This window comes from Cuculus canorus, chromosome 3 (genome assembly GCF_017976375.1).
Source record: "Cuculus canorus isolate bCucCan1 chromosome 3, bCucCan1.pri, whole genome shotgun sequence".
Taxonomy (NCBI): Eukaryota; Metazoa; Chordata; class Aves; order Cuculiformes; family Cuculidae; genus Cuculus; species Cuculus canorus.
Window position 1 is genome coordinate 4,470,666 of NC_071403.1, and position 136,862 is coordinate 4,607,527.

General features: G+C 41.7%; 3 protein-coding genes across 5 annotated transcripts; 2 read left to right on the forward strand and 1 right to left on the reverse strand.

The window, feature by feature from the left end:
* Nucleotides 1–8,564: 8,564 nt before the first annotated feature.
* On the forward strand, nt 8,565–28,029 carry ALKAL2 (ALK and LTK ligand 2). The gene is made up of 6 exons (XM_054061204.1): nt 8,565–8,650; nt 10,322–10,655; nt 13,347–13,400; nt 13,780–13,860; nt 16,410–16,476; nt 25,595–28,029. The coding sequence occupies exons 2-5, from the start codon at nt 10,397–10,399 to the stop codon at nt 16,472–16,474; spliced, it is 459 nt and encodes a 152-aa protein (XP_053917179.1). The 5' UTR covers nt 8,565–8,650; nt 10,322–10,396; the 3' UTR covers nt 16,475–16,476; nt 25,595–28,029.
* A 1,747-nt stretch (nt 28,030–29,776) lies between these two features.
* Nucleotides 29,777–49,678, reverse strand: ACP1 (acid phosphatase 1). Of its 2 annotated transcripts, none has more exons than XM_009569672.2 (6): nt 49,527–49,678; nt 40,367–40,440; nt 39,996–40,109; nt 33,859–33,920; nt 30,908–31,013; nt 29,777–30,043 (listed from the first exon to the last, which is right to left on the reverse strand). In XM_009569672.2, exons 1-6 carry the CDS (start codon nt 49,567–49,569, stop codon nt 29,966–29,968), a joined length of 477 nt encoding a protein of 158 aa, XP_009567967.2. In that variant the 5' UTR covers nt 49,570–49,678; the 3' UTR covers nt 29,777–29,965. The 2 variants fall into 2 exon arrangements, with proteins under 2 accessions (XP_009567967.2, XP_009567974.2); XM_009569679.2 differs by lacking the exon at nt 39,996–40,109 and adding an exon at nt 40,165–40,278 and having other exon boundaries at nt 49,527–49,674.
* A 618-nt stretch (nt 49,679–50,296) lies between these two features.
* Nucleotides 50,297–106,857, forward strand: SH3YL1 (SH3 and SYLF domain containing 1). 2 transcript variants are annotated; one of them, XM_054061202.1, is made up of 11 exons: nt 50,297–50,534; nt 54,046–54,112; nt 63,677–63,787; nt 65,033–65,146; nt 65,636–65,700; nt 68,860–68,972; nt 71,999–72,127; nt 74,370–74,532; nt 75,199–75,271; nt 76,739–76,795; nt 104,445–106,857. In XM_054061202.1, exons 2-11 carry the CDS (start codon nt 54,106–54,108, stop codon nt 104,642–104,644), a joined length of 1,032 nt encoding a protein of 343 aa, XP_053917177.1. In that variant the 5' UTR covers nt 50,297–50,534; nt 54,046–54,105; the 3' UTR covers nt 104,645–106,857. The 2 variants fall into 2 exon arrangements, with proteins under 2 accessions (XP_053917177.1, XP_053917178.1); XM_054061203.1 differs by having other exon boundaries at nt 50,300–50,534; nt 74,370–74,514; nt 104,445–106,855.
* Nucleotides 106,858–136,862: the final 30,005 nt, after the last annotated feature.

Genomic DNA, 136,862 nt, shown 5'->3' on the forward strand with positions numbered 1-136,862 from the left:
GGTGAGGGCACAGTCTCATATATTTGTGTAATTTTATTACTCTTTAATAATTTTCATTTTCATAATTATTATCATCATCATTATCATAATTTCATTTATTATCATTTCATTAAAGCTGTAGTTTTAGTTTCCAACCCACAAGGCTTTTTCCTCTCATTCCCCCCTACCCTTTCCTGGGGGGTGGGGTGGGGAAAAACGGATTTGGGAGTTCAACTGCATGGTTTTAGCTTCCAAAATTTAGCCGGGCTGCGCTAAAACTATGACAGTGAACAACCAAGAAAGGCTCGGAGTCAAATTCCTAAATCAATAGACTACTCTTCACAGTCTTCTATTGCTGTTGAATAAAATTTCTGCCTTTGCCCTGGAAAGCAGCTTCCTTCTTCATGAAGTTGGTCATGAGGAGGCTGCAACACTGCATTCTAAAAGCAGAGACTCACTAGTTGTCTGGTAGGCACACGATCTTACAAAGAGTATGCTTCCCTGCAAGAAGTCCCTAGACTGTGATCTTGCCCATAGGGCTCCTCTACGTCTGGTCTGCATAAAAAGTCATCCAGCTGTCTGCCAAGATAGTCATGGAGCCTGTTCACTAAATGCCTGCCAACTGATGGCCCACAGAAGGGAAAAACTGCCTCTGCTGTTTACGGTTCTCGATGCTTGTGCTTAGCACTCCGATGTCGATTCGTCATACGGGACAGCCTTATGTTGCCTAAGATGGCATTTGTTTTTCAGCATAAATGTTTCAAGAAGTGGTGCAAACACACTGTGAGATAACATTCTCAGATTTAGGCTATACTATCAAAACATGTTATCATTTATCAGCAACAGCTCTGAAAAATACATGTGATCCACTTGTCTCCTTGAGCTAAGAACCGTGGCCGAGAATGAAAGAGGCAGCTACTCTGCCTCTAAAACTACTGAGTTCTTACGTACGCTGAAACCATCCTCTTTCCATTGGCACAGGAACATCAGAGCAGGCCAGAAAATGTAATGCACTCTATCAGCTAATGAGACATCAGCCAGGGCTTTTACTCGTAGTCTAAATTTGATGTGGAAAGGCACTTTCTGCAGCTATGTAAGTCTAAGAGAACAGATAAGACTCAACAGTGAACACAAATATAGTAGGTTCACTGCTGGACACTAGCTATAGAACTGCTTATGGCCTGAATCCATCCTTTAGATGGATTAACCCCTTCCCCCTAATCTGCTTAAAAGTTAGGCATATGGTCTATGCAGTGTCTGCCTGTAGGCAACAGTCTACAGTCAAGAGAGGTTTGGTTTACTTCTCTGGAGCTCTCATATTTACTGTGCCGAGTATATCTGAAAACCGAAAGATGGAATAATTCAAATAATTCAGTGGTCTGGAGGTTTCAGGGGATACTTTGAAGACCATGAATAATGACTAAAAAAACTGAGACTGTTCTCCTAAGATTTAAATTTGTTCTTCTTGGTTCATTAGGATTTCCAGAGTTGCTTTGCATTGGTGCATCACTGCAAAACTGATTGAAGATGCTTTGAAACTGGCTCAGGAACTGAAGTGTTGGCCAACTTAGAGCTGTCTTTAGCCTTGAATTTACACACAGAGACAAGCTACGGCCAGAAATCTGAATTGAGGGGTTTTTTTTATTGTGTTTTTTTTCTAAACCTTTCCGCCAAACATGAAGCTGGCCCCGTCTGTAATCAGATAAAACATTTGGGAACTGTATCAAAGTTCTCCAGAGTTGATTGCAGGGATGACTGATGGGATTTTAATCCTGTTGGCATTTGCATCAGGTAGGAAGTGGGGAAAGCCCTTAAAATGCTCAATTGGCTTTAATACCCCTAATATCTGTTGAAGTTTTTGTTCTAGTTATATATGTTCCCTGGCTGATTTCAGTGCTACAGGAACTCTCAGTGCTTCATCTTTACTCTCCCCAGCAGCTGTCATTGGGCATTGCCTCTGGGAGCTGGAGGCTCACAGAGATGACTGCGCCAGGTGCATAAATATTATTTTATACTTATGTACAACACATTATATTGAAAACATATTCCGTATTTTCATAACTGGGAGCAGAGATTTTTGGAAAGTATATTCTGTTGGATGCGATGCATATATATTTTTCCATATAGCTTTAAAAAACAACTGTCACACATCTAAATTCCATGTGTGTGGTCAATATTTCGGTAGTCCACTTGCCAGGTCAACTGATGCCTACTCAACCCAAGAGAACCACCAGCCGCATCTCATTCTGTCATATTTATGTCTATCAGGACTGATGTGTAACCCGAAGATCAAATACCGCTTTTCTTTGCAAGGAGCGAAATGTCTGTTTTTAAACCAACAGTGCAACTTGACTTTTTAAGATTTTTTGTAAGTCGATGCAATGTTTAAGGGGAAAAAATGATTTAGAAATCCTGTTTTGAGGTTCTGAAATCAATAAAAAGAAAGGCAAGAAGCATTTTTATAGTCTAGTCTTATTAATGTCCATTGGCATTTTCTCCAAAGCATCCACTCAGTTCATGTATTGGTTATGAGCCTGATTTAGACAATCAGCTCCACTCTGCAATCACTTCAGAAAATGTTGCACTTGCTTTTATTAAATATAGATAGGAACCCTTATGTCTGTTATGATCAGCTGAAACAAGAGCATTTTTGAAACGGTAGGGCTCTTAGCATGAAAATTTCACCAGTCTCAGAAATGAAGAGAACACATTTTCTTGTTTTCACGTACGCCATGTTAAGTAAAAGAAGTCAAGATATCTTTACTGCCTTAGCATGGCATAATAGAACGGAATTGGTGAAAACAGTGACTAATGTGCTTTATTTAACAAAGCTACAAATTCCACTTGGCATTTGTTCCAAATCTCAAACGTAGTGCTTCTCTTTCATAACTACCAAGAGAACATGGAATGGTGCACTGGTTGAAACCATCCACAAAATAGTGTGTTCGGTTTTCTCATTCATGTGTGCTTGCTTCACAAGTTCCTTATTTTGAGGATCACGAGGTTTACTTTAAAGAAACAGCATTTTTAATAACACTGTGGATCGATCTAGTCATAGATTTTGATTGCAGAAGAGTCCACTAATTCATAGAATCACTAGGTTGGAAAAGACCTTTAAGATCATCAACTCCAACCATAACTGTCCACTATTAAATCATGCCCCCAGGCACTTCATCTACCCACCTTTTAAATAACTCCAGGGATGGGGACTCCACCACCTCCCTGGGCAGCCTCTGCCAGTGCCCGAAAACCCTTTCTGTGATTTTTTTTTTTTCCTAATGTCCAATTCGCCTGAGACAGCTTAAGACCATTCCCTCTTGTCCTATCACCTATCACTTGGGAGAACAGACCAACATCCACCCAGATACAACCTCCTCTTACATAGCTGTAGAGAAGAATAAGCTCCCCTCAGCCTCCTCTTTTCCAGGCTCTTCTCTTTTACATCCTGTAAAAACAAGCCCAAAAAAGCGTGCCAGGTGTTTTAAAATAAAATCTACCCCTCCAGAATGAGCCAAAATGCTCATTGTACAGTATTACCTCTATGATCTACTTTCTCAGGTTCATGTTGCTTTTTGAGACTGGGTTTCATACCTCCCTCTCCACATACTTTCAAGGAACACAAGCAGGTTTCTTTCCTGGCTGGGAAGGTGTGTTCATCTTTCATCTCTGCCTGAGGGGGATAAAACTTATATCTTGTAAATTCCAGAAGAGAGCTTTTTTCACCATCCTGGCTGCTTAACGTTGACAAGAGTCAGGCGCTTCCCAGTATTCAGGGAAGAAGTCCAAGAACCTGTGAGCGGTCACGGCAAACAATACACCGACTCACTTTAGCAGCTTCAGGAGTCAGACCGAGAGCGGGTGGAAGTCTCAGGGATAGCAGTTTGGGCAATATATATGCGAAGTAGCATTGAGATGTTTAACGTCTGGGTGGTTGGCTTAGATAGAGCCCTAAGAAAACGTACTTAAGAAAAATATAACCTGTTGGAAGATTAAATTATCATCCTAAATCTAACAGTGTGAATTTCAATTAACTCCACTGAAGTTGTGGGAGCTATTACCTATCTTTGTATAATTCAGTGTAAACAAATCAAACTAGACCCTTGTCTCAGTTTCTGCATGCATAAAAGGCAAAAGACTATTTATCTGCCTCATATCTCAGCTAATGTGTCCACTGTACTTTGCATCTATGTCTGCGTTAGTAAATTTAAAAGGAATATTCCTGAGCATTGGAATTAAATTGTCTAGGATGTTAATTTACCCTTGTTATTTCTTTGGCCCATGCCAGCCATCCCATACCCAGGGTTACAGTGCAGCTACTTCATAAGAGGGTTTAACAATGAGTTTATAACATCCATTGTCTCTTCACAAGGAAGAAAGCTACATAAAGCATATTATTCAACACCTCGCAGGTTATTCCATGCCAGCTGTTCTCCATGCCAAACACGACATGCTCAGGTAAATCTAACTTACCAGGAAAAACACATCCTCATGTTCCTGAGTAGAACTGATGTGTACTCAAAACACAAGCTGCTCCTTCCTTATGGGATGGTGACCAAAAATGACAAGGAAATTGTAGCTGTAAACTAGGCAAGAATCCATCCAGGTGTTCAGTTGACTTCCCAAACACCTCTTTAAGTTCTGCAGCTGTATCTACCTTTTTCCCGAGATTACTTTGGGTGAAGGACTACTTGAATCTTAGAAACAGAACACCAAGCTGTATACTACCTGGCTCATTTCCCATCTTCCGTATCTCCATTGGGTGACCCTAATGTGTCAATATTTGGTATGACTAACTAGTAAATAGAGCCATACCAAGTCATGTCATGCAAAGGGCTGTTCTTTCTCACTGTTGAACTCCTTGCTTAGTTTCTTTCTCCCCCCATGCCCTCCCCAAGTCTTAAGGTGACTGGAAAAAAAACACATTAAGCCAAAAACGAAGAAGGATTCTGGACTCCTGACAAATCAATCCTGCTCAGTCTTGCCCCTTGGTGCCTTTCTTCACCACATTGTGCATTCCCCCACCTACACCCCCACTCGCCTTTCTTTTTTTATAACTTCATTGTGACACCGTAGGCTATGTTTTTTTGTTGCAATAGACAAACAGGCCATTTACAGAGAGTTTTAAAAGGAAAGATTAATCGGCTAATACAGGTAAAAATAATAAAGTGGTAGCCAGGGAATAAAAGTTAAGGAATAAAAGGCCAAGTGCAAGGTCCTACACCTGGGTGAGGGCAATCAACGGTTTCAATACAGGATGAGGGACAACATGACTGAGAGCAGCCCTACAGAGACGGGCTTAGGGTGCTGATTGATGAGAAGATCAACATGAGCTGGCAATGTGTGCTCGCAGTCCAAGCCAACCGCATCTTGGGCTGCATCAAAAGAAGCGTGGCCAGCAGGGTGAGGGAGGGGACTCTCGCCCTCTACTCCACTCTCTACATGGAGTCCTGTGTCCAGCTCCGGAATCCCCAACACAAGAAGGATATGGAACTGCTGGAAAGGTCCCAGAGGAGACCAGGAAGATGATCAGAGGAATGGAACACTTCTTCTACGAATTCATAGAATCATTAGGTTGGAAAAGAACGTTGAGATCATCGAGCGCAGCTGTACCTGTCCACTACTAAACCACCATCCCTAAGCACTTAATCTATCTGTCTTTTAAACACCTCCAGGGCTGGCGACTCCATCACCTCCCTGGGCAGTCTCTGCCAGTGCCCAAGAACCCTTTTGGTGAAGCAATTTTTCTTGATGACCAATCAGAACCTGCCCTGGTGAAACTTGAGGCCATTTCCTCTCAGCCTATCACCTGTCACTTGGGAGAAGAGACCAACATCCACCTCTCTACAACCTCCTTTCAGGCAGTTGTAGAAATTGATAAGGCCTCCCCTCAGCCTTCTTTTCTCCAGGATATACAACCCCAGCTCCCTCAGCCGCTCCTTGTAAGACTTGTTCTCCAGCCCCCTCACCAGCTTCGTTGCTCTTCTTTGGACAGGCTGAGAGAGTCAGTGTTGTTCAGCCTGGAGAAGAGAAGGGGAGACCTAATAGTGACCTTCCTGTACTGAAGGGATCCTACAAGAGAGCTGGGGAGAGACTTTTTCAAAGGTATGTAGTGACAAGACGAGGGAGAATGGGTTGACATTGGAAGGGGGAAGGCTTAGATTAAATGTTAGAATCATGGAATCATAGAATAGTTTGGGTTGGAAGGAACCTTAAAGATCATTCAGTTCCAACCCCCCTGCCACAGGCAGGGACACCTCCCACTGGCTCAGGCTGCCCAAGGCCCATCCAGCCTGGCCTGGAACACCTCCAGGGATGAGGGAGCCACAGCTTCCCTGGGCAACCTGGGCCAGGGCCTCATCACCCTTATTGTGAAGAAATTCCTCCTTAAGTCTGATCTAAATCTGCCCCTCTCCAGTTTATACCCATTTCCCCTCATCCTATCACTCCAAGCCTTTTAAACAGTCCCTTCCCAGCTTTCCTGTAGGCCCTTCAGGTACTGGAAGGTTGCTATAAGATCTCCTCAACCTTCTCTTCTCCAGCCTGAACAAGCCCAACTCCCTCAGCCTGTCCTTATAGGGAAGGTGCTCCAGCCCTCCGATCATCGTTGTAGCCTCCTCTGGAGCCGTTCCAACAGCTCCATCTCCTTCTTATGTTGAAGATTCCGGAACTGGACACAGTATTCCAGATGAAGTCTCCCAAGAGAGGAACAGAGGGGCAGAATCCCCTCCCTCGCCCTGCTGGCCACACTGCTTTGGATGCAGCCCAGGACACCATTGGCCTTCTGCGCTGCGAGCGCACATTGCAGGCTCATGTTAAGCTTCTCATCAACCAGCACCACCAAGTCCTTCTCCTCAGGGCTGCTCTCAATCATATCATCCCCCATTGTGTACTGAAACCACAGATTGCCCCGATCCACATGTAGGACTTTGCACTTGGTTTTGTTGAAGAAATTGGGAAGAATTTCCTCACCATGAGAGTGGTGAGGCCCTGGCCCAGGTTGCCCAGGGAAGCTGTGGCTGCCCCATCCCTGGGGGCGTCCCAGGCCAGGCTGGATGGGGTCGGGGCCCCGATGCAGTGGGTGTCTCTGCCCATGGCGGCGGTGGCACTGGATGGTTTGGGGTCTCCCCCTCTCACTGTCGCCCCCTGGCGGCGGGCAGGGCCTGCGCTGCCGCTGCCCCAGCGCCTCCCGCCCCGTCCCAGCCCGGCGTTTGCCCGTCCCTCCTGCCAAGGGAGAGGTTTATCCGCACAAAAGTAAACAGAGAAGTTCAGGCGGATCGTGTTTCAGCCGCTGCGCCCCGCACGTTCCCGGGGAGCGCCGCCGAGGCTCCGCGCTCGGTTTATTTATCTGGGGGGTGGCGGTGCCTGTCGAAGGGGGGGTCTGGCGCTCCCGGGGATGCTCAGCGCTGCCGGGATGCTGCCGCACCCCCTCCGCCACCCCCGATGACACCTCCCCTTCGCTGCCAGAGTGTCACCCGCTTCCCAGGGAGCGGCGGCACTGCTTTCCTCCTCCTCCTCACCCCTGGGAGCGCTTCCAGGGTTCCCCTGTCGATGGCAGTGCCTTCCTCCTCCTCCTCTTCCTCCTCTTCACCCAGACGTCCCAGCTAGGAGAGTTCGCAGGGCTCTCCTGCCGGTGACGCTGCCTTCCTCCTCCTCCTCCTCATCCCAACCAGCCCTACTGGGAGCGCTTTCCCCTCGTCCAGATCTCTCCTGCCAGTGGCAGCGCCTTCCTCCTCCTCCTCTCCTCACCCCTGGGAGCGCTTCCAGGGTTCTCCTGGCCATGGCACAGCCTTCCTCATCCTCCTCCTCACCCCCGGGAGAGCTTCCAGGGTTCTCCTGGCCATGGCACAGCCTTCCTCATCCTCCTCTTCACCTCAGCCATCCCAGCTGGGAGCGCTCCCTCCCGGCTCTCTCCTGGCCATGGCACAGCCTTCCTTCTCCTCCTTCACCTCAGCCCCGGGAGCGCTTCCAGGAGCCCCCAAGTGCCCAGGGAGCCACCTGGGACTGCCCTTTGCCAAGAAGGGGCGAGGAAGGCGAGAGACTCCCTCCCCTTCCACCGGGACCCCGCTCCAAAACCACTGCTCCCAGCGGGCTTCCCGCCTGGCAGGGGCAGAAAACAACCTTCCTTTTTTTTCCCCGGTGGCTCTTCCCCTCCTTCCCAACCCCTCGAATTTCCCGGTAACGTCGGGGTCCCGTCAGCTCTAAGATCATCAATATTGCAAAGCTTCATCCGCGCGTTTCTAATTAAAGGCTGAGGCGACACACACACACACACACACACACACACACACGGACAGACACACACACACACACGGGACCGTCTCCTTACGTCGGAGGGAGGCGAAGGAGTGACTGAGCCCTGCCCGGGAGCGAGGGGGAGGGACGGGGGGGTGGGGGGTGGCTTGGTGCGAGCAGCCACGCTCCCGAGGTTGCCAAGTGGACTTTTATTGTTTTCCACCCACTTCCAAGGCGATGCTCTCTGCCGTCTCATGGCCACCCTATCGCCTATATAAAGCCCTCGCCATGGAGTAGCCCGAGGATCCGGCGAGGAGCGGCAGGGACGGGACGGGGGAGGGAGGGGGGGAAAAGTCGGGATTCCCCGCCGCCCGCGGGCTGCTGCCGGCCCGGGAGAGACGGGGAGAAAGGAACCTCGGCTTCTGGGACGCACCGACAGGTAAAAGCGGCCGCGATGTGCCCGCAGTCCACCGCCCTTCCCCGCGGCCCCGGAGCCGAGCGGAGCCGCGAGCAGCATGCGGCCCTCGGGGGGAGAGCGGCTCGGGGGGAGCTGCCCCGGGGGTGGAGAGGGGAAAGGGAGCTGCCCCGGGGATGGAAAAGCAAACGGGAGCTGCCCAGGGGATGGAAAAGCGAAGGGGAGCTGCCCCGGGGATGGAGAAGGGAAAGGGAGCCGCTCCGGGCGTGGAGAAGCGAAGGGGAGATGCTCCGGGGATGGAAAAGCGGAGAGGGGCTGCCCCAAGGGAAGGGGAGCTGCCCCGGGGATGGAGGAGGGAAGGGGAGCTGCTCCGGGGATGGAAAAGCGAAGGGGAGTTGCTCTGGGGATGCAAAAGCGAAGGGGAGCTGCCCCAAGGGAAGGGGAGCTGCCCCGGGGATGGAGGAGGGAAGGGGAGTTGCTCCGGGGATGGAAAAGCGAAGGGGAGATGCTCCGGGGATGGAAAAGCGGAGAGGAGCTGCTCCGGGGATGGAGGAGAGAAAGGGAGCTGCTCCGGGGATGGAGGAGGGAAGGGGAGCTGCCCCGGGGATAGAGAAGGGAAGGGGAGTTGCTCCGGGGATGGAGCTGCCCCGGGGATGGAAAAGCGAAGAGGAGCCGCTCCGGGGATGGAGAAGCGAAGGGGAGTTGCTCCGGGAATAGAAAGGCAAAGGGGAGTTGCTCTGTGGATGGAGCTAAGACCCCGGAGCAGCGAAGAGAGGCTGCTCCGGGGATGGAAAAGCGAAGGGAAGCTGCTCAAGGGGTGGAAAAGCGAAGACGAGGGGCTCCCGTGGATGCGGGAGCGAAAGGGAGTTGCTCCGGGGATGGAAAAGCAAACGGGAGTTGCCCCAGGGATGGAAAAGTGAAGGGGAGTTGCTCCCGGGATGGAGAAACGAAGAGGAGCTGCTCTGGGGATGGAAAAACGAAGGGGAGTTGCTCCAGAGGTGGAAAAGCGGAGGCGAGGGGCTCTGAGGATGGAGCAGCGACCCCGGAGCAACGGAGGGGAGTTGCTCCGGGGATGGAAAAGCGAAGGCGAGGGGCTCCGGGTACGGAGCAGTGAAGGGGCGTAGCTGCAGGGATGGAGAAGCGAAAGGGAGTTGCTCCGTGGATGGAAAAGCGAAGGGGAGTAGCTCCAGGGATGAAGCAGCCAAGGCGAGGAGCTCTGGGGCTGGGGCAGAGAAGGGGAGCTGCTCCGGGGATCACAGAATCGTAGAAACAACCCCAGGTCTGGATCCCTGCATCCCTGGATGCAGCAGCGCTCCCGGACGAGGTGGCTGTGCCCCCTGCGCCCCTTCTCCGAGCTGGGAGGGCAGAAGGATGGACATGGGGAAGGCTGGCATTGCTGTTCCCTGCCCAGCCAGGGTGGGTGGGTGGTGGGGTCCCTCGGCTCTCTGGCAAAAAAAAACTTCGGGGAAAGTTGGCGCCCCTCTGATACAAAAAGTATTTTGGTGTCACCACTGCTCCTCATCACTCAGAACCTGTTCCAACACAGCACAGGGTGAGGAGGATCCCACTGAGGTGCCCCCACCCTCCTCGCAGCCCACGGGCTCCCCCAGCATAGTGTCTGATTTCACCCCCCCCACCTCCCCCACCCCCCCGGAGTCTCCCCACCTCCGAGCCACCCCCCTGTTTCTCTTGCAGTGAAATAGGAGGCCTCTCTCAGAGCAGTGGATCCTTCCTTTTCATCTGCTCGGGCAGCCTTCAGGTCAGAGTGCGATGAGTGGACTGAGGTCTCCTGGGCTGCTGGGGCTGGTGCTCTTGATGCTGTCAGCAGGATATTGCAAAGAGAAAACAGACTCCGCAGAACTGAAGGACAGGCAAAGTCTTATAAATCTGATCATGGAGATCATTCAGGAACTGAAAAGGTACCACCTGGAGAAGGACACTGGGGTGCAGTACTTCTCCAAGCACGACTATAACTTGGATCGAAGGGAAGTGGCTGACTACGGAGCATACCAGGATGAGCAGAGAGTCGGTAAGTGACAGTCCATGACTTAGGAGATCTCTTTTTTTCCCTACAGGGTGCCTTGGTGAATCAGATATCACATCCAGTTACTAATTTTATATCAAGAACTCACCACTCAAAATACCTGCAAATTCTCTTTGGTATCAGAAAAAGACACAGACAGCAAATTTGGAGTAGAAAATCTCCATTCACATCTCAGAGCCTCTTACTCTCTGGATAATGTACTCAATTGAAAGTCTGGCTTACTGTGTGGTGGCTTTGAACAAAACCTATTAATAAGAGAAAAGACTGAAATGGGCTGAGATCAAACAGTGGATGAAAATTCTCTTTTTTCCTGGAAGCTTATCTCTTTCAAGAATGAGCTTGGTTTAAGTGTTTCTTAGAAATGACCCTAGAAAGAATTCCCCTGCAGGACTACAGTATGTCCTTCTAGATCTCACATCTAGAAGTCTTCCCTGCAGCTCAGCTTCATAAACTTTTTGCCCCGCTTATTAGTTCTTCTTGTACTTCAGAGGTGGCACTTTTGAAGTACTAGGGGACTGGAGGAGAGCACTCCTCTGTTGCTATGCAAGCTGTGGCTACTTTGGGACACTCCTGCAGCCTTCCTTCTGCTCATTTAATTGCTCTAAATTGGAGGGGGAAGATTTCAATCAGACATCAGGAAGAAATTCTTCACTATGAGAGTGGCGAGGTGCTAGCACAGGTTGCCCAGGGAAGCTGTGGCTGCCTCATCCCTGGGGATGTTCAAGGCCAGGTTGGATTGGCCTTGGAGCAGCCTGGTCTGACAGGTGTCCCTGTCCATGGCAGGGTGTTGGAACTGCTTGGGCTTTAAGGCCCCTTCCAACCCAAACCATTCTATGACTGGAATGGCTCTTCTCTAACCTCCAGTGAAACCCTAGTTTGGTTCGTCAGCTGTTCAGGGTTGCATAGATGAGTCCGGCACCAGTTGTACCACATCGTGGTGGGTAGCTACTGCTCAGTCTCATGATGTACTTTGGTGCATTCAGTTGAAAGTTGATTTGGCTTCTGCTTCTCTGTTGACTGTCACTCCCAAACTCCTACAGCATTACTGCTGCTCATCTTACCCCTCTACTGAAATGACTTGCTGAATATTTCCCAGCAGATGTCTACTCACCTTTTTCCAAACTGGCTTTCGTTTTGCTAATATGCTATTTATTTTGCCTTTATTGATTGCATAAAGCTTCCCTGTACCTTTTCTTCATTCTCATTCATATTCAAATATCCTCATGATCTGCATTTGTTGGTGGTTGTCATGAAAATGTTACTTCTCCATCTGGGTGATTAATGAATATACGAAGGGAGACAATTTTGTTCCACTTAAGATCAGCATAGTGAGAACATTTTGTTTCATAAATGTCAAGAAGTTAAGGAGGCCAGATAAGCAGGGAACTCTAAATGCTCAGTGTGGATCACGGGCATGGGTTTTGGCTACCCTCCACCAGCACATTGGTGTGAAACATCTGGTTTATGCTGAACAGTTATATCTGTAAATAATAAGCCTCCTTCACAGCTGGTAGCAGTGTCATTGACTCCTAAGCAGGATTTTTCGTTCTGTTATTACAATGGAGTTATTCCCAGCAACTCTGAAAAGAAACTACCGCTTAGAGTCTTTCATTTCAGTTTTGGCATCACTTTCCCAGTGAGCCTGTCCCATGGGAAATTTCTGAGTGAAGCATGTGTGGTTTTAATGCTCTTCATGACATAATTAGGTCAAATATGATAAGGTCAATTTTACTTACACTGACTAAAGTTAGAAGTAAATGAAGAATGACTTTCGAGAAGTGTCTAACCTCACAAGTGAATCGGATCTGGATGGAAATGCTCTCTGCTTTATATCTGATAAGAGGTGTCAGGGGAATGGAAAAGGCTGCTCAGGCATTTATGGTCAAATAAATAAAGCAACATGTGCTGTATTGTACACAATCAGCACTAAGCTATCAGCATAGAGTTCGTAACGGAAAGCAATCAAAGATAGCTGTAAATCAGGAAGACACAAGCAAGGGTTAGGGCTGAAATGGATTTCAGTAAACCAGTTTCATTTTGCCATCTGCTGAACACAAAACGCAAGGCGGTAAACCACAAACGCAGGGAGCCAGAAGAGAGCAATTTGCTTGGGATCATTTCCTGTGAATTTTATTTACTGCTAGAAGGGAGCGAAAAGAAAAGATTCCTGTAAGTAGATCTATCCAGTTTCATGATTACAGCAGGACAGTCATTGTACAAACATACCTGGGACAAAGGAGTGGATAAATTTGCATAAGAGAATTAGAAAACTAAACCAAACCTGAACAAGTCTTTCCCACTAGCTGAATATGTCATTTCTGAGCAACCACAAACTAAAATTTCTGGAATAATTTAAATCTAGGTAAACTTGATAATGTAATTCACAGGGAGTTTAAATCCGACTCTTAGCTAACGGTCTCCATCGTTAATGACTGTGTGCCTAACAGACATTACTAGTTTTATCATCGTAAATGTGTTTCATAGTGCCTTTTACACTGGCTTTTTATGTAAAACAAATGCTTCTGACTTGTCCTACTGGATGCAAAGGGCTTTTGACATCCAAGATGTAGTAGTGATGTTTGCTGGACAGAGTTTATTCTCTTTCCCCATACTGTGCTTGGTGAGCATAGTTCTAGTGCAGCAGAGTGACTATTGTTTTTTTTTGCTGTCTGACAGAAATAGTTCCCAGAGATTTGAGGATGAAAGACAAGTTCTTAAAGCATTTAACAGGTATGTTTTAATTTTGCATTGGTATCCATCATTTCACACACATAAAGGCTTCCTGCTTTTAGTGGCTTTAAATTGGTATGGGGGGGACCTAGACTAGACATTAGGAGGAACTTCTTGACCATGAGGGTGGTGAGGCTCTGGCCCAGGTTGCCCAGGGCAGTGGCTGCCCCATCCCTAGAGGTGTTCAAGGCCAGGTTGGATGGAGCTTTGAGCAGGCTGGTCTAGTGGGAGGTGTCCCTGCTCATGGCAGGGGAGTTGGAACTGGATGATCTTTAAGGTCCCTTCCATCCCAACCTATTCTATGATTCTATGATACTGTAAGTTGCATTCCTCCCGTGAGCTGTGCTGATTCATAAGTTATTTTTTCTTCATATTTCAGGTCCGCTGTACTTTAGCCCAAAATGTAGTAAACACTTTCACCGGCTTTATCACAACACAAGGGACTGCACCATCCCAGCATGTAAGTACCAAACCCAAAGGCTTCCATGAAACAACAGAAAGCTCTAAAATTTAATAGCTCTATGAAATACTAGTAGTGATACAATACTAGAATACATTTCTTGCAATGAAGAATTAGGAGTCCTCTAAAATGTACTGAGTACGCTTTCCAGTGTTGCTAAAACAGCACCAGCACTCTAGTAAGGAAAATGGAAACAACTTTTTCACTGAAAATACGCTGCACAGAGTGGCTGTAAACACTGCTACTTTCTTAGGTAGAAGCAGTACGTGCTGCTTTAGTTCCCAACCAAAGATATTTGCTTTTCCTAAGAACACATGACCCCTCTCGCAAACGTCTCGTATTTAATTTCTAGTGCTGCAAATTCAAGATATGATCAAAAATCCAGGTGGGGCTATTTCCTTTTCATTGATTATTTATATAGAACATATTTCATAGGCATTTTTTATTTTGACTCTTCAGCTACCCATCTATCAGTGACGTTGACAGCGAATCTTTGCAACCCTTGTCTTCACAGAAGCATAACTTTTGGTTTAGTTTATAAAAAAAAAAGTGCTCGTGGACACAAATAAACAAATTCAGCTTATGGTATCTCATCAGCAGGACAGAGAATGAAAAGAAATAATGAAACCAAATATCAAATCAGTCAGTAGATGTGACACCAGATACAGAGCGAGGTGGACCTGTTGAGTAAGCAGATGCTATTTTAGTACAGCCTTTTCAGAATGGAAGCGCACTTTATTTTACTTGCCTGGGGTCAACCCGTTGGGTCAGTAGCAGAGCTGGGAATAGAAACAAGAGTTACAGATTCCAAGTTTCAAGTACTAGTAAGTATTTCAGCCCCATATATTTTAAAGGTGTACTTGTTAAGAATTCCAGACTTTTCCCCTGTTTGCAAGGCGCCAGATTAGGAATACCTTGGAAAGATAAGGGTTCATAGATCATGGCAAACCAGACCACATTGCACAGCTGGAAGTTGTTGATATCTAGTACGTTTTGAAAAAGCAAATGGTCATATTACCTATTTCATAAGGATCGCAACACAAGCATCAGTTGACTCAGAATTAATGAGTACTCCAAGCTGTGAAGCTGAAAACTAGTTGGTGTTAAATTGGAATTAGCCTTTTCCTCCTGACAAGTGACATACCTACCAATATAGTCTGGATAACGGAGGATAATTTATATGAATGGTAGTTATAGCGTATCTCTGCTACGAGTTAGGGATTGTTAATATTGCATCTTAGGAAATATTAGATATAGTTACTTATTAATGAAATAATGCCTAAGAAAAATCAACATCAGTCACCAGACTGGACTGATAAGTGTGTCTCCTTGAAGTAACTTTCTTCTAGGAAAATGAGGTAAACAACCTGCTTTAACTCTTCATGATATTACTTTTTGATGATATCCTGATTTCAATTAATAATGTTCACTGTGCGTATAAATTCAAAGGTCAAGCAATAAAGAAATGAAAATATCTATGATGCTGCAACGTGGTGGTAGCCAGTACTGGCAAGCGTTTTGTTGGCATACCTTCTAGTACTTTGTACAGCACAGTAGCATTGACACCTAAAAAGTAATTTACTCTGCTGTCTGTCCGTAAGCAACTTTCACAAAATTTGCCATGTTAAAGAAATAAAAACTCAATTAATTTTTTAGTTTTGCATTGGTTCTGCCCCTTATTATGAATACAAAAAGCAGAAGGTACCTAAAACAAGAACTGCTAACAATAGGACTACTGTAAAGAAAACAATCTTACTAATCTTAAGATGAAACTCGATATAGTTGTGAATTAATGGATATGATGTGGTCACCTTCTCAGGCTGGTCTTCCTATGACAAGGAGATGTTATTTGTCTAATTCAACAGTTTTTCAAGGAGAAAAATTAATTGAAGACTTGGAGTACTTTATACTAAGTTGATAGACTTGCTCACTGAGGGCTGGGTTTCAGACAGTTGAGCGCTATTTGTAGTATGGAAATAGTAGAGCCTCATGTTTTGGTCCCAGCCTTAAGCCCAGACACAGATGTATAAATTTTCATACATCCATACACTTGGAGAGCCTCCAAGCATCTTCATGCTATTTGTTTATAGATAGTACATATGCAGAAGTCAGCTGCGTAGTTACATGTGCCATTAGACTACACGTAAGAAGGAAATTCTTCATGGTAAGGATGGCGAGACACTGGCCCAGGTTGCCCAGGGAAGCTGTGGCTGCCCCATCCCTGGAGGTGTTCAAGGCCAGGTTGGATGAGGCTTTGAGCAGCCTGGTCTGGTTGGAGGTGTCCCTGCCTATGGCAGGGGAGTTGGAACTGGATGGGCTTTGAGGTCCCTTCCAACCCAAACAATTCTGTCATTAGACATGGCTTTCAGTTACACAATTTTTATCTGCTCCAATTCTTAGGAGCTGATTTCTACACTGTTGCAAACAAACTAAGGTGTTCATTGAACTTTATTACAACAAAACTTGCTCACCATTATCAATTTTGATTTTTAAAGGCAAAAATGGTTACTTCAGTAATCTGTTTATGCTCTTTTTTTTTTTCATGACAGACTATAAGAGATGTGCCAGGCTTCTTACTCGGTTGGCAGTAAGCCCAATGTGCATGGAAGGATAAAGGTAAGCTTCTTCATAGCAATAATGACATTCTACTGCACAGCAAAGGAGAGGATTTTGTGTTTCATACATCAAAATTCATGGGAGTGTAATAATAATAACTGTCGTTTAGCTAAGGTATTCCCTTTTCAGAGTCCTTGAAGACACTGGCTTAATCTGGCAAATATTGGCAATAAATAAAGGGTACCCCCTACTGGAAGTCATTATATAAAAGTCCGTGTGCATCATCCGTGAATTATTCATAGCGGCATATAGTTAGCAGAAAGTGAATTTGTTGTTATTGAACAAAACCCAACAGCTGTAGCTTATTTTTCAAGAGTTGACTCAGTACACAATCGCCTGTATTGGCACCAGCAGCCCTTTTATGCTCGCAGCTGTAGATCTATGGTGTACATTTTAGTGTGAATTAATATACACGTAGCTATACACATGAAAGCTTTATAAATGCAGATAGGTTGCAAGTGCTTTTATAGTAATTCAATTAAAACGTATTCGTAGGAGCACTGATAAACTAACTTCAAGCTACTCGCGTTATCGTTGTGTTCACCTCTCATGTCTATGGGTTTATTCCCTTTCTTATTGCCAAGATGTAACTATAATTCCTAGAAATACTTTGGGAATTGCACCATGCACCAAAATAAGAACAAAAGCCAACCAACCAACCAGGAAAGTACTTCCAAACGATCTGTCTTTCTAGAAATCAGACATGTAAGAATACAAAAGGACTGGTTTACAGTCTGTCCTCAGCCTTCACCCAACATAAAAGTCTGACCTCTGACAAAGGAGTAATGTAATAACCTATATGGATTTGTCAGTAGCAAAAGCTGTCAAACAAGACATTTTAACTCTCTGACAAAATACACATCTTGTGGAGAGAGTCATTGAGAAAAAGCAATAAATGTTAAGCATCTTAATTTCTGTTTTCTTAAAAGCATTGGCATTGTTTTGCATGGCATTCTCACAGCAAGCTAGGGAAATGTGATCAGGAGAAGTGTAAGAATGGCTGGGAAAAATACAAATACATTAGTGCTTCAACTGTCAGACTGGAAAAATGTATTGAGCAGAGTCACATAGCTTCGTTATGGGTATGGTATTGTTCAATATTTTCATTAATAATAACTTGGCTGATAGAAAACAGTATAGTTATGGATGACAGTAGGGTAGGAGAAGCAACTACAACAAAGTTCAACCTTGAAATTGAAAATAATCTTGAAAAATTAGCTGAATAGTCTAAAACCAGGGTAAAATTTAAAGGAAAGAGCACAATTATGACAGCATGCAGGAGTAATCAGCTTCAGAAATAAATGGCGAGCTGTGAATAGCTAGACAGATAGTTCTGTAGGAAATGTAGGGGTTGTAGTGGATCACAATTTAAGCATGTCGACCATGCCACACTTGGAAAAAAAGACAATCATACAATATACTGGAATTTATCAGTAGAAACACTGTTTAGAAAACACCTGAAATGCTCACTGTTGCTGGAATACTGTATCTAATTAAGGTCACCACAAAGATATACGGGTGTTTCTTTTAGATGACCAAAGACCTAGAAAACTCAGTTTATAAGTTTATTTAATCTAAAGAAAAGACGACTGCAGGAAAACATGGTGGAGCTATTCAATTTCCTAAAAAGTGGCTACGAGCCATTCTCTCTACCACTGTAGGTAAATAAGACACAACTTGATTAACTTTGCCAGAAGAGAGGATTCCAGCTAGACGTTAGAGAAGACTTTTCTGATGGCAAGCACAGAGGAAATATATTAAACCATTAGATGTAATTCAGCATCCTACTTTAAGACAAACTCCTCAATATTTAAGTATTTTCTGCCTGATTTCATACAATAAACCTAAACTAGCCCAGCTTCAATGCAGGATGTTTATAATGTCTAATAACTCTTACATTATTTGTCTTAATTTGACACATGAAGCCATGGAGAGGAGTCACTTATCCATACATTGTGTGTTCAGGGATGGAATAATGGAAACAATTAATAGTACAATTAATAAAATATTAATAGGACAAATAAAAGTTAGCAAATAGGTAAATCTTTTGATGTAAGCAGGAGAAATGCCATGGACTCAATCTTTCAGTTGTAAAATCCAGAAAGCAAGGAACAACTCAGCTATGATACAATGAGTGATACTCACCTGCAAAAGAAAGGTGAATAATATTACCAATGCTAAAAAACAGATCCATCACATCAGGGAATTCCTTTCTTATAAAGTTTTATCTGTATCTTTACATCCTATTGTGTAAACACAAACTCGTATTATGAAGGAGCAGTAACTAAATTAGTTCACCTTACAAGCTGGGAGTCTATTTAAAGAAACCCCATCTAATTTTGCCAACCAAATCCTTTGCTCAACTAGCAGGCATGTTTCAATGTGAGTAACAAGCCTCCACTTCTGTTATTCTCCAGACAGGAACAAATCATTAATAGTATCACCACTTTTAAGCAGCCTCTCTCAGTAGAAAGGAAGGCTATCCTCTACCACATATGCCTTGAGATCATAGAATCAGAATGCTTTGGGTTGGAAGGGACCTTAGAAGTTATCCAGTTCCAACCCCCCTGCCATGGGCAGGGACACCTCCCACTGGCTCAGGCTGCCCAAGGCCCATCCAACCTGGCCTTGAGCACCTCCAGGGATGGGGCAGACACGGCTTCCCTGGGCAACCTGGGCCAGTGTCTCACCACCCTCACTGAGAAGAAATTCTTCCGTATGTCCAGTCTAAATCTGCCCCTCTCCAGTTTATACCCATTCTTCCTTGTCCTATCCCCACAAGCCTTTGTAAAAAGACCCTCTCCAGCTTTCCTGTAGCCCCTTCAGGTACTGGAAGGTCTCTATAAGTTCTCTTTGGACCCTTCTCTTCTCCAGGCTGTACAAGCCCAACTCTCTCAGCCTGTCCTTGTATGGGAAGTTCTCCAGCCCTCTGACCATCTTTATAGCCCTCCACAGGTGTGTCCATAAAATTAAGCATCCTTTCTCCTCAAAGCTCTTCCATGGCATCACCTGAATTTGTCTGGGTAAGACATCCTCCCTCACAGAAAAGTATAAAGCAGGCTTTTTTTTTTTGTTTTCATCATTTCAGTGATTGAGCTGCAGAAAAATGTTTTCTTTTGTATTTTTCCACTCAATCAACCCATCCTTTTCCTCCACAAAGTGTACAGTTATTGCTAGCCTGAGGTATTTGCAAGGAGTTTCAATGTTTTGAACATAGGACTAGTTACAGCTAGCGAGACAAGATTTCAAAGCCATTTCTTATTTAAGATGTCTCTCTGGTGTAAGAGGGGTTTATTTACAGTCTGGCAATAAGTAAGCACTTCTGATTCCTGCCATAAAGCTACTAGTTAGTATCAATTCTAAAGCTCAGGCTAACTCCTGAATATTAGATAACAAAATTTCCCTACACGATACTACTCCACAAAGGTCTAAATTCACAAGTAGAATTTGATTATATTAACTAAATAAAATATTTTTTATCTCCTGTATTATAAACTAGTAAAATTACGCATTATTAATTATCCACACCTATTTCCCCCCACCCCAACAAATTAGATTTCTTCTTTTGCTCAGGAGGCTGATTTTTATTTTACTGGGGGCATATGAGTGAACTGGGCTATAAATGAATTCTTGCTTTCTGATGCTTTGGAAAACTAGTAGTTTAGGTGCATTTTTTTAGATACATGGACATCTGCCCATGTTTAGAGATCAATGTGGGAGGAGGAAGAAGTTAAAAAAAAAAAAGGACAGATTTGTTTTGTATTTGTTCTTAAAATGCATTTTGGATTATCATAGCTTTAAAGCACACAAGATGTTGAAACTCAGTGCTAAGATGAAACAAGAAAATAAGGTGCGAAAACAGGAATCAGGCATCCGTGACTATCACAGTACCCACCTAAAGGAGCTGGGGGGGTGCGATATGTCTTACGGAGCCTTCACTTATTTATCCTACTCATACGTAACTGGGATCCATCTTAGAATCATAGAATCATAGAGTAGTTAGGGTTGGAAGGGACCTTAAAGATCATCCAGTTCCAACTCCCCTGCCATGGGCAGGGACACCTCCCACTGGCTCAGGCTGCCCAAGGCCCATCCAACCTGGCCTGGAACACCTCCAGGGATGGGGCAGCCACAGCTTCCCTGGGCAACCTGGGCCAGGGCCTCACCACCCTCATGGTGAAGAAATTCCTCCTCATGTCTACTCTAAATCTGCCCCTCTCCAGTTTATACCCATTGCCCCTCGTCCTATCCCCACAAGCCCTTATGAACAGCCCCTCTCCAGCTTTCCTGCAGGTCCTTCAGGTACTGGAAGGTCGCTATAAAATCTCCTCTGAGCCTTCTCTTCTCCAGGCTGAACAACCCCAACTCTCTCAGCCTTTCCTCGTATGGGAGGTGCTCCAGCCCTCCAATCATCTTTGTAGCCCTCCTCTGGGCCTGTTCCAACAGCTCCATCTCCTTCTTACGTTGAAGATTCCAGAACTGGACACAATATTCCAGATGAGGTCTCCCAAGAGAGGAACAGAGGGGCAGAATCCCCTCCCTCGCCCTGCTGGCCACGCTGCTTTGGATGCAGTCCAGGACACCGTTGGTTTCTGGGCTGCGAGTGCACACTGTCGGCTCATGTTGAGCTTCTCATCAATCAGCACCCCAAGTCCTTCTCCTCAGGGCTGCTCTCAATCACATCATCCCCTATCGTGTACTGAAAACGGGGGTTGCCCTGACCCAGGTGCATCTTCTCTCTTTTTCTTTAGAGCATATTGTTCACCTTTTGCCTGTCCCACAGGTAAAAGCGATGCAGGAGCCTGGTAACAACCCTTTAACTCGTTGAGATTGTAGGAGGGAAGCCAGAGCAGTGTATTTGTATCAGCAGATAATCTAGTCCATTCCGGTCAGCCACCCAGGCTGTGTTCCCTTGTTGCCACCAGGACCGTGCCTGACCAGCTTCATGCTGTGACACCTTCTTCTTGCATTCAACACCTTCTTGTGTTCAACACAGTTACGCTGGAGTTCTGTCTTTGATGCTCTTTATTGTTCTGTCCTTCAGCCTCAGTTTTCTCCCAGTTTCCATACTCCATGCTTGCTTTGTTCCACCCCGTGCAGTTAACATCCAGCAACTGTTCTGCTGTCTGTATCTGCAGGATATGTCAGGAACAAGATTCTTGAAGCCTTCACTTGAAGTTCCCAATTCAGATCTTATGGATTTCCTGTGCACTTGGTGTGATTTTGAAAGTCCAGGCTCTTGGGCAGAATTTGCCACCATCACTTTGGCTGCAGTCATAAAGGTTTTACAACTTCTCTTTGAAAACTTTAGGTGCCCCCGTTGGTGCCCTCCCTTTCCCACTACCTGTTCTTTAACTCTTTGCTAGAGACCAAACCACTGATCCAGTGGGAGGTGTCCCTGCCCATGCCAGGGGGGTTGGAACTGGATGATCTTCAAGGTCCCTCCCAACCCAACCCATTCTGTGACTCTATGATCACAGAATCACAGAATCACCAGGTTGGAAAGGACCCATTGGATCATCGAGTCCAACCATTCCTAACACTCCCTAAACCATGTCCCTCAGCACTTCATCCACCCGTTCCTTAAACACCTCCAGGGAAGGCGACTCGACCCCCTCCCTGGGATGTAGGCTTAAAACTTCCTTGTACCAGAAGTAGTTCAATGACAAAGGACTTCATCATCACATATGATTATACTCTTTCATTCTGAAGACTTCTAATTACTGTACTGATGAGTTTTGATGTATTTTTAACTTTTTCACTTTTTACATCTACTTCAAATGAATGAGGTAAAAATAGTGATGCAAATACTTTCAAGCTAATAAATACAAGACTAGTGCAAGTTGTAGGAGTCTCATGATAAGGAGAGGAGCTTTATATATAAAAAGTGTATTAAAAAAAATACCAGTTGCTTGTTTCCCAGAGAAGCAGATAGAGTTAACAATATGTAAAGGAAAAGAGCAATAGAGACAATACTTCTTGCTTAAAGTTCATCATAAAGAAAGAATAAATGAATAAAAGATTCTTTTTTAAATTCTCAATAAGTTAAAGCATACTGAAAACTAAAATTACCTTTGGAACTCAGAAAACTCTATGTAAACTCCTCAAGATTTATTAGTCATACCAGTAATATATGTTATAAAAGCTGAAAATACAACATAAACTTGGAAACTTTAAATATATAAAGAGAAAACTGAAACCGCACACTAAATATTCCATTGTTGTATACCATATTATATGTCCTTTATTTCAAACTATTCTTAAAGCAAAATAACATTTGGCCTTTTAAGCTTTTGCTGCAGCAATGGAAACAACAGCCCTTAATTGCCTTCTTTTACACAGTTTCTTATTCAGACTAACATCAAATGCAGTCAAGTAGTATCAGAAATGTTCACTTCATTAAAGAACCATCATCATGGAATGGTTTGGGTTGGAAGGGACCTCGAAGCCCATCCAATTCCAACCCTGTGCCATGGACAGGGACACCTCCCACTGGACTAGGCTGCTCATGGCCTCATCCAACCTGGCCTTGATCACCTCCAGGGATGGGTTATCCACAACTAGAAGTGAAGGTGAGGTTTGCAGTAAAGGCAGAGCCTTTCGTTCTAGAACGTGTAGCTCAATCCATCTTATACAACTTCCCATGACACATTCAATCACCTTTGCCTGGTGATAAGGAGTTGTTCCCAAGGTAACTACTTTAAGACTTTTAATAGAAGCCAGCCAATGTACACAGTTACCAGCGTACCCTAGTCCAACCTTGGTTAAGAGGAGATTTTCATAGAATCATAGAATAGTTTGGGTTGGAAGGACCTTAAAGATCATCCAGTTCCAACCCCCCTGTCATGGGCAGGGACACCTCCCACCGGCTCAGGCTGCCCAAGGCCTTTTTGAGTCTTCCTTACTGGAGGATCCCTGTGCCTACCACCAGATATAACTTAAAGAGCTTTACTATCTTCAATGCCTGGATCCCTCTGATCTGATGCTGCCATTAGAGCTGACTTCCACTTGGGTCTTGACACTTGGGGAAGGAATTCTTTCATGTTAGGACATAGAAATTCTGCTACAAAATCATATTGGAACAGTATTTTAAAGTTTAATTCTTATATAGATTAGCTTTCTCCTAGAGTTTCTATCATCATGCACAGGTAATGACTAGAACCAAATCTAAAAGAGTTAAAAGACTAGAACAATCTAAAAGAGTGTTAATTTGCTTTTGAACATCACTTTTAAACATCACAGCTTAAATAGGGTACAGCAGGCGCATACATACAGAAAATAAGCTAGGTGAAAATGCTCGACAGAGAAAATTTACATCAGTTTTCCCTCTAAAGGAAGATTTTTTTTTAAAAAGAAAAGAATTTGTCCTATCTTGTCCTATCTGCAGAGCCAGAAAAAAACCTAAATTACATTAAACTTTTCTGTAACATTATTACATTTCCTAATAGCTTTAAAAAAATTGCAAAACTAAATGTTTAAATACTACTAACAAGTATTTCTGTATGCACCAATAGCTTGATTTCCAATGGATTATGTCGAGTCTGAGTGACTTTGCATTCAAATGATTCTATTACAACTTATACTTGAGCAGTAGAAAATGTAGAGAAACTCAAAATATCAGAGAATTCATGCTGGCCATGGGAAAGACAGTGACACTTTCAGATAGAGAATGTGAACGTTTTGACTGTGAAAAGTGACATCAGCAGAACTGAGTACCAGAGAACCACTGTTTATCTCCCACATGGATTTCTGGGGTCTATGAGACAGAAAAGCTTCAACTGGATCTGTTTGCATGGGTATAAACTAGAGAGGGGCAGATTTAGACTGGACATTAAGAAGAATTTCTTCACCATGAGGGTGGTGAGGCCCTGGCCCAGGTTTCCCAGGGAAGCTGTGGCTGCCCCATCCCTGGAGGTGTTCCAGGCCAGGTTGGATGGGCCTTGGGCAGCCTGAGCCAGTGGGAGGTGTCCCTGCCCATGGCAGGGGGGTTGGAACTGGATGATCTTTAAGGTCCCTTTGAACCCAAACTAGTCTATGATTCCATGAAAAACAGTATCTTTCAGCTCTGCAGTTCCCGTTGACTGAAACGACATAGTGCATTTTTTACTTCACAGTAAGAGCGTAACAAGTTTGTCTTGGAAACACCAGAAATTAGGTGGACAGGTTTGCAGCATTCAATGGTGACCCATCTAGAAAGTGTGGTTGCAGAAAACAAGCTCAGAAGTTATGGGAGTGAGGATGGGTTTCTGTCTATGTATACACAGACATGGTTACATTACATTTTCTAAGGCTTAAAGGTGGGGAAAACGGTCTTGGAAACTTCCACTGCTCCACCTCTGAGTAAACACTTCTAGAGTACAGACAACAGATGTATATAAGCAATGTGGAAACCTGTAATTTCACATCAGTGACTTTGATACCAGTGTCATAGAATTGGTTTTGATTTCATTCAAAGAAACTCTCTGGGAAGAGTTAACAGAGCGGGCAGCAAATTGAACCGCTGCAGCTCCTACTCAGTTTGAGTTGCCTCAACGTTTGTTCATCCCCAGATATATATATGACAGAATCCCAGAAAGTTACTTCTATTTACATCTTGTTTACATGAGCCCAGATTTCTCCACTCATGGGCCCAATAAAATATCAAATATCTCCCTAGATCCTTCAAACATCAACTTGACAGATTTATATTACTAGACATTGTATCGACAGCTTCCCAACACCAAGACATGAACACAGAAGTCTATTCATAGTATCCTTGAGGTTTATTCACTCACAGGAACAGGCTAAACATAACCATGAGCACATTCTGAATAGGTAGAAAGGTGTTTTCCAAATCTGTCTCCTTCAAATGAACCCGCACAAAAAGGGACGAATGCCAAAATTTCAGCCTTGATTAACAAACAAAACAGTAATTTAGCAGCCAGCTAAATTAGCTGAACAACACAGCTGAACAACACTGAGCTAAATCAGAATTGCATTATTGCATCGTTCCAAAGTTATTACTTAGATCTCCAGTTTTATTTAAATATTGTTTTCAATACGATAAATACATTCCTTAACGTGTATGTGAGCATAAAAATAATAAAAGATGATTTTCTTCTTTCTTTTAACCCCCCAGATGTTACTACCATGAAAAGAAACACCAAGAACCAAGAGAAGTGCCTTGGAAACCAACAGGGAAATAGAACTTATTACCTTTATAACATATTCCATTGTGAACAAGAGATTTATTTTTGCAGATTGACAGACTACTTCCCATAATTCTTTTAACATGCATTTTGTATGTTGGCAACAGTTTGCAGATTGACATTCTTTACAGTAGCATAACTGCCCGTAGTACTTAATGCTCCATACTTAAAAAACACACTTTACAACTGATGTGTAATGCTGCCAAAAGTTATGTAAACACAAATATTTCACCAAGACAATTGATGTTCTATTGCTTAATTCTACAATTTTAAGGAATGTTTGTTTGTATATCTAGAACTACTAAAGATCTGCTCCACAGTAGTTGTGGTCACTTGATATCCTTTGTGCTTATGCAATTTTTTACAAGTTTGGTTAAAACAGACTTGCGTTGGGGTCACATTGTACCCCGGGAGTACAAATTGCATGACAAACAGGAACGTAATTCTAAGTAGACATATTTTTGGGGACAGCGGAGCATGGATTTTGTACACAAACACAAGCTGCCATTAATTTACTTTATATAATAAATGTATAAAACATTCCAGCGAACGTGCAATATGTAAATACTGTAAATAACGAGCATAAGTAATAAAGTGTTTGGTATTAAGTTGTTCTCAGTTTGCCTTCTGTTCACTGAATCCGGATAAACAAGCTATCTCCTGGTAGCTTACCCACTTACTCACACTTAAATCTCTTTCCAATAAGTGTTCACTGGAATAAGAAAGGAAGGTTCACCCACCTCAGGGAAGCCCAGTAATGTGGACACTCTCTATGGATTTTTGAGGATGGACAGATCCGTGTGTTCGTATCCCACAAAATGCCCAGATCACAAGGCTGCTCCAATTCTCTACAGCTTTATAAATTAGTTGGCTTGGGTTTTTTGGTTGTTTGGATCTCGTTTGTTTGTTTTCAAAGAAAGATCTGCAGTCTATTCATGATATAATCAATAAACGTCCAATAAATCATTAATATAATGAAATTTTCAAGGAGTCAGCGAACACTTACTCAGGAAACCTTGATACACGTATTTCCTTTTCTTCCTTAAATCAGATGTTAAATCCAGCTGTTATAATAAAGTGACTCAAACAGGAAGACAATTTTTGTTTGATCTGTAGATGAACCTCAGGTATTTCTATCTCAATACTGGCATTTAACTTCCATTTTATCCTCAATTCAAACCACAAAAGGTATAAAACAAACCGAGATACATCCCGCCCTCCCCTGAGAAATAGCCAGGAGCTGGGATTCTCAATATTCACCCTTAAGAGCCTTCAGCATCTTGCTCTTTAGAAGAAAAAAAGTGTCAGAAATAAAAAATCCCATCCTAGTACAAGGCTGTATTTAGTAAGGAAGAAGGACGTATTTTATATTTGCTTTCAGTGATCACTAAATGCTGAAATTTCATTTCTCAATGGAAGTAATACATGCACACACACACAAATTAGTCGTTAAAGGAATCTACTTCTACAAGATTCACTCAGCTGCTCAGCTACAGTAAACCTGGAGGTGGAACTCTGCTTCTCTCTTGTTCCACTGACTGAAATCACATCACTAATAAACAGAGGAGTTCAGTACAAATCTTTCTTTTTGTGGTAGGCCACCTGAAAGCTGGTTAAATAGAAACTTTCATGAATATTCCCCTGTAAAAGGAAAATCTAATTTATTTAATGACTTAATAAATGAATATAAATAAATTAATCCGATGGAAGTTTTCTTTAGATTTAGCAGAAGTCAGCATGCTTTGACAGAAGATACAACTACAATATAGCAGTTTTTTTTACTTTATTCTTGGGTATAAGCTTACTACAGAAACTAAACAAGTCTCGGGGCAGAGGGGAGGAGGAAGGACGTGACAGTTCTACATTTTTTCATTCAATATATTTTTCCTGAGTGGTATTTTAAACCTAGAGGTTTAAAAATACAGGTCACAGAGCTTAGTCATCTGTACAAGCCACAATTTGTGTATTAATCCTATGTTCACTGTTTCTCTTGGAACTCGAAGCTGGATACTCTGCAACTGTCCTTCCTGAAGGAAATTCCTGTTCTCTATTCTTGTATTCCACATATTCTTTAACAATACCATGGTGCTCCCCTTCTCCTCTTCCAAACCAAACCCAGTAAGGATAAAAATCAACCAGCTTTTTCCCCCTAGTAGAGCTAGTAAATTATTTGCCTACAGATTACTTGCTGAAAATATACCTCGAGGCAGAAGCTTTTAAAATCTGAAGAGAATTTAACACAAATAGTTTTGACTTAGTATTACTTTACAGGAAGATCTTAAGCCTAATGATGGTGAACAATCGTACCTTTTTCTCTCCTGTTACCTCAGCAGCGCAAAGATGAAGATTTAACATTTAGCTTTAATATGTAAGAAAACTACAGGTTCAATTCCTACTCAGCCATGAATGGGAAAACACAAACCATCATGTTCTCAGTCTCCTGAGTTATTTTATTTTCACTGGACTATTTTAAATGGTCATTCTGGAAGAGCATAACATTAGATTACACTGAAATACTTCCACTTCTGAGGTTAGTGCATAAACCCACATTTAAGATGATTTGTCCCTAACTGCCCATCATTTTCCCTTATTTCCTCAAAACACTCATAAAAGAAATGGAAAATACTTTTTTCTCCAGAGTCAATGCTTGACCTGACCTGAGATATTACACGTAATAGTCTTTGTCCCTGAAGTAAAACAGCTATTAACTTGCAAATTCCTACGTTGTTCCTTAAAAGTCGAAATTATTGGCAATGCCATAATGCCCAAAGATCCCTGCAGTAAAGTGCTCCATCTACCACTTGCCTCGGTGTAAGCTGGGTCTTAAGTTTTATGTCTGACTGAAATCAGAGCACAAACCAGAAACCTCACTAACACAAACACAGCTGTTCTATAGCAAGAGTCCCGGGAATCTCATCCCATGGTGCAGACAGCAAGAGCAACACCAGGATTCCTCCCTCTCTGGGAATAACAAGGACGTCTACTGAAATGCATCCCTCTCCCAAAAGGGAGGGTGGGTGACAAATACAAAGGCTACTCTACTAGTTTGGAGGGCAGACAGAGGCAAAATCGAGGCAAAATATAAGAAAACAAGTTTTACAATGTGGTAATGCTATCTCGTACCCACGTTGGTATCGCTCAAAATAAGAACATTATCACAGTATCATCACATTACAGATCTCAGTACATTTACGGTTCTAAGGCAGAAATAAGATGACGTTCAAGTAAATAGATTTTTACAAAGCTTTTCATTTATATCCAAGAGCACAACTTTCTACTTATGGCTTTCTGTTAACTTTGATTACAGATGGACCCTTTTCATATTGAACTATATTCTCAGTGAATAATTCTGACAGGCTGAAGAAATCTGAAAATACTGTCTGATTCTCACATAGGAACTGGAATTAAAGCAAATTTTTCATTGATTACGTTGCATGGGTTTGAGTATTTTAATACTGTGACATCCAGAACATACATTTCACATTTAAGGTTTCAAGTTGACCTGTTTTGTCCTCCAAGTAAATGGCACGTTATATGTACTTGGATCAGCGCGCTAGGAACTGACCACAAGACCAAAGGAAGACTAGCAGAGAAGTCCTGGTAACACCTATCCCTTTTCTGAACTGAGTTCATCTTAATTAATATAAAACAAATACTAGGACAAAAATTATTTCTTCTTTGAATAACTGAGCACTTAAACTGATACAAACCCCCATTTTCGCAGGATTCAGACGACACACACAGAGGTTTTGCTTGCTTAAGTTTGAAACAGTGCTAAAAGCGATGCCTGTCTGGGGGCAGGCAGCTATTTTAGTCTAGCAGGCTCAAAACAAAACTGCTTCAGTCCAAAGGCTGTCTACTGATACTAGGATGACACAACTAAGTTATCATACGTGAACTATTATCTCAGACTCCCACTGTAAGCTGATTTAAACTAACTCACCAAGCGCATGATGCCAAGAACTCCGTTTAGTTAGCACAGCGCATAAAGAAGCAAGACGTTACTTTTGCAGTGCTTGTGAGAAAGCACTGGAAGAGTTTACAGATAAATTTATTCTGAGTTACCGACTTCATTATTACATTGATGTGTGACACAATGGTTGACCATCTAATCCAACTAAAACTTTCCTACGTATTTTAATTAGATGACAGAAAATATAAAATATAAAGTTTAAAATTAAACTGAAAAAGTTTTGAACCTACTGAGACAAACTTTTAAAATTGAAATACATCAATCAAGTAAACTTTACATATTTCAAGAGAAGCTAATTATTTTCCTTTAGAAATAACGTGATGAACCATTAATGAGGCTTTTCCAAAAACGCTTTACAGCATCTAACACACTGCTCGTAAACAGTTTCAAAGTCCTTTTCACTCCCCTAGAAAAGAACAGAGGAAAAAAACCATAAGATTAGCTCCACTGGCTCAAAGAAAAAATGTTTGCAAACTAGCTTACGGCATCAGTAATGGGAAATAAAGGACATTAGGGAAGAATAAGAACAGTACAAATACTTGGTGATAGTTTTTGCATATTTTTCCCTAATTTGAACTACCAGCAGCTCAAGAATTTCCACAGCCAAACACTATGACCTTGTACTCAACAGTTCTGGATGAACTTTCCTTCACATATTTCTTCCAGTCACTTTCTGAGCCCTGAGAAGTCTTTTATTTTCTCTTTACATTCACAGTAACCTGTCACATTGAGTTTCAGTTTAATGAAGCACCGTGTGGAAAAAGAAATACATTTTTGGTTTGAACCAACTTCCCATTAATGCCATTTGATATTCTCTACTTCTTGGGTAATAAATAGCAATTCCTTATTCACCTTTTTTCATGGTATCAGGATCTTACAGAGCCCTACTGTGTCTTCATTCACTTCTCTTTCCTAAAGACAAAGTTGGTTGTTCTTGGCTGATACTATTCAATCTCTTTGACCATCTCTGTCCATACTTTTGTTCCTATCTTTCCTGATTACACTCTGCAAGGAGGCTGACCAACACGGTTTCACCCAATACTGAAAACATAAGTGCACTGCATTAAATTGAAATAATTGTTATAAGCATAAAGACGTTTTCCTTTCCTATCCAAATAATTTATATTGTTTTGTTAAATCATTTAAAAAACATGTTTACAGTTGGCTTTGTGTAACATCAGATTATATGTCAACTGTGCAATCTGGAAAGATTATATATTATACGTGCACAATCTTTAATCAAGCCACCCAAAGAATTTCTTACACATACATAGTATGGATCTTCAATGATAAGTTGTTTCTGTGGATCGTAACTTCCAAGTAGTTCAATTTTGGCCTTGCAGTCTTTAACCTGGTTGCTCTTCCTTTTCAGATCTCTGTAAAAGAGAAAACAAAATGTTCCCATGAATTTTTCTTCCAAATTTTTTTGGTATCAGCATGAGATGCTCATGGTTGTTTCTAAGAAACAAAGGAAGAGAATATGTGTCTGGACTCAATCAGTTCCGTGGACTCTTCATGCCGTTGCTTGTTTTTGTTTGTTTCTTGTTGCGTAGGTTTTTTTTTACTGGAGTATGGAGGACACATATACAAACTTAATTAAGAGCACAAACAAGCAGTCAGGCACTCGACCTGAGGCTTAACAGAATTTTGTAACAGTAACTTCATCACCTTCTTCCTCAAATCAATCATTAGTACTTTCAATATCCACCTTTAGCTTGTATTAAACAAAATTAATGAAAATCATCTATATATTTTTCCAGAAGTACGCAGTAAGCTTCTCCCATGTGTCCAAAACCAGTGTTTTAAATGAGTAAGCTGCAAGTTCTCTCCATACTGTCTCTACCTCATGTGAAGTCCTACTACACTCAAATAACAGAAAATGGTAAATTGGTAAGACCTCCATCCTCCCTTGGATATCCTATAACATTTCAACAGTTGTAACATCCCCTCTGTTCCATGCTGCCTCCCACTGACAAAACCTACTAGTTTTGCACTGGCATTTTCCCCATCTACTTACAAGTGGCTGGCTCTCCAGTATCCCAAATGCAATTAAAATGTACCTCTCATCATCTTCAGATTAAAAGCAGCTCAGTACTATGACTTTCATGGTGCTCAACAGTCAGAACACATTACATCCTTTTCATAGAATCATAGAATCACCAGGTTGGAAAGGACCCACTGGATCATCAAGTCCAACCATTCCTAACACTCCCTTAAACCATGTCCCTAAGCACTTCATCCACCCGTTCCTTAAACCCCTCCAGGGAAGGTGACTCAACCCCCTCCCTGGGCAGCCTCTGCCAGTGCCCAATAACTCTTTCCATGAAGAATTTTTTTCTGATACCCAGCCTGAACCTCCCCTGGCAGAGCTTCAGGTCATTCCCCCTTGTCCTGTCCTCAGTCGCTTGGGAGAAGAGGCCACCTCCCTCCTCTCCACAACTTCCTTTCAGGTAGTTGTAGAGAGTAATAAGGTCTCCCCTCAGCCTCCTCTTCTCCAGGCCACAATCTCCTTTCAGGTATTTTAATATTGCACATCTCCATACGAAATTATCATTTACTAGCATTAAAAAAGACAAACTCCCCTGCAAATACTTGCATTCATAAGCGTGATCAGTTTTAACAAGCTGAATTCTAATTAATGATTAATTCTCATTAAGAAATTATTTTCAGATAATTAAGAAACAGTAGTGAGACCACAATATTGTTTTCCCTTGAAGAAAAATCAGGACTTCTCTGTCAACTATGAGTTAACTTAAATTTACAAATTTCAGTAGCCTTTTCTCTATAAAACACTGTATAAACACTTCTTTGAAAGCTTATGGCATACAAATTTTCATACTAGGCAGATACTTCACCACATCTTTCTAAAACATTGTCTCAATGATCATAGAATCACCAGGTTGGAAGGGACCCACTGGATCATCGAGTCCAACCATATGCACTTAATATGCATCCAACGAAGATGCACTTAATCAGAACACGGCTAATAGTAAAAAACAAAATTTCCCCTAGGTAACAACTGTACTTATTTCAGAGCTCAGAATCACAGAATCACCAGGTTGAAAAGGACCCACTGGATCATCGAATCCAACCATTCCTAACACTCCCTAAACCATGTCCCTCAGCACTTCATCCACCCGTTCCTTAAACACCTCCAGGGAAGGCGACTCGACCCCCTCCCTGGGCAGCCTCTGCCAGTGCCCAATGACTCTTTCTGTGAAGAATTCTTTTCTGATATCCAACCTGAACCTCCTCTGGCGGAACTTCAGGCCAATCCCTCTTGTCCCGTCCCCTGTCACTTGGGAGAAGAGGCCAGCTCCCTCCTCTCTACAACTACCTAAAAGGAGGTTGTGGAGAGTAATAAGGTCTCCCCTCAGCCTCCTCTTCTCCAGGCTAAACAACCCCAGCTCTCTCAGCCGCTCCTCATAAGACTTGTTCTCCAGACCCTTCCCCAGCTTTGTTGCTCTTCTCTGGACACGCTCCAGAGCCTCAACATCCTTCTCGTGGTGAGGGGCCCAGAACTGAACACAGTATTCGAGGTGCGGTCTCACCAGTGCCGAGTACAGAGGGAGAATAACCTCCCTGGACCTGCTGGTGACCCCATTTCTGATACAAGCCAAGATGCCATTTGCCTTCTTGGCCCCCTGGGCACAGTGCTGGCTCATGTTCAGTCGGCTGTCAACCAGCACCCCCAGGTCCTTCTCTTCCGTGCAGCTCTCCAGCCACTCTTCCCCCAGTCTGTAGCACTGCAGAGGGTTGTTGTGCCCCAAGTGCAGGACCCGGCATTTGGTCTTGTTAAACCTCTTGTTAAAGCTCACTTTATTTCCTTTAAAAAAGAAAAACCACACCATATTTAATGCCTTCCAAATTTTCCTTGTCTATTAGATCCCACGCAATTAAAAAATCAGATCACTTAGATCAAGACAGTATGTACTCACTCTTACCTATACAGACATTACAGACTTACAGCACAAAGTATACTCAATTTCCATGTCCTTAATCTTTGAGTGGCATGTATCACACAAAGAAACTAATGAGTTCTAGCTCATTAAACTTATTAGAAGCGAAGAATCCATCTGTTAGGATATCATTCACACACACATAAATGCCTCAAAACAAAACAAGCTAAACAGTGAAATGTGACATCTGTCTTCAACGTGACTTTGGAGAACACCACTACAAGTAATCCAGATGAGCTTGTCCCATTTCTTCATACGTTACCTTAGATTGCTCTCGTCCATACAAAGTATATAATCAAAGGTCTGGAAATCATCTTTAGTAACCTAGAATTGAAAAGACATGCTTTAGCCTACAAATTCTGTTTGATTGATTAAAAAGGGGGGAATCGTGTTTGGGTTTTTTTTTTTCAAATGTTGGAGTTCTGATTTATTAAAAGAAACGCAGCTGGTAAGAATAAAACTGTGTATCTTCAATTTGAATGATAACTTAAGGCATTTCAGATATACTCTGCCATGACTATTTATCCATTTATGCAATTCACCCCTCCCCAGGTTAGCTATTTTACTATTTTTTTTTCAAGCATCTCTAGCATCAATTTAGTCATTACAAATGACACTTTTAATGCTTTCCAATAACTAAAACAAAAGAAGGTTTACAGACCTGGAAAACATGCAATAAAAACGTATAAAAATTACTTTCTTGTCAGGAAAAAAAAACATAGGTAATCTGGAACTAGTTGGCAATGCTTCCAATCTAGAAATTTGTCACTACACAAAAAAAGATACCAAGTGAAATTCAAAGCTGAAATAAAGATGGTGTGAGTTACAATCTCCTAAAAAGAAATGCATTTATAGTATTTTAGGCCATATACGTTCACAAAGTTGATGATATGATATAAATAAAATCTGGGATCTATTTACATCGTCCTAGAATCATACCATCTGTTCTTTTGTTTCCTGTAGCTTACTGACTCCTAAGCATGAATATTAACTAAATTCAGAGATCAGAGTTCTGAGTCAGGTAGGCCAACACTGGAGATAAACCACTACACTTTATCTGTATTGGAATAAGGATGCCTGCAGGTTTTTACCAATATAATTATATTTTTATTTACATGTAATCCTTAGCTTAAGGGCAAGATCCTCCCAGACCATGCCCATAATGCACAGTATAACACAGCTGAACCAGGTGAATGAGGATGAATACATGGAATATAATCCAGAATGAGTTCACATTAAGACTGCATTTCACGCACAGCCTGACATAGAATCATAAAATAGCTTGGGTTAGAAGCGACCTTAGAGATCATCTAATTCCAATCCCCCTGCCATGAGCAGGGACACCTCCCACTGGCTCAGGCTGCCCAAGGCCCATCCAACCTGGCCTGGAACACCTCCAGGGATGGGGCAGCCACAGCTTCCCTGGGCAACCTGGGCCAGGGCCTCACCACTCTCACAGTGAACAAATTCTTCCTTATGTCTAATCTAAGTCTGCTCCTCTCCAGTTTATACCCATTCTCCCTTGTCCTATCACTCCAAGCTTTTGTTAACAGTCCCTCTCCAGCTTTTCTGTAGCCCCTTCAGGTACTGGAAAGTCGCTATAAGTTCTCCTTGGAGCCTCCTCTTCTCCAGGCTGAAAACCACAACTCTCTCAGCCTGTTCTCGCAGAGAAGGTGCTCCAGCCCTCTGATCATCTTTATAGCCTCCTCTGGAGCCATTCCAACAGCTCCATCTCCTTCTTATGTTGAGGATTCCAGAACTGGACACAATACTCCAGATGAAGTCTCTTATACAGAGGGGCAGAATCCCCTCCCTCGCCCTGCTGGCCACACTGCTTTGGATGCAGCCCAAGATATGGTTGGCTTTCTGGGCTGCGAGCACACATTGCCGGCTCCTGTCGAGCTTCTCAAAGTACATGTAGTACCATAACCAAGAAAATAAGGAAGTTTGTTCCGTACAGATTTTGTCTGGCAGGCATCTCTGGGAAGGATGGGATAGGATAGTGAGTAAGCAAGTGAACAGGCAAAACACATTACTCCGTAAGTCAGAGTTTTGACTTATAGAAATTATTTACCTATTAAAACCAAAGTTTTAGATGACAAAAACCCGCTTTTTTTTTGTAACACACACCCCTTGGCCCCAGCAAACAGATACTGATTAATCTCTCATAACAGGAAGTAAGAAAACTATCACCAGAGTAAAGCCATAATGAAACATTCCACACAAAGAGAATTGAAAGAGTGAGGTAGGGGAGCATTTGAAAAGAAGGGTTAATGATGAAAACTAATGCAGATTTGTTTATTTTCACTGTAAAAATATTTGCTGTGTTCCTGCAGTGCCTTTGACCTATGAAAATATTTTTGCAGTGGAAATAGCTCTGTTTTCCTGGCAACTCCAAGCAGTACCTCTACAAGCTGCTTCTGATGGTGCTACGCAGCTGAACATAGGCCACAACGAAAATATGTGGGCAGAGATGTCTTCGTAGCCCAGACATATGTAAGAATAAAATAAACAACAGTGAAAATGAAAAACACACCTGCTACACTTCCCACACTCTCTGTATGCTTGACAACCTGACAGTTACTACCGTATGAACCAGCACTAACACAGTCAAAAAGGCAGCCCTAAAACCCAGCTAACTGGCTCATAGGTTGGAAAAGACCTTTGATGTCATCGAGTCCAGCCGTACATGTCCACTACTAAATCACATCCCTGAGCACTTCCTACACCCGTTTTTTAAATCCCTCCAGGGATGGGGACTCCACCACCTCCCTGGGCAGTGCCTGAGAACGCTTTCGGTGAAGAAATTTTTCCAGATGTCCACTCTGAACCTGTCCTGGAATAACCTGAGGCCATTCCCTCTCGTCCTATCACCTATCACTCGGGCAAAAAGACCAGCACCCACCTCTCTATAACCTCGTCTCAGGCAGTTGTAGACAGTGATAAGGTCTCCCCTCAGGCTCCTCTTCTCCAGACTGAACAACCCCAGGCCCCTCAGCTGCTCCTCATAACCCTTGTTCTCTAGACCCTTCACCAGCTCTGTTCCCCTTCTCTGGACGCGATCCAGCACATCAATGTCTTTCTTGTAGCGAGGAGCCCAGAACTGAACACAGTTGGTCTTAAGCCCCGCAATAACACCACGTACAAAACGCTTAACTGAGCAAACTCCAGTGACCTAAAGACATTCCTCAAAATCATGAAAACAAGTATTTTGGGGGAAGAAATTGACGACAGAAAAATGAAGTACATATTTGAGAAGAGTAGTGCTGAGCTCAAGTAGTCAACCTTGAACAGAACTACACAGACAACAATGCCTTTACATTAAATAAACCATTATTAAAAACTATCAATGGAGAAACACATCGTCATTATGTGTCATCCAATTTATTTAACGTTTCCCTTAATTTGTTTCCCTTTGTTTTGTTTACAAAGGGAAATCTTTTCTCTGTCTGAAACCCAAAGAGAGGCAGTAGTCCTGAAATTTATCCAGTTCTGAAACAGTGTTTAATACAACCTTCCTCTAATCTCAATTTCATATTTAAGGCAAATGAAGGCTATGAGTCATACAAAAATCAATTTTGGCCTCAGCATGAATAAAAGTGAAGCTGTTTAATACCTATCTGGTTGGTGCATGAAGAGCTTAGAGAATTTCAATGCAGGAATAAACACAGAGCAATGTATTATCAATTAAGTGCTAAGTCTTCCTTTTATATATAAATATATATATAAAGATATGTATATATACACACCTTTACTTTTACACTTCACTTTCACTTAAAAGTGACTTAAACAATCACTGTATATGATGGTGGGCTGTAATGAATTTAACATCGTCTCTTATATAAATAATTCCTGCAGCACTTATGTCAGTTTTGAATTAAAAAAAGATAGAAACCATGATTATCATAATTATGCACAAAATTACATGCAAGAAAGCCCCTTTCACTGGGTGGCTAATGGTTTTGCACAGGAGCAAAGAGGATAATTGCATGAGGTAGTCATCTTACGACAGTATTTCGGAGGCAAGAGAAGATAAATCCCTCCTCTCTCTTTCTGCAGCTTCTGTATTAAATCTTTCTTAATCTATTCTGAAACAAGTCACAGACAAAATCCTATCCTCGAGTTTGTCTCCAACAGTGAAACAAATGCACTTCCACTCGTGCTAACCCGATTATTCTGCAAAGTCCTGTTCTACACTGTTGAGTCCCTCTCTTTCCCTCTCGTAGTATGGTACCATGAGACCATCAAGTCCACAGTTTGGAGAATGAGCAGAGACCATCTGACACAAGCTTGGACAGAAATATTTGAGTCACACAGTTAAAATCAGTGCAAAATGAACAGATACCGGTCAGTTCAGGGATTTGAAAACTGCCTGTAGAAACTGTTTGCACTGGGATGTTTTAGACAAATTTTCATCCTGTTAGACTTCCACTTTATTGTCTCGTTCTTGTTAATTTTCTCTCCTTGTATGTGTAACATTTTAGGCACTCCTGCTTTAAAAATCTCCTCACTTGCCAGGATGCATAAGCAAGTGTCTTCATTGTCTTCATTAAAGTGTTTTCATTCCTCCTCTGCCAAGGGAGGATAAATGGATTTGTTTCAAGGCAGAGGATCTACTGGTTTTGGATGCTTTGCTTTAGTTTAACTGCTCACAAACCACTCTAGTAGTACCTAAAACCAGTTCTCACATTTCCAAGGCTTATCTTTTTAGAATACAAACACGTCACAGTACTGTGACTGAAACACCAACTGATTAATTTCAGCACCATTTAACTTGTATAATGATAAATAATGCTGTTTGTAAGCACTTATAAATAGTAAATCCAGAACTTGTAACCAGGACAAAAAAATGACAATGGACCTTTTCTCTTATTTATTCTAATAGTAAAGCAGTGAAAACTTGAAGTGAAGTTGTGCTCAGTCCTGTTTGTCTTATTATACAATGGAGATCAACATCAGGAGAGGTCAGCAGAGGGCAACTACTATTGAGGGAATTTATTTTACAAAGCTAAAGAACTAAACATGTAGTCTTTGAAAGTGAAAAAAGTAAATATGACCTCAGTAGGATCTAGTAAAACTCTAAAGTCAATGGAAATGGAAGATAATATAACGACTACTTGCTCTGTCAGTAAAAGAACTAGTGGCATAAATTCAAGCTAAGTAAAGGTCAAACCCTAAAGGAATATCTTATACCCAGAACACACTTAACTGGAGTGAACGATGTGCATTTATTTGAGCATCTGAATGATTTAAATAGATGTAGACACATTTAGAGCATAGAATCACAGAATTGCTTTGTTGGAAAAGACCTTTAACATCATCCAGTACAACCATACCTGTCCACTACTAAATCACATCCCTGAGCACCTCATCTGCCCATCTTTTAAACAGCTCCAGGAATGGAGACTCAACTACCTCCCTGGGCAGCCTCTGCCAGTGCCTGAGAACCCTTTTGATGAAGAAATTTTTTCTGATGTCCGATCTGACCACCCTCAAACAATTTGAGGCCATTTCCTCTTGTCCTATCACCTGTCACTTGGGAGAAGAAGCCAACTCTCACCTCGCTACAACCTCTTTTCAGGCAGTTGTAGAGAGTGATAAGGTCTCCCCTCAGCCTCCTCTTCTCCAGGCTAAACAACCCCAGGTCCCTTGGCCACTCCTCATAACCCTTGTTCTCTAGACCCTTCACCAGCTTTGTTGCCCTTCTCTGGATACATTCCAGCACCTCCATATCCTTCTTGTAGTGAGAGGTCCAAAACTTATTTCCAATCTCTCTGGAAAGTAGTATGGAAATACATGTTCTCTTGTTATTGAAAACTGAGATGAGTTTTGACAAAACTTAGAGGACGTCACTACGTGACAAACCTGTCTTTGACTTAAGAATGCTTCAAGGATTACCACCAACTCTGCTAGTGATCTTGGGTTCGAGTGCCTGTGTTCTTAGCAGTCTAAACTCTTTCAAAAGATTTTGACACAAGAATAGAAGCTTTTGGTGATGGGTGAACAGGTATTCTATTTCTCTTCGGACCCACTAAATAAAAATACAATTCTTGCTGAAAGGAGCACCACAAATTACTAGAATAAATCATTGGTTTTTAAAGTATTAAAAAAATATTTCAGAAAAACACCCTAAATACTAAATAGCTGAAGGCAGGATTTCTCTACGAAGCAGAAACTGCTCCAATGCTTCCTAGCAGACTTCCAATGAAGCATATTATTAAGAAACTCACTAACCTCAACTGGAAGAGTTAGGTCACTTTGGAGCCCTCTGAAAAACTGCACATAGTATTTACTGCTTGATGCTTAACCATGCATTGGCCAAATGAATTCTGTGATCGTAATGGTTAGGGCTAAACAAAGCATGGGTATGAATAAGGAAGAAAATATACTCTCTTCTACCTGCCGTGCTTTATGTGCTGTCTCAATGCCATGATCTCTTAGACAGCTTAAAGCCCTTGGATCTGGGGAGCGCCCCACGTTCCAGTCTGAAACAGCAGCGCTGTCTGTCATCCACTGTAACAACAAAACAAATACATACAGAGATTTAAAGGAAATTGAAGTACAGTACCTGCCTGGCAATATGATTCATGGTAATGCCATGCTTCTTCATGCAATTCTGTCCTCGATAGTCAGGAGGGCTTCCTATTTCATAGGTAGATGTCGCTGCACTGTCTATCCTCCACTACAGAAAAACAAATTTACATTTTTATGTTTCCTAACTGGCTATGAGACAGTTATTTCTTAGGCAGGAAGAAAAATAAACAGCTTACCTTATTTTCAAGTTTTTCATCAGTTACTAGTTTTCTAAAAACAGCTTCAGCTATTGGAGAGCGACAAATGTTTCCTGTGGAAACAGGAGATGAGAGTGAAATTTCTGATGATTAAAACTAAAACCCAATAATTGTGTGGATTTGTCAGCACAGATCAGATTAAAGATTTTATTTCCTTAAGTAGAATGCATATTGCTTGTGTTATTACAGCACAAGAAATTCTGCAATGGTGGAAACCCAGAACCATGCACCTGGGTCGAGAAGCCACCCCCATATCAATATAGGCTGAGGGATGAAGGGATTCAGGGCACCCTTGATGAGAAGAATTTGGGAATACCAGTGGGTGAAAATCATATAATGGTTTGGGTGGGAAGGAGCCTTTAAAAATCATCTAGTTCCAACTTCCATGCCATGAGGAGGGATACCTTTGAAGTTGTTCAAAGCCTCATCCAACCTGGCCTTGAACACCTCCAGGGAGGGGGCATCCACAGATTCCCTGGGCAACCTGGGCCAGGGCCTCACTACCCCAATAGTAAAAAATTTCTTCCTAATATCTAGGAGAAAACATGCATGCAAAAATACATATTCTGTGAAAATGAATGAAATGTCTGAACAATAAAAAGTAGATTCGACTATCACTTTGTCTACCTTTTCATCCTTTAGAAATTGAGTAACTAGATGGACATTTATAATATTTGATGTGTCACTCAGATGTACAATAAATTATACAAATAACTCTTTGCTTTCCATCAAAGATACTTTGTCCGTGTCTGACTTTTGCGCAGATGTGATACGTTAGACTTATTTCTATACCTTTAAATAAATCGTGCTTCTACTACTGATTAAATTCTTTCTAAATCCTAACAGTAAAAGAAAAATGAAATGTCCATGAACAGAGCTAATTTTCTGGCACATCAGGCATTTAGTCTTGTTTTCAAGCCTTTATTTTCAGACGAAATATTAAAGTAGACACTTCACTGCTAAAGAGAAAGAAGCTGCTATGACCTAGGCAGTTAATAACTTTGCCAACTATAAAAAAATAGAACTACTGAAGTAATACAAACTTGTCAAAGTTTTAGAGGACATCAGATGCCTTAAATGGGCAAAAGGAACTGGCAAACCAACGAGAAACTGATCTCGCTCAACATTAAGTGAATTCTGATGGCAGTAGATCTTCTTCCAGGAGAAAGCTTACCATTTCCTTAGTTTGAACAGTTTTTTTCCTAGCAAAGAAACTAAGTCGGTCTTGGAAGGAAAAGAAAGCAGGGAAAAGTGGGTTTTATTTATGAAGTGATTGCAAAACTGGGTTAATACTTACTAATTACAAAAATGTTGAAGAATACGGTGACAAATTAAATCTCACTTCTTTAGTTGAGTTAAGCCTTAAACAAAGGGAATGTGGTAACATACAGCATAAGACAGAAAAGAACCTTCACAATTAATGAGCCCAATTCTTTGACAGTGCAGGCTTACAGGGCATCACTTCTCTTACCAACACATGAACTGCTCTTATAAAAAGCATCATTTATTTTAACAGGCTATTCCAGAAACTAATTTCCTGTGGTAGCCAGAAACCTTCCAATTCCCACTTAATATTTATTCTTGGAAGTCTATGCTCATCTGATCTTGCTTAACATCACTCTTTAGCTTAAAAACCTTTCTTTCCTTCACCAGACACAGAACCCTTGTCAAGCATGGCCGTGCTAAACTAAACAAACCAAGCTCTCAGTTTCCTCATGAAATTACCTGACCCTTATCTAATCGCTCCAGTTAAGCCAACTCTGCACTTGGTCTAATTTGAATTTATTTTTCTTGAGTACTGACAAATAAAACCACAGACTAAAACACAGGGAAAATTTTCAGTTATTTGTTTTATAAAAGAAAAAAAAGAAAAGTCCAATATATTTACTTATCTCTTTTTAAATTAACCTAAGATAACTTCTACAATCACATTTGACTCCTTCACAAGTATCAAATTAGTGATCATAACCCCCTACTTCTAGTATGTCCACTCCTTCTCTTTCTCTGTTGCTTCAAACAGGTGACCTTTAAGTCTTCTTTCTCAACTACTAAATTCTGTTTCCATTACACCAGCTGTTGAGTCCACCCACTTCTTCCGTACAATGTTTTTCCTTTGTATGAATGATCCCACGCTACTGTGCATGAACAGTAAGTTTTATTACTACACTCTAAATTTCAGCAATACACACTGATTAATACTATTGGTCCAACTAACTCATTAACTGGTGCCCAGAACTTCAAAATGGTACTTCTGAAATAAATCCATCATAGATTTTTCTATTTGTTTAACCTTCTGCTTTGCCTGGATTGAATGACTTGTTCCAAACCTTGACTCTTCTACAACCTGCTCACTACTTAAAATAAGCACCACAAATACTTTCTTGGATGATATCCCACCAAATATCATCATGAATGGCACAACGATCACTGACTGATTAAATATACTAACTAGCAAGAACTAGAAACTGTGCTTATATTCTTTGTGGAATGAACACATAACCTAGTTTGTGACTTAAGAATTAACGTCTCCTACGATGGCACTGTCCAGATGTTACCGGAGGTATTAACGCTATCACAGAACTGCAACAACCATTTAAATCTATTCTTGGGAACTATGGACAGCATCTTAGAACTGACTTAACAAAAGCTCTTTTCTCTGCGTACTCTGCAGTAGTATTAACATCCTAACCAATTCTGTTTTCCCATGCTACTCCTTGCGACTGTTTTGCTCATCTCATCAATGTAAAGCCCTATCTCACCTCACTGCCCTATGCACATTTCAATACTTGTTATCCAGTCACCATCCCTTTCCTACTATAATTTCTATCGCTTTCATACCTGGTTTTATACCTCATATCTGTCTTTCAAGGCTTTGCTGAGGTTCCTCATAGATGCACAGTATTTCCCAAGTTATGGACTGACAGCCATATTTGAGGAATGAAGGGGAAAATCTTCCGAAGAGATTCACAGGGAGATCACCTTCCTCCTTGGACTTCAACTATATTTTTCTTCAATGTTATCTACACCTTATCTTTCCTCCCTACCCGCTTCTGATGTTCTTTTCTCCTTTGTTGTGTTTCTGACTGACTGGTTGTGCTCTCTTTAAGCAGAAAATAATAGGATTAAAATTTGCTGAATCGCCATCTTCTCCTTTCATTTTTAAAATTTCAAGCTCTTTAAGTTGAAGTGACATTTTCAACCACAGAAAAACAGGACTCAAGGCACTCCAACAGAGCCTGCCCACTGAAGTAAACCCTTCAAACATTTCCAAATATGATAATTCAAGGATAAGAGACTCACATTTCAATCACAGAATGAGTACTGGAGCCATTTGTTGATCCCTCTTATAGAGTTGTGCTTTCCCATTTTCTAGGAACAAAGACTCCACTGAGTCTAAGCCAATGCTTAATTTTTTGAGTTCTTACTCCAGCTCTGCATTAATCTTTGACCCACTCCAATACAGAAATGGAAGCATTGCTTCTACTGAGAGGAAAGACAACTTGAATCCATCTCATGCTCAGGTCCATAGCTCATCTTTAGGTACTGTTGATCTGATCATCTATTCTCTCAATCATTCTTGTATCTTCATTGTTCCTTATTCAGCTCTCTAACTCTTCCAGTCCTTCCCCAAATGCAAACAGATGCTTTCCTCTTCTTCCTCTGTTTTTCTGCCTGTTGTTTGCAACAAAAAAAGTTTTACTGGCTTTCAACCTCTCACATTTAGAAACCCGTTTTTAACTCTACTTATCTTTCCACACATGGTCAGTTCACCTGAGCAACTACAGTCCTGCTTCCCGGGACCATTTGCATCACCCACTCTTTCATAAGCAAGTGTTTAAAACTTACTACTCGCTGTATTCCATTCTGTACTCAAATTCTTGTCTGAACTTTATCACTATTCCTGATTCTTTCCAGTTAAGTCTATCTTGTCACAGTCAGAATTCAATTAGGCTTGTAAGGAACCATTCAAGGCTCTGATTTTACTCCAGATTCTCTGGCCGTTCTGTTCACCGTCAATTTAATTGCATACCTGTACTCTTTATCTGAAACACCTAACTATATAGGTACCCAAATGACATCATCTAACTTCCATACATGCTCCCACTGCCAAGGTACAGTGGGAGTTTTCTCTGAAGTTGAATATTAGCACAAGTCTGTGTGTGTGTGCATATATATCTAGGCAGAACTCAATTTTGGCACCAGATGTCAAGGTTTAGTCAGTGTAATCAAAGCCAATAGCTTGCCAGGATTTAGGTAATCAAAGCATCAGCTAATTAGCTGAATGGTCACTTTAACAATCTTTCTCTATAGCAAGATTAATTATACTGAGTTACCAACTACCTCAGCATTATGCTTTTCTCAGCAATCTAAAGGTATAGAAGTTTTTAACACACTTGCAACAATCAGACTCTTGACATTCTTTTAAGCTTACATCTTATTTCCAAATTCTACAATTGCTTTTTACAACCCTGCTTTCAACTCTCTAGCAGTTACACATTGATTGAAACACAGATTAAATAAGGCATTTTATTCTTACAGCTACCATACCAGGTATTTTTCTTACATTTATCTAACATTCTCCTCTTCATCCAAAAAACGGCATTACCGCTTTTCGTCGGCTTGCTGAGAACCCTCATTGCAGCAGCTGTTTTCCATGGCTTCTTCAATGTTTTATCCAACCTGTTGCTTTCCCATTCCTCGGCTATAAATGGCACTTTGTCCCAGAGAACCTCGCATTTGGCTACATTTAAACACATATAACGGATTGTGACAATTGAACGAGGAAACTCAAATTTCTCTGTAACCGTACCCCAATTTCCTCATACCAAATAAATTAATTGTCGTTTTAGAAGTGATTTTATGCGTTCTCAGTCTCCGATGGCAATATTCATACTCAGTGGTTCACAACAATTTTCTGAGGACCCAGCCAAAGCCACTTAGCTCACCGTTCACCTGTGTTACAACTGCTCCTCCACACACGGAGGAGATCAGGAAGGCAGTGCCTGGTCCAACATGCCCATGCAGCTCGTTATGCTATGACAAGTCATTAGAGAGAAAGAGACTGACTTATGTAACACAGCATCATATTAAGGTCATTTCTGGAGCTCAACCATTAATTAGATGAGCTATCTAAGTGTAAAAAGAGCAAACTGTATTTTAGTTCACCTCCAGCTTTAATTATTTCTTTGCCTTAAATGAAAAAGGATTCTTTCCCAGTGCCTTTTCATATACTGTAATTATACAAGTAGATGGGTGCTTCACCTATTTCTCAGTGATGAGAAACGCTTATCATTAATGTAGTTATTCACATTAACTAGATTGTTATTTTGTTGTGTAATGAATATCTGCTTATTTCATCACCAACAAAGAACACAGTCAATAGATTTTCAGTAATAGGTTTCTTTCCAAATAAAGTAGAAGGAAAATGTGATTTTTCACTTCAGCTTCTACTTTCAGGAATCAGTTCTCTCCGAATGTGGCGAACTTCTGAATTAATGTACTTTATTCACCAGCACAGAATACTACAGATAAATGCAGTTCTAGAAATCTGTTTAGTGCTCTTTTCAGCAATAACCACAGGTAGTATTTCTGATAAAATTCAGGAGGCAAAACTCTACTAAGGCACAATTTCACTCTTCAAGTCTAACAAAAAAATTATTAAGCAAACTTAAAGTAGAAACAAGTCATCTTCAAAACTTCAACTGAAAAGAGTATATATTTGACTGGGAAAAAAAGAAGTGCTTGTCATGTCAATTAGATTTTATGTCACACACCACATACTCTTACAGTGATTTTTTTTAACCATGTAACACAGATGAAATTTAAATGGTATTTTCAACACTCGTTTTAAAAAAATCCATTCCATTAACATCAGTCCTGACTCATTCATGCTTTCCTCGAGCTTAATGTCAGTAATTCTACTCAAAACCTGAATTATTATTTTGTCTTCCACAAGCAACAGTTCCTAAGAAACTCAACTGGATCAGGAACTTGTTACTGTGCAAATCACCACTTACACATCCTTAGATACACATGAATTGTTCCATAAAGATTAATACCGCCTTTAGAACTTAGTGTCTGGAAGGAAGGATGCATATTAATTACAAAAATGTTTGACTGACTGTGTCACTGGTTTTCACTAACACAGCAACTGATAATCCCTTCCTAAAGGATGCTTTCCCTAAATTATTACTAGGAGCTGATTTTACTCTAAGGCAAACTCCAAGACTTATTTCACGAAATTAAACTCTTGTTTTGTGATTCAATTAATTCTCCTACTACAACAGAAAAGCAGATAATGGGGAAAAAAAACATATTAACCAATGGTTTTGCAACAAAAGTGGCAAAATGCCAAGGATTTACAAGGATCAACTCTCAGTACATAGGTAAGATTATAAGGGCTAGGAAGCAGATAATGTTAAACATCCTCCTACACGAGAACAAAGAGCCGTCTAGCTCGTTATACCCAAAAGGGAGCAGAAGCAGATGTTTAGAGAAAGCACACACGAAATGGGGCACGACCCTGTAATCCATGCAGTCAGGTTAGCAATTTGTTGATTGTGAAGATGTAGAAGATCATCTTGCTTGTCACTAATCAATTGTCTTAAGCTTCAGGAAAGATCCCAACCCCTTCTGATCCCATTTACACTCTTGGTTTAGATGACTTCCCAGGACAGGAGATTCACAAATTAAGACACAGAATAAATTAAAAGAAGAAAAAAAGCTTCCTAGTCCTTCATTCAGGAAGTCCTTCAAAAGAGTCTTACTCTTTTCACTTCTCTATGTGATGGCCATAATTTCATAGATCAAAATTGCCATTACCTCCACCACGCCCTTTTTCTTATCACAAAATTACAGAATGGGTTGGGTTGGAAGGGACCATAAAGATCACACAATTCAACCCCCCTACAGTGAGCAGGGACATCTTCAACCAGATCAGGTTGCTCAGAGCCCCATCCAACCTGACCTTGAATGTTTCCAGCGATGGGGCACCTACCACCTCTCTGGGCAACCTGTGCCAGTGTCTAACCACCCCTCGGCTTAAAAAAATTCCTCCTAGTATCTAGTCTAAACCTCTCCTCTTTTAGTTTAAGACCATTACCCCTTCTCCTATTCCTACAGGCCCTCCTAAAAAGTTTTTCTCCATCTTCCTTATAAGTCCCCTTTATGCACTGAAAGACCGCAGAAGGTCTCCTCGAAGTCTTCTCTTCTCCAAGCTGAACAACCCCAGCTCTTTCAGCCTCTCTTCACAGAGGAGGTGTTCCAGGCCTCCGATCATTTTTGTGGCCCTCTTCTGGACTTGTTTCTTGCTTAAAGCCCTAATGTACTTTCCCTCTTCTTACAGCGACTGTTCCATGAGCTCTAGTCTTTCCCGTCACCGTTGTCTCTTCCTCTTAAGACACCAGGTGGCCACGGCAGGGGAACAGACCCCTCCGGCGGGTTCTCCTCCCTCCCCACTGTCTCAGCAGCTCAGCATCCTTCCAGACCACTATTCCCAGCCACTGTTCAGGGATGTTCTCAGCAGCAGGAATTCACTCAGAGATCACAGTGCTTTACATGCATTTAGGTACCGCTCTTCCCCAGACATAACCCATCAAAACTGGATTGCATGTGTTATTCCCTACTGACTACTCCATCCTATCACAGAGTAAAAAGGGAAGGTGACAAATGCTTCTTTCTGCCCATTGATACCGAAAATATTGGAAAGTAAACTCTCTAAGACTCATTTTTGAGCTTTAGAAAGCAAGCATCTTTTATCAGGCCTGGGTAACACAAGGCAGTGATCTCGTGTGCAGCGAGACAAGCACTGGGACAGAATATATGAGAGGCTGAGAGAGTTGGGGTGGTTCAGCCTGGAGAAGAGAAGGCTCCGAGGAGACCTTAGAGCGACCTTCCAGTACCTGAAGGGACTACAGGAAAGCTGTTGAGGGGCTAGTCATAAAGGCTTGTGGGGATAGGACGAGGGGCAATGGGGATAAACTGGAGAGGGGCAGATTTAGACTGGACATATGGAAGCATTTCTTCATAAGGAGGGTGCTGAGACACCCGCACAGGTTGCCCAGGGAAGCTGTGGCTGCCCCATCCCTGGAGGTGTTCAAGGCCAGGTTGGATGGCCCTTGGGCAGCCTGAGCCAGTGGGATGTCCCTGCCCATGGCAGGGGGGTGGAACTGGATGATGTTTAAGGTCCCTTCCAACCCAAACTATTCTATGATATTTCCCACTTACAGGCATGTGCATATGTTTTCCTAGAAATCTATGCATATTCTAGTACCAATTTTAAAGTTGTTATGAGCTTCACAACAGTCAAATCTCTTGCTGATTTGGAGCTGGCTCCAGCTCTGTCTGACCCTGCATTTGAGATGGGGAAACACTGCAAACAGAGGTGATGAGAGAAGACACACCTGTTCAGCACAGATCACACTGAACACAAGATGTTCTCATCTCCAAAAGGATGAAGAGTGATACAGTGGCTGGAAAAACACTATTTGAAAAAAAAATATGCTATAAACCCCCGTGCTCGCAGAGGGACATTCTGTCTAACTTTCAAAAAATAGAATTACTTGGATGAAAACTTAACTGTGCTTTAGCTTAAAGCCAAATATTCCACTTTTTGTAACGGTGACTATTTTTTAATCCATGTCAGCAGCCCCTGGCCAAGCTCTGGGGTGGCAGGAACAGACGGTTTCTTGTAGCTGTTCCCTCTTTTTTAGAAATTTAAGAAAAAGACGATGTTTCTGTGCAGGGGTGGCATGAAACTCTTCCCAAATTGTAAGTTTTAGTGGGTTTTACCTAACTGTAAAGGTACGAGATGGTTGTGGGAGCACATGCTGCAGGTTCCATGTCTGTGCAGTTGTTGCAGAAGATAAGGGCCACCCCCCCACAACCCTTGCCTATCTCCTCCACCAAGGGGCACGGAGTGGGCGTGGCCAGAGGACCCAAGGGGCGTGGCCAAGCGCGGGGGCGAAGTCAAGGGGCGCACAGTGGGCGGAGCCAAGGGGGCCCAGGGGGCGGCGATGGCGGGGGGGGTAGTTGCAGGGCTCGGGGTCCCCTCCGTCTCCCCGCTCACCGCCCGAGCTGCGCCGGGAGGCGGCCGTGAGGAGGGAAGAGGGAACCGCGCCTCCCGACTCGCCCCACTCACCCAGGCACACGAAGAGCACGGACTTCACCTCCCCCGCCGCCATCTTAGCTGCGTCCCGCGCAGGGGGCCTTGCCGGATGTCGCGCTGACCCGCGTCGCGCTTTACGGCACGGGCCGGTAGAGCTGACTTCGCTTTTTGCCTGATTCGAATGAGTAAAATAAAAGGCTAAGCGCGAACTTGGAAGTGTTGTGTCCAGTTCTGGAATCCCCGACACCAGAAGGAGATGGAAGTGCTGGAGCGAGTCCAGTGGAGGCCGCGAAAATGATCACAGAGTCATAGAATCGCTTGGTTGGGAAAGATCTTTGAAATCACTGAGTCCAGCCGTGGCTGTGCAGGGCTGAACCAGATCCCTGAGCAAAGATCCGAGGGCTGGAGCCCCTCTGCTAGGAGGGCAGGCTGAGGGAGCTGGGGTTGTTCAGCCTGGAGAAGAGGAGGCTCCAGGGAGACCATAGAGTGGCCGTCCAGTACTTGAAGGAGCTCCAGGAAAGCTGCGGAGGAGCTGTTTGCAGGGGCTTGGAGCGATAGGACGAGGAGGAATGGCTTTAAATTGGAAGGGGGAAGATTTAGGTTGGACATAAGGAGGAATTTCTTCACTGTGAGGGTGGTGAGGCCCTGGCCCAGGTTGCCCAGGGAAGCTGTGTCTGCCCCATCCCTGGAGGTGTTCCAGGCCAGGTTGGATGGGCCTTGGGCAGCCTGAGCCAGTGGGAGGTGTCCCTGCCCATGGCAGGGGGGTTGGAACTCGATGGGGTTTGAGGGCCCTTCCAACATAAGCCATGATTCTGTGATCCCTGGAGGTGCTCAAGGGGAGGTTGCATGAGGCTTTGGGCAGCCCCGTCCCCTGGGAGGTGTCTCTGGTCGGGTGATGTTTTAGGTCCCTCCAGCCCAAAACACCCCACGACTCCCCCTGCCGATCGCCCGCACGGGGTGGGGTGGGGAAGGGCTGCCCCGCCCTATGCACCTGCGCCAGGTGCGCTGCGAGGAGCCGGGGGTGCTGCAGCCCGGGCAGCAGTGAGTATCCAACCCACCCTCCCCTCGGCTGCCTCCTCCGCTGCGGTGGGGGGACACGGGGGGGGAGGGCAGCCCTCCCGTTCCTCTGCTGTCGCTGCAGAAACCACCCATAGGGGTGCAGAGCGCCCCGAGGATGCTCAGCCCCGCTGGGGGGAAGGGGGGATTCCTAGGGGAGGGATTCATGGTGGGGGGCACTTGTGGAGGGGGCATTCATAGGAGAGGGAATTCGGGGGGGGGGGGAGGGCACTCGTGGGGGGTGGCATTCACAGGGGAGGGAGAGGGAATTCCTGGGAAAGAGGGGGCATTCATGGGGGCATTCATAGGGGAAGGGGTATTCATTAGGAGAGGCATTTGTAGGGGGGCATTTATGGAGGAGGGAGGGGGCATTCATGGGGGGGCATTTATGGGGGAGGGGGCATTCATAGGGGAGGCATTCATGGGGGAGGGAGGGGGCATCCATGGGGGGGCATTTATGGAGGAGGGAGGGGGCATCCATGGGGGGGCATTTATGGGGGAGGGGGGCATTCATAGGGGAGGCATTCATGGGGGAGGGAGGGGGCATTCATAGGGGAAGGGGTCCGGTCAGCCCTTTGGGGGTGTGATGATAGTGTAATTAGTAGAGGAGGAAGGGGGGTATTCATAGAGGAGGGGGTTCTGATCTGCCCTTGTGGGGGAATGGTGGTGTCATGCATAGGGGAGGGGGGTCATTCATACAGGAAGGGGGGGTCCAGTCAGCCCTTGGGGAGCAATGGTGGTGTCATTTATAGAGGAGGGGGCGTCCGGTCAACCCCAGGTGGGGGTGTCAGTCTGGGGGTCCACTCAGCCCTGGAGGTCACTGTCATGCGTAGGGGAAGGGGCAGTCAGTCATGGGGGGGGGTTATGGGGGGTCCGGGCAGTCCAGTGGGTCCGGTCAGCACTACCGGGGTGGGAATGTATGTCTGTCTAGGGGGTCTGGTCAGTCAGAGATGGGAGGGTCAGTCTGGGGGTTCCAGTCAGCAGCAGGGTCCCCTGTACCAGTCAGAGAGGATGGAGGGTCTGGTCAGCCCTGGGAAAGAGCAGTCTAGTCTTGGGGTTCCAGCCTGTCGGAGGAGGGGGGGGGGGGCGGGGAGTGTGTCAGTCCAGGGGGTCCAGTCAGCCCCAGGCACCCCTATCAGTCGGGGAAATCTATGGTTTCAATACAGACTGGGAGTGACATGATTAAAAGCATCCCTGCACAGAAGGACTTGAGGGTACTCATTGATGAGAAGCTTGACATGAGCTGGCAATGCGCTCTTACAGCCCAGAAGTTCGGCCGTATCTTGGGCTGCATCCAAAGCAGTGTGGCCAGCAGGGCGAGGGAGGGGATTCTGCCCCACCTGGAGTATTGTGGCCAGTTCTGGAATCTCCATAAGAAGGAGATGGAGCTGTTGGAACGGGTCCAGAGAAGGCTATGAAGATGATCAGAGGGCTGGAGCACCTCTGCTCTGAGGACAGGCTGAGAGAGTTGGGCATGTTCAGCCTGGAGAAGGCTCTGGGGAGAACTTAGAGTGGCCTTCCAGTACCTGAAGAAGCTCCAGGAAAACTGGGGAGGGACTTTTTACAGAGGCATGGAGTGATAGGACTAGGGGGAATGGCTTTAAATTGGAAGAGGAAAGAAATTCTTCACAATGAGGGTGGTGAGGCACTCGCACAGGTTGTCCAGGGAAGTTGTAGCTGCCCCATCGCTGGAGGTGTTCCAGGCCAGGTCGGATGGAGCTTGAGCAGCCTGAACCAGTGGGAGGTGGGATTGGAACTGGACAGGCTTTGAGATCCCTTCCAACCCAAGCCATTCTGTGATCAATGGTGGGAGGGGTAGCTGCTCAGCTCCAGGGGTGCCTTGTGAGCTGCTGCTCCTCCAGCTTCTGCTGAACTGTCATTGAAAACGTGCTCTGACACCACAAGCAGCGCTGCATTTTCCCATCCGTTTCCCTTCCTGCCCAGTGTTGCAGCATGTGGTGCATCCTCCACTTAGAAATTTAAGGAGAGTTGACCACATCTTTGGCCTGATCAGGCTGGTGGTACCATGGAGCACGTGCACTCTTTGCTTTCCAGAAGAACTTAAGTATTTTGGGGTGTTTTATTTGTATCTGGCTTCATCTGTTGGGCTATCCCAGCTACCTGGCTGGGTTTTGTAATGCTGGCCGCCAGCCCGTGATGGCAAGGTGTGGCCGGGACTGCATTCCTCTGCTGCTTTTAAGGCTTGTTTGCCTTGTTGTGTCAAAACGCAGCACTTGGGAGGTTAAGTACAAATGCCAGATTCTAAATTTTGTGCCGAACCTGTCTGTGACTTTCAAGTGAAAGTTGTGACTAATTAACTGTTATAACTTGAAAAGCTTATATATATTATCTGTGGAATGGAACAAATCGTGCATTTCCCTTAATGCAACTTTATATGCTGGCCTGCATGTCACTTTTTTTTTTTTTTTTGGTAAATGCAATTGTGCAACTGCATATTTTAATATTTATTTATTTTAATTTGCAGCAAAGACGGTTGGTAATCAGAAACATTCATTCCCTGCCCAGCATTCCCCTCCTTGGGTGCTGTGGGTTTAGAGAGTTTGAGTTGTTCAGCCTAGAGAAGAGAATGCTCTGGGAAGTCCTTAGAGTGACCTTCCTGTACTGAATGGGGACCTACAGGAAATACGGAGACAGAGGTTTTAGTAAGGCCTGTTGTGATGGGACAAGGAGTAATGGTTTTAAACTAAGAGATAACTTAGTTTGAGAAGAAATTTTTTATAAGGGTGGTGATTCCCTGGAGCAGGTTGCCCAGGGAAGAGGTGGAGGCTCCACTACAAATGTTCGAGGTTAGGTCGGATGGGGCTCTGAGCAACCTGATGTAGTTGAAGATGTCTGAAAAGTGCTGAAAGGACTTTGCAGTTCATGAACCGTTCACGGTGTCCCTGCCTACGGCACGGGGTTTGGAACCAGAGGATCTTAAGTCCCCTTCCAACCCAAATGATTGTATGTATGTATGTCCCAGCTCACTGCAATAGGGGGTTGGACTAGAGGAGCTGTAAAGGTCCCTTCCAACCCAAACGTTCTTCGATTCCATAAGGTGTTTGAGGCAGAAGTGTTCCATGGTATTGCTCAGTTATCAGGTGTGGCCTCGGCAAAGGAGACAAGGGTGAGATGAGTCAGTTGTGTAATTCTCATGTGTAGTTCTGCCGTGTTCTATAAACCGAGTAGTGCAGGGGACTTCTCTTCCTGCTTTCTATCAAGTGGAGTGCCTAGAGGTGTCAGTATAGGAAATAGGTTCACCACCACCTTTCTATCCATTTGTGGGCCAGGGGAAGAGGCTGCATGTAGAAGTGAGTGCTTTGAAAGACCATTCTGGAGTTCATATACCCCCCCCAGTATTTGCATGTGTGCACGTTACATGTAGGCAGGTGTCTAACTCTAACTTCAAAATGAAGTATTTAATGTTTCCACGTCCTGGAGAGGGGAGTGGGGAGAATGATTGTCTCAAATGTTGTTTTGCATTTTCATCCCTCAGTAACGGAAGAGAGTCACGGTCTGTACCTTCTTCAGTTTATGTCAACTTCATACCTTCGAAATGAACGGTAAGAGACTTCACTACTGTTCTTTGTCTTGTATCTTGGCTTCTCACCACTAAGAATTACTATTCTGATGTGATAAGCTCTCTATCTTGAGAGATTTTTTTAAGCATCTGTTACATTATTATAGAAAAGCCTGTAATGCAAGGCTGCTATGAAGAAGAGGCTTTATGACTCAGTGGGAGAGAAATGCTATTGTCAACAAGACAATCCAAGGGCTTAGCTAGAACTAGGGCTCTTCAAAAAACCTCAATTAATAAATGTCAAGCACTTACATTTGTTGGTTTTTTTTCAAATGTTTATTCCTTCTAGTTTGAAGAAATGTTTTGTGTATGATTATTTGTAGAAATGATTTCATTGAGGGAACTAGTAACTTCTTAGAGTTGACACATGCACATAGGGAGTTGGGACCTGTATGGAATGGGGAAATGAGAGGATCAGAAGAGTGGTGACAACTTTACTGATAGAAGTGTGAAATATTTTCTGCAGGGAATAGCTGGGGCGTGTATTTTGTTACGGTACCTAAATAGTTTCTCATGTGGGTTATTGTTGTAGCATATGGGTTATTGCATAGTGTGCATTGGGACAGTAGTCTGTCATATTTTTATTCTCTCAATGCTTCTGTCCCTGGTGAGAAAATGAACAAGATGGGGGTTTAGGATTCTTTTTTTTTTTTTTTTTTTTCCTGAAAAGAACAGCTTTGTTTTAGTTAAAGCCTTCTCTTATAAAGGTTAATGGACTCGTTTACCTGTCTGGATTGCCTTGAAGTGTATTCTTCATGATTAAAATAGAGCTAGCACACCAAAACTGTGATTTTACCCTTATCCTCATGTCTGTATTTCACACATCATACCAACTCTTATATTAACATGAGGAGAGACAGGCAGAACTGAATTTCTAGCTTTGACTTAGCTTCGGTCATGCTACTTATCTTGCTGCATGGGCAGCATCCAACCCGTTTGGTACCAACTGTTTGCACATCAAACATATTACAATAAGTGTACATGAAAGCCTTGCTAAAAAGGTTTCAGGTAGACTGTTTCCCAGGGTTTGGGTGGCACGGTGGATAGGTGTGGTGGCGTGTTTTGCACCAACACCTGCAATTCTCATAGTACAAGTTCTTGGAAGAGATCGCTTGTTAGTCTCTAAGAACCCTCAGGGTAACTCTGCCTTTGGTGCTTGGTTTGGAGCGTACCACTATCTCTGTATTCTTGAAAATGTTTTTTTTCTGACCATCTTCGTACAATCTCAGTGATTTCTTCCCCATGTCCCTTGTGTTTACTCTCTGCCCTAGTGTAAAGGCTACAACTCAGTTGTAGAACGATGGACTCGGTATTTTAGTATTTAGAAGTTACAAGGATCTTCAAGACTTCTAGCTACAGGTGTTCAACCGCTTTGCCTCCCATGCAGTTGAACAGATGTCTGATGTGCTTATGTCCTCTGATTCCTCTGTGCCTCAGGCAGTTAGTTATTGCCTTTACGTGCCATAGTTCCTTGGAAATAGGAGACATCGCCTAGCAGAAATATCTTGCATATAGAAAGGGAACGCATTGTTCTTTCAAGTGCCTTGTTCAGCTATGTCAGTATCATTTTATCCTCATATAGTCCAACTCTCATCAGGAAGTTCATCCTTCTAGGAGATGAAAGGAAATTCAACGATGTCTGTTTAGAATTTCGTAGAATCATAGAGTCACTAGGTTAGAAAAGACCTCCTAGGTCATCGAGTCCAACCATAAATTTTCAAGCTGACTTCAGTACAAAAACTGCTGGGAACCCAACTCATCAAATGCTTTTGATTTTGATATGGCATTGCTAATGGATCGAGGGAGGGGATTGTCCCTCTCTATTCTGGCCGCACCTCGAGTATTGTGTGCAATTTTGGGTGCCATAGTATGAAAAGGATCTCAAGCTACTGGAGAGTGTCCAGAGGGGGCCACAAAGTTGGTGAGGGGTCTAGAGGGGAAGTTGTACGTGGAGCAGGTGAAGTCACTTGGTCTGTTTAGCCTGGAGGAGAGGAGATGGAGGGAAGCAGTTCACTGCTTCCGCACAGGGGGAGGAGGAGGAGCAGGTGCTGAGCTCTTCTCTCTGGTGACCAATGACAGGACCTGAGGGAATGGCAGGAAGATGTGCCAGGAGAGGGTTAGCTTGGATGTTAGGAAAAGGTTCTTTACCCAGAGGGTGGTGGAGCCCTGGAACAGCTCCCAGGGAAGCAGTCAAGGCGCCAAGCCTGGTGATATTCCAGAAGCATTTGGCCAACGCCCTCAGACACACGGTGTGAATGTTGGGGTGTCCTGCGCAGGGATGTGAGTTGGACTTGATGACCCAACTCATCTAATTCTGTAATTCTTTGTGTTATAGGTTTGGGGTTTTTTTTAAAAATTCTTTTACTTTTCTCAATTAAATAGTTAATTCATAGTGGGATTGAGGACGGATATCGTACTATGTTACCAAGTGTCACTCTTTGTGTTTGTATGAGATAAGTCCTTTCCTCTTTGTTGAGACAAGCAATAAAAAGAAAAAATGCATTCAGTGGAACTGTAGGCATGGAGGGTTTTGCGTGTTGTAGGGTTTTTTAGCACTAACAAAATGGATATTCCATATGAAAAAAATCTTATATGCTTTTTGACACTGTAAATGACAGTACTCACACTGTCATAGCTAACAGGCGTAAATACTTTTATCACATTTCATACAATTTAATATATTCAGATAGACTGTACAGAGACTAAGCTTGGTATTGGATGTGTTATTTTATGTAATTACTGTATTTCGTATCAATTTGGTTTTGTTTTCAGAAAGGTCACAGGGGGCTTGGAACTGGATGGTCTTTGAGGTCCCTTCCAACCCAAACTCTTCTATAATTCTATGATTTCTGTAACTCTCATATTAGTAAAAAAACCCCAAACCACAGTCTTACAAAGATGAGAACAAAGTCAGAAATCTGGTCTCTATCTCCATTACTTCTTTTCTGTAAATGGGAAGACTTCTGTGTTTGAAGTGGGTCTTTTTTGAATAAAGGCTGTTGTCAACAGCTAACTTTAGCAGGTTATTGCAGGTGAAGCCAGGAAAACCAGGCTGGTTTTAACATGGATAGAGTGAGGGGGTTTTAATTTTCAGCTTTATTTTTAAGCACCATTTCACTTCTTTCCAATGCAGTATTTGGCAAGAAAAATCTGATTGTTCTTATATTTCTCTCTGTCTTAGGTGAACCGTAAAATGCTTCCAACTCCTTGTTTTATGCATACTGAAGGCTGTTCTCCCTTCCCACCACTGTCAGCACCAGCTTCTTAATGCAGTTCCATCCAGTAAACTTCTTTGTTATTCAGGGTGGAGAAGGGCGAAAGAGTAGTTTTGACAATTCACAGTACAAAAGCCTTTGGGGTTGTGAAAGCACACATTAGGGTCTTCCAGTCTTAGTGCAGCTCAGCTGTTACTTTGCAAGGCCACGTACTTCCCGCTGTGGTACTTGTATCCTGCCACCCTCCTTACCGTCTCTGACACAGCACTTAGTACTAACACCAACCTTCTTGATGGACAACACTGCATGGAAGTTGGTAAAATTTCAGGAATCCAAGTGATAAGGAGTGTGGTAGAAATGCATGAGGTTAATGCAAGGCTTCTCTATACAGAAAAACAACTCTTCTCCTTTTCAACCTTGCTTCCATTGCCTTACACCAATACATTTTCTGGTGTTTTCTGTCTCCTGTGGGGTTCTCCAGATGACTATGGCAGAGTTGTACAGCATAGACAGCATGTACAGTAGCATTTGCAGTGCTACAGACTGGGAGAAGTCTGGCTAGAAAGCTGCCTGGAGGAGAAGGACCTGAGGGTGTTGGTTGACAGCCAACTGAACATGAGCCAGCAGTGTGCCCAGGTGGCCAAGAAGGCCAATGGCATCTTGGCTTGGATCAGAGACGGTGTGACCAGCAGGTCCAGGGAGGTTATTCTGCCCCTGTACTCGGCACTGGTGAGACCACACCTTGAGTACTGTGTTCAGTTCTGGGCCCCTCACCACTAGAAGGATGTTGAGGCTCTGGAGCGTGTCCAGAGAAGAGCAACGAAGCTGGTGAGGGGGCTGGAGAACAAGTCTTATGAGGAGCGGCTGAGAGAGCTGGGGTTGTTTAGCCTGGAGAAGAGGAGGCTGAGGGGAGACCTTATTGCTCTCCAGAACTACCTGAAAGGAGGTTGTGGAAAGGAGGGAGCTGGGTTCTTCTCCCAAGTGACAGGGGACAGGACAAGGGGGAATGGCTGAAGCTCCGCCAGGGGAGGTTCAGGCTGGACGTCAGGAAAAAAATTTTCATGGAAAGAGTCATTGGGCACTGGCAGAGGCTGCCCAGGGAGGTGGAGGAGTCACCTTCCCTGGAGGTGTTTAAGGGACGGGTGGATGAGGTGCTGAGGGGCATGGTTTAGGGTTTGTTAGCAATGGTTGGACTCGATGATCCAGTGGGTCCTTTCCAACCTGGTGATTCTATGATTCTGCGATAGACAATTGGCATGAACCTCTGTGTCAATAATTGGCGGTTTCTTGTCCTCTGCTACTGCTTTCCTGGACAACTGCTTGCCATATGATTAGTGCTTGCTGGCAGGATGATCTCAGTGCACGTTGCAAGGCTTTCATCTTTCATGCTTCTTGGAGTCTCAAGGAAACAACATCTGCTTGTTGCTGTTGACTCCAAAGGAGGAAGGAGCTCAGGCTCTGACAGCAGGATTCTGTGGGGTTTCAACTAAAGGGAGTGGTTATTGCCTTTTTTTATACCATTTTTTTCCTCCAGGTTCCTTTTCAACTTCTGCCACTCTTTCCTTGGATTCCACAGATCTTTCCTTGTTATTTCGTTGACTGCTTTGCTATCTAATGTTGGCTTCAAGTATTGGAAGTAGTAAACAGAGGCTGATGGAGACGTCTTTGACATAGAGCAGCGGATGACAAGCAGCAGATCGTATCGTTCCACTTTGTCTTGAGTTAGGCTTATGGTGCACGTTTTGCACGCTGTCCTAGGAATTCCCAGTACCACATGAATCCCAAGGCTGAATCTGCTACCACAGTACTGCAATGTTAGATGTTTGTGAAAGCAAAATTACATTCATCTCTGTAACCGTAGTGCTGAATTGAAATCTCTTGTTTAAGCTCTTTTCCAACACTGTACTGTCTTGCTTTTCAGGTTTCTCTTTCCCATTTAATGTTCTCCTTTAACCTGGTTTGACTCTGCTAGTTCTTATGTTTATAAATGTTCTTAATTCATAGTTTTGAATGTTCTCTGTTCATACAAGCTTTTTAGCATTGATGTTGCTGCTATAACCATACGTATTTGCAAATCAGCTGTGCTTTGATGTATTCTCGTGCTGTTTCTGAACGTTTTAGTGAAGTGAAAGTGAAGACTGAATTACTTTCTGAGGCTCATAGAAGACATTTGCCATTGATTTTAATTCTTTTTGTAACCAAAAAAACCAAAAAACACCTTCCACCAAAATACTTCAAAGCTCATACATACGTGGGCAACGTATGTATGAAATATGCATGTGATGCTTTGTCTCCACGTTATCATCAGTCTTCTTTGAAACAGTACTTTTGATGTTCAGGCTCTCATAATGCCACCGTGCTTTATTTCATGTGTTCGTATTCAGCAGAATTTTGATTATATCAGAATTAATTCCAGCTTTTAAGTAAAACGCCTTTATTTATTCTTTATTACACCTTGCTCAGATAATTTCACCAAATGTTCAGCCAACGCGTTGTTACTGTTAGTCAGAATGTAAATTAGAGGCTGACGCACTTGCCTCATCAGCTTACAAATTAAGCAGTTAATCAATTTTGGTGTGATATTCCCCCTTGGGGTCTCTGTTGCTGACTCACATATGCTCAATATCTTTTCCTTTCAACAACAAGCAGCAGTGCAAATGAAGCTCGCTCCCAGCTGAGCATTCACTGGTCATGGCACTCCAAATCCGTCAGTCAGTGTATCCTCCTGATAGATATTATTGTCTTATTGCTCCTGGTTACCTCTTTCCTGAGCGTTACTTGAATGCAAAACAGACAATTATGTATGTGTACTTAGAATCATAGAATAGTTTGGGTTGGAAGGGACCTCAAAGTCCATCCAGTTCCAACCCCCCTGCCACGGGCAGGGACATCCCACTGGCTCAGGCTGCCCAAGGCCCATCCAACCTGGCCTTGAGCACCTCCAGGGATGGGGCAGACACGACTTCCCTGGACAACCTGTTCCAGTGCCTCACCACTTTCGTGGTGAAGAAATTCTTCCTTATGTCCAGTCTAAATCTGCCCCTCTCCAGTTTATACCCATTGCCCTTTGTCCTATCACCACAAGCCTTTGTGGACAGTCCCTCTCCAGCTTTCTTGTAACCCCTTCAGGTATTAGAAGGTCACTATAAGATCTCCTGGGTGTCTTCTCTTCTCCAGGCTGCACAACCCCGGCTCTCTCAGCCTGTCCTTCTATGGAAGGTGATCCAGCTCTGATCATCCTTGTAGCCTCCTCTGGGCCCATCCCAACAGCTCCATATCTTTCTTCTGTTGAGGATTCCAGACCTGGACACAATACTCCAGATGAAGTCTCCCAAGAGAGGAGTAGAGGGGCAGAATCCCCTCCCTCCCTGCTGGCCACGCTGCTTTGGATGCAGCCCAGGGTACGGTTGGTTTCTGGGCTGTGAGCACACATTGCCGGCTCATGTCGAGAAGCTTATAGTGAAGACGATGGTACAGGATTATTCCTTAGGTTATCGAAGGGGTAAACTGAACATGGAGCTTCTGCTCATTTCAAAAGATTTCATGTAGTATTTTTATTAAAAAGCAGATATTTCAATAACATCTGTTCAATGGACTTGCAATATTAAATAATTTTTTAAGAAAATAATTTTACGAGTCAAATCCTAGTGGCAGCTTGAGGTGGAGGAGGGCAGTGTAGTAGGTGAGCAGTATTTTAAAGCATATTTGATTCCACGGAAATCACACTTGTGGTTTTGTCTATTTATACAGTGGTTAAAATAGGTACAAAAAAAAAGAGTTTGTCCCTAACCTTAACTATTAATTTTTAGTTGTTTTATTCCATTGGATTTTGGGACCGACACCACCATTTCATAGTGCAAACCTCTCCTAATGAATAACTAGTTTTGAATTCTCTGGTATCCACTAGTAGATTTGAATAGGATTTTGAATTCTCTGCACCAGTATTTTGTATTTTTTGTAATTTTTGTAATTTTCTTATTTTATTTTTTTTTGTATTTCAAAATACAGTGTTTTGTTTCTCTGGTATTCACCAGTAAATAACTAGTTTTGAATTCTCTTTGACGTATTTGTGTGATTTTTCCACTTACTAGAGTTTTGCTGCAAAAAGCATAATATTCTTTGCCTTTGGACAAAACCATAGACTCATAGAACAGTTTGGATTGGAAGGGACCTTAAAGATCATCCAGTTCCAACCCCCCTGCCATGGGCAGAGACACATCAAACTGTTACAAAACATCTAAAATTTGATAGTAAGAGTGAAGCCTCACCCACGCTATGGAATAACCATTAAACTTTGCCTTTTTAGTGTTGATTTTTGTCTATGTCCTTATGTAATCTTGAATTCTGTCAACAATACTGTCAGTTTGACATAGCCTAAGAGGGATTGCACAACCTCCCCCTTTCCCCAGTGATAAAAATGTTAAATATCTTTTGCCGTGGCTGTAGCAATCTTAGTGAAATGGGAACCCAGGCAGGCTTTATCGAGCGTTATATTATACATAATTAAGGTCAGGGCGTGGGCTTGTTGCTTGGGTTGGTTTTAAGCGAGTCATCAGTTCCTCAAGACCTCTGTAGGCATCCTGCCAGATTCTTAGTATGTGCGTAACGCGTAACTAAATAAAGGACCTCAAAAGGAGCCACTGTGGAAAGAATCATCTGGTAGCCACTTTGAGTAACTGCGTTGGTTTTCAGCGGTGAAAGTGTTTAATCAGTTGGCTTGTTGATCCTGTCGGTTGATATTAAACCTTTCTTTGCCATACTTGCTTGACAATTAAAGTCACTTTACTTTTCGTACCTGCTGCTGTCTAAGCTGACCTGTGAATGTAAGCTGTCTTATTTGCTACCCTTCTCTATGAGGCGCAGCTTTGGGCACTTCACTTGGCAGAGTGTTCAACCTCTTCCTTTTTCCTTCCCTTTCCTCCCCTCTGTCTCTCTACTGTGCTTTAAAAATATCACCTATTTCCTACTCCGCTTCTGAAAGCGTGCCAAGCTGGCTCCGTGCAAAGTAACGGGCAAGAATGTTGTTGTCAAATCCTCCTGCTGTTTCGTAGTCCAGAAAAATAATCCCACCTTGCTCCAGCCTGTGACAGGAAGGGAAAAAGCAAGGGATAATGGGAGTGTGAATTCATGTAGATTCCCAGAAGCAATATTAATGTAGGAAAAAAAAATAATATAGAGGGAAAGTGAAGTTTCTGCTGTTATTTTGGGGATGGGAAGTGAAGTTATTCTCATGCTTACTGTCACGGTGTGCAGCTGGATGAGGTATCTCTCCATCTCTCCCATCCCCCAGTACTAAGGGAACACCAAAACATGTGGCAGAAAGAAATATCTTTTTAAGAGGGATTGGAGTGGAAATACCAAATTTTCAGTTTCCTTGAGTAAATCCATTTCTCTGTGCAAAGTTTGCATTTGGGAATATAATGTTTAGAATTACTGCGCAGACAAATCATTGAATGGTTTGCGTTGGAAGGGATCTTTAAATGTCATTTAGTATTAATTTAATATTTAAATGTCATTTAGTAGTAAATGCCATCTTCAGCTCCATCAAGTTGCTCAGAGCCTTATCCAACCTGACCTTGAATGATTCCAGGGATGGGGCATCTACCACCTCTCTGGGCAATGTGTTTGTAAGATCTCCTTCCTCATAGTGAATAATTTCTTCCCAAATAGCAGCACTAGGATAAAAATAAGCCAGGTAGAAAAAGCACGGAGTCAGCCTAGGTATGTTGTAGAATATTCACAGTTAACACTGAAAGGGCTTACTTCGACATGGCTTTAAATTGTGTTCACCTAATTATGCAAATGGCCATGTGCTGTATGTTACAATATTAATTATGAATTAGAAATTATAATATGCTGAAACTGTCTTATTCATTCTTTCTTGAAAAGAATGATGTTGCAATATGCTTTCTGTTTCTGCCTCAACATTTCTCCATACAAAAGCAAAAACCTTCCTATTTTCCTCTTACAACATGCTGGTAATGTTTTCTCTTTGACCTTGAAAATGTAATGTCAAGTGCAAAAAACAGAGGTAATGGAGATGATTGCTTCAGCCCAGTTTGATCCACCAAAAGCAGTTGTCCGATCATGTTTTGTGTGGTCTGCACTGGCCTCTCTTCTTGCCATGCCCATGTAGCCATGTTCCAGCCTGATGAACCAAGGAAGAAACACATCTTCAGAACTCCTGCATGCTGGCTTACAATTTTAGTACCATAACAGTGAAAACTACACATGCCAATAGCTTTTTTGTTGAAGATCTTGAGCTCTTAGAGTTTAGAGCTTCACCTGAACTGACCATAGATAAAATTTCTTATTTCTTTCATGTTTTACAGTGAATAACCCTATACCTTCCAACCTGAAGTCAGAAGCTAAAAAGGCAGCTAAAATATTACGAGAATTTACAGAAATAACTTCCAGAAATGGACCAGATAAAATCATTCCACGTAAGTAAAGAAAATGTTTTGATTCAGCTAAAGCCTCCAGCACACCCCTGTGTTGCAATCATGCTCTCTTTTCCAATTCCTTCTGTATTCACTGACCATAACACAGAAAGGAATGAAGATTTGGGGTGCCATCAATTTTGTGAAAATATTTTGGAAGTAAAAGGATTCAGTTTGCTGTTTTCTAGGCAGTCATTGCTTCCCGGGAGGGTTCTTTTGCACGTTTGCAGCCACAGAGCATCTGCACAGGAATGCTTCCCTTGGGGATGGATGGACTGTCTCATACCCTCTGAATGTCTGTTCTTAAGAGAGAACATGCTATAGTAGCTGTGGTTCTTGGGTATCTGTGTTTATTAGAATGAGATGAAAATAAGTTGATGGAAAGACGTCAGGGTGCATTTTTCCTTTGATTAAGCGCTCTTATTTGCTGCTGTCCTTTTTATTTTTGCAGTTGTTGTTTTGGTTTTCTCCTGGTATCTTCCTTTATCTGGTGTTGCTGCTTATGGCTTTTAATTCATAACTATTATGTTCCAGAAGGCCTGTAATAAGACTTGCAGGATGATGACACTGTTTGCTGTCTAATGATAGAAGCGGTTTAGGCTGCTGTGTGTTGCTGCGATTTAGATTCAGACTCCTCCAAAAATCTGTAGAGATGTGGATGTCAGATATTCAGTCCCTCTTGATCTTGCTAAGGGTGCTCACACACAATATTCATGGCAAGAAGCAAACTAGTTCTGTAAGAGCTGACTGGGAGAAGCGAAGCAGTTCTAGAGCTTGCTGTGGGCTAAGGTGACCCATGACTACCTATGTTCTTGACTATGGAGTGCAGGCGTCATTAGCAGTTCAGCTGTTGTGATGCTTTGTGAAAGCTTTTGCTTTGATTGTGTGACTCCTGTGCATTCAAAACTTTTAAATGTAGAGCTTTGTTTTCCCTTTCTATTAGAACTTCTCCTACAAGAGAAGGGCAATGGCTATAAACTGGAGAGGGGAAGATTTAGACTTGACATAAGGAGGAATTTCTTCACTATGAGAGTGGTGAGGAACTGGAACAAGTCATCCAGGGGAGTTGTGGCTGCCCCATCCCTGGAGGTGTTCAAGGCCAGGCAGGATGGGGCTTGGAGCCCCTGATCCAGTGGGAGGTGTCCCTGCCCATCACAGGGTGTTGGAACTGGATGATCTTTGAGGTCCTTTCTAACCCAAACTATTCTATGACTCTATGATGTTGAATAAGTGATTTTACTGTTTCAGCGCATGTAATCGCTAAAGCGAAAGGCCTTGCAGTTCTGTCTGTTATCAAAGCTGGATTTTTGGTGACTGCTCGTGGTGGAAGCGGAATTGTACTAGCTCGTCTTCCCGATGGAAGTAAGTGTATATTTTCCTTTTAGACTTGATGGGAGAATTAAAAGAACAAAAGAACACTTTTTTCTTCATTCTTTTCATAGCATAAAACATGACATGTGTGAGGAGTTAATCCAGGATGGCAACATTTGGTTTGAAAGCTATTTGCAAAATGTTGTGCCTAGTTTTAACCTGATATAAATATTTTCATTATCTTTGAAGAAAAGCAAGAAATATAAAAAGCGTGTAGTTTAAAAGTCATTAGAAGAATGAATTGTATCCAATTATAGACAACTGTATAATATACAATTTGTTATCAAGATTTGTTTAGGTCGTGAGAGTTTGTATTTCTTAAATTCCTTCCTGTGGGATGAGCCAGTGTAGTCATGTGGTTTTGTTGTGGTGGTTTTGAACTTAATTTGTTAGCCTTTTTTTAAAGTGTAATAATAATAAAATGAGTATTTCTTGTAATGTGGTAAAAATTCTGTAAATTTGTCTTCTTTTGCGTGACAGCCTGGTCTGCTCCTTCTGCAATAGGAATTGCCGGCCTTGGTGGTGGATTTGAAATTGGAATTGAGGTATAATTCTGCATTTGAAATACTTGTTGGTAGCTCTTTTTGCAAAAAATTAAAATACATTGACAAATACCTAAATGTTAGCTGGCCTGTGGAATCTATTCTTCCGTGTAAAAAAGCTGTTATGAAGTTAACAAGTAAAATAGGGCCTTTGGTACTATCAGTCTAATTGTTTGGAGAGATTTAAATTAAAAGAAGTGGCATAACAGGTATTTCCTCAATTTCTCACTTCTAGCAGACTGATTTTTTCCCTCATGGAAAGCTTCCTATCAGTGTTCAAATATAAGCCAATTGGAATTACTTTAAAGTATCCTCTACTCAATATTGTATCAAATGCTTTCTTAAAGAGCATAAGGACTCGTTCTGGCAAGAAACAGTGAAAGGAATTGAAGGTGGAGTGAAATGTGGAGTGAAAGGTGGAGCGAAATGGAATGTTACCATACTTCGTGCGTTTCCCACTCAAACTTGTGATGATGGCTTCACTCTTTGGTTTGGGAGCACCTAAACTGGTGGAATGCTGCAGAAAATGAGCCATTTTCCAGCCAGCAGAAGTGATTAAGGAAGGGACTCTCAACATGTTCAGAACAATCCTGTTGATGTGAGCCCTGACAGCTCTCTGCCTCTGCTTCGCGTCTCCTCTTCCTCATAGCTCCTTCACCTCTGTTTCCATCTTTCCTCCTCTTTCCCATCCTAGCCCCCAGCCCTATCCTCCTCTCATCTTTCTGTTTAGCTTCTTTTCTGCTGATTCCCAAAGAAAATCAAAGTCACAGTGAGCTGCCAACAAGATTTCTTGCTGTGGGCGTTCTCGTCTTCAGTAGAATCCATGCCTGGCTGATCCGGGTCGTCCATGCCAGCCCCCAGCGTGTCTCTGAGAGCTAACCTGCTACCCCTGTCCTGACAGCCGCTCAGCCAGCGCTCACATAATGAGCAACAGATCAATAGTTTATGGTAACCTCATTGTTCTATGATCTCAGGCATTACTACCATGCGCTTTTTAAAGGATGCTGTGAATACAAAATCACTACTTTTTTTTTGTAAGGGTTGTTCTTTGCTTTTTAAGCATTACGGGACATTTGAGTTTGAGCTTTGAATAATCTATGAAACTTCTCCTTTAATCGTCTCGACCTGATTTTTTAGATAATGTAACCATTTAATATTGATACTTACTCAAATGACTTCAATACAGAAGAATCTTTTTTCTGAGCAATATTGGGCTCTTCGTTTGAAATTTGCCAGCTTACAAAATACTACTTCCTTACTGGCACTATTATAGCACAGTCTTATTTACTACTTCTACAGAAGAAGTCCTGTTCTGAAATGCCTAAGTGGCTTCGGATCCTGGAGTCCAATTTCAACATTCTTTTAATTATATGTAAACATAAACCTTTTACAAATTGATTGGATTTTATTCCTGTGGGAGAGATTAGAGTTGGCATAGTTGTGGTGGTACTTATGGGTGGTTTTAAACACCATGATGGAAATCATAGAATCATAGGATAGTTTGGGTTGGAAGGGATCTTAAAGATCATCTGTTTCCAACCCCCCAATCAATCAGACTTCAGAAGCTATAGGATTTGCATGGTTTTACAAGTGAAACAACTTGGCACCTCAAATTAAAGACCCGTTTTAAAATTAATCTAAATATCTTCCTTGAAGGTTTTCTCACTATGGGTTCATTTAGCTTTGGCTGTGGATTCATCCTTTTAAAGGGTAAGAGAGGGCAGCAGCATCCTGAATGACATTCTCTCTCCATCTCTGAATGATTCAGAAACTACTCCTGTTGGCCAACTTTTGTTTGGGATGGGGTGAATGTTACGAGATTGCTAATAACAAAGGCCTCTCTTACGCTCTTTGCGATACTTTTTGGCCAGCCTTGTTTTGCAAATAATCTAGTATTTCCTCTTGTATTCCCTGCTGTCACTGTTTGGAATTTGGGGTAAGTTGAGTTTTTCTTCCAAACCTGGTTTTCAGTCAAGTCCAAGAGATGAAAGATCGGGCACGGTAGTTCTTGGGTACTCAAGGTATCTGTTGAAAAGATGATCCATCACAGTAAGCTACAAAAGCATTGTCTCCACTGTTGAGCAAGCTGCTATTGCTGCAGTGTTTTTCAGTACATGTAGTGTGTTTACCGAGCTTTCGGGTAAGATAAAGTGATCTTTTCAGGATCACCCTTGTGTTTGGAAGCCTTTCTCTTTCTTTAGAATGCTTCCTAGTTTTGGAAAAGAGTTGTAGGAGACTTCTCTTGAAATTTATTACATCAAAGAGAGTTGTAGTTTTACATTGCTGATGGTAGTGGGCATCAAATAAAATAACAGTAATATGAGCTCTTTGATATGTGCATTTTATGTCACAGTCAGGCAAATGAAGTCTTTTAAAAGTAGCAATTCTCTTTTTTTTTTATCCATGTTGCATTTGAATCTTTCTAAAATACTTTGTTAGCTCTTATTTGGTTTGATAGTTTCTAGAAGAAACTGGCTACATCTCATATATTCAAGTCTTAAAAAAAATATTAATTCATGTATATATATACACACACATTTATGCGTATGTTAAACCTCTAATTTTCTGTCAAGAAAATAAAATTTTGTCAGTAATGGGAAAACTTAAATCCTCTTTGCTGTTTATTCTTTGGACATTCATTTTTACTAAGTTCTGTCCTGCTGTTATTCATTCAGTTATGGAAGGATCAAAATTATTTTGTTAATCTTACCTCTCTTCACATCTTAAAAAGCCTTCATAATTGTTTGCAAAAGCCATAGAAATTAAAAATCTTTTAATTATGAAATTTTGAATTTAAATAGCGTTTCTGTTGCAGGTATCGTGTATCACCTACTGGCCACATCAGCACATGGAAAAAAAAAATCAGTCAAATTTGATTAAATAAGTAGGTGAAAGGAGTTTTAGTTTCAAAGTACCTTGCAGAAAAAGAATCAGCTTTATTATGAAAACTGTTTCAAAAGAATCCTTTGCAAGACAGGAAGTAATTCTCTGAGAGAATGAGAGATTTTCTCTTGAACCTTGATAAATTTGGAGCTAGCTGTCATTCAGGGAGGGAATTTCTTTGATACTCCCACCTATTTTCTTACAAAACACAAATATTTCTCCTCTGCCATTCCAGCTGCCTTCTTAAAAAGCATAGTACTTTTATTTGATGTTTTGTAGGTTTCAGACTTGGTGATAATATTGAATCATGAAAGAGCAGTAGAAGCTTTTGCCAAAGGAGGGAATCTTACACTCGGAGGAAATCTTACTGTGGCAATTGGACCTCTGGGAAGGTGAGTGAAATGCTTTCTTAGTATGGGTGGATTTAAATATGGAGTAGAATTAAATATGGAACGTAAATTTTCAACCTATATATAGACATTGACATGGATTTTTTTATATATGTTGCAAAACAACCTGTGCAACCTATATGTTGACAGGACCATTTTGTTCTTGCAGTGTTATGCCTTTTCGGTCACTTGCACCCCTTTTTTTTTGCTTTTATTTCTTTTCCTATAAAGGCATTTATTTGTAGAAAGACAGTGTTCCAAGATTAATTCTCTTTTTGCAGGAGACTCCTTGGCTCATCTCAATAAAAAGCACAGGTGCTACTCTGCATGGCTGAACTATTATTTTCATTAACCTATGGGTCTGTGCTTTCTGTTACCACAGATCTGCCTGAGAATAGAGAATAAATACACCAAATAATTACTTTTAAACCTTAAGTGGTTAAGCCAGGTTACTTTGAAGGATGAGATAGTATAATTACAGAATAATTTAGGGACCTTTTAAGATCTCTACTCCATCCTCCTTAGTTATGACTTCAGATCAGGTTGCTCAGGCCTTTATTCCAGTAGGGTCTTGAAGACCTCCAAAGAGAGGTTTTCATGCTCTCCGGGCAACGTGCTCTCTGTTCAGCTGTCCTCATGCTGACAAGTTTTGCCTTACATCCAGTCAAAACATTTCTTGTTTCAATTTATGTCCACAGCTTTTTATCTTTCCGCCATACACTGCTACAAAGAACCTGGCTTCCTATTCTAGATTGCCTCTTCGTAGACACTTGAAAGACGCTGTTTTGTTCCCCTTAAGTCTTCTCTTCTCCAGGATGACCGTGCCCAGTTGCCTCAGACTCTGCTCATGGGACGTGTGCTGCTTTATACCTTTTTTTTTAATGATTTTTTTTTTTTTACTGGCAGTTTTTCCTCTTTTCTGACAAAATAAAAGGATAAAATGGTACCTGATCCACAGATGAGGGAGATGTGTGGATCAGGGGTGGGCAGTGAATGTTATCTGCCTCGCAGAGGCATTTAGTATGCTGTCCTGCAACACCTTGTGGGTCCAAGCTGGGATATTGTGGCCTTGGTATCAGGGCGGGTCAGACTAGGAAATACCTGAAAAACCAGATCATCAGGCTTGAAGAGCAGTGGTAAATGATTCATGTTGTACTCAACAGCCAGGTTTCTGTGGAATTCCTCAGAAGACTCTTCTGGGACCTGTCCTGCTTAATATATTTCTATCAGTGACCTGGAGGAGCAGATGCAAAATACCCTCCTCAACTTTGTGGATGACACCAAAGCAGGTGGTGCAGCCAGCACACTTCAGGGTAGGGTAGCCATTCAAAGCAATGGACCTAGAGAGTCTAGAAGAAAGATCCAACAGGAAACCTCACGGAATTAAACAACCACAAATGCTAAGTCCTGCATCCTTGGTTGGATGTACCCTCAGCGGTTACATAGGCTGAGCCTGCACTGAGAAGGTGCTGAGGTCCTGGTGGACAGTAAGCTGAGCCAGCAGTGGATCCTCACAGCAAAGGCAGCAAACAGCATAGTAAGCTGTATCGATAGACCTGTAACCAGTTGATAAGGGAAATGATTGTTCCCCTTTACGTGGCACTTCATAGACTATGCCTAGAATATTGTATCCAGTTTTGGCCCTGCCAGTACAGGAAAGATGTTTATAAACTAGAGTGTGTGCAGCAAACAGCCACCAAGATGACCGGGGACATGGAGCACACAAATGATGAGGTTGGGGCAGCTCAGCTTACTTAATCAGGATAGAAGATCTTGAGGTCTTTTAAGAGGCTACATTCCCAACAGGGGAACACCAAGAAGATGGACTCCAGTTCTTTACTGAGGCACATGACAGGACAGTTGGAGATGGTAGTCATAAATTGAAAGAGGGTGGACTGGATGTGAGAAAAATATTTCAATGTGGGTCCACTGGGCTACAAAGATGATCCAGGGCTGGAGCCCCTCTGCTGTGAGGACAGGCTGAGAGAGTTGGGCTTGTTCAGCGTGGAGAAGAGAAGGCTCTGAGGAGACCTTATAGCGACCTTCCAGTACCTGAAGGGGCTGCAGGAAAGCTGGAGAGGGACTGTTTACAAAATCTTGTAGTGACTGGACTGAGGGCAATGGCTTTGAACTGGAGAGGGACAGATTTAGACTGGACATTAGGAAGAATTTCTTCCCCATGAGAGTGATGTGGCCCTGGCCCAGATTGCCCAGGGAAGCTGTGGCTGCCCCATCCCTGGAGGGGTTCCAGGCCAGGTTGGATGGGCCTTGGGCAGCCTGAGCCAGTGGGAGGTGTCCCTGCCCATGGCAGGGGGGTTGGAACTGGATAATCTTTAAGGTGCCTTCCAACCCTAACTATTCTATGAATCTATGATTCAGTACTGACATAGGTTGTGGCATCTGTGTCCTTGGAAATCTTAACAAACTGGCTAGGCAAAGCCCAGAGCAACCTGATCTGATTTTGGCATTGTGTCCCTTTTGAGCAGGACTTTGGGTTGTCTGACTGCCTGAGGTATCTTCAAACCTAAGATGTTATGTGATCCTTTGTAGGACAAAAATTGTGATCTTCCACTTCTACTGAGGTCTGATAAGGCTTTACTGGAAATATTTTGTGCTGTTTGGAGCATGATAAAATAACGGGGGTTTTGAATATATTGGATAGGGTTCCAAGTCACCACAAATAAAAACATGTCATTTTAAAACTGGACTAAAACGTGAGTTAATAATTTTTGGACTTTCGAATGCGAGACGAGATCGAACATGGAGCACTCACATGAGGCAACATTGTTCTGTGGTTCAGAGGAAACCTTATCAAATAACGTAATTACTTTGTGCTTAGTCCTGTCTGAACTAAGAATTGATAATTAATTTCAAGTCTAACCCATTTGAATATATTCAACAGAGTTTGTAGGACCAGAAGGAAGTGAAAGTCTTTCTGACTTTTGGTAGGATTACAGTGAAAAAAACAATTGCTGTTAATATTGCGAAGCTGTATTAAAGAATATCAACCAAAACCTTTTTCCTTCTAGAAACTTAGAAGGAGATGTTGCCCTGAGAAGCTCCGCTGCTGTCTATACATACTGCAAATCTCGAGGTCTGTTTGCAGGTGTGTCTCTGGAAGGAACCTGTTTAATCGAAAGGAAAGAAACAAATCGCAAGTAAGTTTTCTTCAAATCTAGAAGATTCAGTGAAGGCATGAGCTAGGACATGTTCAACTTGGAAAAAGAGTTTGTTGTGAGAACATACTGTGCTGAGTTTAGGGTTTCTTGGGGACAAGGTTTTCTTCAATTTACATGTCTAGCAAGGAGTATTGAGGTGATGCTGAATGTTTAGAGATTGTATATCTTTGGGGAGTTGACCTTGACTGGCCACCAGCTGCTCTGTCACTCCTCTACCTTAAAAGGATGGGAGGAGAAAAAATACAAGCCATAGATTGAGATAAAGGCAGGGAGATCACTTACCAATTACTGTCTCAGGCAAAAAAACCCAACCCTCGACTTAGGGAAATTAATTTAACTTATTGCCAGTTAAAAAAAGAGTCTGATAATGAGAAATAAGAACACATCTAAATAAACCCACCTTCTTCCTGCCCTTCTCTTCTTATCAGGCTTAGTTTCATCCCAAATTCTCTACCTTCTGCTCCCAAGCAGCAAAGGGGGATGGAGAATGTGGGTTGTGGTCAGTTTATCACACGCTGTCTTTGACACTCCTACTTCACACTCTTCCCCTGCTCCAGCATGAGGTCCTTCCCACACAAGACAACCGTCACAAACTTCTCCAGCATGTTTTTTTCCCACAGACTGCATTTCTTTGGAGTGCTGTCCTTCAGGAACAGACTGATCCAGCACAGGTCACCCACAGGGTCACTGGACCGGCTCCTCCCGAGGGGTCCACACGTCCTGCTAGGAGCCTACTCCAGTGCGGGCTCTCCATGGTGTCACAGCCTCCTTTGGGCACATCCACCTGCTCTGGCATGGGGTCCTCCGCAGGCTGCAGGTGGATATCTGCTCCGCCGTTAACCTCCATGGACTGCTGGGGATAGCCTGCCTCACCATAGTCTTCCCCATGAGCTGCAGAGGAATCTCTGTTCCATCGCCTGCAACACCTCCTCCCCTTCCTTCTCCAATGTTTTTGGTGTCTGCAAAGTTGTTTCTCTAACGTATTCTCACTCATCTCTCCCAGTTGCTGTTGTGCAACTTTTTTACCCTTCTCCAATATGTTCTCCCTCTGTCTGGCACAGGGGCAACTTCACATGTCTTCTCACAAAAGGCACCCGTGAAGCCCCACCAAAACCTTTCCATCTAAACCCAGTATGACATTATAGACGATAGGTATCGTCATCACAGAAAGAGTCATCAGACACTGGCAGAAGCTGCCCAGGCAGGTGATTGACTCCCCATCCCTGGAGGTATTTAAAAGATGGGTAGACGAGGTGCTCAGGGACATGGGTAAGTGGCAGATAGGAATGTTTGGACTCAATGATCTAAGAGGTCTTTTCCAACCTAGTGCTTCCATGATTCTATGATATTGAGGCATTTACTGCATAACCATAGAATCATACAATCTTAGAATGGTCTGGGTTGGAAGGGACCTTAAAGATCATCTGTTTCCAACCCCCTGCCATAGGCAGGGACACCTCCCACTGGCTCAGGCTGCCCAAGACCCATCCAACCTGGCCTTGAACACCTCCAGGGATGGGCCATCAACAACTTCCCTGGACAAACTGGGCCAGGGCCTCACCACTCTAATGAGACATATTCTTCTAGGCCACTAGAAATTAAAGAAAATCGGGCTTAGAGCATCACTGAATTTGAAAATGCCCAGCTTGTGGAATGCAGCTTCCTTTGTGCAGCCGAAGTCTAAAATTTAAGTCTAAAATCCAAGGAACCGCTGAGTGTCTTGCGCTTGTGTGTTCTGTGTTTATGAAAACTTTGTTACTGCTAATACCTGGAAAGACCAATACTGATTTTAATGACAGCACATCATTAAGTTTTAGCTGTCTCCAGTGATAGAATTGAGGTTCCAGTGTTTCCATTAAGGAATTTTACTGCATCATTTAGGAGTCTATTACAGTGTTTTGAAAAAGTGATGTGTTTCTTTAGTTTGCTGGGTGACTGGGTTTCAAATGATCTAGCTGATGCGTACCGTGTAACTGGGAACAAAATATTCCTGATGGAAGAACATTTTGAAATAAGGTGGTAGGTGGGCATTCAGGTTTCCTACAATTAATTATGATGCCAAATTGACAGCGTTGAACTAGTTCTGTCATTTCTCAATAGATGAGCTGTAGGAGAAATATAGGACCAGGGAGGAGCAGGAGAACATTTGCACAAAATGAATTTATCTAGACATTGAAATATAATGATGATCTAATACCCGGCCTCTTTTCTTGTCTATCAGGTTTTATGGGCAGGATATTCGTGCTAGTGCCATCTTGCTTGGTGATGTGCCTTTTCCTCCTCAAGCAGAAGATCTTTATGAAACTCTAGCATCCTTCACTGAAGTATATGAAAATGAAGAGCAAAGAAATAATCCAGGAAAAGCTGTAAGGGAACAAAGAAGGGTTTGTACGCCCTTTTTTCACATAAGCTTTTTCTCTTCCTGAACTGTTCATGGTTATCAGTGTTGTTGATGTTCATGTGGCACTCTGAAATTCTCTACTGGATGCTTTAAAGCATAACACATTGCAGATACTGCACATGAGTCCTACATTCAAATATTGCCCTGGTAGGCTTTTCTGGACAAGAATGTTGTTGGTTTTGCTTTGCATCCTCCAGAATAACAAAGCATAGCCTAGTTTTTATAATAATGCATAAACAATTTTGAGGTAATGGTTAGTAAAGTTTGTTCAACTATTTATAATCAAGTTAATCTGCAAATAATGACCATACTGAGTTTGATGTGAATACTCTTTGTTTTTCTACTTTTTCTCTCTTCCATTCAAACAATCGCATTTCAGTATAATACTGAGAACTGCAGATGATGTTTTCTTTTAGATGCTGATGTTACTGATGGACAATCAGTTATTTTCATCTTTGTTAAACCCATGGTGAATTAGTTTAGTCATGTATGCCACTATTTTTTTTTAGTGTGCTTCTCATGTTCATGCAATTTCAGTGGAGAAAATGTAATTTTTTTCTTGGTGTAACTTGACAAACCTCTAGGCTCTGAAATTAGAAATGACTTCCAGATGTGATACAACCTTTTAATAAAAATTTGTACGTTTTAGGTAAATGACCTTCCCACTAGACCATCATCGAGACCAGAGCCACCTAAACCTGCTGTAAGACCAACACCACCAGGTTAAAAATATTTTGATAGTGATTTATTTATTCTTCATCTCAAATTAGAGCATTAAAGCTAATGAGCGTTATGCAATTATTATAGCAGTAGCTGTGTCTATAAAGACATGTTGTTAATACTCTTCCCAAGTGCAAGGTCCTACGCCTGGGTTGGGGCAATCCCTGGTTTCAATACAGGATGGTTGATGATGTGCTTGAGAGCAGCCCTGCAGAGAGGGACTTGGGGTGCTGGTCGATAAGAAGCTCGACAAGTGCGCTTGCAGCCCAGAAGGCCAACGGTGTCCTGGGCTGCATCCAAAGCAGCGTGGCCAGCAGGGCGAGGGAGGGGATTCTGCCCCTCTGTTCCCCTCTTATGAGACCTCATCTGGAATACTGTGTCCAGTTCTGGAATCCTCTACATATGAAGGATATGAAGGTGTTGGAACGGGTCCGGAGGAGGGCTACAAAGATGATTGGAGGGCTGGAGCACCCACAGGCTGAGAAAGTTGGAGTTGTTCAGCCTGGAGAAGAGAAGGTTGAGGAGATCTTGTAGCAACCTTCTAGTACCTGAAGGGGCTACAAGAAAGCTGGGGAGGAGCTGTTCACAGAGGCTGTAGTGATAGGACGAGCGGGTATGGGTATAAACTGGAGAGGGGCAGATTTAGACTAGACATAAGGAGGAATTTCTTCACTATGAGGGTGGTGAGGCCCTGGCCCAGGTTGCCCAGGGAAGCTGTGGCTGCCCCATCCCTGGAGGTGTTCAAGGCCAGATTGGATGGGGCCTTGGGCAGCCTGAGCCAGTGGGAGGTGTCCCTGCCCATGGCAGGGGGTGGAACTGGATGATCTTTAAGGTCCCTTCCAACCCAAACTATTCTATGATTCTGTAATTCCTTGGGCAAACACTGAAAGGATGTTGGGATAGTGCCATCAGTGTTAAAGGGTAAAGGTTTGGCTTGTTTGTTTTATAATAACAAACCTCTTTTCTCTGGCAGATTTGCTATAGAGATAGCGTTTGTGTAATTACAGAAGTATGTCATAGTTCAAAGGAAGCTTTAGTGTTTCTTGGATACATAGAAGCCCCATGGTACAGTGAAACTTCTTAGTAAAAAGAACAGGCCTACTAGAAACTGCTAGTCGTACTTCTAGAAACTTCTGATTTCTAGACAACTTAGTTTCTTTTTTAGGTTTTGAATATTTTTTTATAGGTAGAGGTCTTAGAGTAGAGGAGGCAGAGTTTTAGCTCCGTAGCAGTCTGTCTACCAAGGTGCTCACACTGAAACGGAGACTTTACTATGCAACTCCTATTAACTTGATTTATTTCTGTAGACAAGGATGTACGGCACAGTCCTTGTTTATTTCTTCTGTACTGCTTCTTAGATAACTGCAATCATTTTATAGCTATTGAAGATGTACTTGAAAAGCAATGTATGAAATATAACACTTTATGTTAGTATATCATATAACTTACTATTTTATTTTCTCTTTCAGTGAAAAAGAATACAAACAAACTTTATCCTGAACTTCCAAACGATTGTGACTCTGTGGGTAAGTACTAAGCTTACACATATTTTATTAATGCAGCGTGGAATCTGAGAAGTCATAGACATATTTTGTAAAACATATAACAATATCTGACCACATATATTTTTCTTTATTGTCCATGTGTTAAAATGAGACTCAGGTATTGTATGCTCTCCTGACAAGATTTCATAAACGTGAATCTTATTCCCTGCCTTTACATTCCAAAAACGATCTTTTTCTGAACAGCAGAAGTTCTTTTGCTTTATTCAGTAAGCTTGGTAAACGTACTGAAAGTAGAAAAATTGTTTTATGTTACCAACTAATTGAAGTGAAAAAGAAAGCTGATGTCCAAGTTCTTATGCAAGGTACTATAACTCCTGTTTTAATTAAAAAGTGCTTCCACAGGTCATATCTGATTATGCTGGTATAAACACAGATTTCCATTTCAGTTATATTCCTTGAGGTTTTTATATTGTATTAACTCTGCCTTATACTAAAAAGATACTACTTGTTCATTGTTCTGTTCTGATTCTCTTAAGTTTGAGGCAGTTTCAGCTCTAATGAGAGAATCTTACTCTGTAGTAATTGCAATGTAACTCTTGAACTGTGGGGCCCATCATCTGGAAACTTGTGATCTGTTAGGAAAAACAGTTATTATAAAAGTGGTTGTGTTCATTTGGCTGTTACAGTGTTGTCTCCCACCAGGAGTCTTCTCTTTCAGAGGTAAAAGACTGTTAGCTCTTTCACAGCTAGTGAAATAAATTATTTCTCCCATGAAATATAATGTCAGTTTGGTAAATAAAAATTTTAGCGGTCTCTGCCTGGATCAAAATGGAGACCAAGGCATTCTATATTCCATATATATATTTATATATGTGTATATATATATATGTACACACATTTTCACACATCACGTGCACCACTTGAAAATCACAGGAACATAGAATCATTTAGGTTGGAAAAGACCTTCAAGATAATCAAGTCCAAAACCTAGCACTGCCAAATCCACCACTAAAACGTGTCACTAAGCACCACGTCTACACATCTTTTAAATATTTCCAGGGATGATGAGTCAGCCACTTCCCTGGGCAGCCTGTTCCAATCCTCAACAACCCTTTCAGTGAAGAAATTTTTCCTAATATCCAATCCAAACCTCCCCTAGCTCAACTTGAGAAGGACAAGATGTCATCCAGAGGGACCTGGACAAGCTGGAGAAGTGGGCCTGTGCGAATCTCATGAGGTTCAACAAGGCCAAGTGCAAGGTCCTACATCTGGGTCGGGGCAATCTGTGATTTCTACACAGGATGGGGGATGATGTGATTGAGAGTAACCCTGCAGAGAAGGACTTGGGGGTACTGGTTGGTGAGAAACTCAACAGGAACCGGCAATGTGCGGGTTGTGGGCAGCCCGATCTAGTGGGACGTGTCCCTGGACATCGCAGAGGGGTTGGAACTGGATGATCTTTAAAGTCCCTTCCAACCTAAACCATGATTCTATGATTCCCTGTTTCCATATTCTACAGTGATCTGAAATAAAGGTTCAGCATTTGTTGCATCTTTCTGTTTTTTAAAAAGAGGTTATTAAATAACTAATAAAATAGTGCATTAAACTAATCTTTGGGAAGCTACATTTTAGTTATAATGGCTCATGCAGGGTTAGGCTTTTATGCTGAACGACAAGGTGGTCTGGATTGCCAGTAGTAAGGGCTTGCTTTTGGGCTGGGAGAGGAGAGGTTGGCATTGTGTTATGACGCTTTGGTTTTGCAACAGTTACAAAAGTAGTAGAAAGGATGAAGCATTAATTCTTTTCATTAGATGAAGAAGAGCTAGACTTGTGAGTGAAACATTTTTAATTATTTTATGTGGACCTGAATTATCTAGATAGGTAATGTAATATAGCCTATTTCAAATGCAAGAAGAATGTTAAATGAAAAACATGTTTTTCTAAACTGATAATGTGATACTTGAACTCAAATGCAAGAAGATTGTTTTCATGTAACTGAATAATACTTAAGGTAATGCATTTAGTTGTAAAATGAGATTCAGTAATGTTTTAAAATGTTTGCAGAAACTTTGAAATATGACAGATTTTATTTTAAAATATAATAATTTGCAGAGACCTTTTACAGTGCTGGAATAAAAAAAAAGGCCCTGATGGCTCATAGAGTTACTGTGATTCTGTGAATTATGAAGTTACTACAGCAGTAGAGATTTTTCTGGGAACTGTTCAGATAAAGAAATTAGATTTGCTTATGAATATGAAAGTTCATGCCTCCTCCTTTACTAGAATTTCTCTGCTTCATTTCTCTGCTTGTCTCCTCTGTGTTCTACAATCTAATAAAGGGCTGACTGATCCTTCTAAGCTTTACCACGATCTAGTTATACGTTATCTGGTTAGAAGGTTTCTGCAGAGTTCCGTACCGCATCTGTAATATAAATGACCCATGGTTCTTCAGTGCACTGCTTCGGCATTGTAGACTCAGGAGAAGTTTATTTTATCAGGACACTTGTTTTAGATGCAGTAGGTTGATGGTTTGTCACTCCAGAATACCTAATCCTAGCTATTACAAAGGCTTGTAGTGATTGGATGAGGGGCAATGGGTATAAACTAGAGAGGGGCAGATTTAGACTGGACATAAGGAGGAATTTCTTCATGATGAGAGTGGCAAAGCCCCGGAACAGGTTGCCCAGGGAAGTGGTGGCTGCCCCATCCCTGGAGGTGTTCCAGGCCAGGTTGGATGGGCCTTGGGCAGCCTGAGCCAGTGGGAGGTGTCCCTGCCCATGGCATGGGGGTTGGAACTGGATGGGCTTTAAGATTCCTTCCAACCCAAACTATTCTATGATTCTATGATATTAGGTTTCCATTAGTGCTATGATTTCTAGTTATTTCTGCCTGGAGTTCTGCCTTGAAGCAGCAAGTAACCAAAACCACAGATAAGTGGTTTCTTGACTTCCGTTTGACCTCCTAACAGTTTGTTGACTACTGTAAGATTCTGAAAGCGTTACAGTGATGCTGTTTCCCAGCTGAACTGCTAGCAGAAGGAGTGGCGATCAGCTAGTAACAGCGGGAGCTGCGTGAATGTTGGTGAGAACTGAATCATTAACAGGCAATTAGTTCAGAATCCAAAATCAGGTATTTTTTCACTTTTTTTTTGGAAAAGAATCAATAGAAGTTCCCAAGGTACTGAAACTATCAAGAAACAAACTTGGGACAGAAATGGGGATGAAAAAGCAAAAAACTTTTTTCTTCCAAATGCTGTTCTTTCACTATTCATTCAAAATTATCAAAAATAGTCATGGCCTCAAGCTCTCTGGCCTTCAGGATGCATGTTTGCTTGGTGTCTCGTTCTGCCTCTGCTCAGTAATCCGTTCCCTTTAAGGAATGTTTATGAACAAGAGGGTGGATCTATGGCTACAATACTGAGAGACAAAATGCTTGTTGTAAACACAAAAGCGCTTTTTGTTCTAACAGCATAGGTATTTTGTCATAATTAGGCGAAAATAATGATGCTTGTTGTGTCTTTTAAGTGGTCATATGATGTGCATAACTCATAAGAACTGAGGCACATAAAGCCAAAGTGTTTGAGGCTTTTGGGGGGTTTCTTTCAGGAACACTGACTTTATTACCTTCCACAGATACCTGAACTATTTTTAAATTTAATTTTACCTTGGGGAAAATGCATGTCCTCTTCTTTTGATTTTTTTGGACTGAATAAACTATCTATCTGCAGACATTGAACCTTTAAAGCTGTTGTGCATAAAATCATCAAACCCAAACTTGATTACAGTAGAACTTTGAAAAAACCCAGAATACGAATTGTAACTAATTTTTTTTTTGACAGAAACTTTTCACTTTGAAAATAATATGAAGATATCGACAGATTGTTACTGACTCATTAGAATCATAGAATCACTAGGTCAGAAAAGACCTCTTAGATCAAGTCCAACCATTCCTATCTGCCACTAAACCATGTCCCTGAGAGGGATATATTTGTATTCCTACATACTGAAAGATGTTTTATGTCAAGCCTACTGATGAAGACACAGAGGCAGATGAGAAATCTGTCACCGTTTTCAAGAAGCTAAAAAATCCCTCTTTCCTTCAATGATGGTTTGAGTGATTTGTCAACCTCATTTTTAAAAACTCATTCCTTCCCGTATGAATTCATCTGCAGCTTTTAGGCAGTGATGTTTGTTGTGGCTTTCTTCACTATGTTAAAGAGCCCTTCCCTACCCAGAGAGTTTTTTTGTTCCACTCTTGTTCTCTTTGAGACACTTGTGCTGTAATCAAATCACCTTTTGATCTTCCTTGATCTCTCTTTTGATTGCTGAACAGATTGATGAGCCCTTTGTCATAAGTCATTTTCTCTTTCCTCTCAGATTTTAAATAGTTCTACAAATAGCAAAATCTGAGATGTGAGCTCACTGACATCAATGAGATTTGGGCTCCTAAAAGCCATAACAAATTTGGACAAAACTCCAGTACTTAACTTTTTTAATTATTTATTCATTTATTTATTTTAACCTTCTTATATATCCTACTCTATGTTAAAACAGCTAAGACAACATCAGCCCTTTTTGATGAGGTGGTACCATGATGCTGTGGTAAACTTGCTTTGTGTTAACTAAATCCCTCTTGGATCCGCTGCTTTTCACGGTTACAGTTCTCCAGGAATCAGGTCTGGCCCCTGTAATTTCAGAGATGATCTCAATGTTTCATTCGGTAATCTATGAATCCCAGATGGTTCGGTACATCTATGAAAATCTGTTTGCTGTGAAAATTCTTCCACGCTTCCTGTAGTGTATTTTGTTAAGGAAGCTGGAGGGTCTGTATGTGAATTTCTTTTTGTTAGTTCGTTACGGGGTTTTCTATTGCTAGTTAAGCGTGTTAACTAAGCCAACACAATTATATGGACTAAGAATTTGTAGGCTACTTCTGAGGTAAAAACTTCAAAAAAAATCTGCTTTGCAGCTCTCCGTGGGCAATAGCATATTTACTCGTGACTTCACCTATTTCACTTATTTTATTTGCATGCCTGTTCTGCAGTTCAGTTTCTATTTGTCTTATGGTTTTGTTATCTTTAGAGCTACTACCCTGTAGGTTAATGTTAATCAAATTCATGAGTATAAAAGAATGTAACCTGGAATATGGACATCACTCTAGCTATCTCTGCATCAATTAGTACCTCTAATTATGTGTAGTGCTGAGCTTGCTTAAAAACAATATAGGAAAGCCACAGAACTTTCGAACTGCTGAAAGAGAGCGTTATTCTACTTGCTTGCAACTTAAAAATAAGCTTGATTTTCTAAATGTGTATTGAAGCGATTGCTTCATTTTCCTGATATGCTTCTCTTAACTTAGTTTTAACAAAACTAGTACTATTTTGGAACAACTCAAATTAAGCTGGAAATCTAACATACAGCTATTTGTAGCAACTATGCAGTTCCACATTTAGAAATACCCACTGACAAAAAAATTATGACAACTCTATTATAAGAGAAATGTAAGCATGCCCAGATCTCGTCTCAATGAGCAACTTTTGACTTGGGCATTTTTATTGTAATTAAGATTAAACACTGCAATAATAATGTCAAAGTATTTATTCAGTTTGGGACCCAATATAATTCAAGTGTCTCTATGGTCTCAGGCTAACTTTTTCACAGTGTAATATTCGAATTTTTGCTTTTCCTATATTGTCAGAAAGACTATAGAATATTATCAATATTGCAGTCTTTGCTTCTTTCTGTCTGTTCTGGAACAAGATGATTTGAAATGCTGTCATTATTCTACAGATTTATTTCTCAACTTGAATTGTAGTAAAAATGAATCTCAGAAAAGTGATTGTACCCTTGGACTCAGCACTGGTGCAGCAACACTTTGAGTTCTGTGTTCAGTTTTGGGCCCCTCGCTGTAAGAAAGACATTGAGAGGCTGGAGCGCATCCAGAGGAGGGGAACAAAGTTGGTGAAGGGGCTGGAGATCATGGGCTATGAGGAGCAGCTGAGGAACCTGGGGTTGTTTAGCCCGGAGAAGAGGAGGCTGAGGGGAGACCTTATTGCTCTCTACAACTGCCTAAGAGGAGGTTGTGGAGAGGTGGGTGCTGGGCTCTTCTCCCAAGTGACAGGTCATAGGACAAGAGGGAATGGCCGCAAGCTGCATCAAGGGAAGTTTAGGTTGGACATTAGGAAAAATTTCTTCACAGAAAGGGTTCTTGGGCACTGGCAGAGGCTGCCCAGGGGGGTGGTGGAGTCCCCATCCCTGGAGGAGTTTAAAAGGCGAGTAGATGAGGTGCCTGGGGACGTGATTTAGTAGTGGACAGATATGGTTGGAGTTGATGATCTCTAAGGTCTTTTCCAACCTAATGATTCTATGATTCTTTGAAAAGCTTTTAACTTTTGGTTAAGTAAGATCATAATTTTTTTTTTTGTACCATGCTATCTGCATAGATCTGGAAGGGAGAAGGAATCCCAAACCTGTTGTTTTTAAGAATGGAGAAAGACTCCACGGTTCACAGCGAGGGGGAAAATACATTTTGCTTTTGAACTGGGAATGAGGTCACTCATGGAAACAGGATTTATTTCTGTCACTGAGACTAACTGATATTTCAGAAATGTTGGCCCTGAGTCATTTTCATAGGCATAAAACTGTACGCTTTTAAAAGTCTATTAGTGGGGTATGAGAACTTGGAGATAAAGAGAATAATCTGCTCCACCTGTTGGAGTGCTGTTAAAGGAAACTGTTCATTCAATTGAAATTCCCATATTTTCCTGTGATATTTCTGTGCTGTTACTCACTCCTTGTAGTTAAGGAAGTTAACTGGTTAATTAAATCGTTCTCCTATTGTGTGCCTTCGTGGGGAAGTGGAGTAGTCATTTTTTATAATGAATAAAATATAGTGATTTCAATAATTAACTGAAAACTGGATAAAATAATTAAAATAAACTCAGATAAAGTCAGATATGTGCATATTCCTCTAGGTGCTGTGAATGTGTGCTGTGTATTTGGAACTGAAAAAAAAAGCCTCTTTCCACTCTTCAGTTCATGAATTACTCCTTTCCAAGAAAGGCGGAGATTTCCTGTAGGATCAAGTAGAACTGTTTCACGTTGTAAGCAAGAACCCTCATCAAGCTGTGCAGTAATCTGTTCCTTCTATACTATAATTTGAGGAGGAACTCTAGCAGCTTATACATTGTAAAATCAATAAGCCCACTCAGTGGGACTAATAGGCATTTGTATTTTTACAAATTGAGGTACATGATGTATCTGTCATAATCCTTCCTGACTTTGTCTACTGATTTAGTAAACAAAAAGAAGTTAACCCCCGGGAAAGTAACTAAAGTACCTTTGTTTGTTTGTTTGTTTTTTAAGACTTTTAGCTAAGCTTGGTCTATTTTTGTGGGGTTTGTGGCAAGGCTTATGACATGTTTATATTTAGTTTCCGGAAGAGTAAAACATCCATCTGGTGGTCCCCCACAGTATTAGTATTCTTGCTATTATGAGTTCTTTCTTAATACTAACCAAACCCAGGAAATCCCAGGAAATTATTTTTGAGGCTATTTATATCCCTGATACACTTTTACTAGGATCGTACTATTACTATTGTGAATGTAATAAGACAGATAATCAAGCTGCTTATGGCTTATGTTGTGTGCAAGCTGAGAGGAAAATATGTAATGTGCAGGACTTCGCTGGTTATACTGAAACAAATAGCTTACTACATATAATCAGCTAACTCAAAATACAACAAGACACAGAGAGATTGAGGTCAGATGTGCTAAGATGAAATTGGGATCTTTCTGATATGTGCATGCATTGGCAGAGAGCTGTTATGCTAGGTATGAACCAGATATACTGGCGCGGGGAATCCTGTTTTTTCTCGGCATTTTTTAATGGCTCGGAGTAAAAATTAGGAAATTAGAGCAAAATGTTAGAAAAATCTCAGTGCAATCTACATTTATTTTTTTAAGTGCAAAGCACCATTAAGGCAATAATTCTAATTCACTGCAGTTCAAATGTGAAACTGTTCGTGTGAACTTACAGATGTCAAATGGTGTAGGTTAATTCTTTTGTCCAAGGCCCTTGGAAAGTGTGCAGCTTAACGGTTTTGTGTATTTATGAAAAATATGCTTTAAAAGTTGTTTCAAAACTGTATACTGCATTAGATAATGTTTTCTTTCTGTTTTGTTCAAATAGTAGGACAAAGGCAAGTTAAAATTCATTTCCTATCTATTTGTCTAAAAAAGCCTTTGGAGTATGGGAGCTTCTGCTTCATTACTACTGATAGAAGCCAAACGGAACTTCTAAGAACCTCAAGGAAGTGATAGATATAGAGGATTTCTCTCCATACTGTGGCAAAATGCCCTGTGCTTGATTGGCTTGAGGTGAAAGCTGGCGCTGGTCATTAGTGTCTTACCAGCTGACACTGGTAAGAAATGGAGATTGTTTTGTGCGGTAACAGTGGGGTGAAGGTTTACAGGTCCATCCTGAGAGAAGATGGACAAGGAACTTCTCTACATCTGAAGACTTAATTTTTGAGAACATCCTGTTTTCCACACAGTCGCTATCCACTCCTCTTATCTTTGGTAGGAAGCAGGAAAGAGATAGGAGGAAATGTTGCATGTCTGTTCCTAGAAAGATGTGAACATCTACTTTATACTACATGCTAAAGGAAGACTGACAATACTTTCCTTTCTTTGGGAATTAATTAGTTTTTACTCTACTGGAACACACTCTTTCCATGAACAGTAAAATTAAATGGCATGGTTCCCTAAAAAGTGATGCGTGGAGGGACGTACAGTCCTGCTTCTACCTTATCTGTCAGCATTACATTGTGCAAATCAGCCAGATGGATATTGCTGATTGAACCAAGAAGATCATTCAAATTTCATAGAAAAACTGTCAATTCTTGGATAGGTTTCAATACACGGTGGGGGATGATGTGATTGAGAGCAGCCCTGCAGAGAAGGACTTGGGGTGCTGATTGATGAGAAGCTTGACATGAGCCAGCAATGTGCGCTTGCAGCCCAGAAGGCCAACGGTGTCCTGGGCTGCATCCAAAGCAGTGTGGCCAGCAGGGCGAGGGAGGGGATTCTGCCCCTCTGTTCCTCTCTTGGGAGACCTCAGCTGGAGTTTTATGTCCACATCTGGAATCTTCAACATAAGAAGGATATGGAGCTGTTGGAAGGGGTCCAGAGGAGGCTACAGGGGTGATCAGAGGAATGGAGCACCTCCCATATGAGGCGAGGCTGAGAGAGTTGGGGTTGTTCAGTCTGGAGAAGAGAAGGCTCTGAGGAGACCTTATAGTGACCTTCCAGTACCTGAAAGGAGCTACAAGAAAGCTGGGGAGGGACTGTTAACAAAGGCATGGAGTGATAGGACTCGGGACAATGGGTATGAACTGGAGAGGGGCAGATTTAGAGTAGACATGAGGAGGAATTTCTTCATAATTAGGGTGGTGAGGCCCTGGCCTGGGTTGCCCAGGGTAGCTGTGGCTGCCCCATCCCTGGAGGTGTTCAAGGCCAGGTTGGATGGGCCTTGGGCAGCCTGAGCCAGTGGAGGTGTCCCTGCTCATGGCAGGGGGGTTGGAACTAGGTGGTCTTTAAGGTCCCTTCCAACCCAAACTGTTCTATGATTCTATGATTCTGTGGTTGCACATGGGAGAAATTGGAGTTTGTGGCTGAATCTCATCTTCAAGACAGAAGTTCCTCATACTTTAATTAAATACTTTTTCCCCAGATATAGTTACTATAGCCTTTTTCTTTTGAAGGAGCCTCTACACATCCAATATTTCACTTGACCTGTGAGCATACATAGCATTGGATCGTAGAAGCAGAAAGAATAGTTTCAATACCTTACTTAATTTTTAACTGAAAATTACAATACTGTTTGCTGTTTATCGTAACTGTGTACGTTTTGGCCAGGCTGATGTAGTGAGTATTCAGTGAAGGCTGGCTGTGCAAGCCTGAGGAGCATAATATGGACACAGGTTGGGTGATGGTGGCAGTCCAAGATGCTTCATCCTCCTGAGGGTGGATGTTGCAAGTTGCAGAGTTTGCACTCATCAGTTAGGCTCTAGATCGTGTGTCTGTGCTGTTTCTAGCTCTTACTGAAGCTATTTTATGATGAAGTCGAGGTATCTACCTTTCTCGTAAGAGTTTAGATTGTGATCAAATCATGCAGGATTGTGCCGTGGGATATTATACATGGAAATACAATGACTTGGGTCACCATTTGACTGAGGAAAGAAACATCTGTTGAGTACCCTTGAAGTTATAAGCGGATGGAGCCTGTGGTATAGGTAGAGTTAATAGTGGCTGTACTGGTGGTAGAGTAACAATAACAGCAATGAGAATAAGCAATTGAGGCAAGAATAAATCCTAGCACAGATTCCAAGAGCCCCTGAGCCCCTTAACCCAACCAAAATTAACAAGATTTTCCTGTGTATTGCAGGTGTTCATATAGGATAAATGTTATCATAAAGTGGCAGACGTTGCATTAAAATACTTAGGGATACCAGTTTTGGGTTGTTTTTTTGTTTTTTTTTTTACAGAAAGCAGTTTATGAATCTTTTTTTCTTTTTGCTTTTCATCTAAATTTATTCTTAGCAGGAGTAAATCAGTTTGTCTCACGCTTTCCTGTTCTTTAGCTACAATACTTTTGTCTTATTCTTTTGTCTGGTAGTAGTAACCTCTTTGATCTGAGTTTTGTTCTGTGACGCCCTTGAAAACAGGCTTTCTGTTCCTGCTCACCCTATTCCTTGTCCAGTTTTAAACATTGGTGATGATGATTGTCAACAGCACTTCAAATGAGGCTTTGTACGGTATTATTTTGTGTGTATCCATATAGGATACCTCTGTCTCATCTAATTCTATTATTTTTAGCTGTTTTTTCTGACCAGTGCAGAGAAGTTTTTCACCATGCAAGGCTGAAAAGTATTTTCAATCTGTACTTCAGAAAACATTGCCCTAGAATCTGGCAGAAATTAAGTTGTAGTTATTACTTTTCTCTCTCCTTTTCTTTTTTGCTTTTTTTCAGATTGTAGGTTGTTTTCCAAACTGGAGTAACAGCTAAGAACTATCTCAAGTGAACAAACCTATGTGCCAATGATATGTTAGCAGAACTTTTGAATCTGACAGTACAGAGATTTGAGAAGCTAAATGCAGATACAGCATATTCAGGTTGAGAAGTTAACTCAGTATGTGTAGAAAATGAAGCTTGTCAACATAATAAAAAACTGTAAACCATTCCTAAATCATCGCTTTGATCTGAATAAGACAGTGCACGGTTCTCTTTACTGTGCCATGCCTTTCAGAATATGAAGGTTATGCTTAGCATTGCATCTTAGCTTTTTCCATATGATTTCAGCACGGGCATTATTTGCATTAATGTCATCTTGAACATAATAAAGCCCTTGACATTGATATGGTTTATTTGACCGTTTTGATTTGAATGAAGATTTAAATGTTTTTTGAAGAGGCAGAAAAATCCAACAAGTAATCAGGAAAAGTACTGTTACAGAATTGACTCTTGCAAGCAGGAGGTGGGGGTTTTATATCCTAAATGTCAAATACATCCACAGATGCTTGACAAAAAAGGCACTTCTTTAATGCAAAAGCTGAGTGTGCTGAAACAAAGATAGAAACCATTCCATCAGCAGATGAAGATGATGAGCCAGCGTGTTCCATAGTAGGCCAGAAACTCAAAAACAGTAAGATATGTTTCATACTGAATGAGCTTAATTTGCACAGTAACTTGAACTTTAAATATAATCAGGTCTGTTTCAACCACCAATGGAGCCACCACTTTCGTTTGCTAGACGTGACACTTTTCAGGAGTGACACAAGTTGGTGACTTGGAAGCAGATTTGAAATCATAGAATCATAGAATGGTCTGGGTTGGAAGGGACCTTAAAGATCATCCAGTTCCAACCCCCTGCCATGGGCAGGGACACCTCCCACTGGCTCAGGCTGCCCAAGGCCCATCCAACCTGGCCTGGAACACCTCCAGGGATGGGGCAGCCACAGCTTCCCTGGGCAACCTGGGCCAGGGCCTCACCACTCTCATTGTGAAGAATTTCCTCCTTATGTCTAGTCTTCCTCCCTCCAATTTAAAGCCATTAAATAGTCTGTTTTCAGCTTATGTGGAAGAGGTCAAAAGAATCTTTTTCTGGGTTTTGTGAGTATATTATAAACAAAAGTGTGTATATAATACCTCCATTCTGTGCATACAGAATTGCAGCTGATGATTAATTTCTTACCTGTCGAGGCCCTAGAACAAAACTGAGGGTAGTGTACCTTGCACAGAACATCTGTGGCTAACCTTGCTTTTGCTGCCTTTAACAAGAAGAGTTAAACATGGAATCACTTTTTCCAGCCACCATTTCTTTGTTAATGGAGAACATAGTTATTATGTTATTCTGGAAATCAACTGAAGGGCTTTGTAACACTGGAAATCTGGACAAAGTACCCTCCTGAAGTAACACATGACACCTAGCTCTGCAACGAATTCAGAAAACAGGGTTTGCCGAGTCAGTTCCCATGGAAGGGGAGGAGGGCTTAACATTTGGGTTTGTACTCCTTTCCAGGACTGGGGTGTATATTTAGTCCTGAGAGATATTATGGAGTGTAGTTCCTGGAATGATACTGGCCTTTGTTGATAAAATCCAAGGTACGTTGGATGTTTTGAAATTGCCTTAAATCTACAGCTGCTGTGACAAAACAGACATTCAGGTCTTCTCAATATGGGACACTTTGCCTGTAAGGGGTTGTAGAATGGAGCAAAGGAATCACAGAATCACAGAATCACAAGGTTGGAAAGGACCCATTGGATCATCGAGTCCAACCATTCCTAAGACTCCCTAAACCATGTCCCTCAGCACTTCATCCACCCGTTCCTTAAACGCCTCCAGGGAAGGCAACTCAACCCCCTCCCTGGGCAGCCTCTGCCAGTGCCCAATGACTCTTACTGTGAAGAATTTTTTTCTGATATCCAACCTGAACCTCCCCTGACGGAGCTTCAGCCATTCCCTCTTGTCCTGTCCCCTGTCACTTGGGAGAAGAGCCCAGCTCCCTCCTCTCCACAACCTCCTTTCAGGTAGTTGTAGAGAGCAATAAGGTCACCCCTCAGCCTCCTCTTCTCCAGGCTAAACAACCCCAGCTCTCTCAGCCGCTCCTCGTCAGACTTGTTCTCCAGCCCCTCACCAGCTTCGTTGCTCTTCTCTGGACACGCTCCAGAGCCTCAACATCCTTCTTGTGGTGAGGGGCCCAGAACTGAACACAGTATTCGAGGTGCGGTCTCACCAGTGCCGAGTACAGAGGGAGAATAACCTCCCTGGACCTGCTGGTCACACTGTTTCTGATCCAAGCCAAGATGCCATTGGCCTTCTTGGCCACCTGGGCACACTGCTGGCTCATGTTCAGTCGGCTGTCAACCAGCACCCCCAGGTCCTTCTCTTCCGTGCCGCTCTCCAGCCATTCTTCCCCCAGTCTGTAGTGCTGCACAGGGTTGTTGTGCCCCAGTGCAGGACCCGGCATTTGGCCTTGTTAAACCTCATGCCATTACTGGTGCCTGCCCTCCCTCTTCAGAACAGGTTTGTGTAAGTGATAGCACATATAGGCATTTGTGTGGACATCTACTCCCTTGCTGCAGCATCAGTGATGCTCAGTTACCCCCAAAATCCATCCTTGTTTTCTTAGTTATGAAGGAATCATTTTCAGAGTTCAGTGTTGAATTTAAATATTTGGAGAATCTCAAGAAGCTTTCTTTTCCCAGAAAGTAGAGAAAGGCAGGTTGCTGTGCTTCCTTACCCAAACCAGACTGTGGTTAGTGGCAAAACAACAGCTGAGGCAAGTGATTATTTGCTCTGAGTGTGATTTGCTGAATATCACGTCTCCTGACCTTTGATCAGATGAGCATTATTGGAGATTAATTGGATCAGTGGTGGCATATGACATACTTCAAGTATCCGTACAGAAAGATTTATGCTTATATCTGATTATAGCAGATTAGTACCTGTAGATATAAAATGTCAAATCTACCGTGCATATTCAGGCCTTCCCAAACATCTGTTCAGTGAGATCTGGGGTTGTTGTTTTGTGTACGCTAAGGGTTTTTTGAGGTGAATCTACATTTGAAAAACAAAATAAAAAAGACCATTAAGGAAATTAATAGTTTGGCTGGATAGGACATTTGAGATTTCAATTGTAAGACTGAATAAACACTTGCTTTGTAGTTTGCCCAGAAAAAAAAATTGAAATGAAGTTTTCAAGTAGCTATATGTCTGTTCTGCTCTTGAAGCTGAGATAAAGGCCTTTCCTTTTAGGTTAAAGACTGATGTAAGAATATGGAAAATGAAGCACATTAGATTGAAAAAAGAAATTATCTGTATAGTGGTGTGATTCAAAAACTTAAATTATTTTCACTACTTATAGTATTTAGGATACAGTTTTTCCTCTCAATGAGAGTTGCATGGAGAATATTTTTTGAGTAGGCACTAGTACATGTAATATTTTGTTGCTGTACAAGACCTGAGAAGTTAATTTTTTCAGAGTCCCACTGTGTAACATACTACAATACACTTCTGCTTTACTCCCTTTTCTCCATCCCTGCTGGATGAAGGTTTCTCTTGTCTTGAGAGAAGAAAGCCACGATGTCTTTTAGTTTACTGCCCTCTTTTTCTCTGTGTAATAGAATCATAGAATAGTTTGAGTTGGAAGGGACCTTAAAGTCCATCCAGTTCCACCCCCTGCCATGGGCAGGGACACCTCCCATTGGCTCAGGCTGCCCAAGGTCCATCCAACCTGGCCTTGAACACCTCCAGGGATGGGGCAGCCACAGCTTCCCTGGGCAACCTGGGCCAGGGCCTCACCACTCTCATAGTGAAGAAATTCCTCCTTATGTCCAGTCTAAATCTGCCCCTCTCCAGTTTACACCCATTGCCCCTCATCCTATCACCACAAGCCTTTGTAAACAGTCCCTCCCCAGTAGCTCATATGCACTTCCTTTCATCCTTTCTTTGACTTTCCTTACTTCACCCCCATGTTAAGTCTTTAAACAGAGACCAGTTATCACGTGCCAAAGATGATGATGCTTTAGGCCTACCACCATAGTGAATGATAAAGCCTGAGAACAGACATTGCATTATAAGATGATTTGTTTCTGCTTATCCTGACATTGTCACTGAGGTAATTCAGTAGTCTGACTTAGCTTTTGTGCAATCTAGCTGTGAACATGACCTCAACATCGCCTTGTGGGTCTAAGCCCCAACTTTGAGCCAAAGTTCACATTACCTAAACAGTATGTGTTAGAAACGACATCTGGAGCGTGTCCAGAGAAGAGCAGCAAAGCTGGTGTAGAGACTGGTGAACAAGTGTCATGAGGAGTGGCTGAGGGAACTGGGATTGTTTAGCCTTGAGAAGCGGAGGCTGAGAGGAGACCTTATCACTGTCTACAACTACCTGAAAGGAGATTGTAGAGAGGTGGGTGTTGGTCTCTTCTCCCAAGTGACAGGTGATAGGACGAGAGGGAATGGCCTCAAGTTGCACCAGGGGAGGTTCAGACTGGATATTTTTCACCAAAGGGTCATTAGCCACTGGAACAGCTGCCCAGGGAGGTGGTGGAGTCACCATCCCTGGAGGTATTTAAAAGACAGGTACTTAAGGACATGGTTTAGTGGCAGATAGGAATGGTTGGACTCGATGATCTCAGAGGTCTTTTCCAACCTGATGATTCTGTGATTCTGTGTTAAAGCCTTGGAATTCAAATACCATCAAAGCATGGACTATTCATTGCATTAAATTTCTACATCCATAAAACATTGCCGAGTAGAGGTATCCAGTGAACTTTACCTAATTAGATCTTAATCTCCAAGTTGCCAGTTTTCCAAAAGTCACATGGAATGAAATACAGTATCTGTCATGTTTTTATTATTGCATGTGGTCATAAAGTGGATACTTTGAGGCAATGTTATTTCAATATTTTATAATATCGCTGTGGAAATATTCTTTCTTTTATTTACATTTTAGCAAGTAAACGAGCCAGTCTGTTTTAATAAAGGAATTCCGTCAGATATGCAAGAAGTTTTTAAACTTGAGGAAATATTCAAACAGGGGATCACATCCATTGCAAGCCATATATTTTCTATTTGTATAACAGAATAATATTTTCTGTTGCAGGTTTCACCATTTTGATTGTTTTCTAAACTCTGAGTGGAAAAATCAGTTGTAACAAAAGATTTTTGTTGTTCTATGTATGCATGTAGTTAGTAATAACCATACAATTACATACTTTTGTAGCTTTATTTCTTTACATCTTAGAGTATCTTTTTTGTGGTTGAAAGGTATTCTGTGCACATTTTATGGTTATAATAACATAAATGAAATAGTTTCCGTTGCTTCTAAGGAGACAAATTTAGTCATATACATGCATGCTTTTATACAATTGAACTATTTCTAAGATTGCCTTTTAGAATATCAACACACTGTGTCTTCAATTGTTTCTTTGTTCTAACTCACTGGACTGTGACTCCTTGGAATTATTGTGATCGAAACCACTGTTAATTCACATCTTGAATTTAAAACTAGTATTCAGTCTTGTTTTAAGACTCTTACTTAAAAGCAATTACAACATAAAGTAGTGACATAAGGCATAAGATCCTTAAATAACTAAATAGCTTCCAGGAAACAGGCACATAGGAATAATTAGTGGTTTCGTCAAAAATCCAGCACTAAGCCTTGCATCTTTCTTCCATGTTCTCCCTCTCCGTTCCCTTCCTATGCTTCTTTGACTACACCTGATAGAGTTGAAGAAATCAAATCTCCGTAGGACATACCTTGAGGTTCATAGATTATTTTCATAGTTGCTGTTTTACACAGTAGTTCAGAAATAGATGTAAACAATAATGGAAACCAAGAAAGTAAGTTTAGATTTAGTGAAAGGTAGATACTCCCTAGTATGACTGATTGTATATAACCAAGGCATCAGATTTGCCTCGTTCTTAAAAACAGTGCTATGTCTTTAGAACTCTTAGTAGTTTCAGCTTCATAATTCTTTGGAGAAAGCAGAGCTAGACAATTAGCATGATGTCAGACAACACACCATCCAATTTGTCTCTCCATATTGGTGGTCCAGCACACAATTAGTGCTTTGACTTCAACCTGCTTAATGCTGTTCTTAACTGTTTTCTAAATTAATATCAACCGGTCAGCTTTAGGCCTGTTCTCTTAATCTCTTTGAAACAGCTGCACCATTTAATTAATGCGCTAGTATTTCTATTTGCAATCAGGGAACAGATAAAGACACTAATTAAAAAGGTACCTTTATTTTCCCTCTGAACTTTCTATCCCTCTACTATTTTGTTTGCTAGCCTTCTTTTTTTTGCCTTTGGTAATTTCAAAACAGGTTCCATTGTTGTAGACAGTCTTCCCTCCTTCCCAAACCTACTAATACTAAAACAGTTTATAGAGCTGATGACTTTTTCTTGGATTAATAATCATCAAACTAATGAGTAACATCTGTGTTCAGTTTTGTGTTATGTTGAATTCTAATATAGCTCTGGGCTTATAGTTCTAAGGTTTGGAATACATCCATTCATATTCAAAATCTGTATCACAGTATTTGAAGTTTCTTCGAGTTATGTACACATCCCCTTTTTTTTGATTTCTCTCAGTCTTCCTTGTTAGTTTTTGTAATTTCATTATCATTCTTTTAAGTGCATTGACCTCTTAGCTTTGTGTTGTCTAGCTTTATCCCCTGTTCTGCAGCTTTGCTTCAGCTCAGCCTTCAGCTAGAAGAGCAGCTCTGCTATGTTACCAGTACCTCTCTCTTTCTTGTACCTCAGCTTTTGTGGCTTCCAGTTCCTCCGTGTTCTTTTTTCTCCTTCCCCTTCTGTTTTTGATTTACTGATTTCTTTATTCATGGCTATCTCATAGAGTCACAGAATCATAGAATGGTTTGGGTTGGAAGGGACCTTAAAGACCATCCAGTTCCAACCCCTGCCATGGGCAGGGACACCTCCCACTGGCTCAGGCTGCCCAAGGTCCATCCAACCTGGCCTGGAACACCTCCAGGGATGGGGCAGCCACAACCTCCTTGGACAACCTGGGCCAGGGCCTCACCACCCTCACAGTGAAGAAATTCTTCCTAATGTGTAATTTAAATCTTCCCCCTTCCAATTTAAAGCCATTCCCTCTGTCCTGTCACTCCATGCCCTTGTAAAATGTCCCTCTGCAGCTTTCCTGTAGCCTCTTTCAGGACTGGAAGCTGCTCTAAGGTCCCCCTGGAGCCTTCTCTTCTCCAGGCTGAACAACCCCAACTCTCTCAGCCTGTCCTCATAGTAGAGGTGCTCCATTCCTCTCATCATCTTCATAGCCCTCCTCTGGGCCTGTTCAACTCATAACTCTCTGTGTTCCAGATCTATTTCTTCCTGCCTTACTCCGGTACTCCTTTGTTAACTAATTATGAATTCAAGCTAAAAAATGATAAAATGGAATCTGAAACTGCCTGTTACTGATGACTGCAGAGCATGTGTGATCTTCAAGTGGAATTTCTTTAGAAGGTCTTACTTTCTGAGCGTTGAGTCCTGTAGATTGTTCTCTAAATTGGACCGTTTCAAAGATGCAGCCTTTTTCTTTTCATCTCCATTTTTGTCAAGGCTTTTATCCTGTTATGAATCAATTGTTGCAACATCCTTCTCTCTGACCTTTGCAAATTCAATATTCCTTTACTCTCATCTAGATTCAGTTCTTGCTTCAAAGTTAATCTCCTACCCTATCACTTTATCCATCCTTTACAATCCTCCACTGACTTTCAGGTTAAGTATGTCTTTGAGCTTAAACAAACCCAAAAGCACTCCCTGCAGAATCCAGCTTTCATCCTGTTCTTCTGACTTGATTCAGATTGGACTTCTTTCAGATTAAACTTAGCGGTTCACCTAACTACTTCAAAGTTAAATTTAAGCCTTTTCTCTGCCTGCCTTTAGGCATCATTGTGGCCCACTGCTGTGTTCCTCAAGTCAAAATTTGAGGTCTTTAGTTCCTATTATCATGAGCCCTAGCACTAATTCAGAAGCTATCGCTGTCAATTAGTAGTTACCATGAATCATAGAATCTTTAAGTTGGAAAAGACCTTTGAGATCATCAACTCCAACCATACCTGTCCACCACTAAATCATGTCCCCACTTCATCTACCCACTTTTTAAACCTTTAAGGTCCCTTCCAACCCAAACCATTCTATGATTCTCTGATTTCTGTGATTTCTGTGGTTTTAATTATTGGTTAAAGCTCAGCAGTAGCCTTGACCCACTCTGCCTGACCACTAATCTTTACTGGGGGAGAAGACTCGTTTGCCAGAACTGCCACAGGGAATGACTGCTGAGTTCATGTAGCTTAAACCAAAATCAGGATCAAAGTGCTTTGTTAATTCACTAATGACAAATGATTAGCCAGTAATCTTTGATGGCTACATTGAGGATCAATATCAGCATTACAGCAAATAAACCACAATATCAGGCAGCTACAAAAAAATTAATAAACACCTGAGGTTTCCAAATGCAACCTGCAAGGTTTCGCTTGCACTTCCAGACATAAGTGCATATCAAGTGTTATGAGCACAAAGCTTTGTCTTCACACACATCCCCTCTCGCAGGTAGGATGGTTTATGAGCACACTCAATCTCTTCTGGCAGGGCAGGCTCCCCTACTTGCATAAAGCTCTTGTTGGAGACGTGGGTCCTGCAGCAATATGTGTGCTCTTGCAGCTCCCTACAATGCACTGATCCATATGTTGACAAGAAAGCCCACCGTGAGGTCACATACAGACAAAGAGATGCGAGTCCCTGCTCGGTGCACCCTGTGGTGGCATTTCCCTATGGAGGCACAGGCTGGTCACAATGTCTGACCAAGAGGCTACTTTGTCTGGCCTGGACACAGATGATGCTGGCAACGTGACTTCCATTTGTGTCAATTTGGGGTTTGATTACTGCTATTCCAGTCCAAACTCTCTCTCCCCAATTACAAATTTTCATGCTTCTTTTATGCTTCAAGGTAACTTAGTTTTTACCAAATCACAGAATGGTTTAGGTTGGAAAGGGCCTCTGGAGGTCATCCGGTCCAATCCCCATGCTCCAGCTGGGCCACCCACAGCCATTTGCCAAGGGGCATGTCCAGATGGCTTTTGAGTATCTTCAAGGACTGGGAGTCCGCCACCTATCTGGGAAACCTATTCCAGTGCTCAGTCACGCTCACAGTAAAAAGGTGTTTCCTGGCACCACCTCCTGTGGTTCAGTTTGTGCCCATTGCCTCTGGTCCTGTCACTGAGCACCACTGAGAAGAGTCTGTCTCTGTCCTCTTTCCACCTACCCTTGAGATACTTATAGAGATTGATGAGCCTTTTCTTCCCTAGGCTGAACAGTTCCAGCTCTCTCAGCCTTTTCTCATAGGAAAGATGCTCCAGTCACTGCAGCGTGGAGATGCTCCATCATTCCCACGGCCCTTTGCTGGACTCTCTCCAGCATGTCCGTGTCTCTTTTGTACTGAGGAGCTCAGAAATGGACCCAGCTCTCTGCATCAGTGCTGAGTAAAGAGGAATGATCACCTCCCTTGACTTGCTGACAATACTTTGCCCAATGCAGCCCTGATGTATCCTACTCTTCGTCTTTCCTGCAGTGGAACGTTGCTGGCTCACATAAAGCTAATGAATCAAGCTAGTGGTGTCTTCCTCATTCACATGATCAGTTGTGGCTTGATCATAGTCTTCCTTTTAAATGTGATAATTTGGATCAGACATCCTTCAGGCAGTTTAGTCCAATCAATATGTGTATATACACACAGTATATTCACTCATAATTGTGTCATAGCAGGTGGTGTTGTCCAGACCATTTGCTAAGGGTGGCCATTCACATCTCCGATAGACTCTTCATTGTTGCTGGCACCATCATTTTTTACTCAGTGATTTACATGACCCAGAAATTATTGTACTCACAGGTACAAACTGGAGAGGGGCAGATGTAGACTAGACATTAGGAAGAACTTCTTCACCATGATAGTGGTGAGGCACTGGAACAGGTTGTCTTGGGAAGTGGTGGCTGCCCCATCCCTGGAGGTGTTCCAGGCCAGGTTGGATGGGCCTTGGGCAGCCTGAGCCAGTGGGAGGTGTCCCTGCCCATCACAGCGGGGTTGGAACTGGATGATCTTTAAGGTCCCTTCTAACCCAAACTATTCTATGATTCTATGATTATCCTGGTTCTTCAGCCTGCTTTGAATTCTTTCCCAAATTCTAAATACTAATCCTTTCCAAACAAAAGCCTAGTGTCCCTTAACAGGTGAAGAACTAAGATTTATGTCTATACACTGTTAGTTAAAGCTCTCATCCTAAACCTCTGAGCAATACCCAAGGCTTTTAATGCTTCTGAACACTGTATTAGTGATAGCAAACCGTTTTGATACTTGATATATTTGTTTTTAAAAGCATAGATGTTTGTATTTGCGTAGATCCACTAGTTGTTTTCCGTCTTTTGGTCTGTTTGTTGGTTTTGTCTTAATTCTGGTGCACAAACAGGGTTCGTCTGGTTGCTTAGTTTTTTCAGGTCTTCACATAATGAATAAGAATTCTATTACAGCTTTTCTGTAAGATGACACTTTTTGGCGGAGGTTTTATACCAGCGCAATACAACTTCTGCCATCTCTGATATTGGAGACTCATCTGACTTTTGATGTTTTGTGTGGCAGTTCGAGTCACTTCTATCTACTTCTCTACTAAATACAGAGGAAGTAGAAGTTATTATGTTGAATGTGTTGCTCATTGAGATTGATTTTTAAATCACAGTAAGTGGAGCCATGCATTCTAAAGGTTGCGCAAAAAATTTCAGTGAGATAGAGAGACTATTAAATTTCAAGGAAAAATATATCTGCCTAGACAATCCCATTTTCATATGGTAAGTTGTGTCTCAAGAGAAGCAATGTTACAACTTCTCCACTTCAAAAGAAAGCAGAGCCGCAGACCGTTTAACAAATCATAGAATCATAGAATCATTGTGTTGGAAAAGACATTAGAGATCATTGACTCTAACCATACTTGTCCACTACTAAATCACATCCCCAAGCACCTCATCTACCTGCCTTTTAAACTCCTTCAGGGATGGGGAGTCCACCACCTCCCTGGGCAGCCTCTGTCAGTGCTTAAGAACCTTTTCAGTGAAGAAGTTTTTCCTAATGTCCAATCTAAACTTCCTCTGATACAGCTTAAGGCCATTCTCTCGTGTCTTACCTCCTGTCACTTGGGAGAAGAGACCAACACCCACCTCTCTGCAACCTCCTTTTAGTTGTAGAGAGCAATAAGGTTCCCCAGTTCCCTCAGCCGCTCCTCATAACCCTTGTTCTCCAGCGCCTTTACCAGCTCTGTTCCCCTTCTCTGAACTCACTCCAGGACCTCAATGTCTTTCTTGTAGCGAGGGGCCCAAAACTGAACACAGGATTTGAGGTGCGGCCTCACCAGTGCAAAATACAGGGGGAGAATCACTTCCCTGGTTCTGCTGGCCATGCCGGTTTTGATACAAGCCAAGATGCTGTTGGCCTTCTTGGCCACCTAAAAACACTGTTTACTCATGTTAATTCAACTGTCAACCAACACCCCCAGATCTTTCTCTGCCCAGGCAAAGTAGGGGATTTAGGAGAAAATGCATAATATATGGGCAATCACAACACGATTACCCTGTCAGTCATCAGTACCCTTGATCAGATGACTCGTTAGCAGTGACAGTTGAATCATAGGGCTCCTTTTTTTTTTTCAAGCACTTTAGTATGGCTTAGAGGAACCCAAACCCAGCAGTAGTAGTTTGGTGCAGTTCACTTGTAGTTTCTATCACATAGGTGCACACATGACCTCCACAATCATGCTAGCTCTCTAATTGCTGACAATTAGTCAATTTTGCAAAGTGGATGTTTCACAATCTCACCACTAACCTCAAGCACATGATACTTACTTCAGTTTTATTGCTGTCAATGGTCAGAAGCAACACTTTACAGTTTTTAATATATTCCTGCTGCAAGTTCTTCAGCATCAGACATTCAAGGGAACTAAATTTGGGAGCCACAGCTGGACTGTATTATTCTGCCTTCCAACTCAGAATTAGTTCTTGAAAGCATAATAAGCTGAACCCAAAATAAAATACCTATTTTTCTCTAAAAACTGGTCTTTGAATCAGCCTAATATTTTACTAATATGCCTAAATTTTATAGGTTCACACTAGAATGTGAAAGTAGTGACTACATCTACTAGTAAAACAAACAGTGTAGAGGCATGGGCCCAAGAACTATAACTCAGTTAAATATGTGGTTGCATTGTGAGAAAGTTCTTTGGCGTTACTCTCAAATAGAACTTTCCCAGATAATTTATCATGTGGTTTAGGAGTTACTCCTGTGTAGAAACCAGTAAATAGTTTGGATGTGGCTCTCCTCTCTGGATGGTGTTTATTAGCATGTATGTGGCTGGTCTGTGCCAGTTGGCCTCAGAGTCAAAGAAAGGCTCTGGCACACTTCAACTGATTAAGAGAAAATAAGCCAGAATATCTGTTCCGTAGCAGCTTCCTAGAGAATGCTTCCATTCTGCAATAAATGTGCTGTAATTAAAGATAGTTTTATCTCTCTCTCATTCACTCTGGGCCTGGTACTGCAGTGCGCTCAAGAGGCCATAAATTCACTCTAGTTTGTACCTCATCGTGCCCGTAATCTATAGCAGTAGTTCTTAGCAAAAAGTTCAAATCATTGCAGTGTGTAAAGATGAATAAAAAGGAAAGGATGTTGTGGTCAGAGCAGTTTATCATCAAGCATACGCCATACCCAGGTGTGCGAGAGCACTGAATATGTATGCTGGCTGCTGCTCTAATTGATCTTCAGCCTCAATTTCTGTATTTCTGTTTTGACCACTGTGTTTGTAGGATTGTGCTGTGGGTATTCAGATAGCATTAATTAAGGATTTTCCATAAGGTAATTTGTTTTTATTCCAGTGTGCGTATTCATAAATCTCAATGATTTCCGTATCACATGCTGTAGGTAGCACTGTAGCACCATCTTGTGTGAGCTGCAAATGTGGTTTCAATGTATGCATCCAGCAATCTTCATGTTGACTATAACAGTTTTATATAAAACTCCTTTATGTCAAACTGGAACCTGGAAACAAGATCTTGAAATAGCTCCCGCTTAATATATATGTGCTAGATTTCTTAACAGTGCATTCATTTAAAATACCTATTGTTGGAATGATCCATGTAAATCTGAGGCATAGGATGCTGCATTCTGGTGGCAATAAATATGCACAATTTGGTTTATGCTAAAAAAGCACAGAATTAAAGCACAGAAATTAGAATCTGTGAGAAATAAAATGGAAATATAGTACGGGGAAAGGAATTGTTATGAAATAACTGACGGGAATAAAGCTGGAAATGCTTTTAAATGACAGCAGATAGCCAATGCGACAAGGACACAACACCCAACTTTCAAAATCAGCTATAGTGCTTTGAGGTTTCTACATGTTTGGAAAGATACACATGCACAGGACTAAAAAGTGGGAAGGGCAATGCATAAAACAATCTCATTCATTCAACAGAGAAAACAATATCTGGAGGCGTGATTGTGGTGCATTGAATGTGCTCCATGTGCTCCTTCACTTCAATATTTTACACAATCTTTTGTTCCACCTTTCCATGCTTTAATTTTTATCTATTTTCCCTTTGTTTTTCTTCTGACTTTTACTGAGCCAGTTTCAGTATACTCAAGAGTTTCTGAGAGAGGAATTAGAGTCTTAAAGCAAGTTCAGCCATGGAGGATGTAACTGTTACTTGCTGCCATAGCTACAAGTCCAGCATATTACAAGTTCTGACTCAAAAAAATAAGACTAACCCTATTGCTCAGGAACCAAACGTGGGAGGGGAGAGACAAAGAGATGGTTACAGAACATGTTCTAACCTGTCACAGTGAGACAAGGCTCAACTCGATTGCTTCAGTCAGTACGAGCGGCTGCGTGTTCAAATAGAGACGTCTTTTTACCCTCAGTTGGAAAGTGTCAGTGTGCAAGAGTGAACAGCGAGTTAATGTCAAGTTCGTTGTGAAAGTGAGAAAATCCACGATGGAAACTTTTCAACTGAGGCTCACAGTGAAGATCAGGTCTGCTCAAAGGAACCAATTTTTTTGTAATAGAAGGTGTGAAAGCGAAACCAATGGAGATCCCAAATAGCCTTTCACTAAATGATCTGTGGAATTGCTTTGAACATCGGCAGCATTGTGTGCAGCTGAGTGTCAACTCAGAAAAGAACTATTTTGAAAATGATTGTAGTCAGTTTTCCTAATTTGTCAAATAAAAAGAGTCACAGGCATGGTCTAGGGTTTTTTAAAGTGATGGTGACAGTTCTATTGAATGCAATGAAAAGAAGCTGTCATTATCACCTCTAGCACTTTCAGTCTCTTCTTTTGTTCTGTCAATTATCTAATTTTTCCAAGGATATTAACATAGTTTGGGCAGTTATATAGTAACTCTAATTATCCTTGAGTGGTTACCCGTTTGGACATTTTGGGGATGGAAACACATATGGTCAAGAAGTCAAAGTACAAGAATTTGTAGCCTTTGTCGTAATTTATAAAATGCACTTTTACCCATGTGTGCTGCCTGAATATGGAACAGGGCTAAGCCACACACTCCTCTCCCTTTTTACATGCAACTGAGTCATAACTGGTTTCATACGTAAGGAGTCATGAGCCACAGTATTTTCTTTAGAAAACTAGGAGTAAAAAGTCAAAGTGTCATTTGCTTTTGTGCTCTGGAGCAACAATTTACTTTTTGGCTCTGGAGAGTGTCCAGAGAAGAGCAACGAAGCTGGTGAGGGGGCTGGAGAACAAGTCTGACGAGGAGCGGCTGAGAGAGCTGGGGTTGTTTAGCCTGGAGAAGAGGAGGCTGAGGGGAGACCTTATTGCTCTCTACAACTACCTGAAAGGAGGTTGTGGAGAGGAGGGAGCTGGGCTCTTCTCCCAAGGGACAGGGGACAGGACAAAGGGGGAATGGCCTCAAGCTGTGCCAGGGGAGGTTCAGGCTGGATATCAGAAAAAAATTCTTCACGGAAGGAGTCATCGGGCTCTGGCAGAGGCTGCCCAGGGAGGGGGTGGAGTCACCTTCCCTGGAGGTGTTTAAGGAACGGGTGGATGAAGTGCTTGGGGACATGGTTTAAGGGAGTGTTAGGAATGGTTGGACTCGATGATCCAATGGGTCCTGTCCAACCTGGTCATTCTATGATTCTATTCTATGAACAGCACTTTCTGTGGGAATACATCATATCATCCTGATTGCATCAGATGCTTGAATTCTTGGAGGAAGATGATGTAACTGGTGCATACTTGGTCTGTAAGGGTTTCAAGTGTGAAAGCAAAAAAGATCATTAGAAAAGCAGTGTTGCTGCCTTTTTTAGGTAGGAGTAACTGGTGGAGATAAGCACCCAATGAATGTGGGCATTCTTGTCTGGTTTTGTTTTATATGAGAAGAAATAATGGTCTGTGACTTTAGATCATGAATACAGATATCAGGAGAGAGAGACTATGTGATCAAGGAAGACAGTATTTGGATTCTCTGCAATCAACACTCTGCCAGCACATGACCAAATAATTCTGTAATTATTTTTGATGATTGCTGCAAATGCAGATCATGAAGGGAAAGAACTGGCCCATGGAATGAACGTGTATATTGACGGATGCTGGGAAATAAATATCTGTGTTGTTTATGCACACTGTTGTAGTCCATTATTCTTCTCTGTCTGTCCTGGTTTAGCTACAATTTGTATTTGGGAGGCCTGGTGGAAAATGATTTTTCCTCTTTCTTTTAAAGTGATAAAAGTAACTAGAAGGAAAGTTCTGTGAGTAGCAGTTATTGACGACAGACTGCCGAAAAAAGGTTATATCAGTGCTACTCTCACCATCCTTTCCAGCTCTGTATTTGCAATGTAAGAAGAGCTTGGGTTTCCCCTTTTGCAACAGTTTTGGCAGCAAGCAGGCGCAGCCGATACTAAAAGCCTTTCATCTTGCATGCTTGAATATCTGTGCAGCCGTCATGTCCGTATGAGCAATGTGTTCTGAAATCTTTCCACCTGACTGTGTAAATGTCTTCATTATTTCCTCTTAACTCGTCTTCCATTGCGCCTTCCATTTTTCACTTCCAGATGTGTTCATGTGAGAGATTTAACTGTTCTGTAGGTCATCACTAAACAAACGCAAATAGCTCATAGAGTTCAGTTAAAGAGAGTAAACGTAATTATTTGACTGTATAAGGCATATGGTAAAAAATTGCTGGTCTTTATTTTGTAAGGAGTACTTCTTTGTTAAATAGACTGTGCTTATAGGCTAGAATCTGAATGTCACTTACCGAAAAATGTAGTGGAAATCAGAGAATCATAGAATAGTTTGGTTTGGAAGGGACCTTAAAGATCATCCAGTTCCAACCCCCCTGCGATGGGCAGGGACACCTCCCACTGGATCAGGCTGCCCTGAAATGGAGGGGGTTTTCATCATCAGTTTATATACTTGGATAAATTATTTTGGTGCCTTTGTCACAATTTTCTGTTGTCATTTAAGTATATCGTATTTAAGGATTTACTGTATGTGCAATTTAGTAATTTCCTTTTCATTTAATTTCTTTCCCTTCAGGCAACTCTCGGAGTAATACAGTCGAAGTGACGGCACTTTATTCATTCGAAGGACAACAGCCAGGTGACTTGACTTTCAAAGCTGGAGACAAAATCACGGTCACAACCAAAACAAATTCCCAGTTTGACTGGTGGGAAGGAAGAAGAGGAGGACAAACTGGCATCTTTCCAGCCAATTACGTTGCCATAATTCACAACTGAAATTGTATAGAAGAAAATGTTGAAGCAGTAATATATTTACCCTAAGAAATATATTTTAACTTTTCAGATTTTATTAAAATGAGATTCTTGATCAAGACTATTCTAAACAAAATTTAAATGCATTAAATAATCTTAACTGTCCCATGGAGGTGTTTAAGGAACGGGTGGATGAAGTGCTTGGGGACATGGTTTAAGGGAGTGTTAGGAATGGTTGGACTCGATGATCCAGTGGGTCTTTTCCAACCTGGTGATTCTGTGATTCTATTATTCTAAGCTTATTTCTTAAATAAACTTTAGGTTATAATCAATTTATGATGAAGTTTTGGTTTTGAGCAAGTTGTCGTATAAAAAGCACTCTAATTTGTGTCTAGTTTCAATTCTGTGGATTTGTATATGGATTTTTTTTTTTACATGAGGGAAAACCTACAAACAATTTAAACCTAGACACTGAAAATAATACTGATTTCTATTAAATTCTAATTTACAGTCTCTTTCTATAATAAAAGCTCTCAGATTTGCTTCAAACTGTCTCTGAGTTGGAATTCTTTACTTTTACTTAACAAAGGAAATTTTTACATATGGCAGAAGAAATTACCTTTATACTTGGTTTTAAAAATCAGTGTAGACATTGCGGTTTTTCTTAGTAACCACTTCAGGTCTGGTCCCCAGTGTTTGTCCGTGTTAGGCATACAAAGACTTTTTTTTAAACAAGTCCCTAGCAGTTTAGCAGTTTGGCTTCTCTGATATCTCTGAAGAATTTAAGCACTTCAGGAAGTTTGTTTAATAAAAGGCATGAATAGTCCCTCCCGGAAAGTATGTATGTTTACGACATCCCTTGATTCCCATAGGAATGCAAGATAGAGAAATCTCTGCCCGGTTCACAAGTGAGCTTGCAGAACTCCTGCTTCTCAGATTTAAGATTTTCTTAATATTTAATCTTTAAGGAAAGAGCAACATAGAGTAAATTACAGAGTAAATAGAGTAAATTATATACAGTAAGACAGGGAAAATATTTCTGTAGGATATATGTAGTAGTAGTAGTGTATAGCACTACCGTTCTCAGATTTCAACTCAATTTTGAGTATTTTTTCGTTTTATGGATGCAGGTATTGACTTGGAAGTTGATGTGACAAATCTGAGCAGAGGTGAAAATGAGACTTGGAGTCTTTGAAAACCAGTTTAGTTTCCTTCTCATTGCTGGATGTGCTGAATTTGCCCGTTATATGGAGTTGATGCCAAGATTATAATTGTGCTTCTTGAGTCTCAGCTTTTCCCCACTTGAAAATGTATTTTGCTAACTCCTTTCTCTTAACAGGGCCATGAGTATCAGATGGAAAATTAGTAAGTGTGATCTTTCTGGCAACCAAGTTGCAGCAGGTCTGCTGTTATGATCTACTAATCTATCAGGTGCTGTGTAGCTTAAAAGTTATCCCATCTGAATGGCATGGTTAAGCCTGGTATAGAGGAAGACTTATCATTATTCAAAGATCATTCTGTTCTGCTTGTCGGTAAAAATTTCTGGTTTTCTTTCAGGCTGAGCCACGTAGTTTTTGATAAACAAACTCAAAATGAAGAAGAAACTTAGTCAAATGTGTTTACTACTTTTCAATGAAAATCCTTCATATTCTTTGCCTCGTAGACAGGACAGATGTACATGTTCCAGGCCAGGTTGGATGGACCTTGGGCAGCCTGAGCCAGTGGGAGGTGTCCCTGCCCATGGCAGGGGGGTTGGAACTGGATGTTCTTCAAGGTCCCTTCCAACCCAAACCATTCTATGATTCCATGTTTCTGTGTGATCTATCTTCAGACAGATACCACCACCGCCAAATGGATCCATATTGCTTGCAGGTATTTTTCTAGAAGGTATTTTCCAACTAGTTGGAGTTACATACCCTTACATAGCTGCAGTAGAAGCATTAACATATGTCTTTAGAAGGACAGTGGTAGCATCTGCCAGTTTGAAATAAGAAAGCAAATTCTGTGTTTACCTATCTTTCACAGAGTGCATCTATTGGTTATTAATGAAGAAAACACATCCAACATCAAGACTCAGTGAACGGGACTAATAATAATATCATAGACCCGGAGCAAGATATGCCATGCATTGACAGAATCACTCCTGCGTGTATTTTACCCTGTTGCTGCACTTCAGTGAAGCAGTACAAGCTGAAGCATCCACCAGGAGAATCATAGAATCGTAGAATCACCAGGTTAGAAAGGACCCACCAGATCATCGAATCCAACCATTCCTAACACTCCCTAAAACCATGTCCCTAAGCACTTCATCCACCCGTTCCTTAAACACCTCCAGGGAAGGCGACTCAACCACCTCCCTGGGCAGCTGTTCCAGTGCCCCATGACTCCTTCCATGAAGAATTTTTTTCTGATATCCAGCCTGAACGTCCCCTGGCGGAGCTTGAGGCCATTCCCTCTTGTCCTGTCCTCAGTCACTTGGGAGAAGAGCCCAGCTCCCTCCTTTCCACAACCTCCTTTCAGGTAGTTGTAGAGAGTAATAAGGTCTCCCCTGAGCCTCTTCTCCAATCGTGCTGTAGTACCTCATTTCCAGAATGCTGGCAGCATTTCCAGCCAGCGCACTTGCCTTTGTGTAGGGTTGTTAAAGCTTCTTAACTCATCTCAAGTGTCTTCTTCCATGAAACTGTTAGAATTTATGAACTTGCACAGTAAAATGTTTTTATCGTTTATGTAAATTCAGTGTTTTGGATTGCCGTAGCCGAGTTCAGGGGAAAATGAGGATTGTCTAATCTAAGTGTTCATGATTGTCGGTAGACTCTGTAGGGTAGCGCTGATTAATTGCTAAATCCAGGCTGCTTTTTGAGAGGAGAATATTAAATGGTAAGCATATCTCATACTTGGAACATTTCTTTCTTCATCTAAACATAACATAGGAATGAGAAGAATCAGTGGATCAGCCTAATGTAAGAAAAGATGTTGGTTGTCAAAAACAAATCTTCTTGAAGCACAACAGAACTCTACTGCCTGATTCTACATGCCTTTCACACAGGCTGGGTCAGCCCACCTCAGTGGGCTTAAACTAATTCCAGAAGCTTTTTTAAGGTAAAAACACTTTACAGTAAAAGCTAAGCTACGTGATGTGATAAACTAAGAGATTCATAAGGAATAGGTAGTTTTATATCAGGCTCTCTGCAGCAGGGGTAGGAACAAAAACCTAGAGGTATATACAGTCACCCAAGACTCACTGCTGGTAAGAGAGGTTTTCCATGGAAGAGAGTCCATGTATATGTTCCTTTGTCACACGATGCCTCACCCAAATCCAGAATAAAAAGATGGTACTGAAGTAGATGAGGTCTCTAGAGCAAAGTATTAAATGTGTTTGTTGACCAGTTATGAGGTCCCCATTATCCAAGTTTTAGTGGGGTTGGGGAGGACAGATATCTGTAGAACAATATCAGTAGGTATCCTCACTAGAAGAGAAAAAAGTAGTTACAGAGCCGTGGGGTTCCCTGACTGAATGTCTTCCTGAGTGATGTTCCATTCTATTTGTCTTAATAAACTGGAAGAATGGTGGCAGGTGGAAATTCCTCAGGATTGAGTACTGGCATCTCCTTGAAAAATGACTGAGTTTCTCCTTTAAAAGCTGAGCAGATTTCTACAGGAGCTCTAACCATGCTTGCTCCGATTTTGAAGCCAGATTTTTTACAAATTGTGTCAAACTTCATGGTCTTAAATTCATATTGAATACATTTCTACCAATTCTATACATGGCTTTTGCCTATAGGATCATAAGGAAGAAAAAAATAGTCGTATACATAGCCTTTGCAGTAGATGTTTAAAAGAATTGTCTGATTTAAAGGGAACTGAACTGCAGCTGTTTATGTTAATTATTTATTGTGGATACTTAGACGCACGAAACCTTTGAAATTTAGACCTTCTTTCTGTGTTACTTAAATATAGACACAGCATTCTACCTATAGGCATCTGTTTTAAAAAAACACTTGGCCAGAACATTTTGAAATCAAATTAGGTTGTATTAAGAATCTAAATTTATCCAACGCTTTGGTCTAAAAGTTCGTGGGAAACCATTTGTGAGTTTTTAATTGGTTCTTGCTCTTAATTGAGTTAGAAATACTGCAAAGAAGACCTTCAGGCTTTTCCCATGCCATAACTAATGTAATAAAAATAAACGGAAAGAAATAGCAAGCTTCATTCTTTAGGAAAGGTTTTAGTTGATTTCATGTAGAATTAAGTGTAAATATCTCCTTAAATTTCAGGAGTGTATGAACTAATGCATGCTAACCCCAGCGCTAGGTTGATATTCATGTGTTCTTCTATATTTGAGATCCATCCTGTAATTCCTTACCTACATCTTTTTTTTTTTATTATTTTAACAGTAGAAATGAAAATTCTGGTGACTGTAGACTGCAGAGGAACTTTGCCATCTGTATCACTGAAATAAATCTTTGCATTTGCCTTTATAAAGCTTATAGTCAGTACCCCCTTTGGAGTTCTCTTCAATGGTTCTTGAACCTTTTACCTGGCAAAGTTCATGATCCATTAACACCCGAAAAAGACAGATTCTCCTAGCATACTTATTTCTAGCCTTCAGCTTGAGAGTTTGTTTTGTACAGAAGTCTATCCGAGAGGCAGAGAAAGCAAGTTGGGTAGTGCCTAGAGGAACTCAACATAGCTCTCTACCACGTGAAAGATCTGTGTAGCTGAAGAAGCTGCTCGTTTATTGAACCTCAGGACGTTGTCTGTAGTGGTAATAAGAGCCTGAAGGTCACTTGAAGTATACAAAGTATTTCCATAAGCTATTTGTATGCAATTAATTCCATTCGTAACAGCCATTATCATAGTTGAAGTAGGCAGCAGGACAAGGAGTCCAGAAGGTCGAGGGAGGGGATTCTGCCTCTCTACTCCATTCTTGTGAGACCCCAACTGGAGTATTGTGTCCAGTAGAAGCATCCCCAACATAAGAAGGATATGGAACTGCTGGAATGGATCCAGAGGAGGCCACGAAGATGATCAGAGGGCTGGAGAACCTCTGCTATGAGGACAGGCTGAGAGAGTTGGGAGTTGGGGTTGTTCAGACTGGAGAAGAGAAGGCTCCAAGGAGACCTTATACCGACCTTCTAGTACCCAAATGGGCTACAAGAAAGTTGTGGAAGGAATTTTCACAAGGGCATGGAGTGATAGGATGAGGGGGAATGACTTTAAATTGGAGGGGGGAAGGTTTAAACTAGCAATAGGAAAAAAATCTTCATGATGAGGGTGGTGAGGCCCTGGCCCAGGTTGCCCAGGGAAGCTGTGGCTGCCCCATCCCTGGAGGTGTTCCAGGCCAGGTTGGATGGGCCTTGGGCAGCCTGAGCCAGTGGGAGGTGTCCCTGCCCATGGCAGGGGGGTTGGAACTGGATGGGCTTTGAGGTCTCTTCAACCCAAACTATTCTATGATTCAATGATTCAATGATTCTATATGTAATTTATTGTTAAGAATTTCTGAAGAAAAGCATTACCCCTCCTCTCTTCTTCTTTTCCACCTCTCTACTGTTCTCCAGTCTTGTACAATTCCTGTGCCGTGCATGGCCTTTTAATAGTTGACTTGGTGAAAGCTCGAGAACTGTGTTTGACAGAGTCCAGGGTAATTAAACCCAATCTTCCCGTGGCCTCCCTCGAAACATTTGAGTGATGCTAACCACTGTATGGCATAGTTGGTGGGTGGAGGGAGAGAATGAGTAACTGGCTTTGGCAGCCTAAACTCTCACATACTGCTGTAAATGAAAGCTGTTGTTCTGTCAGTTCAGATATACGGTCTCACAACAAACTTTATTAGAATTCTGTGTTTATGAATGTCCTGTTTTTACAACCTTTTCAGTACCTTTTACGCTTTCTCACATTTTATTTTTATTTTCCAAATGCAAATGCTAGTCAAATGCATTTCTCCAAGGATTTTAAATCATTTTAGACTCTAATTTTCATGCAATTAAATGTGAGTTATGCCTCAGAATAAATTTAGATAACGCTGTTGAGGGAAACAAATAAAGCACCTGTATGCAAAAGTATTGTCGCAGATTGACAGTTCCAGCTGCTTGCAAGACATTTTTGATTCCTGAAGTATAAATTCACTTAAACAGGTGCCATTCTGAAAGATTTTATCAACTGCAGAAATCTGGGCTAAAATGAACGGTTTTTTTTTTTAAGCAGAGGTGATGTCTTTTAAAATAGCAGTTTTAATTTCAGTTATTTATTCTGTGGGGGACACTTTTTGTGGAAACTAGATCTGCCCATTACATTTCAGTCCTGCCTCAGGCCATTTCTTGCTCTCAGCCTGGTATTCCCTTTAGTGTGTCTTTTTATTTTAATGTTGCCAATTTCCTTCTGTCATATTTGATGTCAAACTCAAGGCTGCAGTTAAGCCAGAAGTTCAAAACATCAGTCTCTTATTCTAATTGGTTTCTTGTCAGCCATCAGATTCTTACAAATGGGAACCGGGACAAGCTGCTCTAAGATTTCACAGCCAAAGATTGTATTTGATGTGTTTTGGATCACTTCTTTTGCATATCTGATTTCATGCTTTTCAGACTAACCCCTTGTTTCCTTCTGGCAGTGCTGAAAATACTTGCGCTGGTTCCAGCCGATTTTACATCAGTGCGATTCTTTTGGTAGCTCTGAGGTAGACTTTGAATGGTAAATGCTGCTGCATTCACTTAAAATCTACATTGCTCTGCTGACTTTACTAGGAGCCAGACTGCTGCTCAATTTGCAGAGTAAGGCATAGATTATTGATGCATTTATGCACTTCTGAAAACAATCTGATCAGTATTTTCTCCAAGGCCTTCACACGGTCAAGCAATAAAGGCTTTTAATGTGTTTTTTCAGTAGCTCACATTCCTAGCAGAAAGGATACGGACTTCACATCAGTCCGCGCTATGTATTTTTTTCCTATATTACCATCTATGTGTTTTTCTGGTCAGTTACTTCCATCATTTTAAAAGCCATTCTGTACATCTGACATGTTTGAAGCCAATTACTACCGAAGCTCTGAAGTAGCCCCGACCTTCTTTGCAGATTCCTTTGTAGGTATCTTCTCCTATAGATCCCTTGGAGTCTGGTCACATACATGGCAGCCAAAGGAAATAGATTTTCTTTTTCTGAAGATTCCTAATCACAATTGGTCTTGGAATAGCATCAGAAAAGAATTTGTTATATAAAAAGTAAAATCCTCATTTTGTCATCTCAAGGTTTGGAACATTATATTAGCTAAAGTTAAGAGTATTTTGTGATATCAAGGATCATAGAATTATAGAATTATAGAATCACCAGGTTGGAAAGGACCCACTGGATCATCGAGTCCAACCATTCCTAACACTCCCTTAAACCATGTCCCTAAGCACTTCATCAACCCATTCCTTAAACACCTCCAGGGAAGGCGACTCGACCACCTCCCTGATTTTCCTTTTGTAGCAAGGCTTTTTCTTCTCTTGTGCAGATGTTCTCTTCGATAGAGTAGAGCTCGTTGCTGCACTGCTGGTAAATGTTAAAAAAAACAAAAACAAAAAAAACCCAAAAGCAGAGGGGAAGGATATTCAGTACCAACCAACATGTCATCCAAAGAGCATTTTTATTCTTGAAAATATACCTAGGTTTGTGCCATCTGCCTTTAGGTATCTATTCAGGTAGATTTACTAATCATAGAATCATAGAATAGTTCGGGTTGGAAGGGATCTCAAAGTCCATCCAGTTCCCACCCCCTGCCATGGGCAGGGACACCTCCCACTGGCTCAGGCTGCCCAAGGTCCATCCAACCTGGCCTTGAACACCTCCAGGGATGGGGCAGCCACAGCTTCCCTGGGCAACCTGGGCCAGGGCCTCACCACCCTCACGGTGAGGAAATTCCTCCTTATGTCCAGTCTAAATCTGCCCCTCTCCAGTTTATACCCATTGCCCCTCGTTCTATCACTAGAAGCCTTTGGAAAGAGTCCCTCCGCAGCTTTCTTGTAGGCCTCCTACAGGTATTCAGGTCCTCACACGTTAAATGTCTTTTTTTTTCCCAGTCAGAAGAGGTAGGTGGCATGAAATGCCTTCTGGAGTGGTTTCTGGAGTCTGTAGTAGAGAAGATTAATTTGTTCCTTGAAACTGTCATGGTAATGGCATTTTGTTGGCAATCCTTCAGGATGATCTCTCTATATAAATAGTTCCTTCTTGCATTTCAGAAATAAGTATGATTTTTTCTCCATGACCTACAAAATTAAGCAAGGAGACACAATTTCAAATCCTATTAACAACAGTTTCCAAACTGGAACATGAACTGAGACTATGGGTCACTGTGCCTATGAGTGAAGAATGGAAAATCTAAGAAAGGGCAAGTTATAATAAACAGCAATATAAGCTCATAACTACCTTGTTAATAGGAATTAATACAGGATATTAATCTTAGTTGCTCGTTTTGACAGACTCAAGCTAAGTACTATTTCATCATTGCCTTTTTTGGTACTAAGACAAATGCTGGATAAAAGTATGTATCTATCTAACTTTATATAGAATCATAGAATAGTTTGGGTTGGAAGGGACCTTAAAGATCATCCAGACAATTGTTTTAGACTAATGTAACACCCTTCAGGCTATTCTTCTTTTGATCAGTTTAGAAATATTCTTGGCAAAACAAAGAGTTGGAAAATAGTGAGCTGAGTAGAGAACTTCCTGAACCGGAGAAAATACAGACTTATTTCTTGAAACCGTTGAAATGTTATGTTGATAAATGGACAATCTTAATCTAGGACTTTGAATTTAACAATATTAAATGTTGATGATATCTAACAACAGCTTACATACCAAGTCTAAGGAGCTCAGGAAGCCTGGAATATCTTTCTGTTACATGCTATAATATTTTAAAATTATATTTATATTCTTCTCTTGAGGGTGATGTCAGAATAAAAATCCTGTTATTCACTTGCATTTAAAAAATGCCAGTTTGCTTAAACACGAAGAGTTTTCTGTTAACAACTGGGCTCCAAAATCCAACTGAATACCATGTTCAACATGAAACTCGGCAGTTTCACCTTAACAGATCCTGTCTGACAGTATGAAACATCGGACATTATTGATTACAGTTCCAATGAGATGCCCCGACTTAAATACAGCAGATGAGCAACATGTGCAGGCAAGCCAGATGCAAAGCTGAAACATTATCTAAACAGAGTTGATTTCAAATCTTTCAAATATAAATAACCCACCGGGTGGTCCTTGAGACTGTCAGCAGTCATTATTTTTTGTAGTGTAAACGGGGCTGTCAGCTGGGATTTCTGTCAGAAAGATAAGTCATTCTTCTTTAGCAAAGCTGAAGCTGTTGGTTTTAAAGAAAGTAGTGCGTCTCCATGATCGATGTTGAGTTCCTTTCTGGATTTTAAAGGAAGTATTTTATAAGCTGCTGTGAAAACCAGGGTAGATGTATGAACAATGCAGACTAGAAGATAAGTAAAGGTTAATGGAATTAGCAGAGCAATAAGCCTTAAAACTCTAACATGGCTAAATAAATGCCTAATTTCCTTAGGTTTGCTGTGTTTGTTTTTCAAACTTTTCAAAACCCAAGAAAATAGGTAACAAAAAACCCCAAACATATAACTTTGGTTGAAAAAAAATCACTACATTTGAGGCTGCTGCTTCAATTAAAAACTGAACATAATCAGTTTAAGTGATCTGAAGCATTAGTTACTCCTAAGGGTTTATACAATGGCTTTAAGATTTAAGTTCTCTAATCTGATTCAGATATTATAGAAAAGTATTATTGCACTGCTTGCCTCTTCGAGGGCAGCTGAGCAATTAAAATGTCTTTACAAATCTGGTCTGGTGTCTCTAAGCACAAAATGAATTATGCAGAACTATCTTCTGTATCAACAGTTACATCTTGATTTGATCGCCACCGAAATCTGCAGTACTGCCACCGGCTTTAGGGGAAACATGATTCTGGGCAGTGGAACACACCAAAGTTTATTTCAAAAATTGTGTTAAGACTTTTCCAAATGATTTCCTGGAAGAAAACAAGATTATCAGGTTATCCTCCAGATCCTTTTCATATTTCCTCCAGGAAATGAGTCATCAGGGATCTCTACCTCCTTTCAGTATTTGCCCAATGCACTACTCAAAAACTAGAGAACTTCACGCTTTACTGACCCACAAAGGTGTCTTCTTCCTATGCAGGTATTTTCTTTGTGCCTGAGGAGCTGAATATACATTCTATCTTCCAACACAGAGTCATCTTTCAGCCTTGAGCAGCCTGATCTAGTGGGAGGTGTCCCTGCCCATGGCAAGGGGGGTGAAATTAGATGACCTTTAAGGTCCCTTCCAGCTCAAACCATTCTATGATGCTATGATTCTATGCTCTTATGCAATCTGTATTTACCTATCGTGTGCAATGAAAGGTCAGCAGGATCACCTGACAGCACGATTGATATGGTTAATCCCTCCTGGTGCTTTGGCTGCTGAGTATGTATTATGTCTCTTCCTAAATTTTGGAATAAGGAAAGAAAATGTAATTCTTACGCTGGAGTGTGACCTGAAATCTGAAAGTCTAAGGAAACAAGGTACATTTCAATGTGATAAATGAAAATGATTCTATAATTCTATGATTCTATGAAAATGGCAGTAAGCTTTTGAAAATGTTCAGGGCTCCAGGGTGACTCTGCACTCTTGTTCTTTTGTAGCTGGGAATATCATCGCAGTTCTTTTAATCTTAAACTGAATCCCATGACTGCAATTCTTTGCTTCCAGATGGCATGACAAGATAAACTCAGCTGTATTTGACACCACAAAAAAACCCCACTCTTCTATCTAAAAACATATGACCAGTAATGCAGAATTGGCTTTCTTCAAATAGTCTCTTACTCATTCAGAAATACATGCAGGAAAAGTTTTAAGAAGTCAAGAAATCTTTGTTTCTCTGTCTTACCTAAATTTTTATTCTTTGCTTGTCAGTTCTGCAAAGTATATGTGATGTTGCCTTTGTGCTTGTCAGATTGCCCGGCTGCATTTTTTCTTGCCCTTCCCCCTCTACCCCCCCTGCCCCCTTCCAGTGTGCTCCCCATTTCCTCTCAGGCAGCCACCAAGTATTCACATCACCTTTCTCTCCCCAGGGAATTTTGTATGGCCCTTCCAAATCTTGCGTTCTTCTTGGAGAAATATCTGTATAACACGGCTGGCAGCCTGAAACAGCAACTCCCCTCTTTAATCTAGCATTTCTGCTAGGGCTACAAAGATGATCCGAGGGCTGGAGCACCTCCCATATGAGGACAGGCTGAGAGAGTTGGGGTTGTTCAGCCTGGAGAAGAGAAAGCTCTGAGGAGACCTTATATTGACCTTCCAGTATCTGAAGGGGCTGCAGGAAATCTGGGAAGGGACTGTTCACAAAGGCTTTTAGTGAAAGGACAAAGGGGAATGGCTTTAAATTGGAAGGGGAAAGATTTAGATTAGACATTAGGAAGAATTACTTTATGAGGAGGGTGGTGAGGCCCTGGCACAGGCTGTCCACGGAAGTTGTGGCTGCTCCATCCCTGGAGGTGTTCAAGGCCAGGTTGGACGGACCTTGGGCAGCCTGAGCTTGTGGGATGTTCGTTCCCAAGGCAAGGGGGTTGGAACTGGATGATCTTTAGGTCCCTTCCAACCCAAACCACTCTATGATTCTATGATTCTATGATTCTATAATTCTATTTAATTCATAAGTTCTCTACAGTTGTCATTATCTTTTCCTCACTACAAAACCTTTCCATTTGCATGACTACATCCATTAACACTGTGGGCATCCCACTACTTTCTGCTGCTAAAGGGAATTTGACAGCCATCTCCTAATAAGATAAAGGCATTAGATAAACCTAAAATAGTATGAGAATACTGTGTATTTTTGTTTTCTGTCAGAATTACCTTTGGTGCAAATGGCAATGTAGTTTAAGCAGATCTCTAGTTCAGCAGATGAGGTCAGCAGATACTCTGAGTACAATGAAAATGTAAACATCTTCATCCCATACTTCCTTCATGAAGTACAAGAAACTCCTTTACTGAAACAAGATGCAACTTGCCCAAGTACTGCTCAAACAATGGCCTAACAAATAAAAAGATTGTGAAGAATCTGTTGCAGGACTTATTACTGAAAGAAGAAAACCTTAAGTGATGTATTGTACACACAAGGATAGCAATGGTATCTATGCTTTGTGAAACAAGTAAACACACCTTAGTGAAATTCCTAGTAATTTCCAATATTTATGTAGGAAAATGTGAATGTGTTCATTAATATTTATTCAAATATACTTGTTCCAGCTCATGAGTTTCAGTTTCTTCAATTTAAAGGCTATACAGTTATAAATGCAGCGTGCTACGAGCATGATGACAGCAAGGGACTATCCTTCCACAAATATTGAGAAAGAATGGAGGCCAATGTCCAAGTTTCTGGATCCCGAAAGGGGTATCTATTCTTCTTAATATGGTTCTTCACTGATTCTTTGAATCAGAGCTATGAGTTTTGACAAAAGTCATTTTTTTTTCAACTGAAGGGAATTTTCTACAAAATATTTTTTCACAAGAATTGTCCATTTTTTAAAATCTTTTAAACAGAAAGTATTTAGATTTACATTTTTCTCTAAAAATATATATATATAAAAAAGATTGAAAGATAAAACCAAGAAAAATAAGATTTTCTTTGAGTGTTTTTCCGGTGACCCACCCTCCTGACACCTTTCTTCTACTATTCTTCTACTATTTCCAGTAGTTTTCTCATCCTACATTGTTCCATACATATTAGGGATCTGTTTAAGCATTTCATGGCCTTTCAGATCAAAGAAACTTAGTTACTAAACTGAAAAAGGGACTGAAATCTGAGCAACCTGATCCAGCGGGAGGTGGTGTCGCTGCCTGTGGCAGGGTTGGAACTGGGTGATCTTTGAGGACCCTTCCAACTCAAACCAATCTATGATTCTATGAAATTACTGCAGTAGAATGTGTGCATCAGAGACGGAGAGAGCTGTAAATGTGCTTTTTGTAATTATAGTCCTTTCCTTCCTTTTTTATTTACTCGTTTTTCTAGAATTATTGGTACAATAGTAATAACTGTAGTGAAAAAATTGCAAACATTCACCTATGCACTGAAATTTCAGATTTAAATGTTAAAGGAAAATACACCGAAGACAGCTGAAACTGTGGTTGCAGAGAAAAAAGATTATTTCAAGTCCTGTTCTTTGATATATTTTTTGTAAATGTTCATTGAAGTTTCAAAGTTAATGCCAAAAGGTTTTACTACGTAAGTAGGCAATAAAGGGGGGGGATTAGCTGAGCTAAGAGTAGAGGGGTTGTTTAGCCTGGACATGAGGAGCCTGAGCAGAAACGTTATCAATTTCTACAGCTACATAAAAGGAGGTTGTAGAAAGGTGGGTGTTTGTCTCTTCTCCCAAATGACAGGTGATAGGATGAGAGGGAATGGCCTCAAGTTGCATCAGGGGAGATTTAGATTGGACATTAGGAAAAATCTCTTCACAGAAAGGGTTCTCGGGTGCTGTCAGAGGCTGTCCAGGGAGGTGGTTGAGTCCCCATCCCTGGAGGTGTTTAGAAGGCGGGTAGGTGAGGTTCTTAGGGATGTGATTTAGTAGTGAACAGGTAAGGTTGGACTTGATCTGAAAGGTCTTTTCCAACCGAATGATTCTATGGTTCTACAATTCTATGATTCTGTGTAGCAGTTTTTCAGAGTGTGTATATAAATATATATATATGGATTCTCTGCTGAAGAGCTAATGCTGGACTGAATCTCTTTGATTGGGTTATATTGCACCTTGCTCTTTCCATAATTATTATATTATGAACTGATGTTTATTTTTCTAACAGTGCTCTTACCCCATCTGTAGAAAACTAAGCGCCTGCTTTGAAGTTCAGGATTATATTGTGCTGGAAATATTACTTAGAAATTGGCTAAAATACAGCGATAAGGGGAGGGGCTGAGCAAGGGAATTTTAAGGCTGAGTGGAGCAAAAGCCATAGATATTCATAGAATCATAGAATGGTTTAGGTTGGAAGGACCTTAAAGATCATCTAATTCCAACCCTCCCTGCCATGGGCAGGGACACCTCCCACTGGATCGGGCTGCGCTAAAGCCCTGCTCCCATGACCTTCAATAACACAGCTTTGCTTCTCTTCCAATTCGCAAACAGCACTGTTGATTTACTTGCATGAATTAGATTTAAAGGATCAGAACTCTAACTTGACACGGGTGGAATATTGGCATCGTTTGGTTTAGTCTACTGTAAAATCTAATTTTGCTCTGATTCAGAAGAGTAAGATTAGAAGAGTGAACTCCCTATATAGTCACTGGAGAGAGGTAAGTGCTTTGGGGGGGGGGGGGCACTTTGGGCGGTGTCAGTATGATGGCAGAAGCAGACAGCGTAGATAATGTGCTTCTGAAATAGAACCGTACCACGTGGACCTTGGGAAGCTTAGACAGAGGCTTGGTTGCATGTTAAGATTAGTCAAAGAAAGATAAACTTACAGTGGAGTTCTTGCTACTTTCATTGGAATGTTAATAGCCCAAATTGAACAATGTAGAATCCTCCAAATACCAGGGCACTGAAAAAGTTTACAGCAATGATAGCAATATTTGGAGTATCCACATTTTTTCAAGGTCTCTTCACTTCCCATGACTTCCAAAATGCTTGTACATTCCTAAATATAAATCAGGGTGCAGATACCATGTAGGGCTGAATTTAATCTGAGTGCCTGAGCATAACCCCTTCATCAGTGTTATCCCATGAATTCAAAATGGAACTGAACCAAATAATGTTTCTTTCTGGTTTAAGAAGTGTATTATGGCCCTACAGAAGGATCAAACTTTCAGGTTACTGCACTCAGCAAGGAGGCCAAAGGCTGAAGTTGCACAGAAATATTCTTCCTTTAAGTAAGAATAAAGTGAGTTTTGAAAGTCGGTATAGAAATGTAAGTAATCCCTGTAAAAATTATGTCTCCTTTGGGCAAAGGTAAGTAAGTTTGTTCTCAAAGTCTAACAATGTTGTCTTTTATGTGTCTGAATTCAGGAGTTACATACAACAATCACATCAGAAAGTGGAATGAGGTAAAGCGTCATCTACTCAAACCGGAGATGAAGTTTTGGTCACATCTTTTTTTTGCAAACAGAAGTGATCAAAGACCAGGCTGCCAGTATGGGGAAAAGACAAAGCAGCAGGCAGAGAGGAAAAGGCTGGACATTTGTGTCCATCCAGTTCACCAATCTGCTACTTGCCGGATACAATCTCTTGGATGAGCCAGCCTTGCTACTTACTCTTCTCCATGTGCGATGTGAAGAACAACCTGTGTTTAAAGCACTTCAAGGACCTATACATGAAAGGAACTGAACACAGGTGTGTTTGAAAGATGCAAGTGTATTTCTAACCCACTCCTGGTGGATTCTCAGTGTTGGTACCTTGACAGCACTGTTCAATTTACTGCTTCTGTGCAGTCATTTTGGACTAGTCACTTATTTTAGAGGATAGCACAGTGATATGCTGAGCTCCCTGGGGTCTCCATGCTGCAAAAGAAAGTGAAATCAAATTAGTTGTAATATTGCTATGTTCCCACAAAATACTTGAGGCTGTATCCTGGAGAAGACTTGCCATCCTGGGTAAACCCTGGCTCTCTTAGGCATCCATCACTCCAAAAGCAAACCTTTAGCCCTTCAGACCTTCACAATTATATATGTTATCAAAAAAGAAACAAGAATGTGGGAAAGGAGAAAAAAAGTTTTAAATGAGCATCTATACTATGGGAACAGAGAAGAGGAAGAACAGCAAAGGCAGCAGCTCTCCCTCATGGCAGAGAGGAGGTCTCTGAAAGGTTCTATTGCATACATGCCCGTTTTATCTAGAAAGGCACTGTCACCTGAGCACCCTAAAGCAAACAGACAGCAAATAGGTCTGTCTTAGAGATGATAAAAGTATCCGTAATTTGTGCTTACTACGTCCAAAGCCAAGAGGAGACCATGCCAAGAAAATACACCTTCTAGCTTGGCAAGTTTGGCTGCTGACTGTTTACTGGTGGGAGTACACAGATGCTAACTTGAAACATCTGTGGAAAGTAGAAGTATCACATTAATGATGAATACAAACAAGAAGGTTCTCATTGTGAGGGAAAAAAAAAGAAAGAATACAAGAAAGAAAAAGCTGATCTATTAAGGAAGAATGTCTTCATGATGACAGTAGTGAGGCCCTGGCCCAGGTTGCCCAGGGAAGCTGTGGCTGCCCCATCCCTGGAGGTGTTCCAGGCCAGGTTGGATGGGTCTTGGGCAGCCTGAGCCAGTGGGAGGTGTCCCTGCCCATGGCAGGGGGTGGAACTGGATGGGCTTTAAGGTCCCTTCCAACCCAAACTATTCTATGATTCTATTATCTTTACTGCTTCTCTGTTGTGGCCCTACAGTCCTTTAGTAAATGCTGAAACGCAAAAAAAACAACAATCAACAAACCTAAATCAAACAAAACCAAGCAAAGCAACAACTAGGAAACTGGACTAAAGTAGCTGATATGCTAAGAAGTTTTGATCCTATTGTTCTTGAAATCATTATGAATTAACATTAGAGAGTTTTATATTGAATGCCTGAGGACATTCTTCTTTTAAGAAATGAGCTGCTTCTCTGAACATATTTGAAGAGTTTTTGGTAAAGGGTATTTAATTTACAGAATGTTTGGGTCATGTGTCAGCATCCAGAGTTGCAGTGGTCACAGTTCCAGGCAAATCACATGTGAAAAGATACCATCAATGTCAGAAAGAACAGGGATGAGCTCTATATTCATAGAATCATAGAATCATAGAATCATAGAATCATAGAATCATAGAATCACGGAATGGTTTGGGTTGAAAGAGACCTTAAAGATCATCCAGTTTCACCCCTCTGCCACAGACTACCCATGTTTACCAAGATAGCAGAACTGAACGGTTCATTTTCTCCCATAAACTACGGAAAAATGGAAGAGGTGTCTGTTGTTCTATTAAATTCCCAATGACGTTAAACGTCCTTTTATTTCTCCCTGTCCTCTTCCCATAGAGCCAGACCCATAAAATTGGCACAACACAAACAATAGCAATTCGGCCGCACAAGGATTGTATAGAAATCTGTGAAGTGCTCTGCAAAGCCAGAAATACGGCTAAAGCTTGGAAGACCTCTCAAGAAAAATGAAGTCTCAAGCAAAGCTGTTTGCAATTTTTGATGGCAAAACTTCCCCTCCTGTGCATTATTAATAGCCTCTCCGAGCACTGGTCAGGGTGAGCCTGCCGCGATAATGGCTTAAGCAGTAAGTAGAAAGCATTCAGCTGTGAGCAGATATGTAAGCAATGGACCGTGCAGATCTCAATAAACCGGTTCTCCTCTTTGCCTTTGTGCATCTATCTCTGGTGCATGTGATTTCCAAAACCTGTCCGAACTAAACAGAAAACTGATTTCTTCACATTCACCATCCTGGAATACTTTTTTTTTCCCAACATGCTTTTGGTATATCAATATAGAATCTTTCAGGATCGGAGAAAAATATACTTTTAAGCTCAATACAAAATTGAGCACACAGGCAAAAGAGGGAAAGAGACAGTATGGTTACTTTTACCTTAGATACTTCTGTGGTACATCATTACTATGATTACAGGGGCCACATTTAGCTACCCAGATATTTGTTTTGAAAGAGAAGCATAAAGACTATCTTGACGTACCAGGTCAGTCTATAACTACAGAAAATTGTCATGATCCATTTATTTGCATGACCTGAGAGCCCTTTCTGCAAATTTATGTGATGTTCAAATGCTAACATTTGGAGGAGCACCCCAGATCTTAATACACGTTTAAACTTGTGTGTCTATCGGATCATTTACTGACTGTACTTCACATGATGGAATAAAATTTACCAAGGAAATAATATATAGGAGGGATGAAGTCTTCATGAAAGAAGGGAATTTTGAGTATAGTTTGGCTGCCATTCAAAAATGCAGAATTCTGATGGCTCAGTCCATTTCAGCGGGAGGTTTGCTCTCAGACAGTCTAAACTTTGTCATCAGTGGCAGCCAGCAGAGCAATAGCTAACTTGGCTTTTGATAGAGATTCTTGCCAATCGGCTGCATTAATAAACAGTTTCAAAAGCCTATTTTTCTCAACTGTTACACTGGTAAAAACTTGCAGTCATTGAAACCGAAAGTCTGAATTATAAAGAAATTGTGCATCCTCAAGTCTGTATTCATAGACTGCGTTTACAACACTGTATTTTCAGTTGGATTCCTTTTATTATTTTTAACAAACACTTGTAATTTTTCTTTCGTTTTGAACATACTTTGTGTAAATGATGCTTTTTAGGAAGACTAAGTAATTGCTGAGGTTTTGCTACCTGTCACAAAGGCAAATACATATCAAAGAGAAAGATTTACAAGACAGTGACCTCTCTTGAACTCTGAATTTTGTCCTGACTTCTAATAACTAACATCTGACATGGAGAGAAATAACTAGAGAAAAGTATTTTGCTCCCAGTGGAGTCATAAGAGCTGAGCTGACAGTGGGAGAACCTGGAGCTAAAGTTACTGAGTAGTGGCAATCTGAAATGCAGAGTCTGATGCTGTACAGGTAAAATATATACAAATACATTCTATTTCTCTTGAGAAATACATTTAATGTGCTTAAGTCACCCTCAACTTCAATAAATTACTGCATTTAACAGGGATTTAAGTTTCTCTGCTGAACTAGGGCCTAAATGAAGTAGTTTTAAAATCTCTTTTAAAAAGTTTTCATGTCTGATAAAAATATGCGGAAATCATAAATTAAATTTAAAAAAATAAAGGAGAAGAGAGAACAGATGAACTGGCAATATTAAGAACAAGAAATTGTTACTTATTTCCCTTTTCTCCTTCTAGGCTTTTAAAAAGCAAACCCAAAAGATTTTGAAAATGAGAAGGACAAAAACAGTTCAGAGGAGTTAATAAGCACCTCTGCTATAAGGACAGGCTGAGAGAGTTGGGGTTGTTCAACCTGGAGAAGAGAAGGCTCTGAGGAGACCTTAGAGCAGCTTCCAGTACCTGAAGGGGCTCCAGGAAAGCTGGGGGGCTGATTTTTAACAAGGGCATGGAGTGATAGGATGAGGGGGAATGGCTTTAAATTGGAAGGGGGAAGATTTAGATTAGACATTGGGAAGAATTTCTTCTCGATGAGAGTGGTGAGGCCCTGGCCCAGGTTGCCCAGGGAAGCTGTGGCTGCCCCATCCCTGGAGGTGTTCCAGGCCAGGTTGGATGGGCCTTGGGCAGCCTGAGCCAGTGGGAGGTGTCCCTGCTGTCATGGCAGGGGGTTGGAACTGGATGGGCTTTGAGGTCCCTTCCAACCTGAACTATTCTATGATAAGGAGTACAAGCACAGAAATTACCTGAAACAACTGAGCTTCAGTCAGTGTCTTTGACAGGCTGATGAAGTGAAGGGACTTGGCTGATAAGAAAAGCCTACTAAAGAACAGACAGAAAAAGTCTTCAACCTTTGTTTTAAGTACTTTTAGACATTTTCCCTGGCATTGTGTTAATGAAATAAAGAAACTACTGCCTTCCCTCACTTCTTAATTTCTTTAAATAGTTGAGTTTTTTACAGGTAGTACAATGTCAGTTTGATCATAGAATTTACACTTGTAAATGTTTGCAAGGAGAAAAGATAACTTTATCACATTACTTTTTATAGTGTTTTTTTTTTAGGAGACCTACTTTTCCAGAACTACTAGGTCCACTGCTGACAGATTTGGGGTGAAAGCATGGTCAATGGGAATTCTGCCATCAACTTTGAAAGAGTAAGATTTCATTCTAGATCTTATTTGTCTAGTAAGAAAGTGCTTATTTTTCTATTCTTTTTTTTTGCGCACAAAATGTCAGTGTCGCATGAAACAAACCCTTCTGATTTCCAGAGGGCATTTCAAAAGCCCTGTGTTTGCCAAAATTGCAAATCCAATTTGTTCACAGATTGACCAGTGTGTGATCATTCCAATTATACCTGGCACATGTCAAGTAGAAGAATCAAACCTCCCTCTTTTTGGATCACTTATAACCACTTCAAAAAATAAACTCCCGTTATGATTAGCTTCCTGAAATGCTTGGCAAGTTACCCTTAGAAAGTCCCCACCAGAAGAAAACACACCTCCTTGATTCTTACCAAGCATGGTCTTCAATGAGCTACTCAGACTTGCACTGATTATTCTAATTGTCATCACTGCCTGTGGATACCCCAAAAATTGTTTTCCCCCAAAATGAGGTCCAAGTACTGTGTTACATGAGAGTTGGACAATGTGGCAGCTCAAGCTGCTCCTTAAGCCCACCTGCAAGCTGAACGTATGCAGCAGTGCTCCTTCGTCCCTTTATCCTTCAATAACTCTGTTACTGATACATGTTGAAGTTTGCTTCTAGTGCACCAGTGAAAATGCATGGCCCTCTTATGCTCTCTGAAAACCTGAGTAGGACCTACTTTTTCTACTTTAACTCTTTAAAAAGTCCTTCTCTTCTGCCTTTGCATAACCCTGCGGAAAAAAACAGGAAAATTCAACACATAGGTTATGCGTTTTTGATGCTATTTTGAAATACAAAAATTCTTCCTTCTATTTCTCTATGGTTTTCATTGTCTTTCTCACTCATCACGAGAATAGCTTCAAAACACTCAGAAGCTGAGAAAGAGAAAAAAGCACCACTGAAGAAGGGAAGCAGAATAGCAAGTAAATACATCAAGAAACCTTAGTTTATTCTGCAAAACCACATTATTGACAACAGCTCAACAAGAAAGAAAATATACCTGTGGACCTTAATTAAAGTCAGTTTTACTTTGTTGTCAGAAAACTGGGGCTCTTCCACTGCTTTCATCTTTAAAAGATGTAAATTATGAAGCTAATTCATAGTCTAATTCTATAAATTCAAGTCTGAAGATCGTCCTGGCCTTGACCCTCCTCTACGCTTGCAATGCTTTTCAGTGTTGTGCTACTTTAACAAAGTTCATCAGCACCAATTTTGTGTGGTAAGACCATTGATTAAAATATTAGATCATCCCCATCTCATGACTGATCTCTGTCAAAGAAAGCCTTTTTCAGCTCCATAGATGTCCGTTCAAACTAACACCTCACTTTCTCCCTGTTAGATATTTCTGTCCCAACAATTACTTTCCATTTTCCTCATCATCTCCATCTCAGTTCAGTTCTCATGTAGGACATGATCAAAGGCTATAGCAAGTGTTTTAGACACATCTGGGTAGTTTGGCTCTGGTTCATCGCTCTTACCCAGGAACAGCTTATCACAAAAGCTGCCACATAAGCTTTGTGTAATCCATATTTGGTAAGCATTGTTGCATTTCTTCCACATCTTTACTTAGGTTATTCCTCAAAATTGTTCTGAAATCATGAATACTGACAAATGGATCAGTAGAGGCCTGCTTTGTGTTTTTCTTTCATTATATATAGCTAGTAAGTTTATTATTCTCCAGTCAAAAGCTCCCACAGTCAATGTGATGGGTGTATTTATAACAGTCGGTATCAGGCTTACAGCTCTGCGTGCCAGTGTTTTCAGTGTTCTGAGATCATCTGATTCCTCCAGCTGAACTGTGGTGAACTGTTTAAGACTGTCTACCATCTTGTACACGGTAATGTTCATACTTATAAATCAGCTATACTAATTTTCCATCAAATCTTCCCATTGAAAACAGATGAACCACTTCATTTTCTTCACCGTGAGGGTGGTGAGGCCCTGGCCCAGGTTGCCCAGGGAAGCTGTGGCTGCCCCATCCCTGGAGGTGTTCCAGGCCAGGTTGGATGGGCCTTGGGCAGCCTGAGCCAGTGGGAGGTGTTCCTGCCCATGGCAGGGGGTTGGAGCTGGATGGGCTTTAAGGTCTCTTCCAATCCAAACTATTCTATGAGTCTATGTTTATGCAGTTCTATGATTCTATGATTTTAAGGTTAGAAGTTTCTCAACATCGGAAAATTAAAATCTGAATATGTGCTCAGGTACAACATGTCATGAAACCCTACGAGAGTGCTACCCAAAGACTGGGCTTTGGGGAGAAAAATATTTACACTTGTAAGGATAAGTAATACCCTAACACAAGATTTATGAAAATAGATTTCGAACAGGCAAGCTCGATAGCCAATAAGATAGTGGTATCTCCCTCACTTCATTTAAAGAAAAGAATGCCTTCAAAGATAACAGGCTGAAAACTTATTATTAACATCCTAGAGAAGACTTCAATTTGTGTTGTATTTCTGCTTTTCAAGGTAATTTAACAATCCCTGCTTTTATGCATGGTGTTGAGGCATTCCACCTTTTCTTTATAAATCTGTATTCCTGGATATGTATAAATTGGCCCCTCAAGATTGGTTCCAGACAGAAACTTGGCTTCCAGACTCCCAGTGCAGAGGAGAAGGTTATTGGTTTTTTTTTTCCTTCGTGCATTTGACAAAAGTAGATTTGATAAGTGTAAACCAAACCACTGGAATGCAGTAAATAAACAAACATGTGAAGGATGTATTAGTAGCATTAGCTAGTTTGTTTAATGACTCCAGTTTAAGGCATAGTTGAGGCATTCAGCTGCACCCTGAGTTACTGTATCCTGTGAGTTCCCATATCCTGCTCCCCCACCAAAACCAAGGAATGTGAACAAAGGGTTGGCAGTTTAGGAGTATGAAGAAACAACAGACATAGAGGAATATTGAAGCTTCAGGACCATGTCTGAGAGCTTGCACCACATGCTTGAATCCCATGTATTTCTGGTGATGTTTCACCAACAGCTCCTGAGAGCAGAGGGCACTGTAGGCACTGCTTACATTGCATCCAGAACATGACATTCTGAGCAAGGAGATCCAAATCTTCCCATCCTGGAAGGAAGCCGGTTGCTTCCAGCAAGTTGCTCTGTTGCTAGTCCATTCTCAGTCCATTTTTATAAGGAGGAGAAAACGCAGGCCACAGATAAAGAAGGTAATGGACCCAGTATCACGGAATATCCCCATCATTCCCTCTTTACAGAGGGTTGAGGCACCCAATGTTGCATTTCATGCCATGAAGTTCTTTCATTGCTCTTCCTCAGCTGCTGGGGAATATCTTCTCCCAAAGCCCCTCCTGGGGTCAGTGCTATGAATATCTCCTCCAGCACAGCAAGTTGAGGCAGGCAGCAGCCACAGATGGCGTTTGGCTTGGAGAATGTTTAGTTATGTAAACATCGGCTTTTGCAATCTGATTCATAGCTTGAATGAAGGCTGCAAGTTTGCAGGCTGGTATGCAAACACGTTCAACTTCAGGTTGTAACCTTACCATCTTTTTTATTTAATCTGAGGAGAGTCAACTTACAATGAACATAAAACATCTTTAGAATTCCCTTTCCACCTAAATTCCCTCCTTTCCTCCCCGTTCCCTGTTCCTTTCCAGCAGGGATCAAGAGCCCATGTTTTAGAAAGGTAATGAGGGAAACCAAATAGTCACGTACCAGTTGTTCCTCCACAGTGACATGAATTTGTTTGCTTTTAATTGTCTAAAGAAGGAAAACACTGCTCACGACGACGGAGTGAATCAAAAGTCTTAAAGGAAAAGTTTTGTTGTAGAAGAAGGGGAAAAGAACTCAAATTGTATCCATTCCTCCCCTTTAGCACTAAACCAGAGTCATCATGCTTGGGCTAAGTCTGAGGCATCCGAGTCCTCTCCACGTCCTCACAGGGAAATGAGCATCTCTAGAGGGCAGTTTTAGTGGCCTCACAGTGTCTCAAGAAATGAGGCTCTTAGTTCAGCTGATTGATAGCCTACAATGAAGGAGAAAGAATTCAGACCATAGTTCAATGGAAAAACCTTAGAAAAAATGCACAGTGTGGGCATAGGTAAATAAAAGGCTACAACTACTTAAAAATCATGGGGTTTGCATCCCAGGGAGATTTTTCTGATAAGATTAAAATATAGATGGACAGTGTTTGTGTCAGAAGACCATAGCCTACCCAAAACAATGCTACTTATACTTGGTTGGGGGTTTGCCCTTCGAGAAACTGTTCTTTTTAAAATATAGGAAAAGTCTGTAATTGTCTTATATATCCTGTTTTCCATTTATCTCAAACTCAGCATATATCTCCAGTGCTGTTCAACGTAAAAGAGAAAGATTTGGTTATTTACACAGGTGCCCAGTCTCTCTGGGATGCATAATTTGTGTGTAGTTCAGTGAATAGCCATGCAGCCACTATAGCTAAAACTGTTGATAAAAAGAATTATAAATATGTTTTCTCAAGGCTTTGTTCAGCCTTGAGAAAGGAAATCTTAGGGGAGACCTTATCATCATGTTCCAGCATTTAAAAGGTGGCTACAAAGACGTTGGAGGCTCCCTTTTTAACAGGAGTCGCATGGAAAAGACAAGGGGTGGTGGTAGATGTTACTCCTGGGAGACTCAAAAGAAATTTTTCATAGTGAGCACAATCAGTCATTAGAATAACCGCCCCAGGGAAGTGGTGGATACCTCAACATTGGGCAGTTTTAAAATTCAGCTGGAGAGTGTGCTGACCATCTTGTCTAGTACATGGCTTTACCTAGAAAGTTTGGACCTGATGATCCTTGATGTCTTTTCCAACCTGGTATTCCATGATTCTATGATCTTTTGATGTGCTAAATGATGCCAGCTAAGTGCTAAAGCCAGTCAACACCACTCTGCAGCCATCACAGTAAGTGTCCCCTGCCAACAGAGCTAAATAAATGCACAGGCCGTTCACTGGTCCTTTTCTGAATGTGATGTGTTCTTCCAGGTATCATGTAGAGATTGGAGCTATCAGGACAAAACTAACCGTGCTGTATACACCAAGGTGAACACACCCTCACTAATGTACAGAAATATATGTTTAGCATTGGGAGAATATATTTCATAACACAGATAATTCAACTTTGGTCTTTCAGCCTTCTTCACTTTCAAAAACTGAACTTGAGAATTAAAATTCCTAAATCTACTTCTTTTATAGAAAACAGAAAAACTTCCTATTAAGCTTTCTTTCAACAAATGCCTTTCTCTCTTTTTATTCTACTGGGACTAACAACTTTATCATTTGTCCTCTTCTAAATTCCTCTACCATTCCACTCTTTTTTTTTCCAAAATGTCTAATTCATTAAAATAATTACACGAAGCTCAGAACAGTTCTGGTGTCAGCCTTTCTCAATCTTTTCTTGACTTTTCTTGTCTTCAGATTTGCTTCTTCTACCAAAGACCCAAAGAAAGGTTATTTATTCCAAGTGGTTCTTACTTGCTTCACCTGTGTAGAGGTTTGCAGAGAGCCACACAATCAGGATCTTTAGATATTTTGAGGAATAGCATTATTTTAATAATACAGGAAACTGGACCTCTTAAAGTATAAGAAAAAATGAATAAATGATATTTTCATAGAACAGCCCAGGTTGGAAGGGACCTTGAAAGATGATCTGCTCCAAGCTTTTGTGAGAAAGAAAGCCTAGAGAAGCCTAAATGTTAGTTCCTCTAATACCTAAGGATTATAAAACAGTGGCAATAATGGTAATAATCTTGTAAATAGAACTGCTGTTGAGTAGGCAAAGTGATGTTTGTTGTTTAAGACTGACTGTTATAGGTAATGAAAATTTTTGGTCCTTCTGTCATTGATAATCAAAGATCTGTCCACATGGTATGTTAAATGAACCACCAAACATCATCTTTTTTCAAAGCAGCGTTAGACTTCGGTTTCTAAAGTGTTGCTTTTTACAGCGACCTTCCAGTACCTGAAGGGGCTATAGGAAAGCTGGAGAGGGGCTATTCACAAAGGCTTGTGGGGATAGGACGAGGGGGAACGGGTACAAACTGGAGAGGGGCAGATTTAGGCTGGACAGATTCATGGGGATAATCGGGTTTTCCTGTATCTTCCCTGTTCTCCCTTTTCTGGAGGCAAACATTTTTCCTTGAAAACCAAATAGAAAGGACTTCCTCGTGACTGCATAATATAAACAGTATGAATCACAGGCAGGATTTTCAACAGCATTCTCCGTCAGTCTACCTTTTGACTTTGGGAATCAAAAACATATCCCTCCCTGCTCTCACTTCAGTGAAGCTGCTTAAAAATCTCATTCTACTTAAGGTTACTGGCATTACTCCATGGATCTGAAGTTAAACTTACCCTTACGTTGTCTTACCAGACAGAGACCATTCTAAGCATTTTTTTAATCAATACTTTCCCATCCTTTCCCCATACAAAGTGGGTTTGGTTTCTCTTTAGTTTCTCCATAAATCTTAAGACACTGTCAAAATGCAATGTGATTTATATTCGCTGCGGTTCACGTATGTTTCCCAAAGGTGCCAAAACAATAAACCTTGGGTTATAGAAAACTTATTGCTGATAACTCAACAAAGAAATATATGACAACTGTGATAGCACAGTTTGTTCTTAGCAATTATTTGTATTCTCTGAGAGATGGAAACTATTCCAGAGCCTGGGAGCACAAAGCCTCTAATCCAGCTGTTAGGAAGAGAAGATAGATTCTCTAAACTGCCGGGCTGCAGAGATTGCTTATCTCTTTGTCATTACACTGGGGCAAAGGCAATTATTTCTGCTGAGCCTGGGCACAGGTTTCTCTCTGAAGGAACCTCGGATTGGGAGCACTTGATTTCTCCAGGGAGAAACATAATTTATCCTATTCATAAGCAAATAAGTAGGTTAGTAATTAACATGAGAAAAGCCTATATGAAGCAGATGGCAGAAGGGAGAAGAACTGGAACCTCAAGTGACTGCTGAACAGCAGGGCAAGGGCACGTGGACCGGTGCCAGCAGCCTCATGCCCTCTCCGCCTCCATCCAAGGTCAACCAAACACAAGCGGCTTCACTTGGGAAGGCACAGGACCCATGTCTATGTGGGGTGGAGTCCAGCATGACTTAGCCGGTCTCTTGGTCAGAAGGTCAGTGGAGCAGCAGGAGCACAAAAGGGATGAACAACTGTTTGGACCCATGGAATAAGGGCTACCTGGCTGAGTAGTCCAGGAGCTGAGCTGTCTAGAAGTGGATGGTCTGCCTGGTGCACGCAGAAAGCCAGAGCACCCCTGTGAAGATGTGCCATGTGAAATTAAATATGGAACAGTGTTGTGTCATCAGCAATATGTTTGTAATAGCACAAGCACGTGCTGTAAATGCTTTCCAGAGACCAGCAGGGTAACCATGACCCTGAAAACCTCAAGGAATGAAAGGCACTGGGATCCCTCCCAGCAGCATAGTGTTACAAGCAACATTTAAAGAACATGTCCCAGTTTAAAAATAAAGCAAATAAATCAGTAAGCAGGTCCACCACTCCCTGGTGCATGACCTCGTACTGAGAAACGAACTGTCAGCAGAGATGGTAATTGAGATTGTCTCGACAGAAATGTGGGTCAAAATTCACACTATTTTACTGTAGATCAAAGTATAAGGACTATACATCGTGTCACCTGAGGTCCTTTGATAGTCAGAGGACAGGCTGCCCGCCCAAATCATTTCTGGAGGAAACTTCCACAGTTTAGATAGATGAGAACCACTGAAAATCTCTGACATGTGTCGCTAAATATGGGAGGGCAGATAGATATAGACACTAGTGGTTTTATGTAAAATTTACTTTGGGATCTTAGACTGCAAGGTCTTTTCAGGGCTCTTCTAGTCTTTCTTTCTGTTTAAATAGCAGATTTCCTAGCAGAAACAGCTTCTACTATGGTTCTGAAGAACTGCAGGTGCTGGCAATGCAATTACAGTGCAAAGTTCCGTAGTGCCACCACTGTTCAGTGGTGTTCAGTCCACACTGGTGTTACTACCTGGCACGGAGCCTGCCTCCAAGCATGGACATGTTCGCATCTACAGCACAGCTGGCTTCTTAGCAAAGCAATCCTGGGGCTGAAAGAATCTTGAGCTAGATCTCCAGAGCAGTTTTTGTGCACAATGGTATGACCAAAAGTGTCTGATTTTGCATCTATTTCTGTAACCCCAAGTGTGTTTGGGGCAGAGGAGAGGAGGAGGTTTTAGTAGAGGTGTTTTAGCTTGGGACATATCTTGTGAAAAAAGAACCCTGTTCACCTTGGCTCCTGCAGTGGTCTGTTTAAAGAAGGAACTCATGGCCGCTGGGCTCTGTGCTGCCCATGACAAGCTGACCACATCTCATGCCAAGAACAACCAGGACCCTCTAGGAACCCCCTATCGCTCAAGGTGAGCAGCACGCTGCCTGCCCTTCCTTCTTGCCCTGAAATACCCACTACAACTCCTTCCATGCTGTCAGGAGTTCACATTACCTAAACAATATGTGTTAGAAACGACATCTGGAGTGCGTCCAGAGAAGAGCACCAAAGCTGGTGAAGGCACTGGAGAACAAGTCTTATGAGGAGTGGCTGAGGGAACTGGGGTTGTTTAGCCTGGAGAAGCGGAGGCTGAGTGGAGAACTTATCACTGTCTACATCTGCCTGAAAGGAGGTTGTAGCGAGGTGGGTGTTGATCTCTTCTCTAATGGACAGGTGATAGGACAAGAGGGAATGGCCTCAAGCTGCACCAGGGGAGGTTCAGATTGGATATTAGGAAAAAAAATTTTGACTGAAAGGGTCATCAGGCATTGGAACAGCTGCCCAGAGAGTTGGTTGAATCACCATCCCTGGAGGTATTTAAAAGACGGGTAGATGAGGTACTTAAGGATATGGTTTAGTGTCAGATGGATATGGTTGGACTCGATGATCTCGGAGGTCTTTTCCAACCTGGTCATTCTATGATTCTACTCTCAAAGGTGATCAAGCACACTCTGCCCGCACCCAACCCCTATTTATTCTATATTGAGTAAATGAGTCTCTCACTGCCCGCGGCACCTGGCAAAGGGGTGAGAGCAGCCCAGGACAAACCTCCTGCAGGCTGGGCTACTGTGTGCATCCGGGCTGGGACACTGCTTACCAGGGCTGCTTGGCCACCCATAGCTGATAAGGGTCAGATGCCACCGCTGACACTCACCTGGGTACGTGCTGCTCTATCTTGCAGTCATACAGCACTGGTAACACTGGGTTTAAATCTAAGTATTACTGGTCTTTATTTTGCCCATAGAAGCAGACTGCTACTCTTAAAAACACTGGGTTTTTTTTTCAAGTAAGCATTCTGTAGGTTTAATATAGATGGAATGCTGATTAGCTCTTGCACAAGCAGTGTCTAACAGCAACATTTCTGAGTTAATAATGTCATGTAATGAAATACATAATGATTATCACTTACTACAGGAATAAATGTAAACATAGCATCTCAAGACCATCACATTTAGTAGTCCTGGGGTTTGAAATGGAAAGTAAGGCAACAGCAATTATCCATAGAGGTGTAACCATAAGCAAATGCGTGGATATGAATTTTTAGCCCATCATCGTGCACATGCAGTTCCAAATTCCTCTGATAACAGTTTCAGCTTTAGAAAACACAATTCATCAGCCGCAGAGTTTCAGTATTTTATGAGAAGTGATTTATTTTTATGTTCATCCCAATGAAAACATTTCCAGTGCAGCCTTTGTCAGAATGCCCTAAGATTAGCTTGGCATTTTTTTCTTTTTAAATAAACCACAAACGGTGAATGGCGTGTGATTTCATGGGAGAAAGAGGATGCAAATAGAGTTATGGCAAAAAAATTCTGTTCCAGTCAAAAACTGTCATGTTTAAGTAACTCGGAATGTTTCATTTAAAATATAAAATAATGCCTCAGCGTCTCTTTATTTCTACAGACCATGACCTGTTGCATTTCTCAGTCACTGCACAGGTGGAAATGTCTGTCCGCAGCCTTCAATATTTACCACCACGGCTGGAAGTAATGGTTAAGAGTTCAAATCTCTGGTTGCTGTTTGGAGACGTGGAGATACATGTTGTTTCCAGAAAATGCAATATTCGAAGATAGTCCCTAGATGTCACTAAATACCACGTCTGGTTTAAATTTAAACCAAGATGTTTTGCACCAGACAAGCCCTTTCCACTCTGGCGATGCGATATATTCCTACCAGCTGGAAATTATAGCTTTCAAAAAGTTATTTTTGCATTTAGGTCTTCCACTTCAGTCGTGAAATAATTGCATATTGAAAATGAGGAAAGTTAGAGTACTGCAAGCTGCTCAAACACCAACATTAGGGAACAGCTGGGTTTGCTCCTGAGCAATGCCAGACCTGCCAAAGGGTTTGTGTTTCCTTCTGGAGATGACTTAGGGACTGATTCAAGAGCTTCTCAACAGAGAGGGAAAACTCCTGTTCCTCCAGTGCTTCTGAAAATCCCTCTCTTTCTTGTATTCAATTGCTTTTCCAGCTCACCCACACTTTGCATCCTTCCTTTACTTCTCAGAGGTGCCCGGTCCTGTAAGAGACCCCTAAGGGCTACGAGTGGTGGGGAGCAGTGGGCAGGGCCCTTCCCACCAGCTGTGTTTGATTTTAAATCTGGTCTTAGTTTTTGTCTTGCTTTCCTGGAGTGGTGAGCATAGGAGATAGTCTGTTCTTACCAGCTGAAAACAGTTCAAGTGAGATCTACACAGTTTCTTCAGCGCCGTGATGGGCTGACAAGTATCACGATGAGAATATAGCATATTTTTCACCTCCTTGGTTACTTCTGAAACAACAAGTCATATGTAACTCCCTACAGGAAACATCTCAATAACTATACTCTTTAAAATCAAGTAAGTTAGTGGTGTTATACGACAGTGCTTTCTACCCTGTCTCAACACAAATCAATTCAAGGTGGTGGGAGCACACTCCAGCATCAAAGCCAACAGGTATGGAGCAGCCCGTGCCTGTGCCCATACCTCCTGCTCACACCAAAGCACTGTGAGTGCGTGCAAGCTTCTATTTTGTAGCATCCCCCCACAGCCTTTGATAACACCCCAACCACTTCTGAAAATAATTTAGAAGACTTCTGGTTAGAACCATAGAATCACTACTTTGGAAAACACCTTAGAGATCACCAACCATACCAATCCACTAATAAATCATAACCCTGAGCACCTCATCTACCCATTTTTCAAGTACCTCCAGGGATAGGGACTCAACCACCTCCCTGGGCAGCCTCTGCCAGTGCTTGAGAACCCTATTGGTGAAGAAATTTTGCCTAATGTCTGACCTGAACCTGCCCTGGTGCAACTTGAGGCCATTCCCTCTCATCCTATCGCTGTCACTTGAGAGAAGAAACCAACACCCACCTCTCTGCAACCTCCTTTCAGATAGTTGTGGACAGTTGATCCGGTTGATGCAGACCAAAATTATATCAGAGACTGTCCTGAAATAAATCAGCCGCATGGGTAACTGCATTCCTGTTCGTGAGACTGTGACTTGGTGCTGCTGCTCCTAGAGCTGTGGAAACACTGTCTCCTTGTGCTCTCCAAACAGGGAATACATAAAATAGAGGGAGGAATATCTAATTTACTTAAAATGTTGATTAAACTTTTAAAGCTTTTCATTGCTTGGAAGCATAAGGGCTGTGCGTAGTCACGCATGTTCATTATTAGTTTCTTTTTCAAGTGTTTTTCCAACACTTCTTTTATCCAGCGCTAATGCTTGCTATTTCCTGGTAACATTTCATTTTTAAAAAGCTTGTTATGCCCTCCTGTTCTAATTACATTCTCTGTGGAATTATATTTGCCTATTTTCTGCAGAGAACTCCCCTTCGTACCAAGAAATTTTGTTGAAAGGCTGCCTTTGACAAACAATAGCCTATGGGGAAGACTTTTCAAAGGTAGATGTGACAGATGAAGTTTTTGATCATCTGCCTTTACACTGCAATACAACACACTGTGCTGTACACTGGTACCATCTCCACTTATTGACGTCTAAAACTTCCATAGACTCCCAAAGTAGCCCCAAAAGAGCATGAAATATGTTAGTCAAGTGTTTTTTTCTTATAAAAAGGAAAACTACTTGCAAACATTAAAATCCTCCCAAGCGGAAAAGAAGTTCTGTTTAAAATGGAAAGTGAGGAGAGACTACCTTTAAACTAAGAGAGAAAGCAACAAAAGAAGTCTCGTGGGGTTTGTGCTAACAGAAGAGAAGCTGTAAAATAGAAACGTGCTCCACCAGCAAATCTAGGTAGGTGTTGTTGTTGCTGCTACAGCCTCAGTCAAACAGCACTGCCTTCTCTGCCAGGAAAACACCCAAGTCTGAGGATTTATTCTCAAGGTCAGGACACCTGGCAGCTTTCTGTAGAGTATATTAAATCATACCTGGACTTCATCTGTCTTGACTACTTCAGGGCTCTGTTCAGCAGACTCAAGGGAGTGCTCTGCTCACTTT

Coding starts and splice junctions, on each gene's coding strand:
- SH3YL1 (XM_054061202.1), top strand. Junction 74,533..75,198: donor CTGTAAGGGAACAAAGAAGG/GTTTGTACGCCC, acceptor TGTACGTTTTAG/GTAAATGACCTTCCCACTAG. Junction 76,796..104,444: donor AAACGATTGTGACTCTGTGG/GTAAGTACTAAG, acceptor CTTTCCCTTCAG/GCAACTCTCGGAGTAATACA.
- ALKAL2 (XM_054061204.1), top strand. CDS start 10,397: ATGAGTGGACTGAGGTCTCCTGGGCTGCTGGGGCTGGTGCTCTTGATG. Junction 10,656..13,346: donor CCAGGATGAGCAGAGAGTCG/GTAAGTGACAGT, acceptor GCTGTCTGACAG/AAATAGTTCCCAGAGATTTG. Junction 13,861..16,409: donor GGACTGCACCATCCCAGCAT/GTAAGTACCAAA, acceptor TTTTCATGACAG/ACTATAAGAGATGTGCCAGG.
- ACP1 (XM_009569672.2), bottom strand. CDS start 49,569: ATGGCGGCGGGGGAGGTGAAGTCCGTGCTCTTCGTGTGCCTGG. Junction 33,921..39,995: donor CAGCACATAAAGCACGGCAG/GTAGAAGAGAGT, acceptor TTTCAATTCTAG/GTTACTAAAGATGATTTCCA. Junction 30,044..30,907: donor TCATTGAAGATCCATACTAT/GTATGTGTAAGA, acceptor GTTCTTTTCTAG/GGGAGTGAAAAGGACTTTGA.